General features: G+C 43.0%; 2 protein-coding genes, 1 long non-coding RNA gene and 1 other non-coding gene across 10 annotated transcripts; 3 read left to right on the top strand and 1 right to left on the bottom strand.

Moving 5' to 3' along the window:
* Positions 1-16,536: 16,536 nt before the first annotated feature.
* On the bottom strand, positions 16,537-23,503 carry GLRX5 (glutaredoxin 5). The gene is made up of 2 exons (XM_050954496.1): positions 23,098-23,503; positions 16,537-17,325 (listed from the first exon to the last, which is right to left on the bottom strand). The coding sequence occupies exons 1-2, from the start codon at positions 23,486-23,488 to the stop codon at positions 17,147-17,149; spliced, it is 570 nt and encodes a 189-aa protein (XP_050810453.1). The 5' UTR covers positions 23,489-23,503; the 3' UTR covers positions 16,537-17,146.
* On the top strand, positions 23,470-27,087 carry LOC127051771 (uncharacterized). The gene is made up of 2 exons (XR_007774593.1): positions 23,470-23,909; positions 26,218-27,087. It is a non-coding gene; the product is annotated as an uncharacterized LOC127051771 (long non-coding RNA).
* Positions 25,651-25,920, top strand: LOC127053014 (small Cajal body-specific RNA 13). The gene has a single exon (XR_007774936.1). It is a non-coding gene; the product is annotated as a small Cajal body-specific RNA 13 (non-coding RNA).
* A 27,424-nt stretch (positions 27,088-54,511) lies between the features above and the next one.
* Positions 54,512-139,781, top strand: SYNE3 (spectrin repeat containing nuclear envelope family member 3). Of its 7 annotated transcripts, XM_050954458.1 has the most exons (21): positions 54,512-55,256; positions 59,809-59,959; positions 78,906-78,984; positions 80,011-80,050; positions 84,608-84,765; positions 89,732-89,904; positions 90,360-90,669; positions 96,439-96,600; positions 98,621-98,965; positions 100,185-100,321; positions 102,966-103,140; positions 104,146-104,328; positions 104,594-104,737; positions 105,428-105,562; positions 107,680-107,841; positions 108,640-108,803; positions 112,826-112,952; positions 113,837-113,992; positions 118,617-118,766; positions 121,715-121,753; positions 137,054-139,781. In XM_050954458.1, exons 4-21 carry the CDS (start codon positions 80,038-80,040, stop codon positions 137,249-137,251), a joined length of 2,931 nt encoding a protein of 976 aa, XP_050810415.1. In that variant the 5' UTR covers positions 54,512-55,256; positions 59,809-59,959; positions 78,906-78,984; positions 80,011-80,037; the 3' UTR covers positions 137,252-139,781. The 7 variants fall into 7 exon arrangements, with proteins under 7 accessions (XP_050810415.1, XP_050810414.1, XP_050810416.1 ...); XM_050954457.1 differs by lacking the exon at positions 59,809-59,959; XM_050954459.1 differs by lacking the exons at positions 59,809-59,959; positions 80,011-80,050.
* Positions 139,782-144,179: the final 4,398 nt, after the last annotated feature.

The following is a 144,179-nucleotide window of genomic DNA, read 5'->3' as shown; positions in this document are numbered from 1 at the left end:
AAAATCTGATATTTTTGTGATGGCCAAGTTACAAATTTCAGGTTTCCAAAAATGAGATGACATGGGAGGGAAAGCCCTTACGGAAACATTTCAGAATGCATGCACTTTGGGTGACAAAATTCAGTACATGTACCTATAGAAACACTTTTCAAATGGGGTCAAAACACACTGGACAATGCAATAAATGACAAAACAAGAAATCATAGAAACCCTGATTTTTTTTCTATTGCTAATATTTAATGGATCCTAGCTATTGCTTGGCCAATTATAACTTAAACTAAATAGCAGAGATGACTGAAGTGCAGCCAGCAGCATAATCTTAACAACTAATTAAGTATACTCTGTGTATTAACTGCAATTATGAACAAATAACTTAGAATGAGCATTCCACGCTGTTAAATAACATTCACCAAATACATTTGCTGTCAGAGATGATTTCAGATGGCAGAGCAATTTCTGCATAACCCACACCTGAATTTCTCTGCCCACTGCAGTAGGTTTAAATCAGATTAAAACTTTGCCCCAGGGTCTGATTACACCACTCGATCTTATAGAGCTATCTTATTATTATTACTGCCTTCACACAGGAAAAGAAAACCTTTATAGTACCGCTGTGCCTGATTTAAAAAAAAACAACCTCGAATAAATGAGAAGGCTTCATTTGCACTGGAGGATGGGATTTCCTTTTGGATTTGCTGCCCTCTAGAAATCTTCCAATTTAGAACTATTGTACTTTTGAAATGGATTTTTTGCAATAATCTGTTTTAGCTAAGGGTATTAGGAAAAAATAAAGTGAAAGGCAGGAAAGAGGTAGCTGCGGGAACAGTCCATAACTACATTTTCTACCAAAGATAAGATGCTCAGTGTACCTAAGGATTATGCTGATATTGTTTAAATATATGGATGAGAACCGAGTGCTGGTGAATGGTGCTAAGTGCATAGTTCTACAGACTGACATTCTCTTTTCATGCACATAGAAGGTATGGTGTGGGTGGCAGGAACACAGGTTTCCAGAGGTCTTCAACACTGACCTGGAGGAGCTAATTGGAGAGGCGAGTTTCTTCTACACAGTCATCCTAAAACAGCCTACAACAAGGGTTCCTTTTGTGATGTGAAAACACTAGAGCTGGCCAGAGGATGACAATTCCATTTTGTGACAACTTTCAAGGTTTCAAAATTTGTTTTTATTCCACACTGGAATGAAAACAAAACTTTTCAAACATGCTCAAGAATCAGAATCGTGTTAAAACCTCTGTTTTAGGATCTAAAAGGTCAAGTTTTCAATTTGGGGCTGCCTCTCTAGTTCTCCTCAGAAATGACCAGTGACTCCACCCTGGTCCTCAGAAACTTTCCTGCCACAAATTTTGTCAAAATCAACAGGTCTCCGCAGAACATTTCAGCTTCAGCAAACACCGTATTTTGATGAAAATACCTCTCGTTGAAAATGTTCCCACCTGCTCTAGCAAATACATCCACTGAGCAGAGACCATCAAGTTCACTTCATATTGGGTACCAAGCAGCTATCAGATGGGAACTTCCAGTTACAACCAATGCAGGATGCATTCAAACCAGCACCTAGAAATAAAAATATTTGATAGCCCTTTACCACCCTTTTGAGCCTCTCACACTCACAGCTGCAGGCTCTATTATTAATTTGCAAAATATCAGCAATGTGTTTGGCCCTATACAAGACACAAAATAAGACTGGCACTCTCATAAAGGAAAGAGGGGATGCACTGGGGAATCCAGAGGAAGAAAGAAGGTGGAGTAACATAGCTACACAGATATTTTAGTGTTAGATTTTATTCACCTCTTGTAGGCCTTATGGAAGAAGGCAATCTTTGGGAGTGAATGTGAACGGTGCAAAGGACATTCCATACATAAGGGGAAATGTGAAGACAGTCAAAGGTGGAAATTAATGAGTCATCTTATATAGCACTTTTCATATATCGATCTCAAAGCAGACTATTTCATTTTGCAGATGAGTAAAGAGATTCACCTAAAGTCACACAACAGGTATGATGTAGCGCTAGGAACACAACAGCCAGATCTCTCAAGTCCCCATTCAGTGCCTTATCCACTGGGCCACACTGCCTCCTACCAAGTGTGGGCACACTGGCACTGCTCCAGGACCTAGAAGACAAGGGAGTGACATGAAAAAAAAGATGACTTCAGATCTGTAAGTTGCAGTGGAGTTGCTTCTTCTGCAAAATCCAGCTTTTCACAATTCTGACCAAGCTATCAAAAGTTTTGGGATATATTAACTTCCCTGATATCTGTTGGAAGACTAATACAGAAAAACATAATATCTATGTCCTGCAAGTTCTTAGCATGTGTGTGTGGGGAGGCATCCATTTTTGGACCTGGTTTTGACCAACAGAGCTGAATTAGTTGTGAACACAAAAGTGGTCAGGAACTTGGGAGGAAGTGATCATGATATGGTAGAGTTTAAGATCCAAAGGCAAGGGGGACATGAGAACAGAAAAACAAGGACACTCGACTTCAGAAAGGGAGATTTCAACCAACTCAAAGAAATAGTAGACATGGAGAGACCAATTAGGAAGAAAAGGAGTCAATAGGGGCTCACAGTACCTAAAAGATATAATACTATGCTCCTCATCAAGCTAGTCTGAAGCAGAGGAAGGATAAGGAGAGCCACAAGAGGCCAATGTGGTGCACAAGGAGCTTTTTAGCTATCTAAGAACCAATGAGGCTGCTCGATGGAGAATGTGCGCTGGCAACAGAAGACGATAGGAAGGCAGAGCTACTCAATGCCTACTTAGCTTCAGTCTTCTCACAGAAAAACACATGACCAGACGACTAGTGAAGTTATCATATGGGAAGGGATGCAGATCAGGATAAGTACAGAACACGTCAAAGATCTTCTGACCAATTTGAATTAATTCAAGTCAGCAGGGCCTGATGCTATTCACCCGAGGGTGCTGAAGGAAATAGCTGAAGAAATCTCAGAGCCACTGGCAATAATATTTGCAAGCTCATGGATGACAGGAGAGGTCTCGGAACACTAGACAAGGGCTATCGGAGTGCCCATATTTTGATAGGGGGAAAAGGAGAAGCCAGGGAATCATTGACTAGTCAGCCTGACCTCGATGCCTGGGAAGCTACCAAAGCAATGTATATAAAATATTCAATTTGCAAATACCTGGAGGATCAAGGAGTGATCACTAGCAGCCAAATCAGGTAACTGGTTTAGCGGATAGAGGGAATATGGTGGACATAATATATCTGGATTTCAGCAAAGCTTTTGACACAGTCCCACAAGACATTCTCATAAGTAAGCTGGAGAAATGCAGGGTTGGTAGAACTGCCATTAAATGGATACATAACTGGTTAAACAACAGCAAACAAAGAGTAACTATTAATGGAATGATGTCATATTGGAAGGAGGTCTTATGTGGGATTCCACAGGGATCTGTTCTGGCTCTAGTGTTGTTTAACATCTTTTAATGACCTTGATGTAGGAACAGAGAGCATACTGGTCAAATCTGCAGATGACACAAAGCAAGAGGGGTTGTAAACACTTTGGATGATAGAGCTAAAATTCAAATGGATCTTGATAAATTGGAGAAATGGGCTATAGACAACAAAATGAAATTCAACAAATGTAAGGTGTCACACCTAGGGAATTAAAAACGAATGCGTAATTGCAACATGGGGGATAACTGGCTTGACAGCAGCACTGCTGCCAATGATCTGGGAGTTGTGATGGATCACAATCTCAACATGAGTCAACAATGCAATGCTGTTGCAAAGAAAGCAAATTCAATTTTGGGTTGCATTAATGGAGGCATAGCATGCAAGTCATAGGAGGTGATAATGCTGCTTTACTCAAAGCAGGTTAGGCCTTAGCTGGAGTACCGTGTCCAGTTTTGGTCATTGCTATATAGAAAGGATATAGAGAGACTGGAAATGATCCAGAGACGAGCAACAAAGATGATCAAAGAGATGGAATACAAGCTATATGAGCAAAGGCTGAAGGATCTGGGTCTGTTTCATTTGGAAAAGAAGAGATTAAGGGGGGGACATGACAGTAGTCTTCAAATACTTGAAAGGCTGACATAAAAAAGATAGAGAAAAATTGTTCTTTCTTGCCACAGAGGGCAGGAGAAGAGGCAAAGGATTCAAACCACAACATAGCAGATTTAGATTAAATCTCAGAAAAAACTTCCTAACTGTAAGAACAGTAGAAAAATGGAAGAAACTGCCTAGGGAAGTCGTGGAAGCTCCTTCACTGGAGGTTTTCAAAAAGAGGCTGGATAGCCATTTGTCTTGGATGGTTTAGACACAACAAATCCTGAATCTTGTCAGGGGGTTAGACTAGATAACCCTTGTGGTCCCTTCTAACCTTTTAGTTCTATATTCACTTTGGGCTTTTCAAATAAAGCTCAGAGAAGTGAAATAAGTCCTGTTAAGAAAAAATTGTGTGCTTTTGCTTCCCAGACCCTTATGTAATTTCCATGTTTTATGTTTCCTTTCTGAGTTTGTTCAGATTCAATGTGATGTGTAATATGGAGGGAAATACCTAATAACCTTCACTTGTATACAGAGTATTCATTTCCTTACTGAAGATTAAATGCAAATCTCTCCTAACCCAACATGTATTTTATTCAGAGTTTGTGTAACAAGCCAGGAAGACTGCACTCTAACTAGAGGAGAGATCAATTAAATGAGCTTTGTGCTGGGCAGTAACCAGGAAATGAGGTGGAATGAATTTAATATGTCGGATGCAATGCAGCCACTAGTTCAACTGATAGGGTGGGTAGTTACTGCTACCACTGTGCCCTCATGCACAAAGCGTTAAGTCCACTGGATCTGCATAACTGTATGTCCTATGGCCTCTTTTCCCACACTATTTACATACCTCCCTGTTATTGGCTGTACAAGAGGGGTCACATGCCCCCCCAGATTTCCTACTTGACTTGTACTGAGCATGCTCACACAGACTGAGAATGCTCAGTCAGTAACTTCTGCTAAAGCTACTGCCTTCATTCTGGACCCCCCCACCCCCCATAGGTAGGTACGATGGCTCATCTCTGGTGCCAGACCAGTCCTTTAAGGTTTAAGAGCATAACCCTTGTGAGCCAGTCCTACTCCATACTAGCTGTGAGCCAGAGGATGAGATTCCTCAGAAAGAAGAAGTCACATAGCATTACCAGCTCTCATGACTTTATCACAAACCTCAATATACTTGAGGTTTTATTTCAGGCCTCAGGTGCCGGAGGCAAGTGATTATGTGAAAATCTCATCTGACATTTAAAGAAAAAAGCAAGTTTCTAGCTGTCAAGGTTGCAGAGAAAAGTATGCAAATATGACCTGAGTGCACATGAGAGGTTCAAAAAACAAAAAAATGTATTATTATTTTTAAATCTCATGACTTTTAAGCCAATCTCCTGGTATTTTGGGGCCTACCTCATGATTTTTTGAACATCTGGGGTTGGTCATATTGGCAATGGTCTCACATGGGCAGTCTGGGGAATGAGAAAGCCCTTCCCACTAACACTGATTGAGCACCTTTGAGGCGAGTTCCACAAGCCCCTTTCTGTCCTCTCTAGTGAGCTGCTTCTAGGTGGGTCTAGCCAGTTTCTCTCTCACAGGACTAGGTAAGCTGGGCAGGCTGGGAGCTGGAATATAAAGAGCAGCCAAGATGTTGTTTATGGTTCTGTCAAACCCTATTGAGAATGGGATTGGGTGAATACAGAGCTTCATTTCAAGTTGTCAGAGAACAGAAAGAGACTTGGGATGGTCTCTCCAAGAAATATGAGACAAATAACTCTCTGTTGTTTTCTCTCAGTTTTGTTCCTTGTGCCGTGGTGTTTACTTTACAAGAGTCATTGAGGCAGACCACTCTGGGAAGAGTCAGCACACTTCCAAAGAGTGGAAGATAAAGACATGGCAAAGAAAAATAGTACTGATTTTTTTAAAACTCTGCAAGGAAGGGCCTTTTCTTTCATTTGGCATCCCACTATGGACCTGCCAGTTCTAGAACAGCATTGAACCCCATCCCACAGTGATGCTAAGCCCCTTCTGCAGCCCCAAAACAAAGCCTCATATGTGCAGGAAGCCTTGAACAGGCTTTGCACATGATCAGTGAATTTCATCCCAAGTGTAGGGTATTTACTGAAGACTAAGCAATTCACGCTTTTTTTATTCTGATCTCTTGGCTCACACCACTTTCAAAACTGGATTTTTCCCCTCCTTCCCCACTCGCCAGGTACTGCGTGAAGATGCTCCTAATTCGTTGGTTCCTGATGTTCATATTCCACAGATAATGATTTATGTTCAGAACAAATGCTAATTTTTCCTTGAGTCAGTAGAGAAACATAATTAATAAATAAATGAAACCTGGTTGGAAATTTTAATTACCATTATAAAATGCCTGTTCTAAAGAAACTATCCTGGACAGTGATAAGGATGGCCAACCAGGTGGCTATTTCATTAGTAACACATAGGTCAAAATGTATCAGTGCTACTTACTCTCACCCAGGGCAGTAAACCATACCCACAAAGAGCCAGAATATCTCCAGTAGCCTACCCTAAATCTGATTTTCTATTAATTTTGCTTACATAGAATCATAGAATCATAGAACTGGAAGGGTCCTCAGAGGTCATCTAGTCTAGTCCCCTGCACTCAAGGCAGGACTAAATATTATCTAGACCATCCCTGACAGGTGTTTGTCCAACCTGCTCTTAAAAATCTCCAATGATGGAGATTCCACCACCTCCCCAGGCAATTTATTCCAGTGCTTAAGCATTCTGACAGTTAGGAAGTTTTTCTTAATATCCAACTTAAACCTCCCTTGCTGCAATTTAAGCCCATTGCTTCTTGTCCTATCTTCAGAGGTTAAGAACAATTTTCTTCCTCCTCCTTGTAACAATCTTTTATGTACTCAAAAACTTTTATCATAGCCCTTCTCCAGATTAAAGAAACACAATTTTTTCAATCTTCCCTCATAGGTCATGTTTTCTAGACCTTTAATCATTTTTGTTGCTCTTCTCTGGACTCTGTCCAATTTGTCCACATCTTTCCTGAAATGTGGCACCCAGAACTGGGCACAATACTCCAGCTGAGGCCTAATCAGCATGGAGTAGAGCAGAGAATTACTTCTCGTGTCTTGCTTACTCCTGATAATACATCCCAGAATGATGTTTGCTTTTTTTGCAACAGCGTTACAGTGTTGGCTCATATTTAGCTTATGATCTACTATGACCCCCAGATCCCTTTCCACAGTACTCCTTCCTGGGCAGTTATTTCCCATTTTGTATGTGTACAGACAAATATATAGGCAAAGCCACACTTTCAAATGTAAAGCAGCTTGAAAGAAACCAGATGTTATAATCTAAGGGCCAAATCCCAGGGTGAAAAAAAATCAATGATTCTTTTGAAAAGAAATAAATAAGTAAAATAATTTGGATAGTTTTGACTTATTTAAATGGTATTTTTTCTTTTTAAAAATAAACCTGTTTAAAATGAAATCTGAATTTAACATAAAATATGTTAAGGCCTAAACTTATAAAACATTTAAATTAAAAAAAAAAAGCCAAATCCATGAACCTCTATCAAAACCTTTGAGTTAAAAGGTGCTTTTCTATATAAATATAGAATCAGGGGGAAAATAGCTAACTTTTGAAGGCAAGCTTTATAAATACAGCACAATAGGTCATATACTGTATTAGGGGCTCGTTTTGTTTACTAAAAATAAATGTTATATGCTATTCTGTGTGTTTAATTAAATTCCAGTTATGATCCTAATGTAGCTTAACACAAATCATGAGCAAAAAGTTAATTAGGTAGTAAATAACCAATATATCATTCACCATTTTCCAACAGTGAAAATGTACAATTAATAACAATCTCAAGATATTCAGCTAAATGCATATAGTTATAGTGTTTTACTTTCCTAGGTAGCAAAAGATGTGCCAAATCTAATGTAAAGACTCTATCTAGTCATAAATCAACATGGTTTAATGGTTATATCAACCAATGAGAATGCATCTTTATTTAAAAAATAACTGAAGTACAAATGGAAAAGTTCATTTTAAACCACCTTGATTTAAATCAATCCACTCTGGCAAATCCTGTAAAAACCCTAAACCAATACAACTTATTTCTGAGCATAGGGCTCACTGTTTACCACATGAGTGATACCATTGACTTCAAAAAGACTACTCGAGACATCAAGCACTACAATGAGAGTTTTCAGAATCAGACCCCCCCAATGTCAGGTGACTTAACCAAAAAAATACATGGCACTTATAAAGCACCATTCATTCAAGGATCAAAATTGTATTAATTAAGCCTCACAAGATCAACATGTGGTTGATTAGTATTATTTGCAGATGGGTACATTGATGCATAGAGGCTGAGTGACAGTGTCTATCATGTATCTAAGCTTAGGGCTTGTCTACATAGAGTGTGAAAGCACTGCAAGCCAGAGTGTGAATCTGTAGCGCACTAACTTGCCACCCACTAACTTGCTGTATGGAGTTCCTGGCACACCTTAATGTTCTCCTCTTTGAAACTAACTTGTATCTAAGGGTTTATTTACAGGACATGCCAACTTGTCCTGGAGCACGATGACTAACTAATTGATCAACAGTTTGAGCTCCTTGATCATGGATAAAAGTTGTGACAGCAGCTGGAGGAATGATGGGATGGTAAGAAGAGCTCAATGAATTATGAAAAACAAATGAGAAAGCTAAGGTACCTATTTTTTTAACAACCCTGTCCATGGAAACTTGAAAGTTAGAGTGTAGGATTTAGTGTTGGCATAAAAAAATAAAAGCTGCACAGATAACTGGATTGAGAAAGGGTGGGCGTACGACTAACTATGGAAATTCTTTAGAAAGATCTAGCAAATAAAATATTACATCCTCCTCTGTGTAGCATGCCCCGGTATTTGTTCTCTCACAGCAGGGTGCCACCAGCGTCACTCACTCCCTGCAGGCACAAGCTTACACTCTGTGCAACATGACTTTATGAAAGATAGCTCTGTCAAACTCACTTGATATTTTTTTTAATGAGATCACAGGAGTGGTTGACATAATTAAGTGTTGATGTAATATATTTAGGCTTCTGTAAATATACCACATGACATCTTGATTAAGAAACCAGAATGATACAAAAGTAACATGGCACACATTAAATGGATTAGCAACTGGCTAACTGATAGGCCTCAAAATATAACTGTAAACAAGGAATTATCATCAAGCAGATGTGTTTCTAGTGAGGTCCCACAGAGATCAGTTCTTGGGCCTAACATTTTTATCCACCTCAAACTCAAAATAAGGCACAAAATTTTAACTGTCAGGGTAATTGTGGTAAACTGTCATGGTACATTTTTGAATCAAGATTGGATGTTTGTCTAAAAGATATGCTCTAGTTCAAACAGGTATTAATTCAAGGAAGTTCTATGGCCTGTGTTATGCAGGAGGTCAGACTAGATCACATTGCTCCCTTCTGGCCTTCTCTCTCTCTCTCTAACCTATATATAATGAAACCTTATTTCTATAGACTTTTTTTAAACCATCCTACAGAATTCTACAGCAGGGATATAACAGCTATTAAATTGTACAGGATGGTTTAAAATATATATAGAAAAGTGATCAGTCTCTGTTAACTTCTACATAAAATGTACAAAATGATTGCAATAATCACTTCTCCTGGGTTTTAAGGTCTCACTCAAGTGCTCCTTTATAACAATTGCAGCTCCCCTATATTGACAGATTTTGTAAACTTTTATATTTTAATTAGTAAAACTTTAACATTCACTAGCAGTTAGTTACCAGAAAGTCAGATTTTGTTGCGGACGCTAGTGAAGAGATATAAATAAAACCAGCTTCTTTCAGTGCATGTCCCTATAAGTTTGATGCAAATGTTACAGATTTTAAATACAATTGTTTTGCTCATCCTCCTTTATATGTGATAACCAGACTCAATCTGATGTGTCGCCCAGATCCCAAAGTAAAAACATATCTTGCTTTTACCCCAAATAATAAAGTTCCTTACTTCATCGCTGAACTGCAGGAATTGAATTGTTATGCCCTGGGGAAGGAAGTGACCCTGCACTGCTCCATTGGAAGGAGATTTCCTGCGGGCACCAATGTAATGTATGAGTAGATAAAAAAAGAAGATACAGTGATGGTATGTAATGACAGCATCAAGGAACTGTGGGGATGAGATGGAACTCCTACTGAATGTCCACCACCAACACTGGCAAAAACCACAGATTTCAGGAAATAAATTCACCACTTTCCTGACCTTCAGGACAGGATGATGGGGCCTGGTTCAGATGCACTTTTCTCCAAAGGGCTAGACCAGGGGTTGGCAACCTTTCAGAAGTGGTGTGCTGAGTCTTCATTTATTCATTTAAGGTTTCATGTGCCAGTAATACATTTTAACATTTTTAGAAGGTCTCTTTCTATAAGTCTATAACATATAACTAAACTATTGTTGTATGTAAAGCAAATAAGGTTTTAAAAATGTTTAAGAAGCTTCATTTAAAATAAGTAAAATGCAGAGCCCCCTGTACCGGTGGCCAGGACCCAGGCAATGTGAGTGCCACTGAAAATCAGCTTGTGTGCAGCCTTTGACACACATGCCACAGGTTGCCTATCCCTGAGCTAGACAAAATTTGAGAGAGAGAATAATGTTGCCCTCTAGTGACTGCTGCTTACAAACACAAAAAAGAACCAAGTCCTGCTACCAGCTGTGCGAGCTCTCCTTTAGGTTAAATGGTAGAGGCCTGTGTATGGAGCTGAAGGTTCAATGTTCACACCTCTCCCCTGTGACGTGGGATGACTTATATAATAAGTGTGCCTGTTGTTTTGAACATGTAGGTTATCCCAGTGTTGATTGTTGATAAGTGATCAGGCCTGATTTCTGAGGAGACAATGGGGCCATCTATGTGTGTTCTGTGGAGCACAAATCCCTAAAGAAGACATGTGAAGGAAAATCCACCAAACAGCTGGAGATCTGAGGTATTGTATGATTTGAGCATGTTTGATATTTGGATAACCTCCTTGCTACTCTTTCTTCTTTTTCTGAAGGGATGGGGAGCACCCAGAAGGGGTTATGTTCCCCCTCTTCACAAGCCCTTGTTCTCACTAATGCACCTGCTTTCTCTTTCCACTCAGCATTGTGGCCACAGGTTTCAGAGATCCATGGGTTGCCAGTGTGGAACCCCACAGATAAGGTGCCTTTTGCTGTTGATAAAAATAACTTTTCTACACAGAACATACACTAGACAGAGTAGAGCTTTCATGGATTTATCCAGGAATCATCCCATCTTGAAACACTAGAATATAGCCAAAATCTGGATGGCACATTCAATGCAAAAAGTGTATGGAGATTCCACAATGAGACACTTTACTCTCCAAAGCTCACAGTCTGAGTGTCTATTCATCACACTGACTCGGATCAGAGATCCCAGTCAGAAACAGGTCAGATGCACAATGAGCAAGAATCTCTGTGGCCCCAAAAGGTCATGGAGGAAATGAATTAAGATTTGGGAGCTAGTATTCCTTGTCCCACTTTCCAAATGGGGACGCTGGTCACAATTTAAAAATATAACAAACAAGGGGTATGTGCTACATAATGATGAGACCATTTAATGTCTCACTTTGCTATGCAACACTCTTGTCCTTGTCACATCCAGAAAGAGAGCCTGAGTCTGACTCTGTTATCATTACCTTACAGAGAAACTTTAGTTTGGGGTTGGGTGCATCATCTGATAGTAAAATGAAGACAATGTGTCACAGAACTTCTGTAGAGCAAACACCCACAGGCTCATCTCCTTAGGTTGTTGAACTCACTAAGGTGAATTAGGCCACTATAAGAAAAATACATGGCTCTTATACAGCATTTTTCATCCAATTGTTCTGGACGACAATTAGCTTTGAAGATTTCCCTAATCCCAGATTTCTTTTTTCCACATAGCCCAAAGAAAGCTATTCTCCTCCGTCACTTTCCAGTGTTGCTTTCACTGAGCATGCAGAATCATTTGGCCCAAAGACCAAATTAGTATCATTCTAGGACATATTTAATGGTTAGCACTGACCTATTTTTAAAAAAAATGAGAACCCTGAAGAATGCTATTTTATTGAGATACAAGGCTGAGAAAGAGGACTTGTTAAAAGATGCTTCTGTTTGTTAGTGTCAATGAGATCCAGTTATTCTTTTTCAGTTAAACAGCGCCATCTTCTGGTTCATGTCAATCATTATTCAATGCACGCCTCAATCAGAGCAGTAGCAATACATTTCTAATTGGCTTTGGTTTGTAATGACAGCATTTCTGCAAAGTACCCAAAGCCTGTTTCTAAGAATCAGGTATTCTTGAGTTCTAATCTGTGCTCTAATACAATAGTGGGGCTTTTCTGGCAGTCCCAAACTATCTGCCTCAGTTTCCCCATATTGAAACAAGGCTAATACCTTACTTAGCTCTCAGGAAGCATCAAGAATATTGATTAATATGTGTAAAGCTCACTGAAGAAGAAAAGTACTATCTAAATCCTAAGTGGTGGTGCTGAATATTGTAATACAAGACAGGCCTGAACCAATCACCCCAAATGGAGGCTAATCAAATCTGCATCCAAACTTTGCAGCCCAGGTGACCCTTGATTAGAACAGACAACAGAGAATAGATGCCTAGATTGTTCTCAGCTCTGCTGATAACTCAATATGTGATGGCTGGCAAATCACCTCTCTGTACCTCAGTTTGTCCTTCCGCAAAGTGAGTATTATACTGACCTACTTCACACAAATTTTGTGAAGTTTAATTATTTGTTTGGTAAAATCCGTTAAGCTTTGAAGAAAGGGCTTATGTAACATGTGAAAAGTATCAACTTACCTACTGGACAGATTTATGTATCAATTTGTAAGGAAGGCAGGCTGAGGAATTTATTTACTTCTTTCAGATCCAGGAGCTGCTGAAACGTTTAGGTCACTTTTGAGACTAAAAACATATTGAATTAGGTACTATCCCTTCTTGAAAGATTAGTACAGGAATGATGGCTTAATTTTGCATTGGTGGATTCAGAAGCTCTGTAACCACCTCTTATTTCTGGATATCAAGAAGTAATCTTACAAATAAATAGTTTATTGTTAGGTGTACCTATGGGTCACCAGTCCACAAATTAAGCCCACAGCTATGTAAAATATTGTAGCTTTCTTCTTCTCCCTCACCTCCAGTTACCAAGGTATCGATCTTTGCTGGAATTACAGTCTACCCTGCATGCACTTAAATCCAGTCTAGTTCCATTGGAGCTATTTTGAGAAGCTGTAAGATAAAGTAAGGTTTATGATTCAGAATCTCTTTATCCAGAATGTGAACAAATCAAGAGGGGAGGAAATAATTTTGCTTTGGATTTCTTTAGTATGAGAGACCGGAGAAGTGCATCTTTGCCAGGTTTTTCACCAGAAGTAAGGGCATGTCTACATAAACTAGGACATACAAACTGGGACCACAATCTCTTTTAATTCAAATATTTATTTTGGTGCACGTCTCTGTGTGGACATTCTTATTTCATATTAAAAGTGCCCTATGTCAACTTGTCAATTTAAAAATGCCTTAACCACACACACTTGCCCCAAAATAGCTGAAAGGGGGTGAATTAAACTCAATTTAGTTATGCCCCATTTAATGTGTAGAAAAAGTCCTGAGTTTTCCCTAACAGATATGGCAAGGAGAGACGCCATAGAAGCTAAATCAGTTAACTAGAGCCCTAATATGAAGGCCATCTAAGAGGTAGCAGTGCTAGATGATCATATAACATGAGTGACATACATAAAAATTGGACACTAGGCTCTCAAGGATTCAAGTTCCTTTAAGCCACCCTGCAAGGCAACCTGTTCGCTTGAGCATTCTACAGCAGGCTTGTGGACTAAAAGGAACAGTGTTGGAAGGGGGTGAGGATATGAGACAGATCTACAACTCTCAATTTATATTCCCACTTTTGGCAGCAAGATATACTGGTGACCTTGACCCTGTTCACTTTAGTCATCTGACTTCTTACTCATTGACTAACTTGATCAAACACACTCAGATCAGGTAACTGACTGAATTATCCAGTAAAGCCTGCTTAAAATCCATCACATACTATAGAAAGTTGCCATTCAATAATAAAAGCTACAATTCTGTGGAATGGAAGAAGGAAGTCAGAGAAAACCAGTGTGCTGCTGAAGTTGGTCCGCAACAGTATACTCCAGAGGTGGACAAATTGTGGATTATGAGGCACATGTGGCTCTTTTACAGTTAAAGTGTGGCTTGCTGAGCCCCCCCTCCCCTTCCATTCTCCACCTACCAGATTTGCAGGGGGGGGGGGAAGAGGGCAGGGCAGAGAGAGGTAGGGTTTCAGGTTTTCAGCCTCGTGGGGACCACCTGCCAGGACTCACTGCTTCAGCAGGAGCAGGGCTGAAGGCCCAAGCCCCTTCAGGAACCTCCCACGGGGCTGAAACACTGTGCCCCAGCAGGAGTGCCCTGCCTCTCAAACTTCTGAAGATTGCTGTATGGGGCTCAGAGGGTCAGTAAGTTTGGCCTCCCCTGGTATACTCATGTACTACGGAAGCCGTCAGATCAACACCTCTAATCAACGTGAAAACAGAAACACTAGCAATAAGACAGAAGTGTTATATACTTGAGTTACAGGGCTGCTCTGAGGTTTATTTGTTTGAATAAACATTTGAAAACCTACCATGCATGAATATTTTCCTCAGCAGATTAGGTAACCTGGAGTATTTTTCAAACAATTAGGTTGGGCAACAGTTGAGGAGCAAAGTGAGGAAGAATGAAAAATAATATCACTAGCTTGTGTGTTAGATGTTAGCATGTGATGGTGAAAACTACTTACATCTCCCAGAGGAAAAGGAGGAAGTAAAAACAGCATTTAAGAGTATTTCATTTTGAAAACAAGATAGTTGGTAAAGGCTCTATGTACACAAAGCTATTTTTGGATGTATAATATTAGAGTAAGGAAGTTAAGACTGAAGTACACAGAACTGACGTTCAAGTGTTTAAAATTAGTAGGGTGCACATCATGAATACAACGTGGTACACTAACTGAGACTTCACCCACCTAGAATTCTACATGACTGATATTTGCAAATAGCTGCTCTTAAGTCTAGTTTATTTTGTACTGTAATAAAATAATCAAAGGGGAAGCTATGGAGACAAAACTAAGGGTGTTTATACACAGTACATACTCATTGCTACATTTGTCTTGCTCTATCTTAAATCTCACTTTTAGTTCCATACCTACTTAGAGATATTGACCAAGAAGTGTTACAGTTTTACATCCTTAGGGTATTAAGAACAGAACCGAGGATCTGAAAGAGCATCTGAAAATAGGCATGCTTTAGTGTACTCAAAAAACTGATTCAAATATCCACTATGAACATTTAACATCATAATCACTTGTTTACTTAGTAAGAGAAGCTGCCACAGGTACTTAGCCCAAAGTACAATTTAAAAATTCACAATACACTATACTGTAAGCAGGTGATATAAATATTGTATTTCATCATGTTGATACTTTCCTCACTATTTCCTTAATGGAATTAGACATATTTACAGTCAGGTTACTGTAAAATATAATAGTATTCATTGAAGAATTTGCTAACTTTCATTATTTCTGCACTTGAACTACTTCTCAAAGAAGCACCTAGACAGAAGATTTGAAATGGACTCTCATACTCCAACCTCCCATTTTGCTCATTCCTAATTTGCAAAATTATGGCCCTGAATTCTCCCAACCCATCAGAATTTTCTTAATTCAAACAAACAAAAAACACACATTTTCTGTCAATCACACAGTGAAAGAATGCTCAATAATAATATTCAAAACAAAAATAATCAAATTCATTAGAAACTTTATGATAAATCAAAATAATGTAGACAATCATACAATCACAGGATAATTATTTTTCAGATCATTTGCTCAATCGATGGGTAAATGCTGCTTTTACCCATAAAACTAAATAGCAGTAGTTCTTGAGGGACTACTAACTTTAATTTGCTATTTTTTTTCAGATACACTGTATGACCTTTTTTATTTGTAGAAACACCTGTGTTTGACACTTTACAAAAAACAGACAATCCAGCAAACAATTCTGCCATCTGCCCAGTAGATCCCCTCCCTTGCTCTTTACTGGTACCTAGAAGAAACAGTTCATTTGTTTACTTCATATTTGAAGACAACACTCTTTGTGGCACAGCAGTCAAATAGGAATGAATATTTGTCAATATAACGCTAAAGAATGTAGCTGCTGACAAGTAGTTTAAGATTATATTCAGGGTTTTCAAGTTATTCCGCTCTCTATAAGGAAGAATTATAGAACTTCCACATCTGACCACTAACAGAGACTTAAAGTTCACGAAGTGTAAAACCCAAGGCCATTTTTGGCAGAGGTACAATATAAATTACTTTAAAACCTTTTAATCACAACTCCCAGTAGTCTTCCAAAAGCCATCAGTAGTTACAACCTACAGTCTGGGAAACAAAGCAATAATGACCAACGTATCATTTGTTTTTACTAATGTATTTATTTATAGCTGTAGGAATAAAGGTGTATTTCACAGATCACTCATGTGACTGTTTTCCTCCAGTCTGTTAGAAACAGATTTGCAGGTAACCAATACACAAGTTTACAGGTTCCCAAGAAGTCCTATCTTCAAGTGTTCATACAGAATGACAGCAGTTATTTGATAGTGTTTTCAAGAGAACCAAAAAAGTTACAAACACTGTCTACATAGGTTTATATATCAAAGCATTAGCCAAGTGATATATACAGATGAGCCATAAAAATAATATTCTACAATCTTTCTTTTACTCCTGCCTCAGGCAAGAAGAATTGACACAAGTAGAAGTAGGCTGCTTGTTTACTTCAGTTCCACAGACATTGAATTACAGTGCAATGGTTATAATCAAATTTTCACAACAGAATATCCTTAAACCAAAATACCAAATAACCTGTACCATGAGCTACCATTTGTTTACTGATAAACAAACATTAGTGTCAGTTCAAAAAGATGCCTCCTTTGAGATAACACATAAGGCTTTTCTGGTAATAAGTTATTGTCAAAGGTTTTGTTTATTATAGTCCCATCTTTTAAAATGAAATATCTTGCTTGTTTTATTTTTTGTCTTGGTCTTTTTCTGCATCCAAAAGTGCAGAGCGGATTCCTAACTTCTTAAGCTCTTCCACTAGGTCTCCGTTCTGATGCATCTGGAGGAGTATGTCACAGCCACCAACAAATTCACCGTTAAGGTATACTTGAGGGATGGTAGGCCAGTTGGAGTAGTTTTTAATTCCTGTACCAGAAAATAAATTAAAAAAAGGTTAAACCTATTGTTTTCAAATATACTGGAATTCATTAAAAGTAAGAGGCATTGCTTCAGCAGCGTGCAGATTTTAATACTTTCAGTTCCTTCTCTTTGAGGCTGTGGGTCCTGTTTATGGCAGAAGAGTCATCAGAATTAACCACATTCCACTAAACTTTTTTTTTTTTTTTTTTTTTTTTTTGATTCCCAGAAATTTGAGACCTGAGTTCAGTTCCAACTGTGACTCTTAAACAGGAGCTGTGCAAGTATCATGCTTGCTTTCTGGGGATGAGAGAAGATTACTAAAGCAGTGGCTCTCAACCTTTCCAGACGACCGTACCCCTTTCAGGAGTCTGATTTGTCTTGAGGACCCCCAAGTTTCACTTCACTTAAAAACTACTTGCTCACAAAAGCAAACATAAAAAATACAAAAGTGTGACAGCACGCTATTACTGAAAAATTGCTTACTTTCTCATTTTTACCATAAAATGAGCCACTGTACTAAAGTGACTTATTTGGCCAACGAAAGAAACAGGAGCCTTTAAATTAGTGTCCAGTAATGTTTGTATGGGGAATTTAATTACAGTATCCTCTGTAGGATTATTAAAACTCCTTGTAGGGAATACATTCTTACTGCCTTTATACAGCACTATTTGCTACTGCAAATTCATTTGCTAGACAACTTGTCCTCTAACAGTCCTTGAATTTCTTAGTGCTTTATCTTTTACTGGCAGACGCTGAAATTCATGGGAGGGGCACAAGATGTAACATGCACCTAAGACACACTATGAAAATGTGCTTAGCATCACAAGTTAAGAAATAAATACATAGTCTGCTACAATTAACTCTTATGAAAAGGCATGTAGACTAAACAATTTTTTTAATTATTTACATATGAGGTTAAATAAGACCAGTCAAAATTTTTCATAACAGGATACCCTTATGCCAAGCATTATTACTTGTTGATGCTAGTTATAGTTAAAGGATCTCAGGAAGATAAGGAAGAATTATTACAGCTGTTGAAAGAGTTTATACATGCAGTTTGTAACTTTAATATCATACCAAAATGCTGCAAACCTAACAGTTCACTTTCTTAACTTTAAAACGCAAAGAACCATGTCATTGCACGCTCATCCTTAGTCAGTCATTAATTAGGATCCCAAACCATACTCTAAGTCTGTGGTTTTCAAACTTTGTAGACTGTGTACCCTTTTCCAAATAATGTAGTCTATCATATCCCTCCATCTGAGAGATGATCATAATACACCAATAATTAGATTGCCAAGTGTTACTAAATAAAATGCGTTGTCTGCCATTACAGGATTTTCCTTGAATACCTCCTGACAAGAACTCATGTACCCCAGTTTGAAAACAACTGCTCTAAGTAGATGTCCCCCGACAGTGCAGGGTAACAAAATATTGACTGAAAAATATTAAGATCAAGTAGTATACAACATGTAAAGATTAAGTTTTCCCACCTTACAGAAATGTAAAAATGTATTTTCTAAAACACAATTCTTTAACGGAAACAATAAACCAACGTACCAACTTAATAGCAGATATATCCGTATGCAAGAGACTATGTTCTCCAAATTGCCGTCAAACAATGGAGTCAAATTAAGACTTTCACCTAAACTCTATGATTTATCTGTGCCTTAAAAGTTCTTTAAAAATTATAGGACTTTTTGTGTTTCATAATTACTACAAATTTGACTTTGACAATAGAACAGTTCTATCTAAAGTGTACATTATGGAAAATTCCTAATGGCTGTTAAAGGTGCCTCCCAGATGATTCTGTATCAAGCCAAACAATCTGAGACTGTTTTCTCCCCTTGAAAGAACATGACCTATCCAAACCATTTACTCATTTAGCTGCTATAATAAACTAATTTCTACTTCAATAAGTGCTTTGTTTTCTGATTTCTAATCAGATTAATCAATTCTCCTTACTCATTTCCATACTAAAATATAGACTGAAAAAGAAGTGTTTGAGTTCCAATCGTGAGAGATTATGGTTTGCACGGTCAACAACGCAGATACAGAAAGCTAATTCTACCAACACTAATTCTTTAGAAACTGCATTTTAAGATTTGTTATGGATAACATTTTAATATGCTTACATTTTAAAGTACCATTTTAACTATTAATAGCCTCTTTGCCTAGGATATGTTTTATTTTCACTCAGATGAAAGTGTCTAACAAAATAATTCTTTTCTCTCTCATATTTGCAGTTCCATCCCCTAAAGTCTGGTGTCCCTCCTTACTCCCTACTGTCAGTTTTCTTTCAGCATTCCCTATTTATTCCCTTCCTTGGGCAAAACTCCCACTGAAAACAATGAGAATACTACCTGAGAAATCAATGTTGAACATGACCTAAAGTGTAATATTAAGAACATATCAACATTCTCCCCTAGATGTACAGTGCACCAACTTGTCCTATTAAAAAAGGGGGAAAACAAGTAAAATGTCATAACATTGTTTTCAATGCTGCATACCTATGATCCAATCCCAGAGCTTAAATAAATAAACTCCGTGAATCATTACGCAATGAGCTACTGACCTGTTCAAGGTTCATGAAAGAAACCCAGCTGCATGCTATTTTTTGCTTACCAATTCATTCTATTAAATCATAAGATTAACAAATCATTTTACTTTAGAAATGGAAAGAGCTACAACATTTTTATATTTTAAAGTTTAATAAAGACTTCCAGAAAGCACGATCCTAAAATCTCAAGTTTACCAATAACTAAAATAAGATCGTTTGGATATAATGTAAAAGACCTTTTGGTATTAATTTTTTACTTTAACCATGATATCTCACTACAGTTAAGTCATGAAACTGAAAAGCAATTTGAAAAAAAAATAAAAATGAAGACCAGATATAAACCTTTCAACTAAAAGCTAAATGAAAAGACGACAGCAGAGGCCCAAATGCAAGAAGTAAAGGGGAAAATGAGGGTGCAGAGAAAGAAATCATCCACTTGATAGATCTAAATATAAAGTACTAAATTCCTATCCTACCAAAAACAAAAACAAAACTTGCTGTAAAGTGTTCATAGTAAGCATTGCTAATTCCCTACATCTGCAAGTCTGCTTTCAAGGCAAAAATATTCCACTTCACAATCACTATACTCAAGTAACCCTATGAAACCTTAACACTAAGCTAGGCATGTCCAAAAAGGAAGTAAGCAGAAAGAAGTTTCATGTGATCAGACTAGCAACCTTCTAGAAATGGAGATCCAGGAAAACAGGCGCAAATACTTTCACATAAGCTAGCTTCTAGGTTGCTTGGGATGGCAGAGTGTTCCCTGAATATTTCTTGTGCATGTTATTGGGGCCTGAGAAGGCATATTTTATGCTTTACCAAAAGAAGGAAAAGTCCTGAGCAGTCAATGCTGATGTACTGTGGTAGGAGTTCTCAAACTTTTTCAGTGTCCATCACACCTTAAGACAGATCATACTGTGGGCCATTTCACATTCCATTAATAATTTTCCTGATAACCTCACAAAATTCCTGAGGCAACTATTGTGATGAAGTGTCAATGGCTGTTTAAGATGAGAAGAGCTGCAAAGCAACTGACAAGATGTAAAGAGTTTATAACCAAAAGGAGATGTCATTCAGTCATAACCTGAACTGTGCCACCTCTGACCCAAATTTCACCAAACCTACAGACCACACTGGAAGTTTGTAAGAGTCTGGAGGATGGCAAATAATTTGCATAAACAGAACAGAGCACATAGTGTAATGTAACTCAAATTAAGATCTGGATTCAGTGGGATGAAGATAATGAGCCTTGCCTATCTCATATGAGCCAACATATTCCTTCACAGCTTTCTGTTGCTCCAGTCAAGCATATAATAAGCAGTGTTTAGCAAGCCGAAGGTGATGATTTTGACAAATCATTTTTCCTACTGAAGCTTATTTAGGAATTTTATAGCTTTGAGTCAACAGACAAAATATTCTTGTACTCCACTGTTACTGGCATACACTATGTTTTAGGTATTCTAGTTATTTTTAAAAGTCCATAATAAACAAGTTTAAGTGTGTAAAACATGGCAGAATTTGTTTATAGCCTCAATTTTTCCTTAATATATGGTACTGGCACCATTATCTGTAACAGTGAGCACAGATCTAGGTGAATTGAGAATCTTTCTTTCAAAAAAGAAAAATGATGCAATCTGCAAAGAAAACAAGCCACATGGGTTGGCTGCTCAGACCAAGATAAAAAATCATGCCACAGCTTGTCATCTCTGTGGGCCTCACCTTTTAACCTGTGAACACACTTGTGTCTCTCAGGGATCATCCCAATTTGAAACATGGTGAACCAAGGTGTTAATGGGTTCTGGGAAAACTTTCAGAGACTACAAAATTTCACTGTAGGATGAAGTTATGCCAGGATGATGCTTTCAGGCAATACAGTGTACAGCTGAGTTAATATCTATACTGCTTTGTGCACATTCCAACTGAAGAACTAGGGGGTCACCAAATGAAATTAATAGACAGCAGGTTTAAAACAAATAAAAGGAAGGTCTTCACGCAGCACACAGTCAACTTGTGGAACTCCTTACCCGAGGAGGTTGTGAAGGCTAGGACTATAAAAGCGTTTAAAAGAGAACTGGATAAATTCATGGAGGTTAAGTCCATTAATGGCTATTAGCCAGGATGGGTAAGGAATGGTGTCCCTAGCCTCTGTTTGTCAGAGGATGGAGATGGATGGCAGGAGAGAGATCACTTGATCATTGCCTGTTAGGTTCACTCCCTCTGGGGCACCTGGCATTGGCCGCTGTCGGTAGACGATACTGAGCTAGCTGGACCTTTGGTCTTACCCAGTACGGCCGTTCTTATGTTAAGAGGTTAAAGTGTTTTAGAAACATTAAGATTACATTGCCCAAGTGAAATATGCAGACAAATTTTACTTCTGTCTTACAGACGTGCCACAAAGATAAATTTTCAAAGGATTTTGAAAGTCAATGGGTTCTGGTTACTTAACTTCCTTAGGCCCTATTGATAACTGCAGCACAAAACCACACATCTACAGCAGTCATGAACAAAACCTAAGTTTCTGTATGCCCAGTCCTAAGATCACCCTTCCTCTACAACAGACAAGCTGAGCTACTCCCCAGATGGGCTTCAACTCAGGGCATTGCAGAGTGCCAAGAAGAGATGCCAGCTCATACAGACATGATAACATCCCCTTGAGACTTTCTCTCTCACAGCAAGCACTTCAGGCCTGTTTTTTCATAACTACTGAGCACCTATAGCACCATTAAAGTCAGTGAGAGCCTCTGGTGCTCAGCACCCCTGGAGAAAAGCAAACCCTGCAGAGGTCAGCAACCTTTCAGAAGTGGTGTGCTGACTCTTCATTTATTCACTCTAATTTAAGGTTTTGCGTGTCAGTCACACATTTTAACCTCTTTAGAAGGTCTCTTTCCATAAGTCTATAACATATAAACTAAACTACTGTTGTATGTAAAGCAAATAAGGTTTTTAAAATGTTTAAGCAGCTTCATTTAAAATTAAATTAAAATGCAGAGCCCCCTGGACCGGTGGCCAGGACCCGGGCAGTGTGAGTGCCACTGAAAATCAGCTCCGTGCTGCCTTTGGCACGTTGCCTACCCCCGCGTGGGTCCCCTTTAGGATGTGTACGTGGAAGGTTTCTGCCTTCCCTGCACCGCCCCCCACAGGGTCCCCTCCAGCGTGCCGGGGCGGGGGTGGGCGGTGTCTGCCTTCCCCCAGCCGCCTGAGGCTAACCGGGCGCTAACCTTGCCGGAGGTCGGGGTCCTGCAGCACGTCGTAAGCCTGGAAGTCCTGCACCCCGTGCAGGCGCAGGATCTGCACCACGGCGTTGCTGAAGCCGCACAGGGGCTGGCCCGGGTTGCCCTTCATGAACACGACCACGGGGTGCGCCCGCACCAGCCGCTCTACCGACTCCCGCGACCCTCGGCCACCCTCACCGCCGCCAGGGGACGAGCCGTCGCCGGCCGCGGCCTGGCTGAGGGGCCGCGCGCCCCATCGCAGCGGGGCCCCCCGCAGCAGCGAGGCCGCGCGCAGCCAGCACAAAGAACCGCTCATCGCTGCCTTGCTTAGCTGCAGCTTCTTACACGGCCAGCCACAGGCACTCCGATCCACCTCCAGTCCGTTCCTCCTCCCCATTGGTAGAGGCGGCAAAACGTCACGGATAGCCTCACCCACGGAGAGGCAGAATTATCTGTCAATCCACATCCGTTGCCAATAGCGTGCATCAGAGACTTTTTCTGGCCCATCCAACAGTTCAAGGCGCTTCCTCCCTATTGGCAGAACCTGGGTTCATACGGAAGGCCTTGAGTGGATACAAAAAATTGTCAATCGACAAGAGCAACCAATAATGCGCCGCATATCCGCATGTGCCCGCCTACCAAATTATTAATCCAGCCCCTTCTGCGTTGCTATTGGCTGCACTAGCCGCGTAGGGTGAGGCTAGTCAGGGTCTCGATACAGAAAGGAGGTGGTGACGGCGTGGGGAATTTTTGGCTGTTTCCGCTTCCGGCGTGGTGAGCTCTGTGGCGCGGGGCCGGCGTTGTGAGGCACCTCGGAGGTACAGCGTGGTGCGGCTCGCGGTGGCTGCGGCGGGGCTGGGGACCTGGTCGCGGCCACCGGCGCTATGGCGCCCTCGGCCGACAGGGATGGATTGCGGGGGTGGAGGCCGTTGAGGTATCTGGGGCCTTCCCGCTCCCCCTCCGGTTCTTAGCGCGGGACTGCGATCCCCGAGCTGCTCCCTTGGGCTTAGAGCCTGCCCGGAGCACAGCGGGCCTCGCCGGGTGATGCCGCGCCCAGTCCGGGGTCGGTTCGCCCAGCGGGGCGCTCGGGTGCCCGAGGCTCTAGCGAGCAGGTCTGGGCGGGCTGCGCCGCTATGACGGCCGAGCTTCGCTACACTGGAGGGTTGCAGCGCTGGTGGTGGGTTTACAGCGCTGCAACTCAGGATGTGGCCACACTTGCAAGGCACATCCAGCGCTGTATCTCGCTGGTTGCAGCGCTGGCTGTACTCCTGCTGGGCCTGGGGTATAACGATTGCAGTGCTGGTGATGCAGCGCTGCTCCACCAGTGTGGCCACCAAAAGCGCTGTAAGAGGCCTCCAGAGGTATTTGGAGGTATCCCAGAATGCTTATTCAGCAACTCCCAACAGCCCTGCAAATGTGGCCACACTGCAGCGCTGGTAGCTGTCAGTGTGGTCACACTGCAGCACTTCCCTACACAGCTGTACGAAGACAGCTGTAACTCCCAGCCCCCTACAGCTGCAAATGTAGCCGTACCCCAGGTAGGGAAGCAAGTTGATCACTGTCTCCCAGGCATGTCTGGCCGCCACGAGGGCCGCGTATCCCATCAAGCTCGGTAACATCATGCCTCCCCGAGCGCCCTAGATACCTGCCTACGGGGCTGACGTCTCTGAGGTCTTGGCTACACTGGCGCTGTACAGCGCTGCAACTTTCTCGCTCAGGGATGTGAAAAGAAACACACCCCTGAGTGCTGCAAGATACAGTGCTGTAAAGCACCAGTGTAAACAGTGCCACAGCGCTGGAAGCGCGGCTCCCAGTGCTGCAAGCTAATCCCCATGAGGAGGTGGAGTACGTGCAGCGCTGGGAGAGCTCTCTCCAGCGCTGGCGCCGTGACCACACTCGCACTTCAAAGCGCTCCCGTGGCAGTGCTTTGAAGTTTTGAGTGTAGCCAAGCCCTGAGGCTGAGCCCCGTGGGCCGCTGTGGTGTGTGAAGGAGCAAAGCAGGGCGGGAAGTGCTTTTAATGAGCCCCTGCCAGTTGCTGTCGGTCTAGCCGGTTAGCGGTGAGCAGGGCTCGTTTGAGGCTGGGTGGGGGAAGGGGTGGTAACCTGGTGAAGAGGCGCACGGTGCTAGGGGTGACCAGTGTCCTGCTTTTATAAGGACAATCCTGATTTTGGGGGCTTTTTCTTGTATAGGCACCTATTACCCCCCCATCTCCATTTTTCACACTTGCTGTCTGGTCACCCTACAGGGTGCCTCTTTCTCTAGTACCAGTTAAAAGCTGAATCCAGGGCTTTGGAGCGGAGCCCAGTGCTGGAGCATGGAACAGCTCTGAGAGCAGTGGAGCTGCAGGCTTCTGCTTGGAGCTAAAGTGGAGCACAGCTCCAAAGCCCTGGCTGTATCTTAGGGTAAAATTGTAAAGTCACTGAAGTGATTTAGGTGTTTAAGTCCCTGCTTTTACAAATGACATGGACACTTGGGTGCCTAGATTCTATTCACCATTGGCTTCACATGTTTGTCACTCTTAAAAACTTTGCCCAGGATTTTCTGAGTTTTGTATGATATGTCTGTGGTCTTGGAGCTGCCCTTGGTTGTTTGTACTTGGGGCTTACCAGGCTTGCAGAGAGAGCATCTGTCTGAGGAAGCCGAGGCATGCCTGTAAGAGTAATAGCAGAACCATGTGCAATATTCCTCTGACAGTCCTAATTCTGTTGCCACGGAGATAATGACTTATTCCATGTCATTATCCATCTACCAACAGTAAGAGTAACTTTGCAGTCTGATATTGTTTAGCAAATACCAATTTTTGCTGAACACTAAAAACTGCTATAAATTTTCAGTTGGTTCCTTCAAACCTGTTCTTTGCAAATGTATATTTGGATTTATGTGCAGGAACAACACTGAATAAATTTGAAACCGAACAAGATCCTTTGTCTGTGTAGTATAAACTGTACTATCTTATGCATGTGTCCATCCCATAAAATAGATGCCAATTAATGATAAGAGATCCTTGCTATTAAGTCTGTTAACCATTTCACCATAACTAGTCATTGCTGTTAGTTGTAATTTTTATTCAGCTGTAATCTTCTAAAATTCAAACTCATTAATAAACCTTTCTGTTTATTTGCTAGGTTAGTGATTCAAATCACCTGCTCTGAAGAAACCTGAAGGTGGCTTCAGTGGGAATTTTAAGGACATCTTATGCACCCCTAATGTTGCAGATGTTTCTGCTGGGGAAGTCAATCTCATCTCATTATGAAGACCTGTAATATATGATAAAAATAAGTAACATTTAAGTGAAGTTGCAGAGTTTATACAATCCCTCTAATTTGTTCTTGTAATCTGAATTGGATTGCCTATTATAATGGGCACCTCATTGCTAAATTGATTTGTAGCACACTTCCAATGAACTGCTTAAACTCTATAGTTCTTGTACTGTTGACATTGCTTATGCTACATAATACAACATTATTCAGTACCACACAACTGACCCTTGTGTAACTCTTGGCTTCATGGGGTACAAAACTAGCTATACATCTTTGGATAAATAAAAAGACTATTAGTAAACACTTGTGAAATATGCTAAGACTTACCTGTAGTCACTCACTTACCTGTTTCCTTTTTTATTGAAAAAATACAAATGCTTTCTGCAACTCCTCACACAACTGTCACTAGTAGTTAAAGGCTAGCATCTATTCTAGTATTCCAGAATGCAAGTGAGATTAGGAAGCTCATTTAAACTTCATTTTGATCAGCTTGTTATTCCAATACCGGAAGTTAAAGTGGCTTGAGTGGCATCTAGAACCCAACAGTGGAATTATTTCTCTTTATCTGTTTTCTATTATGTTCCCTGAACTGTAAATAAGAATGACCTATACAGGTTTTTGAGAAACATAGTGCTAGCACAGTAACAATATGATTTGGCTAAAGCTACTAGGTGTTGCTACAGTATAAATGATCACTCTAAACTAGATGCTAATAAAAACAATAGTGCAAAATGATCTAAATATCAAATGTTATAATTCTTTGTCTAATCCTGTTTTTAGATTCTCCTGAGCACTAAAAGGGTTTTTACAGGTTTTTTTGCATTCATTCTTAACAAGATGCCTTTCTACACCTGGCCTACTAAAATAAATAAAAGTGGGGTATTTTCTTTTGGGGAGGAGTTCAGTAGAGGCATACAGAAGAATTGCAGCATGCTAGTTACCAAAGAAAACAATGAGTTCCAGAACCAGCAAACAGAAGGTATGGCTATGGGGCTTCTGAATGTTTGGTTTTGAAGAACAAGAAACATCAGAATAACTGGACCACCCATAGATTGTCTGACTCTAAATGTTAGGTTATAATATGCTGCATATCAGTAAATTGGTCTGCTCTATAAAGCATAGAGGCCTCCTGTGTAAGGAATGACCAGGACATTTTGAGTGCTTGTGTGGTCTCTGCAGAAGAAGTTGGATGGAATTTTTGAGTCTGGTTATCAGCAGATGCAAACCTATTGAGGGCCAGGTTGGTGTCTGTGCTCCATGCTAAATAGAAAAATCTCCAGCTCTTGACTATTATGAGACCAGTAGGTATTAACTCTTATACCATGTAGCTGGATAATCTAGAGAGCTACTAGTCTCTCTGTAGTAAAGATGGTGATTAGTTTTATATTAGAAGCTAGAGTTAGAGCCTCTCCCTTCAATTGCTACTGTATATAGGATTTCTCGTTGAGCTCCTCTAACAGGAAATGGCTTTTTCTGGATCTTGAGCTCTCCCAATCTGAGATGGTACAGGCTCAGCCTGATTTCTCTTGTAAGGCCTTGAGGCTTGCCCATGTCTCTGCCCTAGAGCCAGATTCTTTTCCTCTTGTGGCACACACACTGATATAAAAGAGTAATCTTAGCTTTTCAGGAGGGAGAGACAGATCTTTCTTTCTTCTGAATAGCAGATCTGCAGAACTTTGCTCCCTGAATGAGACCAGCTGCATAGCCTCTCTCTGTTCCATTTCTCCTCACATCATGGAGCAGGAAAGTAGTGAACAAGAAGACTTGTGCTATGCTTATCGCAGCCCACAGACCCTTGCTTTCCAATAGGTAAGGGATCGGAGTCTGGAGAACTTGTTGGGAAGCTCTGCTTCCCCACATGTCAGCTTAATCCTCTCTGGAGATACCTGGTAAGACAAGTCAGCCCATGACTTTAGCAAACTGGGCTGTACTTCCCCATCAGTTATGATTCCTTACATTTCTCCAGTTATATGTTGGGTGATAAGTGCCAAAGCTACAGTCTCACCAGCACCCCATCCACCTAGCCTAAAGCTCTATAGAGCCTTATCCCCTTCCTTGAACTCTTAACTCCTCCCCAGAAGAAGGGAAGTCAGAAAAGTAAAAGAATCCTTTTACTGAACATATTTGAAACTATCAGGAGAAAGGTAGTGGCCACCACCAACAGATAACTAATCAAGACATTTCTCCTTAAAACAGATGCCCTATACCTCTTTCTGTGCTCTAGTATGAGTCACTTTCCATCCCATCTTCAGTAGCAATCCATACTAGTGTAAGAGCTACCTATTCCATTACATGCTCTTCTTGATTAATCTTGTTAGCCACTTGCACCAAAATCTTGTCTCTTACCAAGACCAATGACTTAGCACTTTCCTATCCCTTTTGTTCACTCTAGTCAGTGCTCTGCCTGCACTAAATATCTGCTATCTACTTGACCCACCGAGAGCCACAACATCAAGGCAGCTGAACTGCTACAAATTTAAATTACCCTATGTTCCTTTCTGTATGAAGATTAAGAAAGGAGAGATCTTCTCCCCCACCCTCCTGTATAGTTTCAGACTTTCCATTCATGTAACAAAATATATATCTTCCTTACCAAAACTTGCCACAGGTCAGCTCATTTTATTGAACATAAAAGGCCATGTGACCTTGCATATTTCAAAGATTATCTTACCTACTTCCCAGAGAGGTATAAACATGAATAGTGATGCTTTTTCATTTTTATATCATTCCTATTTATTTGTAATACTTAGCATAGATGTGAAGTTGTCATGTGAGTGGCATATGCCGTAGCAGGGTATGGAGGGGTGATGGAGTTAAGGATATTTGTAGAGGCCTTTCTTTGAATTTCCTGACTTTCAATTTTTGATACATAATTTTACCCTAATTTAAACATTTTTAGCCTTTCAAACACCTTTCACAATTGCAGTATTTTTTTTTCAATAAAGTCATTTTTATTCTTTCTTTAGATTATTGTCTGGTAGTATAAACCTATCCATTGACTGTATGAACTGCTCAGGTTCTTCATACAGGTCACCAGAGCCACTTTGTACTACAATGATGGGAGCTTTTTTGTTTTTGTTTTATTTGGTGGCAAGAAGAAAGATGTCTTGTTAAAACTTAAACTTACCCAATCTCCATCACTTTCTTAATAGCACAGGGCAGGAGGGATAGCTCAGTGGTTTGAGTATTGGCCTGCTAAACCCAGGGTTGTGAGTTCAATCCTTGAGGGGGCCACTTAGGGATCTGGGGCAAAAATTGGTCCTGCCAGTGAAGGCAGGGGGCTGGACTCAATTCAAGGTCCCTTCCAGTTCTAGGAAACTGGTATATCTCCAATTATTACCTTTTGCCTACAAATCTGTAGTTCTCATATTGAATCGAGGCCCTCTTTAAAAAGTTTAGCTGTGAAGGAGTACACGCAATCTATTGATGGTCTAACAATAATATCATTGGTGACGCTGCTGTAAAAAGACTTGTCAGGTGTCTGTTTTTTCTATAAAAATATAAACTTGTAACCTCTTTACCAGAATGTGTAATATATTTATTGAGGTGTTAAGGGGAGACAGGAGACTAGAGAATAGTTTTGAAATGAGCCTCTAATTAGAATTTGTCAAAATGATATTGATGTTATAGGTGGTGTGAGTAGTGCTGCCTATTATTAAGGTTGCCCAACACTTTCCATGATAAAATCCTGTTTTTAGTTTACCAGACTTTTTAACCAGTTGGACTGCTGGCGTGGAAAATTTCAATCTGCCTCAAGCTGAATTGTTTTGGACAGTTTCAGCCAAAATATCCCAAGGATTTCCAAGAATGAGGTTAGAGACAAATATGTTGTTTTGCTCATGTTAAAAATTCTGGTGACCTTTTCTCTGAGATGCTATAATACCTTTGTGCTTTGGAATATGGGCTTGAAATTTGGCAAGGGAAGTGCCTTTTATTGTCTCCAAGAAAATTCACTCAGATTTGGCCAAGGTTTGAGCCTTTGAAAAATTGCAGTTTGTACATGCTTAATATAGACTTCTTGGAGTTTAACAGCTAAAAATCTCAGAAGATTCCTTCTACACGGGCATGCCCCCAGCCACAGGTTGAGGAAGACTTTCCCTGAAATGTCTGTGCTGGGCTCAGAAGCAGGCACCAGAACTGAGAGCATGGAGCCTGTCTTGTGCTCTCAGTGTCTCCCTGTGTGGATTCCTGCAACATGGAGGAAGAAGCTGCCTGATTCAAATGCAGTGGGGAAAAGAGTTGGTCCTGCAAGGGCAGGGGAAGCAGACTGGGACAAGGTGGGAGACTGTTGTGGGGAAGAGACTGGGCCTGGAGGCTAGTGAGGAGGAAAGGGAAACTGGTACTGGCTGAGCAAGGAGATTGAGACTGGGAGCCAGGAAGAGAAACAGGATGGGTTGGAAACCAGAGGGGAGTACTGACACTGGATGAGGAATTAGGGGTGGAGGGCTGGGAACTGGTGGGGAAGGCCTGATGTAGAACCAGTTTGTGATGAGAACTGTTCCTGGCTGAGCAAAGAGATTGGGATAATGAGTTTGGGGTGGTTGGGAGGCACTGAGTGGATGAGTAGTTCAGGAATGGGGACTGGGGAACATTGGGCATGGGGAGGAGACAAATCTGATGAACTGGGAAAGGGGAAACTCAAACTGGCTGTGCAAGGGGACTTGGGAGTGGCAGGGAGAAGAAGAGGGGCTGTGGGAATTGCATGGGGGTACATTAATTTCTATTCAGCTTGCTGCTGAGTTTTATTTGATCTAGAGAGATTGATTGGTCTATTTATTTGGGGAAATTTTAGAAAGATTGTCAAGGTAATCTAAACTGTGGCTGGGTGTTTTATTATCATTTTTTAGAAATTAAACAAAATACTGCTTGAGATAAAGGACAGAAGTTGCATTAGCTGAAAGGCAGTAGCAGACTCATAAGCCTCTGTGTGTGGTCTAGCCGCTAGAGGGAAATAAAGAGCTACACAATTAGTGAGAGTTATGCATCAGAAATATATCCTGATCTTCAAAGTTTCTCAGCGGTTCTGTTCTCCGTATGGGTCACCATTTGTAATTATGCCCTAGAGGGTATGATGATTTAGGCATCCTGGGATTTGCAACACAAGTGATAAGGACTTAAAGAATAGAGTCAGAATATCCGTGGTGAGGACTAAAACTTAGCTATCTTTAAGGGACACCATAAACTTAAATGATCATTTAAAAAATAAGTTAAGGGCTCTCTCTGCTGAATTTTATGGCTTTACAATTATTTTCTTATTTTAAAATGTCTTTCCCCTTTTGCAATGTGAAAAAATCAATAGAAACTGGGAATCTGATTTAATTGAGTGTTCTGAGGGCTCATTAAAATGGACTCTTTACAAAGTGCTGTCAAATGCACAAAGTAAACAAACTGGGAGGAAATGAGAAATTTTTGTTTCCAATCTCTTTCTCTTTTAGTGATCTCAGGTGTTAACTTGCAACACTATTAGTGAGTAGAGTTTTCAAACCAAAATGTGCGGTTTTATGCTGACAATATCCATTTAGAGTGTAAGCAGTCAGGATGAGCTGTACCCTGACATCTGGTGGTAAATTTCAGGGAGTATGGAAAGGAATTTCAGGTATTTGCATTGGCACACCCACCCCACCTAGCATAGCCCACGGCAGCCTGGGATGGTTATTTTGACAGCTCTGGGATCCCCAATTTCTTTGTTATTGGGGCAGGAGGAAAAAAAAGTGCTGTCACCCTAATTATGTGAATGAGGAACTACGAGACTGCTTTATGACAGAAATGACTCAGCCTCAATTAAGTAGTACTTGCTAGACAAGGGACATGGGTTCCAAAACCCAGTGAATTGAGAGAAGTTGGGGACTGGTGTGTGTACCTGATGGTATGAGCCCCTTTTGAGGGCCTGGAACACCAATTACACATCCTCCTCTCTCCACTGTTAAAGAGTAGAGCTAATTTTGATTCTATTAGGAGTCCATCTAGAGACTGCTGAGCTGAGTTCATGTTGGGCCAATGGTGCACCAGCACCAGGGCTCCCCTACTAAGAGCTGAAATCACTGAAGGAGCTGAACTGAGATCACTGAGTGCTGTGTTAACTAGTGGGGGAGCCTGAAGACCTATCGCTAAGCGGCTGGCAAGGCGGAGCAGTTTGCAGCATGTTGGAGCAGCCCATGGAACAGTGAGCGGAGTGAAGCGGTTTGCAGGGACAGCTGGAGCGGCACAGCTGGTGTAGTGGAGCTGGTTGTGATGAAGGCTGCAGCAGAATTCCACAGAGAGGCGGAGCAGTTGGCCCTGGCCCACATAAGGTGCCCCTTAACACCCTGTGTGGGCTTCCCCCCCTGCCCAATTTCCACCCAGGCTGGGGAGTGCGGGGTGTAAAATTCTGCAGATAAACTTTTGAACTCGGGGGTGGCACTGACCAGAGACTTTTGGGTTGTTGGACTTTGGGGTGATTGGACTAAAGACCCTAAGGGGGAAAGGACATTGCCAAATGTACTTGGAGGTGTGTTTTTGCTTATGCTTTGTGTTATAATCCTGTTTGTGGTGTTTCTCCAATGGGATGCCGCATTGTTTCCCTCCTTTATTAAAAGGATTTTGCTACACTCAGACTCTGTGCTTGCGAGAGGGGAAGTATTGCCTCCTAGAGGCACCTGGTGGGGGTGGTATGTAAGTGTCCCAGGTCACTGGGTGGGGGTTCGAGCCGGTTATGTATTGTGTTATTGAAACGGAACCCTTGGATACTGAACCCTGCCCTTGTTGCTGCCAACTCAGAGGGGCAGAAGGGTTACAAGAGTAATACACTCCCTTTCTGCAAACAGATGATATACATCCACATACAAATATTTGGTTGTTCAATGACTAGCTCAGATGTAAGCACTTACGTAGTTTCATGCTGCATGATACTGAGCACTTCCTACAAGGTGTTGAACACCTCCTACTCTTATTGAAGTCAATGGGAGTCGAAGGTGCTGAACACCTCCCTGGAAGTACTTGGCATCTTGCAGAATTGAGTACCTGAATCAAGAAAGTGAACTTCACTCAACTGCATCATCAGCTTGGTGTTTACAAATGTCTCTTGGGCCTGTGAGTGACTGAGGCATCCGTTTAACCTCATAGCCAAATGCAAATTTCATCCTGTATACAAAGTCCTGGAAATGGCTTTGGATTATGAAATAACTACTCCTTTCCCCTTGATAATGGACTTGTTCTTTTTAAGTACAGTAAAGCAAATGGCCTTTGATGTTATTTATTTGCCAGGACTCCTTTCTAAACCATTAGCTGTTTGGGCCTCAGCACATATTTGCTTTGGTTTTAGCTTTTTGATTGTTGCCAGACAGTAGGCAGGTGGAGAAAAGTACATGTTTTATGCAGCTGCCAGATGTATCAGGTTCTTCACATGAAGGCATTGATGAGCCAAGTGAACACTGCCACATTCCACTCTAGCTTAGAGCTGCAGCAGTGGAAGGGTTAAGGCACGTGCCAAAGGGGGAAAGTGGAAATAAAGGGTTGTTTCAGGAACTGCAGCATTTAAACATGAGTCAGCAAGAGCCCTTTGGCCATGCATCTGTTTTCCGCTAGTTGAAAGACTGCATACAAATAACAATAAATTGTACTATCTGAATTCTGAATGCTTGAGAGCTGAGTGAGTAGGATAGGTGGAAGGGGAAGGGAGGATTCTGGGCAGTTGTGTGTCAGGAAGATCAAGATAGCAACATTTCATTTATCACTGTGGATTGTGAATAAAGAAATTGGAGAGGGGAGTGCAGTTGGTTGCCACTGAACTTAATAAGAGCAAATACCAGGATTATTTTAGTAAAATAAACTTTCCTCTATGTTTATGCACAGAACCGAATATAAATTATTTCTATGGATTGGGAGTTCCCTCAAACTCGGCTTCTCCAGAACACATTCAGTTCTGGGAGAATGCTTTATCCGGTTGTCTGAAATCCAAGCAATCAGTTCAACTCCAACCTCATCACTGAGGTTTCTTTATTGGCATACAAACAAACTACACTTGAGTTGATCAAGATGGGTATTTTTTTTACTTTCCCCCCGATAAACTTCATGGTGGGGGACCCTTGTTAATTTTTTTTACCCTGATGTCATCTCTGTTGTACCAAATTTTTAACTTTTCTTTGGTGACAAGGGAGTTCAAGTTTTCTTGCTCCTTATTACATATGGCTGCTTATACTTTTTGTAGCATTTTCCCCCAAATAGTACAGATAGGTTGTCATTTCAACTTGCAGACTGTGAGGTAAAGAGAACATCTTTTCTCAGTGACATTGTTCCTGTTCAGTTTGCAGCTGTTTCCACTGCAGCATTTATTGGTGTAAATAAGGGAGGAAAGAATGGGGAGGATACATAGTTCTCAATTTTGTTTTGAGGGACACTGGCTCAGAGCCACAAAGCAATTAAGCACTTAAGTCCCAGTTTTGGCTCCACTGCAATTCACAAAAGTCCTGATAAATCTCCTGATGCATAGCTAACCTTACTTGGTGCCTACATTTTCAGAGTAAAAGTTCCTTAAGTGCCTTTGTTTCTGTCTGAGTACGTGCACTGCCTCCCTTTACGTGTCTGGATGCCTGTCTCCTGCCTAAACGCCAGAGCAAATCACAAACAAGGGGAACATAGGTATTTGTCCACGTGTTCCACTGTGAATACATACTTAAATTGTCATTGGGCCAATGAGAGAGAGTGTCTGAGAATGACTCTGTAGTCCAGTGGTTAGAACACTTTCTTGAGAGGTAGGATCCTTTGTTTACATCCTTTCTTCCATGCTGGAAGAAGGGGGAATTGAACCTGGATGCCCCACTCCCAGGCAAGTGTGCTAACCTCTGGGCTAAAAGTCATGAAGTGGGTGACACGATCTCTGCCTCTAGCCAGTTTGTGTGGAACAAGGCAGGTGTCTAATAGAGTCCCACAAGAAATGCCTCAGGTGCCCAAGCTGCCTGACTCCAGGAGAGGGATTCCTGTTTGTGGATCACTAACAGAGATAGATGCCTCCCTGCAGGCCAGACTTAAGCATCTATTTCTGAGAGTACGTCTACACTACAGGATTATTCCGATTTTACATAAACTGGTTTTGTAAAACAGATTGTAAAAAGTCGAGTGCATGTGGCCACAAAAAGCACAATAATTCGATGGTGTGAGATACCGCCCGGAGGCCAATACCGTCGATTTGCGGCCACACTAACCCTAATCTGACATGGCAATACCGATTTCAGCGCTACTCCTCTCGTCGGGGAGGAGTACAGAAACCAGTTTAAAGAGCCCTTTATATCGATATAAAGGGCCTCGTTGTGTGGATGGGTGCAGCGTTAAATCGGTTTAACGCTGCTAAAATCGGTTTAAATGCGTAGCGTAGACCAGGTCTGAGAGAGGAGCAAGGCTTAGCACACACCCCTGTTGTCAGCATCTCCCTTTGGCAGCGTAGGCAGCTTCCAGCCTACTGCGCTGGCTTCTCTCTCCCCATTCGTTGTATAGGGAGCCTTGGGAGCTAACACGGCTTTGGGGATTACAGTGTTGTTCCTGTGATTTTCTAGGTGCCTAAACGTTAAGAGCTGTGATGCAACACATAAGTCCCTTTATGAATAGCATCCTGTGTGCCTGCAGACAGGGCCGGCGCTTCCATTTAGGCAACCTAGGCGGTCGCCTAGGGCACTAGGAGTTGGGGGGGGCGGCATTTTGCCGCCATCGGTGGCAATTTGGCGGTGGGGAGTCCTTCTGTGCTCCGGGTCTTCGGCGGCAATTCTGCGGCGGGTCCTTCACTTGCTCTGGGACCAGCTGCCGAAGTGCCCCAAAGACCGGGAGCACGGAAGGATCCCCCCCCCGCCGCAGAATTGCCACCAACGACCGGGAGCACGGAAGGACTCCCGCCTAGGGCACCAAAAACCCTGGCACCACTCCTGCCTGCAGACTTGCTGGAGCTAGGTACGGTGACTCTGCTGGATCGTCTTGACCATCCCGAAATTGGAGGTGGCAGTTACTAGGTGTGCTCATTAGCTGTTTGAAGCTATTTGGTTGATTTCCATTATGGGCAAGCAACCTGGCAAGTTACACGCACAGTAACTCCGAAAGAGCAACCAAAGGGAACTCAAGGGAAGGGAGATAAGTTTATAAATAGTAGGAGTGGAAGCCACACTGGGGATGAAGCAGCATGAAGACTATGAGTGTCTGCTGTAAGGACTGTGGTTCAGGGATTTTGCCAGTTTTGTTGGATTAGATTGGTGGCTCCTCACCCTACTGGAGAAGAGGACTAGAAATGCTGCAGGCTGTGCAAATTGCAGACCGTTCCAAAAATTCAAGGGAATTTGAAGGAGACTGTGAGACTATCCCTTGGTTTTTCAACTTTAAGGAGCTGGTGTGTGCTACATCTAGGCTGGGTACTATTCCACAGAGACTGAGAAGGATAAATCTTCCCAGAGAAGCGCTTTAAGGGACTGTGTATGTGCATAAATCATATTTTGCATTGAACTTATGGTAATAACAAATAGTAAAACTTGGGGAACAGCCCCCATCCTTGCGAAAGTGTTATATTTAAAAAGCTATTATTGACAATATTCAAAGTTTCATGGGTTATAAGTAAACGGTTATGTATTTATATAGAGAATGATTTTGTACATTTTTTTCCTTTAGAAATTTTGTCACTTTTGTTCTCTCATACTTAATTCTGTATTATATATATAGATACATATTAAAGTCCTGAAAAGCCAAACTCTGGTCTGTATCTCTGCTGAGAGGTAAGTTTGAGGTACAGGAAAACGGAAAGAGAGATTATCTCTAACATTAGCATAGTGCTTTCCCCAAGCCCATCATTACACAACTTTTCTATTTACATATTAGACTATTCCTCTCCCTAAGTCAATAGGCTACAGGTGGCTGGGAGGAGACCCTGTTGAAAAACACTGATGAAAAACCTGCAGAATGGTGAATTTTGGAAGTAAATTGTAAAGACAGTAACAAGATGATCAGAAAGATGAGGATGAGACAGAGCACCTGGAATCTATCTCTAGCAAGACCAGTAAATATAGGAAAAAAGAAAGCAAAAGCATTCCCACCTGTAAGCAGCTCATGGAGAGAGTGAGCCAGCCAGCCCCTGAAATAATTAATGCCACTCCAGCTGCAGCTACTCTAATCTTCCTCCCAACCACTGCCCTCTTCCTTCCTGTTACTTTGAGATCAAGCCCCCTACTTATTAAAATAGGATTGTGTCCCATCCCTAACCTGTCTGAGGTCTGGTTTACACATAGCTTTTGTGCTGATATAACTATTTTGGGTAGAGATGTGTTGCTTTTCACTGAAATAGTTATAACAGTACAACCTCCAGTGTGGACACAGTTATACCACTAAAAAAGCAGCTTAGACCAGTATAGCTTATTCCTCTTTAAAGTCATACCAGGGTATGTCTACACTGGAAACTTCAAAAGCGCTGCCACAGGAACACTCACATGGCAGCGTTTTGAAGTGCGAGTGTGGTCAGGCTCCTGGTAATCTACCTCCACAAGGGAATTAGCTCTGAGCACTGGGAGCCTGTCTACACTAGTGCTTTAAAGCACTTAGATTTGCAGTGCTCAGGGGGGTGATTTTTCACCCCCCTGAGCCAGCAAGTTAGAGCACTATGGGTTTGGCTACACTTGCAGGTGTGCAGTGCTGGGAGTTAAAGCTGTCTTTGTACAGCTGTGTAGGGAAAGTGCTGAGTGTAGCCACACTGTCCGCTATCAGCGCTGCAGAGTGGCCACATTTGCAGCGGTGTTGGGAGTGGTGCATTATGGGTAGCTATCCCACAGAGCACCTCGTCCCATTTTGGCGCCGTGGGTTGTGGGAAAGGGGCGGAGGGCGCGGGTCATTCTGCTTCCTGTCCCAATGCCCCTTGATGCATCACTTCACATCCCAGCAATCCCTGTTTTTCTGTCCACGTTTGGCACCATCTTGAGTCTCTCAACAGTTTCTGTGCAGCGCGATTTCTGTGGGAAATGGAGCCCGAACTACTGAGGAGTATGCTGATGAGTCTCGCCAGCACATCACGTTTGGCAGTTGAGCTATTCCTTAAGATATAAAGTGATGAGGAGTCTGGCGATGATAGCGAGTTGCCTGACGCGTATGACACTATTGTTTCTGGCATTCACGGAAATGCTCAGCACCATGGAATGCCGCTTTTGGGCTCGGGAAACAAGCACTGAGTAGTGGGATCACATCGTCCTGGAAGTCTGGGATGACGAGCAGTGGCTGCAGAACTTTCAGATGAGAAAAGCCACTTTCATGGGACTGTGTGAGGAACTTGCCCCCACCCTGCGGCGCAAGGACACGAGATTGAGAGCTGCCCTGCCAGTGGAGAAGCGTGTGGCTATTGCAATCTGGAAGTTGGCAACTCCAGACAGCTACTGATCTGTCGGGAACCAGTTTGGAGTGGGAAAGTTGACCATTGGAATCGTGTTGATGCAAGTTTGCAGGGCCATTAATCGCATCCTGCTAAGAAGAACTGTGACTCTGGGGAATGTGCAGGACATTGTGGATGGCTTTGAACAAATGGGTTTCCCTAACTGTGGAGGGGCGATAGATGGGACACATATTCCTATTCTGGCACCACTCCACCTAGCATCTGAGTACGTTAATCGGAAGGGATATTTCTCTATGGTTCTCCAGGCACTTGTGGATCACTGTGGGCATTTCATTGACATTGACACAGGCTGGCCTGGAAAGGTGCATGATGCACACATCTTTCGGAACACTGGCCTGTTCAGGAAGCTGCAGACAGGGACTTTTTTCCCAGACCAGAAGATCACAGTAGGGGACATTGAAATGCCCATTGTGATCCTTAGAGACCCCGCTTACCCATTAATGCCTTAGCTCATGAAACCGTATACAGGGAAGCTTGACAGGAGCAAGGACCTGTTCAACTACAGGCTGAGCCAGTGCCAAATGACTGTGGAGTGTGCTTTTGGCCGTTTAAAGGGGCGCTGGCGTTCTCTATATGGGAAGCTAGACTTTGGGGAACGCAGCATCCCCGCGGTTATATCTGCGTGCTATACCCTCCATAATATTTGTGAAGGGAAGGGTGAAAGATTCAGTCAGGCATGGACCTCCGAGGTTCAACACCTGGAGGCTGAATTTGCACAGCCAGAGAGCAGGGCTACTGGAGAGGCCCAGCACAGGGCTTCAAGGATTAGGGATGCCTGGAGGGAGGAATTTGAGGCTGAAAACCAGCAGTAATGTTTGGTGCCTTGCACGGGAGTGAAGTGCAGTGGTTACAATGTTAGTAGGAATCTGTTTTTGCTAAAATGATTTGCAGTGCCTGTTTCTTTCTTGGGCTAAGGTATCTTTGACTTTCTGCAATAATAAAGACTGTTTTCAAAGCCAAGAATTCATTTATTGAAAAGAAAATAACTTTATTGACAGACACACAATATTTTGGGAACCTAAAAAGGTGGGGGGGAGGGTGGGAACTGTACAGTCACAGGTTTGAATATGTCCTGTCTGGAGTGCTGTGCAATGACTGTTGCACTTCAGGATGCCCATACTGCAGGGTGATGGGGGTTGAGTGCAGAGGGTAAGGGTCGTAGTTCTCAGGGCTGGTTGGTGAACGTACAGGTGTTGGAGGCAGCTGATGGTGGTAAGAATCTGGGTGCTGGGGAAGGGGGTTTTGAGCTGACATTGGGGCACAAGGGAAAGAGCTTTGGGATGGGGGGGCGGCATGGTAGTGCTCTGCCTGCATGGCTACGAGCCCCTGGATAGAGTCTGATTGGTGTGCCAGGATGCTTATCAGGTGCTTTGTGCTTTTCTTCCTGGCTGCTGCTTTTTTATGGCAGATCCTGCTTTCCCTTTCCCTCCAGTCCTGCACTTTTTGATTCTCTGTGGCAGAGTGATCCATAACTGCTTGCAGCAGGTCTTCTTTGCTTTTTCGCAGCTTCTTCCGGAGGTTTTGGAGTCATTGAGCTTTTGATAACATGGGCAGCCGAGAACTCAAGGTTGCTCGTGGAAAGGTAAAAAAGGCAACACCTAACAGAGGCAGCATTGTTTATACTTCAGACAGTTATTCCCACACAGTGAAGGAGTAACATTCTTCACAATAGCATAATTTTCCCATACCAAAGAGAGCGCACATAACCCACAGGAGCCCTGAAATGGTGAGTAAGGGGGACTGATTGCTTCAGGGCTGTACTGTCCTTGGGGTTTCTGTGTGTTGGAGAAAGCAAACAGCTGCGGGGGGCACCTACACTGAACGCTCTCCCAACATTTTCCACAGGAGTTGATCCTGGAAGATATCTTGCTGCTGCGGGTCAGCTGGGAAGAGCGGGAAGGTCTTCTACAGCAATGCGGATTTCACTCTGGCCCCTATGCAGCTTGCCTGTTTGCAGCAGTGGTCCCCCCACTCCTTGCTATTCCATATCTAGGCATGCATGCATACATGCAGAACCCTCCCTCCTCTCCCAAAAAATTTCCATCCTGAAAATAAAACCCGCTCCTCTGTTTGTCCTCCACTAAGTACCAGCTGCTGTGACTGGCTACCTTCCTCCTGACTTGAGAAGAGCTCCTGGCTGTACGCCTTCAGGGACTCTGGGGTGTCTCCCCCCAACGCCAGTACCTTCACTCACAGTTTCCTCATTCCCCCCTCCTCCTCCTCTCCCCCCTGCTCTGAAGTGTCTATCGTGGTCCTCGGATTGACGGTGGGGTCACCCCAAGTATCGTGTCCAATTCTTTGTAAGAACAGCAGGTCGTGGGAGCAGCGCCGGAGCGGCAGTTTCCCTTACGGGCTTTGCAATAGGCACTCCGCAGCTCCTTCACTTTAACCCTGTACTGCAGTGTGTCCCGGTCATAGCCCCTTTCCAGCATGGCCCTTGATACCTGCTGAAAGGTATCGTAATTCCTACGGCTGGAGCGCAGCTGGGACTGCACAGCTTCCTCCTCACAAACACTGATGAGGTCAAGCAACTCCCCATTGCTCCATGCTGGGGCTCATTTGGCGCGTGAAGGCTTGGTTACCTGGAAAGATTCACTGATTGCACTCTACACCTGGCTGAGCAAACAGGAAGGGGATTTTTAAAATTCCCCGGGGCATTTAAAGGGCAGGTCACCTGAGGCCAGGACAGTAGAGTTCGAACTGATGAGCAGAGTGGCTGAACAGGCATTCTGGGATACCTCCGAATACCTCTGGAGGCCAATAACCGCGCTTTTGGTGGCCACACTGGCAGAGCAGCGCAGCATCACCAGCACTGCAGTCGTTATTCCCCAGGCCGAGGTGGAGTACAGCCAGCGCTGTAGCCAGGGAGATACAGTGTTGTATGTGCCTTGCAAGTGTGGACAGTGAGTGAGTTGCAGCGCTGTAAAGCCACCACCAGTGCTGCAACTCTCCAGTGTAGCCAAGCCCTATAAAATGTAAGTGTAGACAAGCCTCCAGAATAACCTTTATACTAGTATAACTGTGTGATTGTTCAAGGATAGGTATGCAAACAAGCACGGAATTGCTGCTATGGCCTGATCTACATGATCTGATCTTAGGTTGACATAGCTACAGAGCTCAGGAGTGTGAGCTGCGCTGACCTAACCCCCAGATTAGTCATAGCTAGGTTAATGGAAGAATGTTTGCATTGACCAAGCTACAGTCACTTGGGCGGGGGAGTTTCTGCAGCGATGGAAAAACCCCTTTTGTCACTGTAGCCTTGTCATAAACAGATGGTTAAGGGTTGATGTCTCTTTTACCTGTAAAGGGTTAAGAAGATCAGTGAACCTGGCTGACACTTGACCAGAGGACCAATGGGGGGACAAGATACTTTCAAATCTTGGTGGAGGGAAGTCTTTGTTTGTGCTGTTTGTTTTGTTCATTGTTCGCTCTTGGGGCTAAGAGGGACCAGACGTACACCCAGGTGTTCCCAATCTTTCTGAATCACTTTCATGTTTCAAAATTGTAAGTATAGCCAGGAAAGGCAGATTAGTCTTACAGTTGTTTTCTTTCAACTTGTGAATATTTTTCCTTTTGCTGGAAGGATTTTTACCTCTGTTTGCTGTAACTTTGAATCTCAGGCTGGGTGGGGGGTAGGTCCCTCTAGGCTATATGAATCTGAATACCCTGTAAAACATTTTTCATCCTGATTTTGCAGAGATAATTTTTACTTTTTCTTTCTTTAATTAAAAGCTTTCCTTTTTTAAGAACCTGATTGATTTTTTCCCCTTGTTTTAAGACCCAAGGGGATTGGGTCTGAACTCACCAGGGATTGGTGGGGGGAAGGAGAGGGTGGAAGGTTAATTCCTCTTTGTTTGAAGATCCAAGATGTTTGGATCAGTGTAGCCTCTCAGGTTAACCCAGGGAGGGGAAAGTCTGGGGGGGAAAAAGAGGGGGAGGCTGATTTCTCCTTATGTTCAAATCCAAGGGGTTTGGGTCTTGGGTTCCCCAGGGAAGGTTTTGGGGGAACAGGAAATGTGCCAAACACTATATTTTGGCTGGTGGCAGCGTACCAAATTTAAGCTAGTAATTAAGCTTAAAAGGGATCATGCAGGTCCCCACTTTTTGGACACTAAAGTTCAAAGTAGGAAAAAACCCTTGACATGGTGGCACAGCGGTGGGATTGTGTTTAAGAACCAAAAGCCAGTAGGATTTTTTTTTCTCTCCTTTCTAGCTGCTTGGAAAGCAGCCTGAGGGTATTGTTTTTAAGAACCGAAAGCCAGCGAGGTTTTTTTTCTCCCCTTTCTAGCTGCTTGGAAAGCAGCCTGAGGGCAGAGGTGTTAAGTTTCTAACAAAGGTCTTTGTTAGGAGGAGGCTTCAAGCTGGGAGCAAACAGACAGCAAAAAGACATTCACAAGCTGAATTGTTTTGTTTCTTTCTACCTCTCGGATATAGCTAGTTAGAAAATCTCTGTTAACCAAGCAGCCTGAGCTGAAACAGCTCAGTCAGTAAGCTGCAGAGAGGTAGTGTGGCCAGCACAAGAAAGCAGAAAAATGAGTACCAGTGAAGCAACTAACAAACTAAAAATGGCTAGACTGAAAGCAATAAAGAAAGACAACGAACATAAGAGATGGATGGAACTAATTAAGGCAGAAATAGCCAGGGAAGAAGCAGCCCACAGGAGAGCTATAGAGATAAAAGAAAAAGAGATGGAAGAGAGGGAAAGAGAGAGAAAGCATGAACTGGACTTAGCACAGGCTAAGCAGGATGGACCAGCCAACCCTAACAACCCTTCTCCAGGTACTGTTTCCCATCCCAGAAAATTCCCCACCTACAAGGGGGCGATGACACTGAGGCCTTCTTAGAAAATTTTGAAAGGACCTGCCATGGGTACAACATCTCTACAGACCAGTACATGATAGAGCTGAGGCCACAGCTCAGTGGACCCAGAGCAGAGGTGGAGGCTGAAATGCCTAAGGAACACATGAACTATTACGAACTTTTTCAAATCAAGGCCAGAATCAGAACGGGGCTAACACCTGAGCATGCCCGTCAGCGGTTTAGGGCCCTAAGGTGGAAACCAGATGTGTCATTTACCCCACACGCCCACCACATCGGAAAGAATTGGAATGCCTGGATATCAGAAGCAAATGTTAAATCTCTGGATGAGCTGTCCCTCCTAATGCAAATGGAACAGTTCTTAGAGGGTGTTCCTGAGGAAATAGAAAGGTACATCCTAGATGGGAAGCCCAAAACTCTAACTGAGGCGGGGGAGATTGGAGCCAGATGGGTGGAAGTGGCAGAAAAGAAAAAAGCTACTAGCAAGGGGAGTGAATATCACAGGGGGCAAACAGAAAATAAACCCTATCACCGAGGGCAACCCAAGACCCCACCTACAACCCAAGGAAAGCCCCAGACTCCCTATTGTCCCACCTCACCAGTCTGCAGTAACCCACCTCGGCCCAGTGACCAGTCAGCTGGGCGATGTTTTAAATGTAATGAACTGGGACATATAAAGGCCAATTGCCCCAAGAACCCCAATTGAGTGCAGTTCATTATATCTCCATCACACCAAAAATCACCAGGCCCAGATGCCTCTCAAATACCCTTGGAGCGAAGGGAAACCTCGAGAGTGGGCGGAAAGAAGGTTATTGCGTGGAGAGACACGGGGGCACAAGTGTCAGCTATCCACCAATCCTTAGTGGACCCCAAATTCATCAACCCAGAGGCCCAAGTGACAATTTACCCATTCATGTCAAAATCTGTAAACTTGCCTACAGCTGAACTGCCTGTCCAGTACAAAGGCTGGTCAGGAATGTGGACTTTTGCAGTCTATGACAATTATCCCATCCCCATGCTACTGGGGGAAGACTTGGCCAACCAAGTGAAGCGGGCCAAGAGGGTGGGAATGGTTACACGCAGCCAAGCCAGGCAAGCTTCCAGACCCATCCCTGTTCCTGAGCCATCCACAAGGGCCCCGTCTGTGTTACCAAAGACCTAGACAGAGGTGGTGGACCCGGATCCCCTGCCAACGACTGCAACAGCCACAGTGCATCCAGTCCCAGAACTGGAACTGGAAAAGCAACCAGCACCAGAACAGTTGCCAGCACTGACGTCAGCACTTGCAAACCCATCTCCAGCCCCAACACCAGAGGGCACCAGTGGGCCTGAACTGGCAGAAGCAGCAGACAACCCTACCCAAGAGGCTCAGCCAGAGCCTGAAATATCGCATAGTGCACCAGCGGAAAGCGGTTCACCATCAACGAAAACAACCCCATCACCTACATCGCTTCCAGAGGGACCAAGCCCAAGTCCACAGTCTAAGGAGGAACTCGTGTCTCCAGCCTCAAGAGAACAGTTCTAGACTGAGCAGGAAGCAGATGACAGCCTTCAGAAAGCTTGGGCGGCGGCACGGAGCACCCCACCGCCTCTCAGCTCTGCTCACCGATCCCGGTTTATTGTAGAACAAGGACTCTTATACAAGAAGACTCTTTTTGGTGGACACCAGGAAGACTGGTGTCCTCGAAAACAGTTGGTAGTTCCAACTAAGTACCGGGGAAAGCTCTTAAGCTTAGCCCATGATCATCCCAGTGGCCATTCTGGGGTGAACAGACCCAAAGACAGGTTAGGGAAGTCCTTCCACTGGGAGGGGATGAGCAAGGACGTTGCTAATTAAGTCCGGTCTTGTGAGGTGTGCCAAAGAGTGGGAAAGCTCCAAGACCAGCTCAAAGCCCCTCTCCAGCCACTCCCCATAATTGAGGTCCCATTTCAACTAGTAGCTGTGGATATTCTGGGTCCTTTCCCAAAAAAGACACCCAGAGGAAAGCAGTACATACTGACTTTCCTGGACTTTGCTACCCGATGGCTGGAAGCAGTAGCTCTAAGCAACACCAGGGCTAAAACTGTGTGCCAGGCCTTAACAGACATTTTTGCCAGGGTAGGTTGGCCCTCCAACATCCTTACAGATTCAGGAACTAATTTCCTGGCAGGGACCATGAAAGATCTGTGGGAAGCTCATGAGGTGAATCACTTGGTTGCCACCCCTTACCACCATCAAACCAATGGCCTGGTGGAGAGGTTTAATGGAACTTTGGGGGCCATGATACGTAAATTCATAAATGAACACTCCAATAACACTGGTCTACAATTTTTGAGAAGTCGTCTGCTTCAGAGATAAAATGTGATATTTATTATGTATTTTGATGTACTGAATTCAAATTTGACAATTAAAACTACTGATTGGCTAATGTTTCTAAGATATTTAAGTTTTTACATTTTATGTCTATGTATATTGTGTAGACAGTAGAGTTTTAATCATAAATTGTAAACCTAGGTCTTTTAATGTGTTTATGGTTGCTTTACATGATAATATTTCACCTGTCCTGTTTATGTAACACTTTAAAAATCAGCAAAAGGGTTATATAAATCAAATTTATTATGAAACAAAAGGCAAAAAACTATTATGTACATAGTTTAGTCCTATTCAGTGTCTACTCGGCGCTTCTTGGCTTGTCTCTTGTATTCATTAAATGGAGCATCTCTTGTCACTGTCCAGCAATAATCTGCAAGCATTGATGGGCTCCATTTGCCCTGATAGCCTGCCAGGAGATTCCACCGCTGTAGTCTGGAGCCCAGCAGCTCTGCCTTACTCTTGGCTAGTTCCAAATCCCTGACAAGGTCATTCAGTTCACCTTATGTTATGAGGTGTGGTTCAGAGGAGGAGGATGGGAGAAAATGTGGGTCCTGTGACATTGATGATTCAGGACCAGAAGTTTCATCCTCTTCCTCTTCCTCGTCTGACTCAAGTGAGAATGATTCTGGTACATCAGGAACCGACAGTCCTTCTCCATGGGGTACTGGGCGTATAACTGATGGAATGTTTGGATAATGCACAGTCCACTTTTTCTTCTTTGACACACCTTTCCCAGCTGGAGGCACCATGCAGAAGTAACAATTGCTGGTATGATCTGTTGGCTCTCTCCAAATCATTGGCACTGCAAAAGGCATAGATTTCCTTTTCCTGTTCAACCACTGGTCAAGATTTGTTGCACAAGTGTTGCAGCAGATGTGTGGGGCCCACCTCTTGTCCTGATCTCCAATTTTGCAGCCAAAATAAAGGGGATAGGCTTTCTTAACCATAGTGGTTATACTGCGCTTTTGTGATGCAAAAGTCACTTCACCACAAACATAGCAGAAGTTATCTGCACTGTTCACACAAGTACGAGGCATCTCTGCTCACTTTGGCTAAACAGAAATGTGTCCCTTTGCAAAATCAAACACTGACAAATAAGAGAGCACGACACTGTATGATTTCCAGAGCTGATATAGGGCAATGTGTTCAGCAGAGTGATGTAAGCTTCGTTATGATTGCATCATCCATGACTTCCAGGAATAACATGATGCAATTCATATCATGTATGACGCAATACCAGCTTCAGATTGCAGCATTCATTGTTTTGCCTAAAAAGCAAGCACTGTCCAAACCCAGTCATAGATTTATTCAGAGATCCAGTCAAAGATGTATTTTAGTCATTTCTGGTTTAAATTGAGATCCCTTCCCTTTATAACTCACTTATCCTCCGCCATTCCCAAGTCAAGGGTCGTATATACTGACCCAATAGCATATCTTGAAAACTAGAGCCAATCAACAATTTTAAGCATCATTTTCGTTCTCAGTGACCCAGAATTAGTAAAGTTGGACTACATTTATTTCAGAAGCATTTTGGCTGTAGAGCAGTGTAATTGGGACCTAGTGTTGCAGCAGTTGCTTTTTGCCTACAGGGCTGTACCACATCCCAGTTTAGGGTTTTCACCATTTGAACTTGTGTATGGCCATGAGGTTAAGGGACCATTACAGTTAATGAAGCAGCAATGGGAGGGGTTTACGCCTTCTCCAGGAACTAACATTCTAGACTTTGTAAGCAACCTACAAAGCACCCTCCGACACTCTTTAGCCCTTGCTAAAGAAAACCTAAAGGATGCTCAAAAAGAGCAAAAAGCCTGGTATGATAAACATACCAGACAGCGTTCCTTCGAAGTAGGAGACCAGGTTATGGTCTTGAAGGCGCAACAGGCCCATAAGATGGAAGCGTCATGGGAAGGGCCATTCATGGTCCAAGAGTGCCTAGGAGCTGTTAACTATTTCATAGCATTTCCCACCTCCTCCCTAAAGCCTAAAGTGTACCATGTTAATTCTCTCAAGCCCTTTTATTCCAGAGACTTAAAGGTTTGTCAGTTTAAAGCCCAGGGAGAAGATGACGCTGAGTGGCCTGAAGGTGTCTACTACGAAGGAAAAAGTGATGGTGGTATGGAAGAGGTGACCTTCTCCACAACCTTGGAACGTCTGCAGCGGCAACAGATCAAGAAGCTGTGCACTAGCTTCGCCCCATTGTTCTCAGCCACCCCAGGACGGTCTGAACGGGCATACCACTCCATTGACACAGGTAATGCTCACCCAATTAGAACCCCACCCTACTGGGTGTCTCCTCATGCCCAAGCTGCTATAAAACGGGAGATCCAAAACATGCTACAGATGGGTATAATCCACTCCTCTACCGGTTCATGGGCATCTCCAGTAGTTCTGGTACCCAAACCAGATGGGGAAATACGCTGTTGCGTGGACTACTGTAAGCTAAATGCTGTAACTCGTCCCGACAACTATCCAATGCCACGCACCGATGAGCTATTGGAAAAATTGGGACGTGCCCAGTTCATCTCTACAATAGACCTAACCAAGGGGTACTGGCAAGTACCGCTAGATGAACCCACCAAAGAAAAGTCAGCCTTCATCACCTATGCACGGGTGTATGAATTTAATGTGCTTCCTTTTGGACTGCGAAATGCACCTGCCACCTTCCAAAGACTTGTAGATGGTCTCCTAGCAGGATTGGGAGAATATGCAGTTGCCTACCTCTATGATGTGGCCATTTTTTCTGATTCATGGCCCGAACACCTAGAACACCTGGAAAAAGTCTTTGAGCGCATCAGGCAGGCAGAACTAACTGTTAAGGCTAAAAAGTGTCAAATAGGCCAAAACAGAGTAACTTACCTGGGACACCAGGTGGGTCAAGGAACAATAAACCCCCTACAGGCCAAGGTGGATGCTATCCAAAAGTGGCCTGTCCCAAAGTCAAAGAAATAGGTCCAATCCTTCTTAGGCTTGGTCGGGTATTACAGGCAATTTGTACCACACTACAGCCAAATCGCTGCCCCGCTAACAAACCTGACCAAAAAGACCCAGCCGAATGCAGATAAGTGGACTGATGAGTGTCAGAAGGCCTTTACCCATCTTAAGGCGACACTCATGTCTGACCCTGTGCTAAGGGCCCCAGACTTTGACAAACCATTCCTAGTAACCACAGATGCATCTGAGTGTGGTGTGGGAGCAGTTTTAATGCAGGAAGGACCGGATCAAAACTTCCATCCTGTCGTGTTTCTCAGCAAGAAACTGTCTGAGAGGGAAAGCCACTGATCAATCAGTGAAAAAAAATGCTACGCCGTTGTGTATGCCTGGGAAAAGCTATGCCCATATTTTTGGGGACGGCGCTTCCAGCTACAAACCGACCATGCTGCGCTAAAGTGGCTTCATACTGCCAAGGGAAACAACAAAAAACTTATTTGATGGAGTTTAGCTCTCCAAGATTTTGATTTAGAAATTCACCACATTTCAGGAGCTTCTAACAAAGTAGCTGATGCACTGTCCCGTGAAAGTTTCCCAGAATCAACTGGTTAAAAATTATCCTTGAAATGTGGAAAATCTTGTCGTTTTACATAATTAGTAGTATATGTAAAGATGCATGTGTTTTATTAATCTGTTTATTCTAAAGTTCTAGGAAGAAATCACTGCCAGTGTGGTTCCACACTGTCTGAGATTTGGGGACATGTCATAAACAGATGGTTAAGGATTAATGTCTCTTTTACCTGTAAAGGGTTAAGAAGATCAGTGAACCTGGCTGACACTTGACCAGAGGACCAATGGGTGGACAAGATACTTTCAAATCTTGGTGGAGGGAAATCTTTGTTTGTGTTGTTTGTTTTGTTCGTTGTTCGCTCTTGGGGCTAAGAGGGACCAGACGTACACCCAGGTGTTCCCAATCTTTCTGAATCAGTCTTTCATGTTTCAAAATTGTAAGCATAGCCAGGAAAGGCGGATTAGTCTTACAGTTGTTTTCTTTCAACTTGTGAATATTTTTCCTTTTGCTGGAAGGATTTTTACCTCTGTTTGCTGTAACTTTGAATCTCAGGCTGGGCGGGGGGTAGGTCCCTCTAGGCTATGTGAATCTGAATACCCTGTAAAACATTTTCCATCCTGATTTTGCAGAGATAATTTTTACTTTTTCTTTTTTTAATTAAAAGCTTTCCTTTTTTAAGAACCTGATTGATTTTTTTCCCTTGTTTTAAGACCTAAGGGGATTGGGTCTGAACTCACCAGGGATTGGCGAAGGTTAATTCCTCTTTATTTGAAGATCCAAGGAGTTTGGATCAGTGTAGCCTCTCAAGGTAACCCGGGGAGGGGAAAGTCTGGGGGGAAAAAGAGGGGGAAGGCTAATTTCTCCTTATGTTCAAATCCAAGGAGTTTGGGTCTTGGGTTCCCCAGGGAAGGTTTTGGGGAAACAGGAAGTGTGCCAAACACTATATTTTGGCTGGTGGCAGCGTACCAAATTTAAGCTAGTATTTAAGCTTAAAAGTGATCATGCAGGTCCCCACTTTTTGGACGCTAAAGTTCAAAGTGGGGAAAAACCCTTGACAAGCCTGCATATATTCTGTGAGTTTACAGGGGTATAGCTGTTGGTGCCATAGTTATGCTGCTGTAGCACCCATAATGTAGACATAATCTCTGTCTCCAAAATTCCTAATCCTGTTTCTTTTCCTTTCCTTGCTTCCAACAACCCTAATATATCCCTGGAGGCAGGGAGTTTTTCTTTCCTCTCCCCTAACCCCTCCACACACACGTTACAGAGAATCTATGAAATTCTGATGTTTCCCTTTTATGTTCTTTGTGGACAGGGATGTACCCAAACCAGAGAGAACTGCAATCCTTACATTCCTGAAAACTATTATTCAAATGTTAATGAGTCATTTGGCAGACCTGAAAAAGTGATGTAAGATGTGAGAAGCAGGGCATTTGTGTGGTGTACCAATGTCGTCTTTGGAATGATAAAAACTGTAATGTCAGGGCTTTTCCTGGCATAGTGTAGATTTTAAATAATTTTAATACTAAATCAGTCTGTTCTTTGATGCCACACATGGCTGTACAGTGGACATCAGAGGATGTCACTAGAGAAGGTTAGAGAAAACTTCTTTCCCTACTGGGAGGGGAACAAGGAGTTCTAAAATCACTAGAACAGGAGTTTTGTTGCTGCAAGGAATATAAGTAAGTTTGGACCTTTTGTCTAAGCAATCTTGGTAGTGCCGCATGCATCTGACGAAGTGGGTATTCACGCATGAAAGCTCATGCTCCAAAACATCTGTTAGTCTATAAGGTGTCACAGGATTCTTTGCTGCTTCTATAATGTCTGCTTGTCATCAACCACAAGAATGTGCAGATGGGTGTACTGCACTAAAAATAGAAGAGCCCAGTTACCTTGTGGTGCTATAAATGCTTCCGCATTGTTGTAAAGATGCTGCACAGCTTCTGCCTAAAGATCAAACTGTGCCAATGTAAATGTTACTATTGTTTGCCAGCAACTGTTTGGTGCTTTCCACCCAGTCTCTGAGGCATTCTGCCTGTCACAGGAAATGTATGAAACTGCTGCATACTAAATCAAACCACAAAGGTCTGTCAGTGAGAGAAGACTTTTATCTTGGAGAGAAAAAAAACATATATTTAGAAAGAGAGAGCTGCTGTTCAGTTCTTTTGACAGGCTCTGCACCCCTGTACTTCATCCTTAATCATTTAATCCCACCCTACTTTTTTAGGTGTGAAATGATAGCCTTCTGAGGTCAGCCTTCCACTGTTTGCATAGCAGACTGGTGTTCTAAGCGTGAGTACTCATTTATTTAATCATGTTGGTTGTCTGTACAATGATAATGACTTTTATACCTAAGCATATCACAAACTGTCATCCATGGCAAGAGCCAATCAGATGTATAACTTGGTAAATAATATAAAATCTGGTATCAACACTGGGAAATGTTAGAAGAGAAGTTCAATGCAATCAACATTTTGATTTCATGGTAAAAACAACACAACCTTCAAAGTGTGTCTCTGAACACTGACCATTTGGGGCGGTTCAAATGGCAAAGGAAATCTTTCTGAATGCATTAGACCATTTTTTTCTGTCATAACAGATCAGAGAGTATAACCTCATTTCTTATCTGCAAGACTTTTAGCAACTGAGTCAGTGCCTCCATTAGGGTGGCCCCTTTGCTCGTAATGGTGACTGAATCATTGTTTCTAGTGTAGATACAGAATAAAATACAATTACTCAATCTTGACACACACATGGGGCGCATAATGCTTTAGGGTTATATCCATTTCCACAGGCTAAGGGGAAGAAAATCAGATGGATCCATGGATATGGAACAGGCACTGTCACATCTGCACCATTGTACCCCCTTCACCCAGCCCTGTGGAAGCTCCTCTGTAAGTCCTATGTGGACTTTGGCCTCCACTGTTTTGTTGAGGATGGCCTGGGAAGCCTGGCCACTCTCTATGCTGCCATATTCCTTTCAGTCCCTTGACACACTAGCTAGTAAGTTAACCCTGTCACTCCTAGGTGGGGAGGGAGGTTTCCAAAACAACGGCAGAAATGCAGGGAAGGGGGGGAGCCTTTAGCAGTGCGCTGGAACTTTACTGCCAAGGGCCAGCGAACCAGTCCAGAGGTTTGTGGGCCCAGAATCTCAAAGGTATTTAGGTGCCTGTTTCCCATTGAAATCCATGAGGATTAGTTGTCTAAATACCTTCCAGGGACTGTGATACAGTGATACACATCCCTGCTAGCCAATATGTTTTATTTAGTTATAGATGTAGATAATAGTGTATAAGCTACATGCAATATATACTTTTTTATTAAATCCAGCACACCTAAAAGCAAGTTCAGGGCTCAATGCAGTCACTTTGGCTATACCTTTTTAATGGATTGCAGAAATGTTGTAGTGGATGTGTCCCAGTAATGGAAAGTTTAGACCTAACATTAAAACAAAACGAACAAACAAACAAAAAACCCTCATCTGTTTAGATTTGCCCCAGTGTTTCTTTTAGGAAATGCACCCTCACTTAAACCTTACTAGTGATTGTAATGCAGAGTTCTATGTATTCATTTGATTTTTGTTCAATTATGTTATGAGGATACAGAAAAGCTTTAACCTGAGAGAATGGGAATTGCTTGATACAACATGGTTTTTAATGATTCTAGCTAAATACTCCAATGCTACTGGTCAAACTGTAGGATGTTTCTTGTTGCCTGTGCTCCTTTATTTGGTTATGTAAACAAAGACTACCTTAGTACTGGAAAATCAAAACACCTTGGTCTTTCTGTTTTCATATAAATACATATATATAGTAGGGGCAGAAGCATAATAGATTTGTTTGCAGGGTAAATAATTTATCTTGACCAAATGCATATGGTAAACTTGATTGAGAATGGAAGTGAACATCACAACAGTTTGTGTTTTTCAGTTTCTTAGTTCTTACTTCGAATGAGCTTTGGTTGTTTTGATATTGTTTTTGTGACAAACTGGAATTGTTTTTCCTATTGGTTTATATGATGAAGTGTGAAACTATTGGCCTATCTTATGGGCAGTAATTCAAGAGGAAAGATAGCCTTGAGGTTAAGAAACTAGTCCGGGACTGAAAGCCTGAGTCTGATTTCCAGGTCTGCTGAGGATTGCTTGTGTAGTTGCAATGAGGCTACTCCCAAGTATAAAGCAGCATTGCCAACTTTCATGATTTTATCACGAGTCTCATATTTGGTGACTTTCATAAAGCCCGTGTTCCTGAAGTCATGTGATTACATCAGATTCCTGCCTTTTTATAAAGTAAGTTTCTAGCTCTCATGATTGCAGAGAAAAACATGAAAATGCGGAGCCTCAAGGTTAAAAAAACAGAAGGGAATTAGAACATTTATTAAGCCAGTCTTGTGACTTTATGGAGACCAGAGTAATGCTTTTTGAATTTTCAAGCTTATCCATACTGGTTTAGCATATAACTCTTTATAAGACTGGAGATTTAGCTCTGCCTCAATTTTTCATTTGCATAATGAGGATTCTGTCTTCTTTTGGCTGTCTTGTCTGTTTAGATTATAAACTCTGTGGGGCAACGACCATCTGCTACTGTGTTTGTACAGCACCTAGCACAATCGTGTCCAATTCTCAGTTTGAGCCAGGAGGTGCTACTATAATATAAACAATACTCATGGATATTAAAATAGAAGCTGCTGTTCTTATTTCTGAGATGGAATTGATTACCCTTGTGACAGCAGTGTGTGTAGTCCTAGATGAATATGTAATTGTTTTGTAAGGCCACTTTCTCAAAAGTGGTGTATGAAAAAGGTATTAAGAGAAAACAGCCTGCTCTGTTACGTGCATCCTTCCAACGCTTACGCTGCTTTTAAAGTAATACACAGCTCTTGGATATGCACAGTGCAGGATTAAAATAACCAAGTTTAAAAGGCAAGACCCTTCAGAGTCAAACAACCTACCTGCTGTGCTAGGGCCTTATTTTATGATGGTTGGAACTAGGTTACCACAAACCTCATTTACCTCTCCCTGTAATGCCCTGCCCATTGCAGAAGCGACTCTAGCTTTAATAAAATCTTTCTCCCTCTTAACTCAGCTTCTCCTTCTGCTTGATCCCAGGATGAAGTCATAATCCTGCGTGTGTATGACAGAGCAAGCTGTTGCGCTGGAAAGGAGCTGGGGGATCATCACACACGCGCTGCGGGACTGAGGAGGAGATGATGGGCAGGGACGAGGCAGAGAAGCCATGCTTACTAGGCAAACGGATTTTGCGGCTCGTCACCCAAAAGTGCCAAGGCAGTTCTGAAAGCGGGAGCTGGCTTTCTGATGTGAGTGGGACACAGCTGAAAGCTGCTCCCTGGCTCCGGAGGCTAGCGCTGAACGCCGGTGCACCGCGCAGAGCTTGTCCGTTGCATAAGCCCCCTGATGAGGTTACATAACGGGCTGCCGCTGTCTGCGCGGCTCCGTGTCCCCCGGTTACAAGTCTGACAAGGGGCGGCGGGTACTTGATGGGCTGAGCTGCAGCCGCCCCTGGAGTGGGCGGGGGGGTCGGGACAGGCGGGCCGGAAGGACTGTTTGCAACCCAACTGGAGACGATCCAGAGTAGCAGCCTGCGGAGTGCAGCCACCCAGCCGGGCATCAGTGGGCAGGGCACGGCTCGCCATTGCTCTCGCCTCTCCCGCTTGCATGTGGCGGGGACGGGCCGATCGGGGACGGGACAGAGGAGGGGAGGGAGTCCGTGAAGGAGGGGCCTCAGCAAACGCCATTCAAACCCCGCAGGCGCCACTGCCGCAGCTGCCTGCTCCCGGATTCCTCCTGCTGAGGCTCGTCCCAAGCAGCCCCCCGCCACCCATGCCCCTGCTGGGTAAGTGACCCCTTTCGGGCGCTCCGTGTCAGTGCTGGGGAAGGGGGGGGGGCGCAAGCACTGCGGGGTGCCCTGGGGGAGGGCAGAGCTCTGCTTTGCTGCATGTCACTTTCACATTCGCTGCTGAACGCCTAGAAGGGGCCGCCGAGCCCTCCAGGTCCCAGCCTCGGCAAGGCCATGGCAGGCGGGATCAGCGCGCTGACAAGCGAAGAGGAGAATTGGCACGTTGCGTTCCCCCTTCTGCTGGAAACAAACTTTTTCCAGGCAGCGTGGGGGTGGGGGGAAAGGATGCTGCACCCCCAGGCTTGAAGTAGTAATAACAACCCAAATACATGGTTTCTGCCTTCAGCGCCCCCACTATAAAAATTGTTCCAGCACCACTGCAGGGCGTGGGGAAATGAGTGAGTGGCGCTCAGCCTGAGAGGGGAAGCCACCAAGTTGGGTGGCAGCAGAGCTTAACTCTTTCCTGCCCTGCGTGTCCCTGGAACCTGCTGGTGCAGTGGTTCTCAACCAGGGGTACCAGTCCGTCTGGGAGTACTGAGAGGTCTTCCAGAGGGTACATCAACTCAGCTAGAGATTTGCCTTGCTTTACAACAGGCTACTTAAAAAGCGCTAGCAAAGTCAGTACAAAAACTACTATTTCATAGGGACAATGACTTGCTTTTACTGCTCTGTACACTTTACACTGCAGTGTAAGTTCAATATTTATAATTCCAATTGAATTATTTTCTAATTATGTGGTAAAAATAAGATAGTAAGCAGTTTTTCAGTGCGCTGTAACACTTTTGTAATTTTGTGTCTGCTCTTGTAAGCAAGTAGTTTTTAAGTGAGTTGAAACTTGGGGGTACACAACACAAATCAGACTCTGACAGGGGTACAGTAGTCTGGAAAGGCTGAGAACCACTTAACTGGTGGGTTTGCCCTGCCCTTGAATCCTGTGGGTGCAAATATTATTCTTGAGGCTCCATTCAGTGTTTTATCCCGCACCTGCACTCTGTTGCGTTCAGCAGGTCTCTGTCAGTCAGCAGGAAGAGGGGAGGGAGAGGAGTAGTGCAATGGCATTCTGGTATTCAACAGGGACATGTAGTATAATGTATTTATAGTTAACCCAAGCAGCCCTGCGGGTGGTGTGAGAGCTACTATGGTACAGCCCTTAATAGTAGTATTTATTTTAACATCCGCTCCTCCCTCCTTCCCAAACACGCAGTAGGGTCAGTGTATAGTGAAACTGAGAATTATACTAGGCTAGCAGGGAGTTCCCTTTAAAAATTCCAGTCTGTTTGGAGTTGCAACATGAGCACAAAATGAAAACATCTTTAATTGGTATTGCATAAACTACAAGGAGCTGAAGCTGTTCAGGGGCCCGATCCTGCAAACAGTTCCATGTGTACAGGCCCCTTGTGGCCAAGTAGAGCAGCAATGTCATTTCAGAAAAATTCTGTGGGGCTCCAAGTTGTATCAGCGTATAGAACATTATATCTGATTATATAAGCTGCAAAGTTCGGGGTCGAGGGAGAAGAAGTGGTGCATGTAGACCAGTGGTGGGCAACCTGTGGCCCATGGGCTGCATGCAGTAATCCATTCGCAGGCCGTGAGACAGTGTTTACATTGATCTTCTGCAGGCATGGCCGCCTGCAGCTCCCAGTGGCTGCGGTTTGCCATTTCCAGTCAATGAGAGCTGCGGGAAGCGGCACAGGCCGCAGGGACGTGCTGGCTGATGCTTCCTGCAGCTCCCATTGGCTGGGAACAGTGAACCGCAGCCACTGGGAGCTGCAGGCAGTTATGCCTGACGATGGGCATGTAAACACTGTCTTGCGGCCCGCCAACTGATTACCCTGACGGGCTGCGGGCAGGCTGCAGGTTGCCCACCACTGATAAAGACCTATGAAAAGTGTGGGGGCAGTGGCAAACAAAGTGCGGGGGGGAGGGGGAAGTGTCTTCTTTCCCCATAGCAAATGGTGCCTTTGAAGTGGAGCACTAAGTATTCTGCACCAGGAAAAGGATTTGTGTGGTTCTCTTTGCAGGCTCAGGCTCTGTGTTTGTGATACCTAGAACCACAAGTCCAGATTCCATCACCCTTAATTCTTCTTCCCTAGATAAATTGAGCACCAGACAGTTTTCCGTGTCTGGCTCTGTTGGATGAAAATGTAAAAACAAAGTCCTGTCTGGTAGCTATTGTGGATGTTAACACTATGGGAGGCAGTGTGGCCTAGTGGATAGCGCTGGGAGATCTAGGTTCTAGTCTCAGCTCTGCCACTGGTTTACTGGGAAACCTTGGGCAAATCACCTCACCTCTCTGTGCCTCATCTGTAAAATGAGGATAATGATTGTGACCTTTGTAAAGCACTGTGAGACCTACCAATGAAGAGTGCCACATAAGAGAGAGGTATTATTACTCAATGTTCAGACAGTCACAATGGTGAGTATAATATAAATAACTACATAGACATCAACGACCTCGTGGCACTTTTGTAGGTGCCTGGGTGAACTGCCCCCTGCCTCCACTGTTGTATAAAGTTATAATCCTGGGAGAGATCTTTACATGCTTAAAACCAGCTATCACCTTTTGCTATTGCTTTTATATTAAAGACACTATGTAAATAAATGTAAAGTAACAATCGAATGAAAGTGGGAGTTTGCCCTGGAAACTCTGGTGCAGTTTAATGATAGTGTCCCATTTTGTGCTCTGATAGAATGATATCTCATTTAAAATGAAAGATGTGGCTGGGGGCGGGAGGAAAAAGGGGAGGCAGACATCTGCAGTTTGGTCCTTTACAACTTGAAATCAAGAGCCTAAAATCTCTGACATCAATGTGTAATTTGTTCTTTATTATCCCATTGCATTGTGAACAAGTCTTGACTCATAGCCCTCAAGGGTTAATGTAAAAGGCACATTTCCCTGTGTGTAATTATTTGGCCATCATGGCTCATCCAAGGCCACATAGCAAGGCTGTGTAATTACAACTTGGCACACAGTACTCCAGTGTTGTAGAGTGTTGCTGGCATACTCTGTTCAGGGAATCCTGCCCACGCTGTTTGACTGGCAGTTGCGGGGGCCCGTAAGAATGAAGAATAAACAATCATTGTTCCAGAAGGGGAGTTGCTTCCACCAAAGGGTCAGGGAAGGGAAACTTGTTTGAGATTGTCAGTTGGGTGAGTGACTGGGGCAAAGGAACCACAGAGACAATTAAAATGTGTTTCCTGTTGTTTGGCCTCAGCTCCATAAGGCCCACCCTAAATCACCATGCTCTCGTTTGCTATATATTGTATTCCAACAGCGAATGTTGTTTTCAGGGGTTGTAGTTGTACTAAGCTATGGAACAATAGTCCACAAAATCAATGTGCCAGAAATGGAACCTCTCATCTTTGCTGCTGTGCTCACCCCTGTTCCTTCCCCTCTTATCTCTGTCCCATTTGGCAACTGCACTATCCACCTTGTGGCACAGGCTTATAGTCTTGTGTGCCATCTTCCTCTCTTCTTTCCTGGTGTCCAAACTCTTGTTAAATCCAGTTGCTTACTATTGCTATCAACTTTCCTTTGGTCTCCATCCTCACTGCCAACATCCTTATAGCATCTCCTTTGTATTCTCCCTCCTTACCTTTCCTACCTTCAGTCTATTCAACAGGTTCTCAAGCTTCATGGAACTGCGACCCCTTCTGGCAACAAAAATTACTACATGACCCCAGGCTCATGAAGCCTGAGCCCTTCTGAGCCCCCCACCCCCCGTGTGTGTGTGTGTGGGGGGGAAGCTAAAACTTGAGCTCTACCACCCCGGCCGGGGGTCAAAGCCGAAACCCAATGGCTTCAGCCCCAGGCAGGGGACCTGTAACCTGAGCCCTGCCTCCCAGGGCTGAAGCTTTGGCTTTGGCCCCAGGCAGTGGAGCTTGGGCTTGAGCTTTGGCCCTGGGCAGTAGGGTTCAGGCTTCAGCTTCTGCCACAGGTGGTGAGGCTTGGGCTTTGGCTCCTAGCCCCAGCAAGTCAATCACCAGCCCTGGTGACCCCATTAAAACAGGGTCATGACCCACTTTTGGCCCCTGACTCACAGTTTGATCATCATCATCATCATGTTCCTATTATGCCTCTGCCGTTTAGGGCAGTGACAAAGCTCCTCCACACCTGTCTCTTTCTGGCAAGTTTTTCAATGGTTCCCAAGCTGTACCCCAGGTTTTTCAACTCAGCTTCCACAGCTCTTCGTCATGTTGTTTTCAGGTGGCTTCGTTTTCACTTCCTTCAGGTGTCCATCTTATTGTTACTCTGGTGATGGAATCAGTTTCTATCCAAAGCACATGACGGAGCCATCTCCAGCGCCTCCTGGCAATGCTGGAGCTCAGGTCCTCTTGGCTGCACTGTATCAATAGATCTTGGTTTGAGATTGTTCTGGGCCAAAATATACGGAGGATTTTTCTAAGGCAGGTTGTATGGAATAAAGACAATTTGGACATGTCATACTTTCTTATTCCCCAGCATTTTGCACTATAAAGTAGTGTTGAAAGTACGCAGCTCTGATAAATCTTGAGTTTGATTTTGATGTTGTATTTTGATTAATTCCAGACTGTATTTAAGCTCCTCAAGGTGTTCCTTGCTTTATTGATTTTGTTCTGGATGTCCTGGCTTGTTCCACCATCCTGGCTGATGGTGCTGTCCAAGTATGTGAATGTTTCTACATCGGTGAGAACATAATCCTCTATCCGTATTGGTGACGGTGAGGCAATATTAAAAGTCATGATATCTGTCTTACTGCGGTTTATTTTCAATCCAGTTTGCTGTCTGAATGCGTTGAGTCGAGTTGTTTTTTCTTGTATATGATGTTGGGTATGTGGTAGGAGAGCAACATCATCTGCAAAGTCCAGGTCTTCAAGGGATGAGAAGAGTGTCCATTTAATGCCTCTTGGCATGTCTTCTGTTGTACGCCGCATTACCCAGTCGATGGCAATGTTGAAGAGGATTGCAGACATGACACACTTCTGATTTACTCCTGTTTTGACTTCAAAACTGAGCTCACTGTGATCAACACTGCATGTAAAGTTGAAATAGAAGCTTTTGATGACGGTGATTGTATGGAAAGGAATTCCATATGCCTGCAGAATGTGCCATAGGCTGGTCCTGTGAATGCTATCCAACGCTTTCTCAAAGTGTATGAAATTTATGTAGAGTTGCCATTGCCATTCTAAACACTGTTCTGTTATATTTTGTAGAGTGAAGACAGGGCCGTCATTAGGCATACGCAGAATATGCAGCTGCAAATTTCGTGGTGCCCAAGGCAGCTGCATGCTGTGCATGCGGTGCTGGCTCCAGCAGCCATCTCCATCCCCCAGCCAGCCCCCCTGCTCTGCCCCCGCCCTGCCCCCATTTGACCCTTTCCCCCAAGCCCCCTCACCTCTTCCCACCCCTGCTCTGCCCCCACCCCACCCCCATTCTACCCCTTCCTTCAAGCCCCCTCCCCCAAGTGACATGGCACGCAGGATTAGCGGGGTACTGGAGCCAGCAGAAGGGGTCGGGCCCGCCCCCGCACTCTCCAGTGGCAGTGGAAAGCAGAGCGACCTGGCCCCAGCCTGCTCCGCTTCATCAGCTCCCAGCCGTATTACTCCACTTCCCACCACCACCACTGGGGGCGGGCCTGACTCTTTCCTCCAAGCCACCTCCCCCAAGCGACAGGGCTGGGAGCTGGGGGAGTGGAACGGTCTAGGGCTGGGTTGCTGTGCTTCCCACTGCCACCGATCAGTGCGGGGAGGAAGGGGCAGGCCCGACTCCTGCTGCCAGTGCCAGGCCACCCGCTAATCCTCAGTGCTGTCTTGGGCCTCTCTGCCCTGCTGCTACCCCTTACAGCTCCTGCCCCTGCGGCCTTGCAGCCCTTGAGTGCAGTCCCTTCCGTCCCCCTTGGAGGGGCCAGTCCCCCAGCGGAGCGCCCCTCCCTCCCTCTGCAGGCGGGGGTGCAGGTGCTTGGGCTGTGTAGGGCACTACCATAGGTAGGCATGGCCCTGAGTGAAGATCTGGTCTGTGCATCTATACCATTTCCGAAAACCAGCTTGCTCTTTTCTCAGAACGCTATCAACTGCCTCTGCTATACGGTGGACTGTGATCTTACACACTGCTTTCCTTGGCACAGATAAAAGTATGATAAAAGAGAATCCCAGAAAAACCTGTCTTCTGCTCCTGCAGCTGTGAGCGTATCTCCCTCAACGTCTTCCTTAAGATTCTTCCCTGGCTCCTTGTTTTCTCCAACATTCAGTTGAGAGTCCATGCTCTCACTTCCAAGATTCTGCACATCCATGCTGTAAAGGGGGAATACACAAAGCTGCAGCATTGTGTCAGTTTCCCCTAGCCCCTTGTTTTCTGTTGACACCCCTGTTCCCAAATGCCTGTTTTCTGTTTATGGTTTCTGTCTGCATTAGGAATTCTTTCAGCAAAATTTTACTCATGCAAGTAGCCCTTAGTCACATGAGTAGACCTACTGAAGTCTGTTGGAATTATTCACATATGTAAGGGTTACTCAAATGAGTAAGGGTTGCAGGATTTTCTTTAAAGCGGGGCTGTCTTCTCATTTGCCTCTAAATCATCATGTCCTCCATATGGTGCTCAATAAATAATGAAAAAATAATACAAATAGCACCACATTCCATTGAGATCCGTTTGCTGTTACTGCTTGGGACATTACTTCTAGCTCCTTGTCTGTTGCAAGCTGTTCGAAAATCTTTGTACGTGGTAATTCCTTGCTGGTTAAGGAATGTAAAAAAGAAATAATAAAAGGCATCAGTTGTTTTTCAGTGTTTTTTGAAAGGGTCTCAAATCTGTGGGCAGTGGACGTGCACAAATGCAGAATCTCTTGTTGCCAAGGATGTGAGCCAACTGGGTTTTGAGGGAAAATGTAACCAGTTACGGCCCCTAGCAACTTGATCTCTACAGAAAGCAAAACTCTGAGTGAGTCACATGAACATTATTGTTTACAAATAAGTTATGATGAGGGAGACTCTGTCAAAGCTGATAGTCCTTCTATGAAAATACATAACAATATTCTCCTCTTTAGATCATTGCTCTCCTCTAATCCTGTGCTCCCACTTTCTCTGTGGACCCAATCCTGAGAAGTGCTGAGTGCTCTCAGCTCCTGTTAGCATTTGGCACCTCACGGGGTCAGGCACTGTGCTCCTCTGCTCCCATCTTCTCCTCCTCCACCTCTTCCTTCGGGCTCTGTGCCCCTGCTGCTCTCCTCTTGGAGCAGTCTCCCACAACCCACATGCTGAGCTCTCTCCCTCTCCTTTAGAGCCTTCCTGAAAGGGTACTCCTTTTGAACAGCCTTCCTTTGCATGACCTTCATCTCTTGATCTCACTGACAACATCTCTGACCCTTATGTGCAAACCATTGTCTGGTGCATCACATAGGTCTTTTACAGTGTTAGCTCCTCAAGGCAAGATTCTGGTCTTCTGTGTCCTTCAGGTGCTTGATTTGTACAGCACAATGGGGCCCTGAGTTCTGTTGGGGTCTTTAGTGAGACAGTTTGTCTCTTTGTTAAGGCTGTTGTGTTGGATATATTTATGGCCAGTTCTTTGTTTATGTGTATGTTGTAAATTTAAATTTATGGGATGGGAGCACTGGATAGATGCCCGTAAATATGTTTAAAAAATTTAAGAAAATAAATAGTACAAAAAATTAGTAATAAAAAAATATGGGGTTGTTAGCTTTGACAATGTTCCTTTTAACTGAGAGACGGAGCGAACCGCAGTTTGTTGCAAAAATATTTAGAACAATTACTGTTGTGGTGCAAACCAGCAGCAGGTTGGGAATAGTAATGGTATTCAAAAGCTGTTACCATTTGATGGCTGTTTGGTGGTTTATTTGAAACAAATATCATGGTCTCATCCAGTTCCCACTAGGGAGATTACAAAAACCACTGTCCTTATTGGCATCCGCATTGGCAGCCCAGACATAGAGACCAAAAATGTAACTGGCTACAGATATTGAGTTACCTTCTCATATCTAGAGGTAGTTCCTCCAGCATTGAGACACTTTGGGGAGTAGCTTGCTTGGGTAGTGCTGTACCTGGAACACTCTATTTTCCAACTCTGCCAGTCCAGCACCAAATAGAGCATCAAATGAGTTCAGAACACTGCAAGAGGTTAGCTTTCAGCTATACAAAGCCAGTGCAAACAATAAATACACCAGATTTGTTAATCATTGTGCTTGGCTGTGGTTGACTCATGGATTTAGCAAGGTGGGGCGAGCCATTGCTTTTTATGTTTTGTGCCTGCGCTATTCACTGACAACCAGGACTCTTGAAACAATGACGGATTAAATCAAGTTACTCCCTGGATGACATTAGCCTTATTACAATGAAATGATTCATTGTGATGTCAGCTGCGGAACTTTCAACTTCTGCTGAATTAAGGAGTCCTGCCTCACTAAATGACAGGAGCCTCTTGTCCAGTCCAGTCTGTATAATGCAAACGTAGAAGTTGGGACTGTTTGTAAGGGAGGGTCATACCATGCTGTGATTTTTGTGTGTGTGGGTGCATGTGCCTTCAGTTAATAAACAATCTTCGATGGCCTGTGCTTTCTGTGTTGAAATAAATTTGGGCATACATCTTAATTGCACTGCAAGAAAAAAAGACGTTGTTTCTCAAGAAGGCACAGCCCAATCTGGTGCTCTTTAGGTTGTTTGTTATTAGACTACTTAATTCCTTGTGGTTTTGATGTTTTATTTATATATCACCATTGGTGTCCATCCTACTTTACAGCCAATAGGAGACCAGGGGCTTGATACAAAATGCACTGAACTCCACAGCACTCTTTCCTTTGACTTCACTGGGGTTTGGATCAGGTGTCAGGCCCTAACCCTGGGCCAAATCCAAATTGCACAGATAACATACTGGGGAAAGTGGAAAGGAAGGGAGATGGGAAAACAAGGAAACCAGGTAGGCCAACATTCATTTAGATAAGTGGGGGGTGGTTCTGTGTTTTTCCTGGTTTGTTTGTTTGTTTGTATGTATGTATGTATTACAAGCTGACGTAACAGTAAGGCACCTACGACTCAAAATGTTCTGAAATGTGATCATGCTATTAGTGTCACTGAGCTGTAGCTGTTTATTCATACCTTTTAAGGTTACATGGGCACTATTTTTTTTTTTTTTTTGTGCATAATGCCTGTCAACTGAGGATCCCAGAAACACTTGAGATATTGGGCCATAATCTGCTCCCATGAAAGTCAATGGTAAAAAATGCACTGGCTTTAATGGGAGAAGAATCAGATCCACGAATGTTTCAAACATCCTTGGGAGGTAGGTAAATATAATTATATCTCTATTACAGTTCAAGAAACAAAGGCATATGGGGACCAAGTGACTTGCCCAAGTGCCACAGTGGTTGAGTGACAGTCAGGAATAGAACTGCTAGTCCAGAATCCAAGCTTCCACTGAACACATTCCCTCTCATTTATTACTTTGGTGCAACAGTGTCTTGTGGTTTCCGTGAATGTCATGCTTCATGGTTCTAAATGGCAGAAGACTCAGGACAACGCTAACTCTGAGAGAACAAGAGCCTTCTCGAAAATCCTTTTAGTTATCTAATAAATATTGACCTGATTCTACACTTGTTTATTTAAGTAAAATTCCCATTGAAGTTTTGGGAGTTTTGCCTGAACAGGCAGTATATTGTTTGCAGTGTTGTAGCTTTGTTGGTCCAAGGATATGAGAGAGACAAGGTGGGGGATGTAATAACTTTTATTGGTCCAATATCCTCACCCACCTTGTTTCTAAGGAGTATATTGTCAACTCCTATTGTGAAGTGAAGCAACCTTGAAACAATTTATATGTGGGCCATTGTTAAGGGAGGAAGGATGGCCATGTGGTTAAGTCGCTGGGCTGAGATCAAAGAGAGCTGGGTCCATATTTCAAGCTCTGTCACAGACTAATATCTGATGTGTTTCGAGTTTGGCACCCTAAATCACAGGTCACTGTTGGAAACCACAGCCTTAATTTCCTTTGTGCCTCTCTCTAAAATGAAGATGCTCATCCTTTCCTAATGGACAAGGGTGTTGTGAGGCAAGATCCATTCATGAATGTGGGGCATTGAGATAATCTGATGAGCACTGTAGAGAATCCTGTAAATAAGCTAGGACATGGGCTGGAATGACAGCAGCAAGAAGAAAATTAAATTGTGACTCAAGAGCTAGGATACTTTTTAAATTGTAATGTAGCCTCTGTTTGTTATGTGGATCAGTGGTGTCTGATTTAAGGAATCAGACACCAGGTTTTTTTACTGTTATAATAATGAAGTAATTGTAGGAGACTAGAGGATATTGTATTTTAGACTAAAAAACAATTTTACAGAACTAATCAGCATTTTATAATGCTAACACATGCACCGAATCTTTGGATGTCTGCAGCAAAGATATCTGTATTAGGCAGCCACTGGGCACTGGATGGCTTGGCAGATTGGTAATAATGGGGTGTAGAGCCTTTTACCTCCAGGTAATTGGTTTGAATCCAGACTGGGTCAGCAGTGACAGAAAGCCATTACCATCTGATGACTGTATGGTGATTTATGTGAAATGAGTTGGTCTCAGTCCAGTTCCCAATGGACTCCTGTATAGACTGTAACCAAAATCCTGACTGATTTAGAGCAGCACTTCCTTAGCTCTCCTCTTCTAGTGCTCCTACTCTACTTGCACTACACTGATGACCTCTTCATCGTCTAGATCCATGGGAAGGAGGCCCTTGAGGAATTTCACCAGGATTTCAACAATTTCCACCCCACCATCAACCACAGCCTGGACCAGTCCATACAAGAGATCCACTTCCTGGACACTACAGTGCAAATAAGCAATGGTCACATAAACATCATCCTATACCAGAAACCTACTGACCGCTATACTTACCTACATGCCTCCAGCTTTCACCCAGACCACATCACAGGATACATTGTCTACAGCCAAGCCCTAAGATACAACTGCATTTGCTCCAATCCCTCAGACAGAGACAAACACCTACAGGATCTCTATCAAGCATTCTTAAAACTACAGTACCCACCTGGGGAAGTGAAGAAACAGATTGACAGAGCCAGAAGGGTACCCAGAAGTCACCTACTACAGGACAGGCCCAACAAAGAAAGTAACAGAACATCACTAGCCTTCACCTACAGCCCCCAACTAAAATCTCTCCAGCACATCATCAAGGACCTACAACCTATCCTGAAGGATGATCCCTCACTCTCACAGAGCTTGGGAGACAGGCCATTCCTCACTTACAGACAGCCCTCCAACCTGAAGCAAATATTCACCAGCAACTACACACCACAAAACAAAAACACTAATCCAGGAACCAATCCCTGCAACAAACCCAGTTGCCAACTCTGTCTGCATATCTATTCAAGGAACACCATCACAGGACTTAACCATATCAGCCACACCATCAGGGGCTCATTCACCTGCATATTTACCAATATGATACATGCCGTCATGTACCAGCAATGCCCCTCTGCCATGTAAATAGGCCAAACTGCACAGTCGCTATGCAAAAGAATAAATGGACACAAATCAGACATCAGGAATTGTGACATTCAAAAACCAGTAGGAGAGCACTTCAGTCTCCCTGGACACTCAATAACAGACTTAGAAGTGGCCATACTTGAACAAAAAAGCCCTTCAAAAACAGACTTCAGTGAGAAACTGCAGAACTGGAATTAATATGCAAACTTGACACCATCAAATTAGGCCTGAATGAAGACTGGGAGTGGCTGGGTCACTACAAAAAGTAATTTTCCCTCTGTTGATATTCACCTCTTCTTGTCAATTGTTGGGAATAGGCTACATTCAGCTGTTTGAATTAGCCTCATTAGCACTGACCCTTCTCCCCCACTTGGTAAGGCAACTCCCATCTTTTCATGTGCTGTAATATATATACCTGCCTACTGTATTTTTCACTCCATACATCTGTTGAAGTGGGTTTTAGCCCACGAAAGCTTATGCCCAAATAAATTTGTTAGTCTCTGAGGTGCCACAAAGACACCTCATTGTTTTTACAAAATTGTATTGACAGTCTTAGCAGAGAGGCAAAGGGCAGAATCTGTTTGGAGACTGACTTATCCTGTTGTCCTTTCAAGACACGTTAATGGCAGGGCAGTGTGAGAAAATTTGCGCATGCCATACATATTCTGTGGATGAACAGAAGAAACCAACCTCTGGAGCTGTCAATTCAGTGTCTTCCCTGAGCAATAAATTCTCTGTAATTGTAGTGACTGACTTTCCTTAATGCAAACATTCTCATCGCATGGCTGCATTTAAGTCTCTGCGGGAATGTGGTAGGTGGCTATATTTCTGGCAGACAGCAATGCTTGACAAATGTAGATGATGTTTCTTATGCAAGTCAGCAAGAATGTTCTATAGTTCAGGTAGTAAACACAGGTTTGGCATTTGGTTTGTGGGTAAAATATGTAGCACATCAGACTGGCTCAATAAATGTATCACAGGCTTCATTCTTAGTTTCAATCTCCTGCTCAGAAGGAAAGAACCCAAGGGGACCTATAATTGTTGATTTGTAAGACAGTAAAAATCATGGGTAATATCCTGGCCCTATGGAAGTCAGTGGCCAAACCCTGTTGATTTCAGTGGAGCCAGGATTTCACCCCATACTTTCAGATTAAAGGTCAAAAGAGCTCTATTAATTTTTGTGCTGAGGGTATAAAAAGTACATGCTCCAGAATGAAAGAAATAGATGTGTATTTAGCATCAAAGCTTTAAATCCCATTGTGCTGTAGAACACCCACTTTGTTTGCTAGAGAGACATTTTTTAAACAACACTTTCAGTGCAGAATTAACTGCTTTTCCCATCTTTCCAGGTTGCCAAACAAGCTTCTGAATCTGGCTAGCAAAACATGGGAAGCTTGCTTCTCCAAAAGCCTTGAAGATTGAAGGCAAAGTGCCCAAGATCAGTTTGTTCCTTGAAAATTATTATTTGTTACGCTAGCATTAAAAGGTTCTAGTCAGGCAGAGTGGGAGCCCCATTGTGATGATAGGCAATGCACAAAACATAAAATGATGTGGACCTTGCCTTGGGAAGCATATAATCTAATTTAAGACTACAATCAACAAGTTCATGGTTAGTGAGATAAAGCGCAGGAGGGGAAAGAGAATGAGGGTAATGGTAATGAGAGTGCCTGTTAACAGAGGTTAATTATGTGCTCAATGCAGAGCTCTCAAATTACTTATGCCTGGCAGCCTCCTTGTCTGCTTTTCCTAGAAATACCTTGGCACTTCCTCACATGCCAGTCCTTATGCTTATGGAAGATACTTCTCATCCCAATTTTCAAAGCCACCGTCTTCTCTTTAAAATCCCTCCTTAAAATCTTCCTTTCCATCGGGCATTGATTATGTTGGTGGCCACCTGGGACAAATGAGATGTCATGGTCACACAGACACAAACACCCTTCCCTTTAGTGTTGCCTGGTCTTCCTACCTCAGTTGTCTGTTTATTCACCTGTTGTGTGCTGTGAGAATCCTAGATTTTGTGAGTTCTCTGGGCCAGGGACTGTCTGTGCGTTCTTTGTCTGTACAGAGCCTGGTATAATGGCACCCTGATGCCTAACTGGGAATCTTACTGCAGTAGTAGTAGTATAATTAATAGCTGGATGATTAAATATAAATATCTAAATTACTAAATATCAGCAGACCCACTGTTTTAAACAGGGATGGGTTGACTTTAAAGCTGGCTGCTGTTGTTGGGTAGTTGACTTGTTGCTTGTCAGTGCTTGAGTGATGCCCTTTCCCCATGCAGTAATACTGATAGTGGATTCCTTCAGCACTCTAGAAGAAAATCCTTTGACTTCAATCCCTTGATCGGCGTTTACACCATACTCATCACTGTGGTGTCTAGTGGCCCTACTCCTTAGATATTGCTGAATAGGAATGGTCACTTAAGCCACATTTTTGTCCTGCGAAACCACCATTTCTACAGAGTCAAAAGGCTTCTGTATTCCCTCCCCAACGGGGGGTTTCTAGTTCTTTGTCAGAGCTCTGAAGAAATTTTATCCCGTTTTGTACCCTACAATTCTTGTGGCCCTGATGTGTCTCAGCCACCTTGTGGCCCAGGAGAACTAAACTGTCTTAGGAAAGCATCAACCTTGTCCCCTAAGTACTGGAGGTCAAGCAACATGAGATTTCTTGTCCCCCTTGGTAGCCCATAGACTGGGAATCAAACCCATGCAGCAGTGCATAGTTGCAGATTATTACCTTGTAACTAAGCCAGTCTGCCTGGGACATCATTTAAGTATGGTAGATTAAACAGTGAGCCAAAATAATCTTTTGAGTAACTCCATTGGCTTCAGTGTTTAATGACCTGTGTTTCCTTTGCAGCATGTGGACTGTGGGCTTATTTGAAAACATCTAACCAGTTTTATTTATAGGAATACTTGAATTCATGTTTGAACACAGAATGTGTAGACTCAAAAGTTACCATTTATACTGCTGCCTTTCACCCAGCTTCAACATTGATGGGTTTGGAAGCGCTAGCAAGAAAAAAAAATGCTGCTCAAACCTTCATTGAACCTAAACCTGAAAACAGCTTCCTTCAAACCGAAGGGACGGGAACTTTATTAATGGAGAAGTCAGGCTTTGGGGGCACAAGCAGAAAGTGAAGCATTGTTATGAAATATCAGTTTCAGTTTACGATCAGCTTTGGGACAGAGGGAAATTGTGCTCATAAATGGTAATTTGGGATTTATTAAAATATATATATAAACACCTCTACCCTGATATAACGCTGTCCTTGGGAGCCAAAAAATCTTACCGCGTTATAGGTGAAACTGCATTATATCAAACTTGCTTTGATCCTCTGGAGTGTGCAGCCCCGCCCCCGAGCACTGCTTTACCATGTTATATTCAAATTCATGTTATATCAGGTCGCGATATATCAGGGTAGAGGTGTATTACATTTCAGTGCTCACTCACTGAAAGTTTTCTGGGGAATTGGCAGATTTCTGCCTGTTAATTTGATTCTTGTGTTATCAATAATGGGCTCTGTCCATCCTAAATTGCCTTAGTGGCTGCTGAGCTCCATGATCTTCTAGGATAGTCATCAACAGAGACTCCCTCACAATGAGCAGCAGCATCTCCCCTGTAGAAGCTGCACAATGTTGCTGTTGTTTATTTTTATCACCATAGTGCTTCATAGCCCAAGCCATAGACAGTGTGCTAGGTGCTGTGCAAACAGCACAAAAATAGTCCATGCCCCAAAGCACTTACAATCTAAGTAAATGTGGATTTCAGTCTTATGTGGTTGCCCAAGCTTGCTTCCTTCCTAGGGAGTACATTCTTAGCCCAAATGCTATAGGGCTGTAGCAAATTTCCTAGCTGGGGAGAGCAGACAGGACAGTGAGGAGGCTTACCTGTGAACATTCTAACCTCTGCCCCTGAGGCAGCTTGGCTGTCCCAAGGTATGAAGCTGGTTTCTTTTTGGATAGATGGGCCTGCTCCTCAGCACAGCAAGAAAGTTTCATTAAATTTCCATCTGCATAGAGCCCTGTACTAAGAAAGCTTCTGTCATAGTAGGGATTGTGTAATCATAGTCTTGAAAGTAAGAGGGATCTTGATGCTTCTCTCTGATGTTCACATCTTCTTGTCCCTGGTTTTCTCTTTCAAGCTGTGGCCAAATTCTGCCCTGAGCTATACTCTCAGTTACCGACACTGGGGTTGCACACTTTTAGCTGAAAGGAGAATGTAGTCCTTAGCTTCTAGCTTAGCTCTGTCATAGTATAATTCCCCACTCTGAACCTTAGCGTCCAAAAGATGGGGTACCAGCATGAATTCCTCTAAGCTCAGTTACCAGCTTAGTACTTGTAGCACTGCCACCAACCAGGAATTCCAGTGCCTGGTACACCCTGGTCCCCCCAAAACCTTGCCTGGGGACCCGCAAGACCCAGACCCTCTGGATCTTAACAGAAGGAAAGTAAACCCTTTCCCTCACTGTTGCCTCTCCCAGGCTTCCCCTCCCTGGGTTACCCTGGAAGATCACTGTGATTCAAACTCCTTGAATCCTAAACAGAGAGGAAAATGCACCTTCCCCCCTCCTTCTCTCTCTCCTTCCCAGATTCTCCCTGAGAGAGAAAGTAATCCTGACACAGAGAGAAATTAACCTTTCTCTCTCCCTTCCCTCCTTTCTCCCCACCAATTCCCTGGTGGATCCAGACCCAGTCCCCTGGGGTCTCACCAGAATAAAAAAACAATCAGGTTCTTAAACAAGAAAAGCTTTTAATTTAAGAAGGAAAAACAGTAAAAATTATCTTTGTAAATTTAAAATGGAATAGGTACAGGGTCTTTCAGCTATAGACACTGGGAATACCCTCGCAGCCTAAGTATACAAGTACAAAGTAAAATCTTTTCAGTAAAATACAAATTTGAACTCCTTCCAGCCAAATACACATCTGCAAATAAAGAAAACAAACATAAGCCTAACTCGCCTTATCTACCTAGTACTTACTATTCTGGATCTGTAACAAACTGTATCAGGGAGATTGGAGAAAAACCTGGTTGCACCTCTGAGCCCTCAGAGTGAACAACAACCAAAACCTAACAGCAGGCACAGAAAACTCCCTCCCTCCAGATCTGAAAGTGTCCTGTCTCCTGATTGGTCCTCTGGTCAGGTGACAGCCAGGCTTACTGAACTTGTTAACCCTTTACAGTCAAAGAGATATAAAGTACTTCTGTGCTATTAACTTTTCTTATCTGTTTATGACAAGCTCTTTTATCTGTTTCTTTTGCTAACAGTCTCTGAGGGGGTGTAGCAGGGTACTGCAGGGTCCTCTTGGCTCCTGCTCCTGCCGTGCTGACAAAGTCACTCAGAGACCCTGGAGTTTAGTAACCACTGGTACCATTTATTTGTGCGTTATGCTCACACCACCTTTTCACTATACACAGCTTGGGTGCTAGTGTCTGCCCCCAGGAGAACTGAGGAAGAGCTATCACTCTACTCCCTCTGGCTTCCTTTCTCCCAGCCTTTTCTATAACCCAGGCTAATTGAGCTGGCAGCTGTCTCCCATTCACCAATTATGCGCAAGTTTTCTCTAGCCGGCTCCAATTTACTTCCCTTAATGGGAGCTGGTGTGACACATGCCTGAGTCAGCAGTTCTTGCCCACTACTCTGTTACAGGGGGGTCTTCTAGGGGCTAAGTTAGTACACAATTTCTCTTTACAGTGTTCCTCTTTTCTCCCTGCTTTGCTTTTACATTTCCTGGACCTTATTCTCCACTCACTTAAATGAGTGTTAAACTGATGTGAGAGGAGGATCAGACCTGACTTTTTCCTCTTCTCCATCCCCATGTTTGCTCTACCTTTCCAGTCATTATTTCCTCTTTACATTCTTAACCCTGGAAATCTGGCCAAGTATAGTGCAAATTAAGATGACATGGGTCAGGTTCTGCTTTCATTTACACTAGTCCAAATCCACAAAGATTCCATTGACTTCTGTGGAGTTACTCTGCATTTACACTGGTGTGTGTGCGAGTGCAATCTGGCTATGAGCAGATAAACTGGATTCAGCATGCTCTGATGGTGGAAGTGTAAACTACACCCAGTGTAGCAGTGGTGCAATCCTGCAGGTTTGACTTGCTAGCAAGCCTAACAGTAACAGTGGCTTAAGACATCAGAACTGAGTTGGGAAAACACTGCCTTTTATTTTCCAAAAGTTCCAGGAAGTCAGGAGACAGACAACACCTAATGAGCTTGAGTATCAGAAAAGTGTGATGCATGAAACACAGATTCCATTTGGGAGATCCCTGGCCAATCAGCAATAGCACTGGTGTTGACTGAAGAAGTTGGCTAAATTCTGCCCTCTATTCCTGGGATTGTAGAGCTGTAGCTGAGGCACAGTCGGCTAATATGTCAATCAGATTCTTCTCAACAGTACGGGGAAGAAAAATCTATTGCCGGGAAAGTGCAGAAGAAACAGAAAAATACTTAAGACAGGCAAACAAAAGTTATTTCTGTGTCCAAGATTATATCAATGATTTCTGAAGGCTCAGCTCTAATTTGTACCCATGCTGCACTTTTGCTTCTTACTGTTTTTAGTAATTCCTGTTCTACAAACATCTGTCAGACATCATAGTTTCAAACATTAATCCCTACAGGAGTTAACCAGCTAGTTAGTTGGTGACCTGAACTCTAGAGAGTTTCCTGGAGATTATCTCTATTTAAATCTTATTCACCTTTTAAACAGTGGCATCATGCTGTGTGCTGTCCTGTCTTTGGTAAGATTGATCTCTAGTCTGGCTTCTCATCTCCCATCCATGCCCATTTAGTAAGGGAAAATCCTATTCTCTCACTATCATGACTAAAAAGAAACCCATCTCTTTTTCTTCGTACTCAGATGTCCTAATTTATTTCACCATGCTCCACTGATGTCACAACTCCTAACAAAGTAAATCCTTAGGCTGGGTTGTGATTGGGGCCCTGGAAACCAATGGGGAATGGTGGTGAAATCAGAACAGAATTTTGTCTGTAATTTTTCCAGAATCCCTAGGATTCAGTCAGATTTTTGTAGGATTTTTTTTGTTATCCACATGATCCTTCTACATTTACCACTTGATACTAACATAAGACACAAAGAGAGTATTTAAAAGTATTAATGAGTTGGTGCCAGCCTCCAGTAGCAGGGCTGAGAGTTGCAGATGAGAAGCAGCCAGCAGGAGTCAATAGGCAGTGCTGCTGAACAGCCAGAAGAGGCAATTATTCAGGAAGACACGACATAGCAACACTACAGACCTAGAACAGTAGCTGTGACTGAAATTACTGGGGATTGAGTTTTAAAACCTAGGACAATCTTGGCCAACTCAGGACTCCTGAAAACTGTGGATAATTTTCCTTAGGTTTGTTATGTAGTCTGACCTTAAAGTCACAAGATCTTTATAATTCCAGATGGACAGAACTAAGGGATGGATTTGTTTCTGTAAAATGAAAACCAGAAGTTCAGATCCAGGGCCCGTTTGATCTGAGATGTAAAAATGAGGAAGTTTGTATAAATAGTTCTGGCTTTGACACACCTCTTCTATTGACCTTCATGCAGGTGATGTGCAGGCAAACCTTACCGCTTTCTTTCTAGATTTGCTGGAACGTTGTTAGTGTGTTTCACAAGGAAAATGTCAATGAACTAGTGTAACTCTATAGTAAACACTATCTTTTTCCAATTTAACAGACAATACACAACACCTCCTATGAATAGTGCCACTAGTTCAGTATTATCGGACCATTGTGCAAGATATGGCCCTATGTGTATAGAGCAAGTAAAAAGGTTAAGGAAACTTAATAACACTTGCAAATATAGAACATAATTTGACTATAGCTTCACCATTTGCATTTAGTGAGCCCTGTGCAGGAAGCGTCTGTCACAGGCTCTGTTCCACTTCAGTTTAGCAGCAGTACTGCCCCACAGACACAATATTCAAATTTTCCTTCTTAAAGGTGATGTTTACCTATTTTCAAGGTCAGTGTTTCTCAGTTTGTGGTATGCATATCTTAGATGGGTTGCCAGGGCACAACCGCTGGATCACACTCTGTGGGTTGGCGGTGGTGGGAATAGTTGATACAACACAAAACTCTTTTGAAAAAAAAACCAAGTTACCTATGTTCACATTAATGACACATGGTGTTTGTGTTTGTGTTTGTGCTTTGAGATTACTGGTGAAAGACTATTACTTCTTTTGGGTGAGAGTTCAGATTTTTGTGTTGTGGTGGTTTCATGGTATAATTCCCCACTCTGACCCTTAGCGTCCAAAAGATGGGGTACCAGCATGAATTCCTCTAAGCTCAATTACCAGCTTAGTACTTGTAGCGCTGCCACCAACCAGGAATTCCAGTGCCTGGTACACTCTGGTCCCCCCAAAACCTTGCCCAGGGACCCCCAAGACCCAGACCCTCTGGATCTTAACAGAAGGAAAGTATACCCTTTCCCTCACCGTTGCCTCTTCCAGGCTTCCCCTCCCTGAGTTACCCTGGAAGATCACTGTGATTCAAACTCCTTGAATCTTAAAACAGAGAGGAAAATCCACCTTCCCCCTCCTTCTCTCACCCCCTCCCAGACTCTCCCTGAGAGAGAAAGTAATCCTAACACAGAGAGAAAATAACCTTTCTCTCCCCCTTCCCTCCTTTCTCCCCACCAATTCACTGGTGAATCCAGACCCAGTCCCCTGGGGTCTCACCAGAATAAAAAAACAATCAGGTCTTAAACAAGAAAAGCTTTTAATTAAAGAAAGAAAAAAAACAGTAAAAATTATCTTTGTAAATTTAAGATGGAATATGCTACAGGGTCTTTCAGCTATAGACACTGGGAATACCCTCCCAGCCTAAGTATACAAGTACAAATTAAAATCCTTTCACCAAAATACCAATTTGAACTCCTTCCAGCCAAATACACATTTGCAAATAAAGAAAACAAACACAAGCCTATCTTGCCTTAGCTACCTAGTACTTACTATTTTGAATATATAAGAGCCTGTATCAGAGAGATTGGAGAGAAACCTGGTTGCACATCTGGTCACTCTCAGAACCCAGAGAGAACAATAACCAAACACTAACAGCACACACAAAAACTTCACTCCCTAAAGATTTGAAAGTATCCTGTCCCCTGATTGGTCCTCTGGTCAGGTGACAGCCAGGCTCACTGATCTTGTTAACCCTTTACAGGCAAAAGAGATATGAAGTACTTCTGTTCTATTAACTCTTACTTATCTGTTTATGACAGGTGGAATATACATCACTGTAATAAAGAAAAAAATATTTCAGTGGGATATATAAGATCTCTGATATTCTTAACTACCCATATCCTTCCTTTTAAGTGCTTGAGATTTGTGAATGATGTGACATTATCATCACTCAGCAACTGTAATTGTTTTTTGAATATACAAACGTATGTATAGATATATCTATATATAGATGGATCCTCAGCTGGTGTCAATTGTTACAGCTCCATTGACTTCAATGGACCTGACAATTAACTGCTGAGGATCTGCCCCATAATATTTAGCACAGGGTTTTCAAAGAAGCCTAAGGAAATTAGGCACGAAGGCCGAGATCCTCAGAGGTATTTAGGCTCCTAATTCCCATTAATTTCAACGTTGATTTCAATGGGAGTTAGGGCCCAAATCCTCACATTTAGATGCCTTAACACTCATTGAAATTCAGTGGGATTTGGGCATCTAACAGTTAGATTCTAACTCCTTTAGGTGCCATGACTGAAAATCCCAGGTATAGTTATTAACATGTAAGTTATTACATTTCCAAAAGGTTAGCACAGTTGAATTCCACTGGAGTAGGAAGTGTTAAATGTTTGCTTTACTTTCATTGCTCAGCAGCAGCGGTTATCTGTGATCACAGCTCCAGTTTAACATAGCTCCAAGAACATTTGCACTGGAAAGGAACTGCTGACACAAAACTTCAGGGTCAATCCTGCTGCTACTGAAATCAATGGCAAACCAACAGTGACTTCCATGGGATCAGGATTGGCTCCTTTGTTAGGTTTACAACCCTAGTTAATGCTCCACTGAAAAAGATAGTGCTGCTTCTCATATAGGTGTTCACTGGTTGTAAAAGTGTCAGATTACACAAGTTTGTGTTGGGGTTACAGTCTCTTAGTGGACCTGAGCACAACAGCAAACTCCAATGGCTAATAGGAATAGACTTTGGGATTGAAAGCATATGCTTGCTTTGTTACTGAGCCTCAGTGCCTGGCATATAGGCACGGTGGGAAGGTGACTAAGCTATGGAAACCGCTAGAGTTCAGGCAAAAATGAGTCACAGGAAGGCAGCCTATTTTACTCAATTCCAGAAATGTTCTCAACCGTTCAAAATTAATTTAGATGCTATTTACAGTTTGCAGCGGACTATTCAGTTCCTGAAGAAAGAGCTTGGGGGTAAGGTTGCTGTCGGCTTCAATAATTTACTGCACCTGGGATGTAGGCAAGGCTTAGCTTACTCTAGAGTTCGGGTTTGTTTGAACACAGAGCGATGCCATTTTTGCAACAGAAAGCCCTGGCATCAGTTAAACAAAGATATTGTTATGAATAATGTCTGAATTATTGGATTATCTACACGCAACTTTACTTACCCTGGATTGTGTGCTCTTGAGAGGGTTCCAATGTTTTAGGCCCTGGAGCAGTTATATGCTATTCTTAAAAAAAAAAGTCAGTGGGTGGTGTAAATAAAAGCGTGTTCATGTATTTATGATCATGAGCTTTGATCCTCTAGAGATCACACAATTATTTTAAGCATTGAATGCAGTGTTTAGAATAGGGCTGTATTTGCAAACTCCCTCTTCCATAGGACAGTCATTCCCACAGACCTGAATATTTTATTTTAACTTAAAAATAATTAAAAACCTAACAATGACAAACTTTGCCAGCTTCATGTCCATGAAGATGAAGAGTTTTTTAAGATTCGCAAAAATTAGGACTTGAAAAAAAATTAAGTTTTTGTTTTTTAAAGGGGGAAAGGGCATTGGTACCCTATTAAGGATCAGGTCTGACATATTAGTTCTGAACACTCATTTAGTAGTTGTAAATGTTCATATTTCTAATATATACTTGAATGTTACCTACAAGGGCCACTGCTTTCAGAGTTGTGTGCTGAGTGCTCCCCGTCACCTGTCGGAGATAGGCAGTTAGCATATCAGGTTCAAAGTCAGTTCTTTTAAAAAGATGGATCTGAAGCAAAAAGTCCCAGTTCCAAACACTCAAACACTGAGAACATTTGGATCGGGTAAGGTGGCTTCAGGCGTATTTCTAGATTCTGAAATGTCTAGCCCCTCCTATGGATGGAGTGGTTCTGGCTCCAAGTGAGGAGGATGAGCTGTGAGATGTGTATTAAAATCGTCAGGGCATGTTCACAGCAATATATGTGTCTGTGTAAGCCTTGTTGCCCCTTCCTCTGTCCATCATTTCTTATCCCCATACTTACAGGCACTTTATTTTGCTGATTTCACTTGTTCAGTCTGGTCTGGTATTGGACTATAAGCTCCTCAGGGCAGGGGGTTTATCATATTTGTTCCCTAAAGTGTCCAGGCTCATTGTAGGATGCTGTGTAAGTTATTCTCTTTGTACAGGATCTAGCACAATGGGGGCCTGGGATCCTAGGCGTTACTGCAGCACAAATAAGAAATACTAATACCTTAATAATAAGAGTTACTCTCATCCAGTCAGAGGACAGAAACCGTGATTACCATATTACCTTTGGGTCTATTTAAAACTAATCAGCACAACTGGAGTATTGGGTGTTCCCAATGAACTGTTAGAACAATCTGCCGAGTAAGAATAATTTGCAGAATTTATTTGGAAAATCATTTTGAATAGCACACATATGCGAGAAAATCATAGATTGTTCACATGCAAGGTGTGACCAGCAAAAGGGGTGAAATTTATCAGATACGTTATTCACTAAAAGTTGTTCACGCAGCGGCAGTTCCAGTCCCAGCCAAGACCAAGGCGCTGTAGAACTTTATTGGTCAGTATTATCAGAACCCTTGCATGGCACCCAAGTGTGAACTGGGGGGACCTGCAATCTTTAGCAGACAGGTAGGATTTAATTAATTACATAACTCCCAGCCCCCAGGGCTAGGATTCTAATGTGCTTGGCTTGCAGTGCTTTTCCCTTGGCTCACTGATGGTGTATCTCTTATTTTAGGGAGCTGAGCAGAAATTGGAAATCTAGTCTGGACAGTTTCACCAGGAGGGGTTCCGAGTTCACAATCTGAAGGTTGCAGGTAGGCTAATAGTTACCTTTTACTGGCAATTGCAGAAGGAGAAGATGCACTTCGTTCTGAGGATTTCCTACTAGCATATTAGAGGAATGATGGTCCAGGGTTGAGAGCACTAGTCTAGGATTTAGGAGACCTGGCTGCAACACCCAGTTCTGCTGCAGACTTGCTGTGTGATTTGGGCCTTTCTGTGCCTCCGTTCTGTTGTGTTGTAAGCTGTAGGCACTCCAGCTTCTTTGAGTATTGACTGTCTGTTTATTCAGGCTACAAGTATGTAACTTTGCAATAGCTCCACAGACCCACAGTTCCAGCAGTTTCCAACAACGCACCTACCGTAATCTGGAACAGCCACACATTTCGTTATCTGACTATCTGCCTGCTCCCCCTGGCGTCTGTTTCTTATACATATTATAATAAGTTCCCCATCTGCTGAATGGAGATGATAGCACTGCCTTACCTCACAGGGATGTTATGAGGATATCTGCCTTAAAGATTGTGAGGGACTCAGATCCTATGATGATGGGGCCATATAAATACCTAAGATAGATATTGTACAGTTTTTCACTGGTCATAAAAATAAATTAGAAGTGCCCTTACTTAACCTGGCATTTTACTAATCTGGCTGAATTACAGCAGGATAATGTCTACTAGAGCGAGGTGGAAGAATAAAGAGGAGTGGGAGATTTTGCAATTAAAAGGAAAAGCATTTTCTTCCTCCCCCCCTCAAAATTAAAACTTTGAAATTTTGAAGATTTAAAATGTCAAAATTTTAAAAACTTCCATCCAGTTCTGCTGGCTGCCACCCCTGAAGTGAAAAAGGGAGTAACCCTGGAGCTCAGCTCCTGATTTATTTACAAGTCCAGCTTCCTTTTAGAGGAGAATTATTGGTCCACACTTCTGCAAATAACTTCTTAGAACTGGAAGTTATGGAAGTGTAAAAGTAGGTTTATAAAGTGAGGGGATATTATATAAGAACGGCCATACTGGGTCAGACTAAAGGTTCAACTAACTCAGTATCCTGTCTTCTGACAGTGGCCAGTGCCAAGTTCCCCAGAGGGAATGAACAGAACAGGTAATCGTCAAGTGATCTATCCCTTGTTGCCCATTTCCAGCTTCTGGTAAAACCGAGGCTAGGAACATTATCCCTGCCCATCTTGGCTAATAGCCATTGATGGACCTATCCTTGGTGAATGTATCTAGTTCTTTTTTGAACCCTGTTATAGTCTTGGCCTTCATAACATCCTCTGGCAAAGAGTTTCATAGATGACTGTGCGTTGTGTGAAGAAATACTTCCTTTTGTTTGTTTTAAACTTTCTGCCTATTCATTTCATTTGGTGACCCCTAGTTCTTGTGTTATGAGAAGGAGTAAGTAACACTTCCTTATCTACTTTCTCCACACCAGTCATGATTTTTTAGGCCTTTAGCAGATCCCTCCTTAGTTGTCTCTTTTCCAAGCTGAAAAGTCTCAAGCTTATTAATTACATTTATATTTTATTCCCACTGGAGTTTAAGGGCTTGTTTACACTTAAAATACAACAGCAGCACAGCTGCAGCACTTGACTGTAGCTGCTGCCTATGACAACAAGAGGGGTTCAGTTAGATAATCCAGCTTCCTGAGATGCAGTAGCTAGGTTGATGGAAGAATTCCTCCATTGTGACCTCATACTGTCCACACGGGGACTTTGGTCATCTTAACTATGCCTCTCAGGGGTGTGGCTTTTTCACACCCTTGGCCGATGTAGTTAAACTGACCTTATTTTTTAGTGTAGACCAAGCCTAAAACAGATCTGTGTGCTGGAAAGAATTAGCTTCACTACAAGCTGGTGAACAGATCCAACAAACTGTGTTATCATTCTGATGTTCAATGACACATGGTAGGTGTCAGTTAAGCGAAAAAGTAGCTGTTGTGATCACGTGGTGGCAGTTGGGTTTGTCAAGTAGCTATGGGTTTCCCTTGAGAATGGGTATTGTTTGGAAATGAGAGGAAAGGAAATGGCAGCACTGCAAGTAAATGCTCTACATCCTGCCACCCGTGTGACAACCACTTGGCTATAGCCATTAACTTTAAGCAGGAAATGGAAGTGATTCTTCCAAGAACACCCAGCATGTGTTTATTCTTCAGTATATTAGTTTGGACAAACAATTCCTGAGGGTCATAAACGTTCCCCACAAATAGTACAGGAAAAAACTGCCTTGGAAGATGTTCAAGGTGCTAGGGTTAATGTCCTGAACCCACAAAAAATGGTTAAGCTGCAGATACCTGGGGATACAGCTAATGCTTACTAGAATTTCAAGAGTTTCTCCACTTACTCAAATTGGACCAAATTTAGCTCAGTGGGAATCGTACTCACAGCAGAAGTAATCTAGTCCTTTATCTAGGGATATGTGTGCTAATAGTAGCATGACTGAGAGCTGTAGAATTATTAGCATGCCAAGAACTCTCAGCTTTGGAATCGTGGAGATTGATGTGTCGCTTCTACAGTAGTATATGCTAATCCCATCTCCACTTTGAAAGACTTGTGCTCCTATACAACTGTCTCTCTTTCTCAGAACTCTCCTTACACTATCCAGGGCAGCTGAGCCATTATTAAATTACTCCAGGACCCAAGCAGCAAACAATTCCCAGAACCACAATAGCTTCCACCCTTGTGCGTTTGTATAAAATTTGACACACTGCAGTGTTATAAAAATACTTCTCATGTGCGGACCCAGAACCCTGATCTCTTCCAAATGGAAAGAGTTATGAAAAGCTTGAAATATTTCAATAATTGGAAAATACTGTCCCCAATGGCGAGTGATTTAACTTTCCTGGAGCACTTTTCTTTCCCCCTCTTTTTATTTCTTAGAGAGCTTGGTTCTGGAAGTGAGTCAAGTAGTACATGAGCACAGGAATTCAAGACATACTGAAAGCATTTAAAAGCCAGTGCACTGTAAATGTTTGGTTTAAAAGTATGTTTAAGAAAGGGATCGACTGTGAAAAATGTGTTACATTAGGAAAAGCAGAATGGCTTTGCAGGGAGAAAAAATGTGTATTGAGAAACTTGGAAAAATAATGATAATATTGCCAAAAATACATTGCACTTAAAGAGTGACTTTGAAAGATCTCAGTAGTGCTTTACAAACACTAACTAATTAAACCTCACAATACCCGATGAGGGCCGTTAAACCTATTTGAAAGGTAGTTAAACTGGATGCATAAATTTAATCCAAAAAAAGCATTTTAGGAAATTCAGAGAACGCGATGCAGATAGAGGGCCAGGTCCTCTGTTATATGGAAGCTGGTTACTTAGAAATGTAGGGCTGGAAGGGATTTGAGAGGTCATCTTGTCCACTCCCCTGTTCTGAGACAGAACCAGGTATGCCCACACCAATCTTGGCGGGTGCTGCTCTGACCCTAAACCCAGCTGAGCCTGCCACTGAATCCCTGAGATAAGGGATTATTCAGGTGATGTAGAACAGCTTCTACACCAGCACCATTCTGATCGTTGTGCAGGGGTATGGCCCGGGAAATACGAGCACAGCCAGGCATCCCTTTGCCTCAATGATCTTCTGTGGTCAGAACGGTGCCTCTAGCTGCTCTAACTTATACAAGGGACTGGAGTGACAGCCCAGTAGGTCCATGGCCATGCGGGTGCACCTGTGTGATTAAGCTCCCTTTACATCCTTTGTCCTGAGCTGTGCTGAGCAGAACTTAGCCACAGCTCAGTATCTGGGTCAGTATTTCATTAGTAAAATCAGGGTTGTTTCTGACCTGATCCCTATTTATTTAAGTGGCCAAGGTTTGTTTTTTTGGAGGGGAAGAGATGAGGTCAGAGGTGTGGAGAGGGGCGAGGTAGGAATGGGAAAAGTGGATCAGCTAAATGGTTCTGGTTTTGGCTCATCTCTAATAGTTTCCACTTACCAAATTACTCAAATTCAGCCCTCAAATGCTTTTTATAACCCCTGGATATATTTGAGGAGCTGGCCTGCGTTAAACTACCTCTCTCTCAGTATCTTGGAATATTCTCCTCTCTTGTGCCTATACTGTCCCACAGAAGGTGACTGCTTTCTTCAGTGCTTTGTTATTTACACCTTTATTTCTTATGATTAATTATTACTCACATATGTTGTCACAGATTTCTTCATTATCCATGTGCTGTATAAATTAATACATAAATAAAGTAGAATCTTTATACAAAAACAGTTCCAGGAGTCACCTCTGTAGATTTCAGATGGGAGGCTGTTCCAGCCACACCAGACCCAAGTGTCTGTAGGACTGTGCCTCTGGCTACCCCCATGGGCACAGAGGAATGCACATTTGGCCCCTGATTCAGGGTGATGCTGCAGCTTTGACGAGCGTGTGAGAATGCGCATGCCCTGCCACCACAGTGAGAGGAACAGCAACAGGCTAGTGAAAAGCTAGGGTTGGGGTGGGGGTGTGTTGTGGAAGTGGGGGAGGGGGCATAAACAGGTAACTCTCCTTCCCCCCCCCCACCAGTGGTTATGATCAGGGTGTCTTCCAATTTCAAGATGTAATCAGAAATCCTGGGCTGGATTCACCAAGGGCCATACTCTTGCTCACGTTGCGCAGTCATGGACTGTGTGGGAGCAGTCCCATGGAAATCAGTGAGAACGCTTCCAGAGTAAAGTCCTACTTGGTCAGAATAACAGTGGCAAAAATGAGACCTCAGGAATTATCTCTAGACCTTTAAAGAAAGACATTCAGTTGTGGAGAACCAAATAGATGTGTTATTTTCATTAAGGAGAAACTGGCTGCCAGGCATTGGCAGTGGGTGTAGGGCTTGATCCAAAACCCATTGAACACCAGGAGCCTCTTTATACTGACTTTGGATCTGGTCCACAAAACCTTTTATCTATAAGTCCCCAGTTCAAATCCACCCAAAGTGCATAGGCACTGAAAGATGTTCCCATCTGATGACTGACAGTGATCTATGTTAGCTGTCTCAGCCCGGTTCCTGCAGGAATGGGGTCCGTATCTCAAAACCATCACCACAACTTGCTCTGATGTTAGCCTCCTTAGAAGTTTCAGCAGAGTGGATTAACTGCAAGGTGCTGAGTATTTTGATTTGATCTGGCCAACTTAATTGAGACAATTCATGTTTAAGATTATGCACACACTCAAGTGCTTGGCTAGGCCAGGGCCAGGTGCTCAGTACCTTGCAAGGCTGAGCCCTAAATGGACTTAAAGAGAGTCATGTTGATGGACGTATTTAGATTCCCGCTGCCTGTGCTGTGCATGTTCTGGGAGAATACAAAGGATGCTAGTGTCCAGTCTGGTACATTTCACAAGCATCAAAGTAACCTAATTTGGTTTTCAAATAAATGCAGTGACTCTTAGCCCTTTGAATGTCAGCCCAAATCACAGAGCTTAAAGGTGTGTCCCAACTTCATCTTGTTCCCTTGTATACTTTCATTTTAGAAGCTCAGAGTTTGAACTTTTACTCCATACTCACCTCTGTTGAGTCTCATGGAGATTTAGGACTACTGTGGGTTGTGAATTTTGATGCCATTAATCAAAAAGAGATCAGTAAAGTTACTTTCCTCTTTTCCCTGCTCCTTAAGACTCTGAGAGACTTTCCTGAGAAGAGAAATTGTTTGTTTTTAATTCCTCATTTCTTTATCTTTTTAGTTTCCTCTAATGCAATGACTCAGCAGCCCCAGGATGAATTTGACACAAGTGTGGAGAATGCAGAAGCCTGGATGAAAGCCATCCAGGAGAGACTGCGGATCAATGACAACACCAAGGGACCTCGGTCTGCCCTGGAAGCCAGGCTAAGAGAGACTGAGGTAGGGGAAGACTGATATTCCTTTCTGAGAGACATATTCACAAGTGGCATTGGCATTGCAGAGACTGCCAGGAGCCATGGAGAAGTTGCCATTAGGAGATGATCAAGGTGGGATAGGGTATGAAAATAGCCTCACTAGCTGTAAGGTTGCTCCCATTTGGGCAGGATCACTTCAGCATTCTCTCCAGCTTCTTCTTTTGCAAGCCGCTTATTGCTGCCAGAGAAAAAGGGAATAGAATGTGTGGGGGTCTGGGAAGTTTGCAACCTGCTCTTAGATTAGATGATCCCAGACTTTTCATGTGTATTTGGAAGACTAAGAGCAATCCTGATTTACCAAACTACCTCAGCTGCTGTACCCAGCACTCATTCATTTGTGCATGCTAAAATGGAAGTTTAGTTGCTTTTCGCAGTCACAAGCCTGGGGTTTGCAACCACCCAATGCAGTTCAGGAAATGGTGCTACCAGATGAGACCAGTAGCCCATCTCATCCCACGTCTTTGACAGGAGACAATACCCGAGAATTTGATAATGCCACAGTCAACAAGTTTATATGTTCAGCCACTGCCAGCTGAAAACCAAACATCACATAGCTAGGCAAATCTTTGGCCTTTATGAGGCAAGGTCAGACAGCTGAATACTTGCAATTTTTTAATCAGAATAGGAGTATGGGGCAGAAAGTTAATAAGTGTTAAAGAGAGTGAGTGAGGTTTTAAGTGCCCCAGACACATTGTTATGACTAGAAATGTGTTGATGATAAGAGATAATGCTCAAATTAGGAGAATTGCTCAAATTAGGAGAATTGGTGACCCACTAGGAGTCACTATAAGTTGTGTGCTTTGTTTGAAGTTTAGCTATAAAAAGATTAGGTGAAAGAATATGCTTTGGAACATTTCAAGGAAGCTTTCTTTTGGACATGGATCTGAAAGCTAAGTTCCCCTGCAGCTAGCTGGAAGGTGGGGCCCCTTGGGAGGCTGACCACTGATTTCTCAAAACCATTTCTTAACTGTAGGTAAATATACTATATGTACTCATTCATAAGCCGAATTTTTTTAGTAAAAAAGGGAAGCACCCAAGGAGGAGGTCGGCTTATGAACGGGTATAGAGAGGGAGAGGTGGGACACAGACCCTCCCGCCAACAGCGGGGCAAGGAGAGGCAGCAGAGCCAGAAGGGAAGAGGCGGGGCCAGAGTCTCTCCACTTCTGGCCAGGCTGCTCTCCCCCAAGCCTCCTAAGCAGCTGCAGCTCCATCTTGGCCCCACCCCCAGAGCAGGCTGTGTCTGTGCCGCCTGGCCCGCTGGAGCACACTGCAGCCGTGCCGCTCAGTCTGGCCTGCCAGAGCAGGTTGTGGCCGTGCTGCCCAGCCTGCCTGGTCCTCCCCAGATAAGGTGGGAAGGGATGAGATGGGGAGAGTGTGGGGGGTCCCAGGCTAGGGACGGGGTTATGTGGGGGGTGGTCACAGGGTTTACTCCCCTGACTCCCAGCTTCTCCCTCACAAAAATATTTCCCCACCAGTTGCTGTCCCGGCCCCTCAGGGTAAGCAGGTGGTGCGCCGGGACACTTTGTTTACTTAGGTTTACCTCCATGTCTGCGGACGCTGGACGTAAACAAACCATCTCAACCCACCAGCAGCTTATCCTGATGGCCCGAGAGCCATAGTTTGCTGACCCCTGAATTATAGGGTCTGCTTATGAACGGGTTATAAAATTTTTCCATTTTTACTTATCCATCTTGGGGGGAAGGGGTCGGCTTATAAACGAACGATCTTATGATCGAGTATACACGGCACTTGTTTTGAAATGCTCTAGCCTGACTGTGACTCTGTGTGTCTGCGTGTGCGCGCACACGTGCGCACAGATGGATGGGCTGTGCCACCCTTTGATTTATTCCTGACCCTGCCTGGAGAGAGACAGTAAGTTACCACTGCTTTGGGTTCTGAGAATCCCTGGATAACACCAGATGCTATCAAGAAAGATACCGGAATCTCGGGGATGGACAGTTAGGGAATAATCTGTCTGTAGGGCAAGTTTCTTCCTAAACCCTGTCAGTTGGTGGGTTTATAGCTCTCATCCTTTTAATGGAACTGTGAATCTGTGCATTATCTACAAAGATAATATTTTGTATGATCCTGTTAATCTCTTGGCAAATGATCTGGTGACAAATGAATTATGCCTTGTGTGTTTAAAAAATAGTGTTTACTTTTATCCGTTTTAATTGTGTTGCCTTTCAATTTCATTCGATGTCCTTTGTTTTTGTACACTGAGAAAACTGGCTGCTCCTATCTACCACAGCTGTACCATTCATTATTGTAGTGGGGCAGTAGGTTGAGACTAGTATCACTGCATCCTTCCCTAGGGCACCCTGAGGCTGGGCCTTTACACTCGCTTGGGCCTCTGCTCTGAGACGCCTGAGTGTTCCGCTGTGCCAGTCCAGTCATAAGAGGTACTCGGTGTACAAAAACGTGTTTTCTCTGGCTGAGCCCTGGGCAGGCTGCTCCTTTCAGGGTTGTAATGAATCCTGCTCCTTTCAGGGTTGCAAAAAGAATGAACACAAATGGATTGTCCCATTGGTGTGGTAAGGCTCTTTCTTCTGAAGGCTTCTGTAAATCTCCTGTGGCCTCAACGAGGCTAACATGGAAGAACAGTCCCAGCAAAAGTGGGTCAGCATCAAGTCGTCCCTTCCATCAGGCAGTGACTGTTGGGCTGCACTGATCTGAGGAGTTCCCACAAGGTCTGCTCTGCCACTAGCTGTGCTGTGTTTTACCTTTTTAAAATCCTCCCTTCAAGTCTGTTATCTCTCACAGGTGTGGCAAGGCAGGGCCAACTGAGCCCACAATAGCTCATTAACCCTGTGTTCCCCAGTGTGGGGTTTGTATACCCCATCGCACTAGCTTATTTTCTATACATCTCTCATATTTCCCTGTGATAGGCCTGTTCTCTAAATGAAATCGCCTTCTCTGTTTCTCTTCAGATGAACATCTTTCTGTGCATCTAGTCATATTTGCCCCCCCATCTTCGAACCCCCTCTGTTTTTGAGATGGAATGACTAGCACTGAAAAATGGCACTCCTGGTGGGTGATTTATCTAATGACATTGCAGTATTTTCAGGACCGTTTTCTCAAATGGGGTTCATTGTGGGTTGGAGCATGTACCAGGCTTAGCATAGAGACTTATCCGCGAGCTAGTGGTGATGGGCCGATTTGCATAGCAGTCACAAAGTCTGGAAGTTCCTATTTCATTTTGGATTGTGGATTTGTTTCTGCTTTCAGATGATCACAGTCTTTACCTTTTGCATATGAAATGTTGATACACACAACATCGTAATGCATTCAGAGAATTCAGGAAAGTCAGTGCTGTGGGAGACAGTTTTTCAAGGGGTTCTGTCAACATTATGGATCACAAGAATGAAGATTTTATGGTTTGTGATGATCTTACCTGGGCTGACATAAAGCTGATGCTTTTGTTGGACTTTGAAGCAGGGCATAATGCATAGAAAATCCTTGTTATAGTAGCTTTTTGAATCTGGATATTGGAAATCCATCATTATCATTAAACAAAAAGCAGTGGCTCTTCATTAGTTCTGCCTTTCTTTCCCCTCTTCCTCCTCTCCCACCCAGCTGATGTCTCATTCTTTCACTCATTGCCTTTTTTAAAATAAAAAGATCCATTCCAAGTGCCTCTTTCCCAATTGGCTTGCATTTATTCAGGCTTCCTCACTATGATTTATTTTCTGTTAATTTGCTAATGAAAATGCCAGCCAAAGAAAGCAGTCGTTAAAAAAAATGCCAGCTCCAACCACAGCTTTCTCAATCGTGGGCTCATGTGCTTTCATGTCACTTCAAGCAGGAATAAGACTGAAGCCTGCATTAAGTTTTGCTTTTGAATCTTTCTGTTGTCTGGGTGTGGTTTATATTTCCCCCTGTGATTTGTTTTTATTTTTTTACAAGTAAATAATCAAATGATGTATTTATGGGTAATAAGGCAAATCGCTCTGGACAAGTCACTGAGGCCTAAATTTTCAAAAGTGACCTCAGATTTTGAGTGTCTCAACATTTTCCTTTTGGCATCCCTTCCTCCAATTTGAATGAGTGTGGTTTCCCAGAACTGTGCAGAGGAACAGCAGGGAAAGGAAGTCTAGTGGTCTGCGTGATAGTGGGAAGGTGATACTGGAAGGCTGACAACACTATTAGGACAGAATTAAGGTGGTGTGTGTGGTGTGGGATGTTTGCACTGGAGGTTAGGTTTGTCTCTGGGTGGAAGAGTAGAAGATACACAGTGTTAGATGGCTTAATTTTCATTTCTTTGCTTGTAGGTTTTGTGTTAGGTATGCATGTATGTGCCAGAGCCTTAACTGATACACAAAGTGTTTTTGTGTAGAAATAGAATTTAATAGCAGAGATATAATTCTCTAATCTTTTTATAGGGTGGCTCGAAGTGTGTCTTCTATGATTTGCAACAAACTGCTTTTTTTGTGCAGCTCCCATGGCATGTTCTGGTGAACTTACAATACTGGCTTTGCTCAATGTTTCCCATGAATAGTGTCTCCTCTGCACTTATTCCAAGAAAGTGAATTAGACATCATGTGCTTATGTAGTGCAATAGATCTGTAGCAGTAGTGGAGACAGCTAGTACAGGAAAGTCCTATAGAACTTAATAGGCACAAACCCAAGAGGGCTGTGTAGAAATTACCATGAGAACCTACAGAAGTTACCCGAGAATGATCTACTTTCTGTTGGTGGTGGTAACTATTTTACGACAGGGATATATTTCTCTATTAATTAAATCCTGTAAGAATACTGAAAAAAACAGCAGGAAAGATCTTATTTCTATTAAATTTTGTAGGAGTTTTCGAGCAGGGATGTAGTGATTTCCATATAAAAACAAAGTTCTAATTCAATAACTACACTGGCTGGCTCTCTCTGTTTTTCTTTTTTTTTTTTTTTGATGTTTTCAGTTTTGTGTTTTCTAATAGAAAATTTGTGCGTTGGAGCCAGAAGGTCGATTGAAAATGGATTTGGTCCTGATGAAAGCAGATGCCCTTCTTCGCTGCATCAGCGAGGAGGAAAAGCATGAGATACTATCCAAACTGAAAGACATTAAAGCCATGTGGGAAGAAACAGCCATCTACATTACTCATTGCCACAGGTAGGACACATGCTGTTTCCACAAAGACTGTATTTGACATATTGGGTCAGACTGTGGCTTGTCTAATGCTCTCAGACCATGCTGCCTTACTCCCTGCTCTGGCTATCTGTATTGTGGTGGGGAGAGAGGAGCCTTCACTGGGTTCCCATGCATATGTTGGAAAGGAGCAGAGAGTAGGTGGAACCTTGGCTCTACATCTACCCACAATATGCCAGTCCAGTGACCTGAGAAATAATCTTTGCCAGGCACAGGGCTAGCACAGGGTACTTCTTCCCACAGCCGGGGGGAGCTGGGAAGTGGATTTTGACATTCAGGTCAATGAAGCTAGGCTGATTTATCCTGTTTGAGAATCTGATTCTTTATTGCCAACATTTTTTAAAGCATCTTAAACTCCCCACCCTCTTCACTGGTCCTGGGATAACCTCATGTATCTTGTTTCTCACTTTCCCCAACAGCCGTATCGAATGGGTGTGGCTGCACTGGAGTGAATACTTGAAAGCTCAGGATGAGTTTTATGCCTGGATTCATAACATGAAGGTTACCTTGGAGCCTGACATAGAGCTGCAGCTCGGTTTAAAGGAGAAGCAATGGCAGCTGAGCCACTCCCAGGTTCTGCTGAACGATGTCCTAAATCAGTCAGTCCTGCTGGAAAGGCTGCTGGAGGAAGCTGCTTCCTTGTTTAACAGGATAGGTGACCCAAGTGTCGATGAGGATGTCCAGAAGAAGATGAAGGTGGAATATGAAGAAATAAAGGCAGAAGCTCAGGTAAAATGCAACTATAAAAGAGAGGAGGGTTTAGGATGCTCACCAGTTACTAGCCTGTATTATTTACTGCTAGCGTTTCTGATATGAGAGCTAGGAGTTCCCAATATAGTTCATGGGGAAAGAATGTATCGATAGTGCAAAGAAGATTTGAGTGTTCTTAACAGGGCAAGATTAATACAAACAATCTCAAAGCAAATGCTTCCCTGCCCATTGGTAAATCAAAGATCTCAGTGTGATCTTGATGCAAAATAATTCATCCAAGGAGATGAGGAAGCATCCCAACTCCACACCCTCATTAGAGGCTATAACACAAATCCCTAGATCAAGACTCACACACCATAATCCCAGAGTTGGCGAGCAAGTAATGCTTTTCCAACACAAAGAATAGGCAGCCAACACTAATAGCTAAAAAATTTTCAATAAATGCTAATTCATTTTCCAGTCTGCACCTTCCCTCAATCCCAGAGGTACAGTGGTCATTAGACAAGACGATGGCCAACATTATAATTCACCTTTTCATGTCCATGACTCACTTTGATAGTTGGTTTGGGTGAAGGTTTGAGATGAGACAATACCCTTCACTTCCACAGCCAGTGGGAAGGATCTGGCTATGAGACAAGGATTTGCCTTTGGTGGTAGGAGAGGCTTACACATAGGGATGCTCAAGACTCTAAAGCAATGAGAGTAGATCAAGGACATATCTAGGGTATATCCAGCCACCTGTACAGTAGCTTTTGTACATCAGTGGCTTTGGATTTGCCTTGGGGAAGAACAGGCATTCCAGTGTCTGGTAACTGACTAATCCAAACTAGTGTTAATAAAACTGAACTCCGTTACATGGGCTCTGTCATCTGCCTGTACAACCATGACACCTGCTCTTCTTTCCCACTTCTCCACCCAGACCAAGGATTGGGTGGTCATGTTGATTGGTGGACACTCTCATCCCAAGAAATCATCGTCCAAGGGGAGCATAGAGTCTCATTGGAGGGGCAATGTGGGGAAGTTGTGGTTCTGGGGGAAACAGACGCCTTGAGACTCCAGGGCTAGAATCTTTCATGAGGATGAACTTGAGTTACTTTTTCATTTAAAATATTTTTAAAAATATAAACCCCTATTCTGTGTCTGCAGCTGCTGCAGTCATACTTTGTAGCCATAAATACATCTAAAGAAACATATAATCAAAGTCAGGTTGCAGAGTAAATCCATTCATTAAAAACACCCCTTTTTGCTCCTGGCAGTTCAACTCTTGGGATTGTAAATTTCACCAGATTCTCAATTTAAATGTTTAATGACTTCTCTCTAAACAAGGGTTTGTCCTTTATCCATGAACAGCTAATATTTGTGTTGTGCTGTTTGATATTTGGACTAGCTAGTTCCCTCAAACAAATTATCTGAATACAGAGAGCCTGAGTCAGATCTCTTAGGCTAGTTTTAGACCGGCATAGATTTACACTGATTGTTGCTGCTGTGTATTTAGGTAAAATACATGCTGATGTCTCCAGCTAACTGAGGTTCTAGAAAAGGCAATTGAAGCAGCTACAAATGCCACCTTGCTCCAAAAGAGAAAGTGAAACAATCCAGTTGAAAAATCTCTGGAGGCTGCAGGTGGAAGGGGTGATGGAAAACGTTAGTTTTCGTGACTGAAATAAATCGGGGACTCATTGGCTGATTCCAAGGTTAGAGGCAGCTTGGGAGTCTTGCCAGGCAGTGAATAATGTTAACTGAAGGAACCTTGCTACCTCTCACAATGGGAGGGAGGACTGAATGAAAGAGATCCCGTAATCTGAGTTGTCTCAGCCCCTCTCATGATCCCCTCTCATGATCGGGGGCCAGATTACGTGTAAATTGCAAATGACAGCTGAATTCCAAAGCTGGCTACAGGAGACAGCTTGCTGGTACTTGTAAATTTCACTAGTACTCAAGAAACTTTTTTAGATCTTGTGCAGTTGTCCATTTCTGTCAAAGGCTGAGCAAGTGAATTTCATTTCTCAAATGGTTTAACTGTGATATTGCTTCTCTGGTGAGTTAACATATTTTCTTGCTGCCACTGAGTATCCTTCTCACTCCCAAACTGAAAATTATATTCACCGGAATGTCTTTTAATTACAGTTGTTGTAACATTTTTACACACAGCAGCCAAGTCCCTCCCCCGCTCCACATGTCTCTTCCACCCCCTCTGCCCTCTCCTCCCTGCCCCCCCAAAAAAGTTATTGGTACTAACCAAGAATGTCATCTAAATATAAATAATCACTGAGACATCCTGTCTTTCTTATTTAACCGAAACAGTAGTGAAGTAAAGTTTCAACACTTATTCAATCTAGGCTGGTGCAAAACACAAATATTTTGATTCCTGTTGGTTCTCTTAAACTAAACCTAAAGGTTCTTGGCTCCGTCTTTCATTCTACTCTCAGACAATCCCATATGAGTTAAGGGGAGAGAGTGGCAGAAGGTGGCTTGAAGTCATTTTTGGCACCTTTCCAAATCTGGGCTGCTCCAGGGGCTGAAACAACCTCTTGCGAAATTTAGGCACCCCTAAGTTATGGCATCCTCTGCAAAGCTCAGATTGGCCATGGTAGCATGTTGTACAGCTCTGCCCCAATACATTCTCTTCTGTCTCCAACCCCACAACTTCCCTCACACACCTCCTGTACCAATGCTTGCAGGGAGCCAGCAGTGGCCCCACACAGTGCCTGCACCAGGAATTTTCCCTCAGTTGTTTGCTGGCTACTTATAGCCTCTGTTTGCTGCTAGAGTGCAGATAGTGTATGTCTACACTGCACGCTAAACCTGAGCTCTGACTCAGGTTTTAGCCCAAGCCCCATGGTGTCTTCAGACTGCTGGACTTGTTTGCAGAGGACACAAGATAGAGGTACCCTCAGACTATTCCAACTTGATGCAGGGTCTGCACAGAGCAGCTCCAGGGTCAAGGGAGAGCAGATGGGAGCTTTGAGTCACCTTTCCCCCTAGACCAGTGACCTGACCTCTATGTAGATCAGCCAGATCCCAGGATCCAGTCCTATCTCTGGCCCCTGCATAGAGGCATAAGATGTGTGTAGAGATACGTCTTCTGGCACCCTGCCCCTAGTTTTGCAGAGCCAAACACTGCCAGACCCTATATATTGTGCCAATGAAAGCAAAGTCTTTGGAGGTTACCATAGGGTACGTCTACACTACAGGATTATTCCGATTTTACATAAACCGGTTTTATAAAACAGATTGTGTAAAGTCGAGTGCACGCGGCCACACTAAGCACATTAATTCGGTGGTGTGCATCCATGGTCCGAGGCTAGCGTCGATTTCCGGAGCGTTGCACTCTGGGTAGCTATTCCGTAGCTATCTCATAGTTCCCGCAGTCTCCCCCGCCCCTTAGAATTCTGGGTTGAGAGCCCAGTGGCTGATGGGGTAAAAATCATCATCGCAGGTGGTTCTGGGTAAATGTCATCAGTCATTCCTTCCTCTGGGAAAGGAGCGGCAGACAATCATTTCGCGCCCTTTTTCCCTGGATTGCCCTGGCAGACGCCATAGCATGGCAACCATGGAGCCCGTTCAGCTTTTTTTTTTACAGTCACTGTATGTGTACTGGATGCCGCGAACAGAAGCGATAATCCAGCGCTACACAGCAGCATTCATTTGCTTTTGCATGATAGCAGAGACGGTTATCAGTCGTTCTGTAAATTGGCAATGAGATGACGGTTATCTGTCCTTCTGTGCTGTCTGCTACTATCATGGGTGCCCCTGGCTGAGATCGGCCGGGGGCACAAAGGCAAAACTGGGAATGACTCCCCGAGTCAATCCCTCCTTTATGGTTTCTAAAAATAGAGTCAGTCCTGCCTAGAATATGGGGCAAGTGTACTAGAGAAGCAGTGTATCAGAGAGCACAGCTGCTCCGTGTCAGATCCCGCAGAAATGATGAGCTACATGCCATTCACGGGGGGTGCCCCTGCAACAACCCCATCCGTTGCTTCCCTCCTCCCCCAACCTTCCTGGGCTATCGTGGCAGTGTCCCCCCCCATTTGTGTCATGAAGTTATAAAGAATGCAGGAGTAAGAAACAGTGACTTGTTAGTGAGATAAAATGAGGGGGAGGCAGCCTCCCGGTGCTATGACAGTCCAGGCAGGACATTAAGCTGTGCGGGGGAGAGGAGCCCAGTATGCCACTGCTATGATAGTCCAGGCAGGACAGAATCTTTTCTTTACACAGGAAAGGGAGGGGGCTGATGGAGCTCAGCTCCCAGTTGCTATGATGAGGACGGTTACCAGCCATTCTGTACCATCTACTGGGAATGACCGAGAATCATTCCTATTTTCACCCAGGTGCCCCTGGCTGACCTCATCTGAAGCCAGCCAGGAGCACTCACGGGTTGATAACAAGGACGGCTACCAGTCCTACTGCACCGTTTGCCACAGGGCAGGGGAGAGGAATGGATACTGCTCTTCACTGCTGCAGCATTTTGTCTACCAGCAGCATTCAGTAGACGTAGGGTGACATTGGAAGAAGTCAAGAAATGATTTCTTTCCCTTTTCTTTCACGTGGGGGGGGGAGTAAATTGACGATCTATTCCCTGAACCATGCCGAACAATGTGTTTGACCCTACAGGCATTGGGAGCTCAGCCAAGAATGCAAATACTTTTCAGAGACTGCTGGGGACTGTGGGATAGCTGGAGTCCTCAGTACCCCCTCCCTCCCTCCATGAGCGTCCATTTGAGTCTCTGGCTTCCCGTTATGCTTGTCACGCAGCACTGTGTAGCCTGTAGATTTTTTTTTCAAACGCTTTGGCATTTCGTCTTCTGTAACGGAGCTTTGATAGAACAGATTTGTTTCCCCATACAGCGATCAGATCCAGTATCTCCCGTACGGTCCATGCTGGAGCTCTTTTTGGATTTGGGACTGCATCGCCACCCGTGCCGATCAAAGCTCCATGCTGGGCAAACAGGAAATGAAATTCAAAATTTCGTGGGGCTTTTCCTGTTTACCTGGCCACTGCATCTGAGTTCAGATTGCTTTCCAGAGCGGTCACAGTGGTGCACTGTGGGATACCGCCCAGAAGCCAATACCGTCGATTTGCGGCCACACTAACCCTAATCCGATATGGTAATACCGATTTCAGCGCTACTCTTCTCGTTGGGGAGGAGTACAGAAACCGATTTAAAGAGCCCTTTATAGCGATATAAAGGACCTCGTAGTGTGGACAGGTACAGCGTTAAATCGGTTTAACGCTGCTAAAATCGATTTAAACGCATAGTGTAAACCAGGCCATAGATGCTAAAAATATTGCAGAGTTTCTAATGCTGCAATTATATTAGTTTCTTTACATATTGTTTAAATGGCAAGTGCTGTGAAATAATTGACATGCCTCAGGCATGATCAGACGGAGTAATCCTATAGTTTTTGCCAGCATGGAGGCTGTCGCTGTAGCTTGTAGGCTGACCCCATATATTATCTCTGTTTCAAAGCAAAGTTGGGAAAGGATAATACCGCTTTTTAATGAAAAATACGAAGCTTTGGAAAATGGAGGCGAGGCACTGACCTCACAGGACCTTGTCATCTTTTATTCTCTGAATAAATGTTGAGATGCTAGAGCACAGCCGAGATCTGGAGAAAGCTTTACATATTTTTTGTCCTCATACTGGAGATGAGGTGTGAATTCCTGAAAAGATTGAGTGACATGAGGGTGAAAGGAAGTGGGCTCTGTTTTCCTAGTTAAAAATGCAACCTGTGAAGAGACAGGTAAGCTCTTGCCCTCACCATTTTGGACATTTCTTGTTACAGTGCAGAGTGAAATTGCTTGAAAAGATAACAAAGGAACATGAGCAATACAAGACCAACATCGACCAATTTCAATCGTGGCTGAATGGTGTGACTGAAAGATTGAACTGCTGCATCGGAGAAACAACAAAGTCTCCAGCAGACAATGGGCTAAAGACATTGCAGGTTCTTTATGATACAGTTCTAGTAGGGGGAGGGTGAGCGCTGTTAAGAAATGCATTCTCCTCAGCTGAATCTCTTCTTGTGTATATTCCCCAAATCATACAAGTATTTAACAGAAGACTGTATTCCTAAGATCTGTGTGGCTCTAAGAGTATGCTGTGGGCCTAGAATTCAAGCACTAAAAGTTCAAATCTGGTTCTGGGGATAAGTCTGAATGGGGGGAAGGCATATTATCAGAGGGGGATATTTAAAACAAATTCTGGTGTAGTGGCTAAAGAAGGGGTCCTGAATCAGGAGTTGTCCAAGTCTGCCACTTTCTCTCTGTGATGTCATTAACACACTGTTGCCAATTTTATCATGAGTCTCATGCTATTTGACATTTTTCTTAAAGCTTCAGTTCCTGTAGTCATGAAATTACATGAGAATCTGAGCTTTCATTTAAAAAAAAAAAGAAATGTAAGTTTCTAGCCTTCCTGGTTACAGAAAGAAGCATATAAACATGATCTGAATGTAGCACAGAGGCTCAAAAGCCAGAAGGTAAATAAAAACAGCCCTGACCTTTATTATTTTTAAAAATCTAATGATTTAAGCCAATCTTATGATTTCGGGTGGGCCTGTGTCATGGTATAACCCCCACTCTGAACCTCAGCGTCCAAAAGATGGGGTACCAGCATGAATCCCCCTAAGCTTAATTACCAGCTTAGATCTTGTAGTGCTGCCACCAACCAGGACTTGCAGTGCCTGGTACACTCTAGTCCCCCCAAAACCTTCCCAGAGGACCCCAAGAGCCAGACCCCCTGGATCTTACACAAGAAAAGTAAACCCTTTCCCCCACCGTTGCCTCTCCCAGGCTTTCCCTCCTTGGGTTAGCCTGGAAGATCACTGTGATTCAAACTCCTTGAATCTTAAAACAGAGAGGAATGCACCTTCCCCCCGCCTATTTTCCCCTCCCCAAGAGGTAATACAGATTCAAGCTCCGTGAATCTAAAACAGAGGAATTCCACCTTCCCCCCTCCCTTCTCTGTCCCTTTCTCCCACCAATTCCCTGGTGAGTACAGAGTCAATTCCTTTGAGCCCCCACAAGGGGAAAAAATCAATCAGGTCTTAAAAAAAGAAAAGCTTTTAATAAAAGAAAGAAAAGAGTAAAAGTTGTCTCTGTAATCAAGATGGTAAATGTTACAGGGTCTTTCAGCTTATAGACACTAGAGAGAAGCCTTCCCCCCAGCACAAATACAAATTAAAATCCTTCCAGCAAAATACACATTTGCATATAAAGAAAACAATCAAAAAGATTAAATCGCCTTTCTACTTGTGCTTACTACTTGAACAGAAAATTAGAGAGCCTGTAGGTATGTCTGGTCACTCTCAGAACCCAGAGAGAACAACAGACAAACAACCAACACAAAACAAAGACTTCCCTCCACCGAGATTTGAAAGTATCTTGTCTTCTGGTTGGTCCTCTGGTCAGGTGTTCCAGGTTCACTGCTTGTAACCCTTTACAGGTAAAAGAGACATTAACCCTTAACTATCTGTTTATGACAACCTGACTCATGATTTTTTAATGCTTGGGGTTGGTGACACTGTTAGCAGCACCATTTTTCACAAGTGGTCTTCAATTTTGGGTGCCTTAGTTTGGGCTACTAAACTTTAGACATCTCTGTGGCCTGAGTATCCATGCTGCCAAGTACATGTGGCTGCTGTTGACTTCCACTGGCATTGTGGGTGTTGAACACTTTTGAAAATCAGGCCCAACAGTTTTAAAAGATTCTTCTAGTTATTGGGAAGCCATGCTCCTGCTGTTATATTATCTAAATCATAAGGCTACACATTTTAAATGAGTATATCAAATCTGGCAGCCTGCCACTTCGTAAGTGGCATGCCTTGAAACAACAATTGGAGAAGAAAATAAATACACAGATAAAAGTAAATATTATCAGGAGTCATTTCCCCACCACCTCCACCCCCCCACCCAACCCCCCCCGTTCTTTCCACTTAACCCTTTCTGATTCCCTTCTTTCTTCAGAACATTGCCAAAGATGTTAAGCGTGGTGAAAAGAAATTGAAATGCCTGGAGGTTCAGTCTACAGGGGTGATCCAGAACACCTCACCCCTGGGAGCTGGGAAGATGAAGGATGAGTTGGAGGAGTTGAGGAAAGCCCTGGAGAAGTTGAAACTAATATGTGGTGAGGAAGAGGAGAGAATGCATAAGATCCTTAAGTCAGAAAGTGCCTATCAGTCCCAAGCCAGACAGTTGGAAGCAGAGATCCAGGAATTCAGAAAGATGCTACAAAGACTAGAAGATGACCTGGAGTCAGGGGAGAAGCCGAAGAGTGAAGAGGACTTAGTAGCTCTGTGGAGAAAATACATCGTAAGTTGTTGTATTTTGTATGCCTAAAACCCGCAAGTGAGAAGTGTGGTAAACACATTGACAACACTGAAGGTACATGACCACCCTTATCATACAGATATTAGTCCTGTCACAGTGTCCTGTCACTACAGGAAAGTGCTCAGATGCTATGGGGCTGAGGACGGTATAAGAATGTATGTGGAATCAAATAAGGAAAAATGTGAATAGGGAGAAAAGAACCAACAATTTTATAGTCTCTGCCTCACACTATCTGATCTCAGCTTCTCCTTAGGTACAGCAAATAATGTTGTTATGTCTTTCTCTGCAAGTAGTCCCATTAAAATAAAGTGCGTACTGGTGGGCGTGTGCACGCACACTTATAATTTCAGGTTTCAGGTTGTAGAACTCCCGTGTTAAAAAAATCAAACTTCTCTTCACATGAGATGGCTTAAGAAAAGGGTCTTTTGCAGATAGAGTATTTAAAATCACATATAATTAACTTCCCGTTAACACAGGGTTTCTCAAACAGGGGTCGCTGCTTGTGTAGGGAAAGCCCCTGGCGGGCCGGGCCGGTGTCTTTACCTGCCCCATCTGCAGGTCCGGCCGATAGCGGCTCCCACTGGCCATAGATTGCTGCTCCAGGCCAATGGGAGCTGCAGGGCGGGATGGGAATGGGCGTGAGGTAGGAGCGGGGGCAGCTTTCCTGGCCAGCCCAGCCCACCAGGTGATCAGGCTGGCCACTGGAGCAGCACACAGCTGCATAGGGCACCGGGAAATTTTGTGCCTCAAATTTCCTGGTGCCCTACACAGCTGCGTAGTTTGTGTATGGGTAAGGATGGCCGTATTTTACAGTTTGGTTCAATGGCTCTCCGTACCCCCACTGTAAAAATTGTTCCAGCACCTCTGCCCATATGACTTTGTTGACCAGTCATACAGTTCAAATAGTGAATTCTGCATATAAAATACTCACAGAGCACTTGCTGTGAACAGTTTACAAAACTCCCATAGGCACAAAGGTGTTTTTAAAAATTAGTCACCTAATTATAACAAACAGCATGGACATTTATGAAAATCTTGATTGGTTCATGGATAGTTTGAGGACAGAAAAAAGGGCCAAATTTGACGCATAAATGGCTTATGGCAAATAGTTTGTCCATCTCTAGATTCAGCACAGTCTATACATTTCATGTTCCAGGTTTTGTGCTCATAATGCAAACTGATCATTATTTTTATGATTAAGGCAACAAGAGCAGCGCTTGCAGCAGAAGAGTCAAAGGTTGAGAGACTGAAGGCTCAGCTTAAGGAATTGTTCCGGTTTTCACAGAATGTACAACCACTCTCTGACGATGTTATAACCGCAGTACAGGAATATCAAAGGTATTGATCAGTGGGGAATGGGGATGGGGTGGGCTAGCAGTTTGCCATAAAACTTCCCTGGGGACCAAGGATCAGCAGGACCTGTGGAAAAAGTGCAAGTTAGACTGACCTTAGGTGGCAGAGTCATAAAGGGTTTTGGGGTTTTTCTTTTGTTTTTCTTTTTTACTGGTGATAGTCACATCCCACAGTTCAGTTAACCTTGCTGCCTTGGGACCAGTTCCTGGAACCTCGCTGAGAAGCATTGACTCAAGAGAAATCCCAGAAGAGCTCAACTCCCATTTAGGCACCAAAATAAATGGCCAGATTTTCAGAAGAGCTCAGTCCATTGTGCATTGGCCTCATTTGGCATTCCGGCTAGAAGTGTTGCAACAGGAGCTGCTGGATGGCTGAATACTTCCATAAATCTGGCCCTAGTTCTGAGTGCTAGAAAATCTCTTTCTTAGGGCCGAAGCCTGCTTCCATTGAAGTGAGTAGGAGTTTCGCCTCTGACTTCAATGGGAGCGAGATCATGCATTTACATGTTAAAAATAGCAAAGGAAACTGATCTTTGTGGTTTCTCTGATGTAGTGGGAAGGTTTGACTGTGTGTACAGTGTATTCTCAGCCTCCATAATGATTTGGAACACAAATTCCTTGTCTCCTGCTCTGGGATCCCTCTCTGGCTGTCCTATGTATAGTCTGGATGAAATACTTTGTTTGACTGCTTGTTTTAGCATTGTAGAATCAGTATTTTTATTTTTTTGATTGTTTTCCCTGCTCAACTAAAAATCAGACTGCGAACTGTTGTTGTAAACAGTTTGGCTGAATAACTGCAGAGTGCACATGGCCTTTCTCTGGGAGGTTTGTTTTGATGAATCATTCCCCACCCAGTTATCTGGCAGGGCTTTTCCTGACTTCTCCAGCTTCTCCTGACTACATACCTCCTGTTTCCTGCTTCCATTTTCGGGCTGGAAACATTACAAATCTAGCCTCTCCCTGTGCTTTAGCACTTCCGCTTCCAGGCTGTCTGGAATCAGGAAGTTCAGAGGCTGCAGTTAGCAAACTTCAAGAAAGGATCAGTCTAGGAAGGGAAAAAGAAGGTCAGTTTGTTTTTATTGTATCTAAACTGGTTTTCCTATCCCTAGAGCAGACTGTGCTGGCAAATGGAAAAAGATTGGAGGAATAAAATTGATGCAGAAAAGCAAGCAATTCAAATTTAAAAAATGAAACAAACTGGGATTTATTTTCCACTGAAGAACAACTATGGGAGACTTAAACTTGCCTCTGATCAGAAATCAGTGGCTGTTCAATGAGTTGCCAGCTTTTCCCATAACTCCTGCTTCTTTGAAAGGTGTGGCAAAGTCACAGGCTGCTGCTGGCAGAGGCTGTAGAGTGAATGGCAAGGGAAGTAATAATATAGATTTCCGTCTGAGGATTTCAGGGCCCTCAAAGCAGGGCCACCGGGGTGAGGGTGGGGGGCAAGAGGGACAATTTGCCCCAGGCCCCGCAGGAGCCCCCATGAGAATATAGTATTCTATAGTATTGCAACTTTTTTTTATGGAACGGGCCCCCGAAATTGCTTTGCCCCAGACCCCCTGAATCCTCTGGACGGCCCTGCCTCAAAGCTAAGCTCATTGCAAACACCCTTGTGACATGTAGGTAACTAGTATTATCTCCATTTCACAGAGGGGGAAGCAGATGCAGAAAAGTGAAATTGGCCAAGATTGCATTGGAAGTCTGTGGCATAACTAGGAGTTGAATTCTAGTCTCTTGATTCTCATTCCTGTGTCTTAACAGGACAGTGTTTCCTTTTATGCGTAAACTTTATACTGCAAGCTGCTCCTGACTTCAGGATCCAAGGTCAGGAAAAGCATAGGGAACTAGGAGGTAGCTGTAGGGGATCTGCCACTGGGAAGGGAACTGAATAAGTTACTGTCACAGCCGCACAGCATTTAGGACCAGCCTTCATACTGGGAACCTGGATATTTAAACCATATATGAGTTTAATGAGTGTTTTAATTTATCCACTGATTTTACTTGACACACACAAATGATTCTAAGAAGTTTAAGAAATTTAGAATGAAAGGCCAGGAAAATTTATTTGTGTCCCCTTTGTTCTGGGCAATTCTGGGTTATCAAACATTTATTTTTGTGTGTGTAAAGATTAAAAAAAAAATTAAAATGGACCAAAACTCCCTTTTCACCTTTTTATGTATAAATGCTAAAGGGAGGTGCAGCTAAACGCTAGGTCTCTTAGATGTACGTACATGGCTTGTTTCTCCCATCCACCAGCCACGTTGTTCCTTTGATCTTACTGAGTGGATAATACTGAAGGTAACAAATGGAACACAGTGAGATTGTTTGGCATTGGAACTGCCAGGCCAGATTTCATCCCTGATTACATCTCCACTGATTTCTGTGGAGTTGGAGCAGAGATGAATGTGTCCTTTCAGATCTAAGCAGGGTTTGTTGGATATCTGACTGGCAGAAGCAGCTGCCTAGTAAAGAGTGGACAAAGCCAGGAGTACACAAGGAGAAAACTGAGGTTCTTTGTGTTGGGTGGAGCAGACACATGAGGATTGTGCTATTTTGTCCCTCAGTGAATTGCACATTTAGCTAAAGATTTCACTTTAATCATTCTCTCCATTGTCTGCTTATTCTTGCAGGGTCAAGGGGAAGACGTTTAAAATGAGCAGTGGGACTGAAACTGAGCTCAGGCAGAGTTTTCAAAATCCACTGCGAGAGTTCCAGCTGTGGAAGCCATCAGCTCAGAGACTTCTGGACTCCACTGCTAACGTTGCTGAGCCCTCCCTGACACATGCTTTCTTACTTCAGATTGAGGTAGAGAGTTGCAGCTAAGTTAGGAAGCTAGTATCTTGTTCGCACGGCACAAGCTGTAGTGACACGTGCACGAATGCAGCTGTCTGATGGCGACAACTGAGAATGTTTTCCAGTTCCTGTAGGAAATAACACACTGCTGAAATTCAGGCCTACATCGTCAGTCACTGTAACAAAATCACATCGTTTGGAGCATTCTGTTTAATGAGCTAGAGTTGCCAGCTGAGTAAGGAATGTTATATAAGAGCCTTATTATTGCCTTTGGCAGTAACCCCAAATCCATCTGGGTTGGAAATCTGAGGACTCCACTAATACTTTTCTAATAATATAGTTTAGAGATGAAGGTGCATAATTGCTGCATGCACCCATGAAATGAGTAGTGATGGCGAAACCCTCGCCCCTTGGATCTCTGGAATAAATGCTTTTTATAAACAGGGATCAAACTGAACCATAACTCTGATAAGACAGTTTCATGTCAGGCACCATGTAGCTGAATAGGCTTCTTTCATGCAGGCCAGCAAACCAGAGAAAAGAAGCGGTCCGATTTATATAAAAGAAATATTGTGAGCAGAGTTTACTCCTTCCTGATGCAGTTTGTGGTATAGCAGCCTGAGTCATATGTTATACCAGGACTGGAGTAGGCCCACAGAGCCCTGCAGTATTGCCCACAGCTTCCTCCTTTTGAGAGTGTAGATGACAGATCCCAGCAAGCAATGCGAGCAGCCAGGCTTCATGATGAGTCATTGGGCCTCATCTCCATATTAGGGATGAAGGTGACTGCAATTGGCTCCCTTCATTTTAAAAAATGATTGCTGCCCTGAGGGTTCTGGCAAGTGCTGAGTTGGCTCTCGGCTGGGCACACTGTGGGTGCCTTGTGATATAGCAAGTATGCTCAAAATACTGTTGTCCTACAGTCATGGCCTTGCTGTTTTTCTGTGCATTTGCCACCTGATCTGCTCATGTAGCCCCTGGTGTTACGATTTCACTAGAAGAATTGTTCTCCTATAGGCATGCCTGGCTCAGAGCTCCCAATTCAAGGAGCAGTTGATGATGTTGCAGCTGAAGAAGGATTTGCTAAGCAGTATCTTTGGTGAGGAGAGAGTGAAGTCTCTCCTAGTGGAAGTAACCGATACGACAAAGGAGAGAGAATTTTTACACAAAAGTCTACTGCAAAGGAGAAGTAGACTGCAGGTGAGCAGTTAATATTAAATTCACTCCAAGGCCTGCTTACTATTTAATATCCATGCCAAAGATTGTGATTAATCTTTTATTAATCCAGATTTGTATAGATAAATTCACTAATACTAATCAACTGTGTCTGATGCATTTTGTAGAGTAATAGAAACATCGATTATTGTGCAGGGAAGCTGCTTATTTGCTCAGAGTGTCAAGTAGACTCTCACAAAATAATATAACTGTAGTTCTTTCAAGTGTTCTTTTTGCTCTTTCTGCCTAGAGTTTGGTAACTCAACATAAAGACTTTGATGCAGGCTTTGTGCCTCTGCAGAAGAAGTTATCTGCTATCAGAGCCAAAGTAGATGTAGAGAATGAACCACAACCTGACCTTTTAGGTAAAGAAACACGACTCCAGAGACTACAGGTATGTTACAATGATGGTTATCTATGCTACCTGCATGTTAATCACGTTCACGTTGGCAGATGGCCTGACTGATTTATTTTCCTTCTAGGCAAAATGTATAATTTATTAATGTCAGAAGTACCCGGGGGGGCAGGGGCAAGGGGAAGCCCTTCTTTGCTTGACTTGTCACACAAGTCTGATTCTAGATGATCTGATTATTTGATTCTAGAAATGTTTTTTCTATGATAAATTTATACAGCATGGTTCTGATCTCACAGTGGTGAGAATCGGGGTTGGGAATTAGAATATTTCCTGTAGTGCAAAGAGAAACGAGCAACACAGCTGGGTCAACCTAACTTTTTAGTGTAGACCTGGCCTTGGTGACAGCAAAATCAAGTTCTTAAATTGCTGCTATTTTGATGCTATTGCACCATTTGTGGTGCTTTAATTAGCCTAATAGCAGCAAGCATGCTATCACTTGGCTTCTTTGTAATCAGCTGCTAATGTATCGGAATGCCTGCTGGCTTCTTTTGTAAATTTTCAGTTCTAGGCATCAAAAACTAAATGGCTTAAAATTAGTTATTTTTCTTTAATACATCTCATGCTGTCAAATGGAACCAAGTGCAGAATCAACGTTCTGACCTGTCTTGTAGGGCCAAATCGTGTTCAGTATGTAAGTAGCCAATGTACAGTATTCCTTTTTCACTACAGATGATCCAAGAAGAGTTGGCAGAGTTTATAGTTCAAATGGAAGACCTGGAGAATCTAGTTCAATCTAATCCCACCCACAGGCATAAAATGAACCAGCTTTCATCTGACTATCAGACACTGAAGAGATCTCTGGAGGTAACTCATCATTTAGTGGAGAATTTAAAGTGGCAACTGTGAAAATTATCCTTTCATATTATCATAATATCTGCTTTCAACCACTGACATTTTCCGCTAGTGGAAGGCAGGGGCTGAGTTCTTATGGCCTTGATAAATCTTTAAACATTCTCCAGTTTTCTCTGTTTTGATCTTCCTCACCCTACATTGTGGCCATCATCCTACCAACTGAGGCTACACTTACATTTTGAACTGGTATAAATATTTTGGTAGTGGGAGCAGAGAATTTTTACCTATATAGTTATAAAGGTACAACCCCTACAGTGGATGCAGTTAGACCATTCTGCTCTAAAGCACCTTTATACCAGTATATTTCCCTTTCTGTACGGGAATAGGTTATATCAGTATAAGCAATTTTATACCAATATAACTGTGTCCACACTAGTGAGGGTTGTATGACTTTAACTACACCAATATAGTTAAACAATACAACTTTTGTGTTCAGACAAGTCATGAGGAGTGGATAGACTCCCTTTTAGAGTCTATAAACACTACCACGTGTTGGTTTGGAAAGTCTCAGTTGTGCGGTGTGAGGCTCCCCACTCTGTGGGGCTGAATCTATTGCTGAGTGTCCAGATCTTTTTGGCTTGGGCTCGTGCAATGGGATTTGCTGCATAGGGCATTTAGTACTGAGTCATCTGGAAGGTTTATCGCAGGCTTTATAAGACCTAAAAGTTAATGGACCAAAACCACGGCAGTTACCTCAAGGACTGATTTGACCTAGGTCAGAGGTTCTCATCCTTTTTCTTGCTGAGGCCCCCCTCAGCATGCTATAAAAACGCCAGGGTCCAGTGGGGGAGGAGAGGGGAGCGCTGGGTTCCAGGCCAGGGAGGGGACCTCCTTGGGCATAGGAATAGTTTTACTTCTATTTTGTGGGGGGGCTGGTGGGGCTTGAGCCAGCTCTGCACAGCAGGGTCCAGGGACGAAGTGCCACCTCCACCCACTGACTCATTCAGGAAGCCACCAGCCTGTCTGAGCTGTGGAGGGATGAAACCAAAAAATATAACTCAAAGGGAGACTCGGTTCAAAATGTCTGAAAACCGCTCAGGGTGCAGGGAAGAGGTAGCTAGGGGCTGTTTGTGGGCAGTGAAGTAGCTCACAGTGCAGGGATGGGGTAGCTGGGGCTGTGTGGGCAACGGGTAGCTAGGGGCTGTGTGCAGGCACGGGGGTAGCTCAGGGTGCAGGCAGGGGGTAGCTAAGGGCTGTGTATGGGCGGGGACCCTCCCAGTGCAGCTCCCAGCTTCAGGGCGGGACACTGGGGCTCCCAGCTTCAGCCCCCTGCTTCTCCTGGCTTGGTGAGGAGGGGAGGTTTGCTGGCTTCAGGCCCATGCCACTCCCGGCTGGGGGATGCAGGGGTGGGGCACCAGTTTTAGTCCCACACCAGTCCCATCCTTAAGCACTGGGGCTTGGGGCACCAGGTTTCAGCCATGGGGCTCCGCGGCCCCCCTGAAAGGGCTCAAGGTCCCCAAGGGGCTGCGGATCCCCAGTTGAGAACTGCTGACCTAAAGTATTTTGTTGCTTGTAAAAACAGCTATAAAAATCTTCCTTCCCAAAACAAACTGAGATCATGTAAGATTCTCTTGATTTGCTGTCATTAAATAATTATCCGTAATAAAATTTGACTCCAATATGCTAGGGAATTCTAGTTTTTAATCACAAATAGTAAACAAATATATCACAAAAATAGTATTTTTCCAGGTAAAAGTACCATATGGCAGATCTCTTTCTGTTATATCTTGTGTGATTTTGCATGCAAAGAGGGGACGAGGAAGTACTTAATTGAGATACTAAAATACAAGATCTTTCACTTTGAGTCATCTGTACAGAGGGAAACTATTCTAATACATAATGCCCCACCATGTGGCTAAGCTCAGATCTGCAGGAGCTTGTAGATATCCAGTTAGGAGGTGCATTCCATGTCATGGTACTAAACAGCTAGGAGTTTCTGCCTTTCAATCTTATTTTTATTTGATCTCTTTGTGTTTCTATAGCACCCGTCACCATAATCTCTCTTGTGAAGCCTGCTGTCTCTTTGTGTTCTATCACTGATATGTTTTGGTCATTCCTGGTATTTTTAGATCATCCTGGCACGGACTGAGAAGCACGTTCGGGAGCATTGGGCATTCAATAACAAACTATCAGACCTTCAGCGGTGGATCACAATGACTGAACGGAAGTTGGAATCCTGTCAGGATGCCAGTGCGGAAAGGAACATGGAGAGCAGAGTCTCAGACCTGGAGGTGAGGATCACATCTTGGCATATGATGTCATCATCCATTTGCTTTTGTGATCGATGCGGCAGGTAGATATTCAGGGGAAGTGGTGTGTTTCCCTGGGCTCCATTTCCATTTGCCATGTAAACTGGTGGACAGAGGATTCCTACTGCCTAACTGGACTGCTCTATGATGAGTGCATGATGATCTGGGGGTGGTTAGGGTGAAAGAAGCACCAAGCTTCTGTTGAAATATCTGCAGCATCATTAAAGGAAAATCCAGTCTTGAAAGTGAATTCCTCCTGGCAGGATGGTTTCTCCAGACACACAGCAGTGTAGCATTAAATGGTATGTTATTCTATTGGTTTATCCTACACCGCATTTATTTGTGCCAAAGGGAAAATGTCTCCGTTCCCACAGTTGCTCAGTTTTCCCTCCATGGAAGTACTTTGGGGTCAGATTCACTCATAGTGGTGATTTACCACTGTGCCAGCCTGGGCTGATTGGCCCTGGAGTGGGAAGCAGCTGTTTTAATTTCCATTGAGAGCTCCTGAGAAGCCCCACAGTGTTACCCTGCAGCAGGGACGTACTAGCTACACCTCTTCCCTAATCCCGTGCTACTCACTTCTTGGGCTTTGCTGGATTCTTCCAGGAGCCCCTAGCAGATCTTGCTGCTGGGGCCCCATAACTAGTGTAGTGCCAAGAGAAACGAGCATAATCCTGAGCTGAACATAGCCCTTCGTTTGACACAGGTATCATGCATTGTGGTAAAGCTTCAGCAATAGCAGCAACACCTGAAAGTAACTGTGAGTGCTGTGAATTTCAGGGGCTGCTAGCTGAATTCCCAGGTAAAGAGATCCAGTTGCACCTTGTTGGGGCTCATGGCCAGCTAGTGATTGAGAGTTCTTCCCCAGAGGGGGCAGCACATGTCCATACTGAAATGAACCAGCTGACAGAATCGTTGAGTTCACTCAAAAAGATGACAATCAGGTAAGCTTTCATGTGTGTCTTTCCCATGTCCCTTTGAGGGGGATTCTCTCTGCTGCTCTATAACCAGCCCTGCAAATGCTAAGCCTAAAGGAGTATTGAAAGTTAGGGGCTGTGATTGATTCTCTTTTGACTGCAGTGGAATTATTCCTGATTTACGCTGGTGTAAGAAGATGGAGACTCAGGCCAACTGTGTCTATGACCTGCACAGTACCTCTTCTGAGACTTCAGCCAGGATATTGCAGTCTGTGAGCAGACACTGTACCTGGCAACTCTCCCTTAGGCCTGAGCCAGTAGGAGCTTTGCAGTACTTGAGTCAGGAAATAAGGCTTTGGATGAGTGTGTTGCAGATGTGAACAGAGAGAAAAGTCTGGATCTTGGACAGGTTATGGATGAGGAAGGGGAGGCAAGACTTGGATATTGCCTGCATGTGGGGGGCTAGGAAGAGAGTAGAGTCGGAGGTGCCTCTGGGCTTAGCGACCTGAGGGACTTGGAGGGTGACATTGTTCGTGATGGCAGAGAAGAGGCCTTAGGCAGTGGGAGTTGAGATGCTCACCCAAGCATGGTGATAACGTGTCTACATTAGTTATCATGATCCGCCACCCCAAACTGACACAGTCTCCACCTCCCATGTATCTTGCAAGCATTAGTAGGAGATAATGAGACTCTGAGCTGTGCCTCTTGCAGCCACAGCAAACCAGCTGTAATGTGGGTGACAGTTTCACACAGTTTTGTGTTGAAACCTCATTAGATTTCAGAGCATGGCTCCCAAGAATAAACAATTCAAATTCAAGCCATTCAGAAACAAGCCAAACACACACACACAGAGCTCACTCTTTAATTAGGTCTTGCCGGCAGCTAAATGTCACTTTGGAAGACATTCTTACCCCTGCCATTACCAGATGCCTTGGCTGTTACCTGTCAAGCAATGCTTCATAATTAGAACACACATTCCCTCTCCATCTCTGCTGTGAGCTCCTGGATTCTTTTACAAGTGATTTATCTGGATTACCACGTACTTGGGAGGAGTTCTCCGGCTCTTGTGATTTTTGTGGGTGTCCTGGATTTTGCTGAGAAATACACAAAGAAATAACAGGTTGGTCACCTGCTTCTGATGATTTTTTTTTAAGAGCACTCTCAATTATTTTCATTTTGGAATTTGCTCCCTCAAATGAGACAAAAGTGCTTCTATGCATTAATGCCAATTTTTAGTTTATTTTCCATTCTGCATAAAAAGATTCCTAACTTTAGATACAGAAATGATACATGCATACCAATTGGATAATCACATTCAGTAAATCATAACCTTTCTGATGATAACTTACAAGACCCATCCTGCATAAAATATATCTGTTATGCCATAAGCATATTTCCATAAAGAATATGGGGTGTAATGTCACAAGCTCCCTCTGGCTTTCTCTCAGCCCTGACTTAGAACTCCAAGCTTGTCTCTCCCTTCCCACCAAACACTCTAGGCTCTGCCAGTGCTACCGTCTGCTCAGTGCAACCCACCCTTGATGTTCTGAGGCATTTTTCATTCATCATTTTTCAGGCTGTTGCATGTTCTTCTCTTGTCCAAACTTCTGTTAGCTGCTTTAGCCTCTCCCTCACCCCCCTCACTTTTTTTAAAATGAGCTGCTCTGTTATTGGTATGTCTTCACTGCAGAGGTAACTAGTGGTTTGCGCTTGAGTTACTTCCCTCATGTTTGCCTAGCTCAAGTGAGAGCAGCTGCATTGCAAAATAACACTTGAGTTTCTGTGTCTGCAGCGGACTCACTTGTGTGGCACTGAGACTTCGTAGGACATGTCCCATGATCATGTTGGGAATTCTTTCACCGTGTATTGTGAAAGAGAGGGCCATAGCTATGCTGTTGTAGCAGCTGTAGTGTAGACATGGCCTTAGACCTTGTCTACACTTACATTTTATAGTGCTCGAACTTGCTGGCTCAGGGAGGTGAAAAATCACCCCCCTAAGCGCAGGACAGACCCCAAGTGCTGGGAGCTAATCCCCTCATGGAGGTGGATTATCAGGAGCGCTGGGAGAGCTGTGTCCCAGTGCTTACGCGTGACCCCACTCACACTTCAAAGTGCTGCCGCCGGAGCGCTCCCGCGGTAGCACTTTGAAGTTTCTAGTGTAGACGTAGCCTCAGTATTTCTGTGCCTCATTCCCGACCTGTAAAATGGGGATGATAATCCCTACCTCACAAGGATGCTGTGAGGCTAAATTCATCATAGCTGGTGAGTCAGTCAGGTATTCCCCTGATGGGAGTTGTTTAAGTATCTTAGTTAGAGCATTCTGCCTGCACCATGCTCCCAGTCCCTGAGGCCTGGGAATGAAGGAAATGTTTGGGAGCCAAACGCTGATCCTCTGGTGGCATTTCATTATCTGCAGTTTGCTAACAGGAGACCTTGAAAATAAAATGACAGCATCAGTGGGCATAACTTATGTATTCTAGCCATGTTAATTATGTGAGCTTTCTGGATGTACATAAATACAGCACTATATTTAACATATAGGCAATACCAGCAGACCTTGATATTAACTGTTTAGAATATTTTAGGTTGTCAAAACATAGTTGTGCACCAAGAAACACTCCTTCTATGGATCCTTAGATTCAGGACAGAATACTTAAAGAGGCAGAGCCTAAAATTACAGATGAGCCTGAACCAAACCTCAAGAGCCAAGAGCTCCCAAACTGAGAAAGTTTGAATCCAGCTCAGACCCATTGCTGTGTGGTAGAGGAAAATGAGGAATGGAAGGGCTAAAGGGATGCCAGCAACTTTAAAAAAAAAATCACCCTCTTCTCCAAAAATATTGTACTGATAGTCATTTTAGATGTTAACCGTAACTCAGACAATAGAGGAAAAGGTTTCTCATGTTGTTTACTATATATATTTTGACAGTACTTTGTTTGTTGTTAATTTCACTGGTTCCCATGTGTAATATTTCCACACTACGGTAATGGAGAGAAAATATTTTTAAATATGTAAATGTGATTGTAAAACCCACAAAAGCTGGCAGGGAAATTCAGGCTCAGGCATAGAACCTGAAACTACCTTTAACTTTCCTTTTTCAAAGAGCCTAGATTTCAAGTTGACAGTATCCCTTTTAGGGACTAACCCATAGTGATGCAGGAACTCTGTGGTAGACAGGAATAGAACCCAGATCAGCTGACTCCTGCTGTTGTACCTTAACCACAAGACCATCCTTCTCTTCTGAAAGTACATCAGCTGTACTTTTCCAAGGAGCCACTTCTGGAGTTGGCTCTTAATGTTTTGCAATGTTCTAAGCAGAGCTAATATTCTTGCCTACCTATCTATACTCATTGTATTTATAGCAGCATTCACTATAGTACCTAGTGCTGTTCAGATTTGCTGGTCCCTGCTGTGCTTCTAACAAAGTGCTGTGCATGCTCATGAACCCATATTCACACAAAAATAACCTGCACCAACTTGTACACTGTGGAGCTACATTTATATGATTAGGGTTACTGGTGATGCTCCAGTGATTACTCGCTACCAGAAAAGCCTCTTGGTGCCCTAATCAGCAAGACATGACCCCAGTAGAGGGATGAGTCACCAGAACTGCTACATGGGACAGTAGTGGAGGGCATCCAAGTTTGAGTCCCGTGCTTTTTCATTTCCTTTCCAGGGGCTTGAAGCATTGTAGAGACAGGGGGCTCAAGATGGTGCAAGGAGAGATCATGTCAAGGAAATCAGCAGACCGGCTGAAGTATTAAAGCCTATCAGTGGTGTTGCTTGTGCAGAGAAGAGTGTTGTTCTGATAACTTTCCTTAAAGAGCTACGAGTCAGCGCTAGCACTGAATACTACTAATACTTTGTGACACTGCTGATTTGTTACTTGTTCTTACTTTATTAATAGTAAGGAGATAGTAAGGAAATAATAATAATATTTTTAAGCATAGGTATGTTGGTTTGGTTCCCCACCCCTTCCCCCCATTCCATGAATGTATCAGTAGTCAGATGCATCACTGCATTGACTTCTTTGATTTTGTATTTTCAAGCCTCCTCAGCAGCATTCAGCCAAATACAACAGTTGATGATACGGGGAAGAATATAACCGTCATGGGTAATACACTGATGACTGGGTTGGCCTTCGGCTCTTCAGAGGTAACTCTCAAGCACTCCCAGGTGAGAGAAGTAATCTGTATCAGCATTCCTTAATAACTTTACAAAGCCCATTTCCCCTTGGCTCTGTCTGATACCGTATGTAAAAGTCTCCAATTTGCAAAGTTCAGCAAACATCTAAAATGTGGGGATCAAGTTTCTGAGCCTCACTGGGTCATTAGAAAGCACATCTGACATCTTCAGTTTGCAAAGGCTGATGTAGGAGCATAGCTTCATGACTCCCATACAAATCAATGGAAGTCACTTAGCCAAACTCACATGTACTGTTTTGGATATGAAACAGTATGTGTTATAGTAGAGACCCTTGTAAATAGTACCATTATGCCAGGCAGGGAGTTAGGGGAAAAACCGTCTGGAACCTTCTGTGTTTTGCTAAATTCCTCTTTCCACTGTCAAATTTTAGTAGAGCAAACCCAGTGCCAGATTCTCAGATGGTGTAAATCACTATAGCTTCAGTGCAGATGGTTTACACCAGCTGAGGACCTGGCCCTCTATCTCCTTCCTGTGACCAGTTAATTATAACTTGAATCACAGATGGAGGGTGCCTCCCGCTCCATTTCCAATTATTTTGTCCTTCTACATACATAACTCCTATAGAAATCATAGGGGATTTTGTCTACATAGGAAATCCAGACCTAAAGTTCTTCCTTATATTGAGAGCCTGTGGGACTTGAGACTTCAGTGGAAGATGAGGTGCTCAGCACTTTGTAGAATTGGTTTCAGTTTCGATGAGACAGGAGAGACCAGACCTGGACCCTGGTGATGCCCCACTGGAGTCAATGGGAATTCAGCAGGAACTTGTTTGGCTGTTGGTGACTGAAGGCAGTAATAATAATGTGTGTTTCCTTTTTTATAAATTCCTTTTTGGGTTTTGTTTTGTGACTCAGGCGAATGTGAGCAAAGAGGAAGAGAACAGTCACCTCCTTAAACTCATGAAGGACTTTGAAGAGTGGTTACATGTAGAAAATGACAAACTGAGCAAGATTTTTGTCATGAAACCCTCCAGTTTTGAAGAAGTTAAAGCAATACACAGCAAGCTGAAGGTTGGTTTTCAAACACTAATTTTCTGAGTGTAGGGAATTATGTTGGGAGATGAACATAAGAATGGCCATCCTGGGTCATACCAGTGGTCTGTCTAGCCCAGTGTCCTGTCTTCTCACAGGGGCCAGTGCCAGATTGTTCAGAGGGAATGAACAGAACAGGGCAATTAACAAGTGATCCATCCTCTGTCGTCCAGTACCAGCTTCTGGCAATCAGAGGTTTAGAGACAAGTGCAGCATAGGGTTTCATCACTGCATATCTTAGCTAATGGGCATTAATGGACATGTCCTCCATGAACTTACCTAATTCTTTTTTGAATCTAGTTATACATTTGACCTTCACAACATCCTCTGGCAGCAAGTTCCACAGGTTGACTGTGTGTTGTGTGAAGAACTACTTCCTTATGTTTGTTTTAAACCTGCTGCCTATTAATTTCATTGGGTGACCCCTAGTTCTTGTGTTATATGAAGGGGTAAATAACACTTCCCTATTCACTTTCACCACACATTCGTGATTTTACAGACCTCTATCATATCCTCCCTCAGTCATCTCTTTTCTAAGCTGAGCAGTCCCAGTCTTTTTAATCTCTCCTCATATGGAATTTGTTCCATACTCTAATCACTTTTGTTGCCCTTCTCTGTATTTTGTTCCAATTCTAATACCTTTTCTGAGATGAGGCAACCAGAACTGCATGCAGTATTCAAGGGGTGGTCGTACCATGAATTTATACAGTGGCATTTATACATTGAGTGGATGTTTTCAGAGAACTATCTACAGTGACTCCAGGATCTCTCTCTTGAGTGGCAGCAACTAAGTTAGACCCCATCATTTTATATATATAGTTGGGATTATCTTTTCCAATGTGCATTACATTGCACTTGTCAGCATTGAATTTCATCTTTCTATTTTGTTGCCCAGTCTAGTGAGATCACTTTGTAACTCTTCACAGTCAGCTATGAACTTAACTGTCTTCAGTAATTTAGTATCTGCAGATTTTGCCACCACACTGTCACTTTTACAGGCATAGGTGCTGCAGCACTCTGTGACTTGAAGTGGCTTCCATCATATATATGCAGGGTTTACAGTTTGGTTCAATGGCTCTCAGCACCCCCACTATAAAAATTGTTCCAGCACCCTGTTTACAGATCATTTATGAATATTGTTGTACTGTGCACAGATCCCTGAGGGACTTCACTGTTTACTGCATTCCATTTCAAAACTGACCATTTATTCTTACCATTTGTTTCCTGTCTTTTAACTAGTTACTGATACTTATGAGATAAGAGGGAAGGTCCTCTTGACTCCTTACTTTGCTTAAGACCCTTTCGTGAGGGACCTTGTCAAAGGCTTTCTGAAAGTGCAAGTACACTATATCCACTGGATCACCTTTGTTCACATATTTGACCCCCTCAGAGAAGTCTAATAGATTCATGAGGCATGATTTCCCTTTACAAAAGCTTTGTTGACTCTTCCCTAACATACTGTGTCCATGTATGTGTCTGATCATTTTGTTCTTTTCTGTATTTTCAACTAATTTGCTTGGTACTGAAATTGGGTTTAGCAGCATGTGATTGCTAGGATCAGCTCTGGAGCTTTTTTAAAAATAGCTCTCAGCCAGTCATCTGATACAGAGGCTGATTTAAGCGAAAAGTTATATATTCCAGATAGTAGTTCTGCAATTTCATATTTGAGTTCCTTTAGAACTTTTGGGTCAATATCATCTGGTCTCGATGACATATTACTGTTTAATTTATCAAACTACTGGTTCAATGAATTAATTTAGCTTCTGTGTGATGACCTTGTTTTTCCTGGGTGCTTCTTTAGCACCTCGATCATCCGTTGACACGCTTCCTGCTTCTGATGTACTTGAAAAACATTTTTGTTAGTTTCTGTGTCTTTTGCGGGTTGCTTTCAAATTCTTTTGGCTTGCTTAATTATATTTTTATGCTTGACTTGCTTATGCTCTTTATTGTCCTTTCTATTTGCCTGCAATTTTTAAAGGACGCCCTTTTGCTTCTCACCCCTCTTTTAGTCTGCTGTTTAGCAATGGTGGCATTTATTTGGTCCTCTTACTGGTTTTTTTTATTTGGGGTTTACATGCAGTTTGAGCCTCTGTTATGGTGTTTTAAAATAGTTTCCATCCATCTTGCAGGCATTTCACTCTTGTGAATATTCCTTTTAATTTCCACTTAACTAGCTTCCTTGTTTTTGTGTAGTTCCCCCTTTTGAAGTTAAATGCTACTATGATAGGTTTCTTTGGTATTTTCCCCTCCACAAGAATGTTGAGCTTAAGTACATTATTGTTGATTTTACTGAGTGCTTCAGCTATATGCACCTCTTGGGCAAGATCCTGTGCACCACTTAGGACTAAATCAAGAATTGCCTCTCCCCTTGTGGGTTCCAGGACTAGCTGCTACAAGAAGCAGTCATTAATGGGGCCTAGAAATTTTATCTGTGAATCCTGTCTTGAGGTGACATGTACCCAGTCAATATAGGGATAGTTGAAATCCCCCATTATTATTGGGTTATCTGTTTTTGTAGCCTCTCTAATCTTCCTGAGCATTTCAGAGTCACCACCATCCTGGTCAGTTAGTCAGTAGTATATTCCTACTGCTATACTCTTGTTATTGAAGCTTGGAATTTCTAAGGTACCATATTCTGAGATACAGTTTGATTCATTTAAGATTTGTACTATATTTGTCTCTATGCTCTCTTTCACATACAATGTCACTCTCCCATCAGCACTACCTATTCTGTCATTTCTGTATATTTTGTACCCTAGTATTACCATGTCCCATTGATTATCATTGTTCTACCAAGTTTCTGTGATGTCTTTTATATCAGTATCTTCATTTAATGCGAGTCACTCAAGTTCTCCCATTTTAGTATTTAGACTCATAGCATTTGTATACAAGCACTTATAAAATTTGTCAATATTTAGTTCTCTGCCTTCATGTGATGCAATTGAATGGGACTCTTTTTCGTTTGACTGTTTCTCTTCAGTTCCTACCTCTACTTTATCACTTTCTATCCTCTCCTCTTTACTAGGATATAGAGGTATGCTCTTTAATCAATCCTCTGCTAGAGAATGTATTGCCTGTCCTCTGTCTGAACGATGCGCTCCTCCACAGCTGTCAGCTGTCCACTATCTCTTAGTTTAAAACTTCTCTATGACCTTTTTAATTTTACATGCCAACAATCTAGTTCCATTTTGGTATAGGTGGAGCCCATCCTTCCTGTATAGGCTCCTTCTTTTCCAAAAGATCCTCCAGTTCCTAAACTGCTTCTCCCAACACCATCATCTCATCATACATTGAGACTGTGCAGTTTTGCCTGTGGAACTGGAAGCATGTCAGAGAATGTTACCATGGAGGTCCTGGACTTTAATTTCTTACCTAGCAGCCTAAATTTGGCCTTGAGAACCTCTCTATTACGTTTCCCTATGTCATTGGTAGCTACATATACCACAACCACCACTCCTCCCCAGCACTGTGGGGGGTCATGTGCGGGTGGTCACAGGGGTTACTCCCCTGACTCCCAGCTTCTCCCCCAAAAAAAATTCCCCACCAGTTGCTGTCCCAGCCCATCAAAGTAAGCAGCTGGCATGCCAGGACACATTGTTTACTTAGGTTTACCTCCGTGCCTGCGGACGTTGGAGGTAAACAAATCATCTCAGCCCACCAGTGGCTTATCCTGATGGCCTGGGAGCCAAAGTTGGCTGACCACTGAATTATAAGGTCGACTTATGAACGGGTTATAAAAATTTTCCTTTTTGATATATCCATCTTGGGGGAGAGGGGTCAGCTTATAAACAAACCAGCTTATGATTGAATATATACAGTATGTATGTTTCTAATAGCTGAATCCCTGGTTACTAGTATCTGTTTGTGCCTTATCATTGGGATTATAGGGGTATAATAGGGGTATCCTCAATGCAAGAGGATACCGTGATATCATCTGGAAGGAGGGTCCGAGCTATGGTATCTTTTCTCTCCATTCCAGCTAGATATTCTTCTTTCCCAAGACTTTCATTCTCCTCCACAGTACAGAGGCTGAAATGTGGCCAGGAGCCTTTCCAAATTATTTAAAAGCTAAAATCAGCATCCAGGGCCATATCACATCTCCCTGCTGTAGAACTCACAGGAGAGGTGGGTGTCCTGGGAAGCACTGGAGTTTTCCACAAATATTCCACTCCTTGAGGGGAAATCTGTAAGAGCCCCCATGCTGCAATGGAAAGTGCAGAGTTGTACTACAGCATTTGTGTATGTCACAAACAGCTTTGTTTGGCACAGATATTCTAACATTTCTGGCTAAAAATCTGTTTTTATTTTTTATCCTTAGCATTTTAATATTTATAACCAATACAATAAAATCCATCAACAATTACAACTATTAGAGCAAACCTAACAATAAAAATCCTCAATTTAGAGAAATCCTGCAGCTGTAGACCACCCTAGATGAATATGTGATAGCAAAATAAAAATAAATGCATAAACTTAATAAATTCAGAGTTCCCACCAACTGGATAGAATGCTAATGTCCTTTAAAATGACTAAATCTCTTGTGTTGGCAAGGCAGTGATTCCTTTAAATGACAGGTTGCTGATGAGCTTGTCTTTCCCTGAAGGAGCTGCAGTCTCGTGTTCCTGAGGGGCAACGTCTTTTCAAAGATCTCCGTAGTCTTCAGACAGTTGACGGGACCTCTGAAGATGTGGAGGACCTGCGTTATCAATGGATGCTCTACAAATCTAAACTCAAAGACTCCAGCAGCTCATTGGTAGGTGAACAGGCATCAGAGCTGTTAGTATTAAAGACACTGTAGTACTTTTCCAACATTCTTTTAAGTAACCACTGCTTTTTGACAAATATGGTCCCAATCCAGCAAGGACATAAACATATGCTTAACTTTAAGTATATAAGTAATCCCATTGAAGTCAATTGAATATATTTAAATTGTGACATGGTCAGGCCAGATGGCTACAAGAGAGTGGTCAAAGATAGATACATTAGCTGCAGGTAAAATAACAGGGACTATTCCAGAACACTCAGGAACTTTCTAGAACTAATTAAGGCAGGCAGGCTAATTAGGACACCTGTAGCCAATTGGGAAGTTACTAGAATTAATTAAGGCTAATCAGGACACCTGGTATACAAAGTCTCTCACTCCAGTTGGTGTGTGCATAAGGAGCTGAGAGTGAGAGGCTGTGCTGCTGGAGGACTGAGGAGTACAAGCGTTAACAGACATCAGGAGGAAGGTCCTGTGGTGAGGACAAAGAAGGTGTTGGGAGGTGGCCATGGGGAAGTAGCCCAGGGAATTGTAGCTGTCATGTAGTTGTTCGAGAAGGCACTCTAGACAGCTGCAGTCCACAGGGACCTGGGCTGGAACCCAGGGTAGAGGGCAGGCCCAGATTCCACCCAAAACCTCCCAACTCCTGATCCAACACAGGAAGATCTCTAAGGCTAGCAAAATCCACCAATAAGTGCAGGACCCACCAAGGTACAGGAGGAACTTTATCACAATATATACACACACTTTCAATATTCAGTTAGAAATCCTGTGGCCTCTTTGTCTCCACACAAGCAATGCTCGTTACTTTTGCTTGAGTAAAGACTTCAGATTTGGCCCAACAGTGATATCATCTAACATGATATCATGTAAGGGACTGGGGCATAGATGGTCTTACCTAGTTGTCTCAGCCGGGCTGAGGTCTGCCCACCAGGGACAGGAGTTGCTGGGCTAGAGTTGGAGGAATCGCAAGGCTAGGTCTCATAAACAAGTGTCAGGATCAGTCAGGCCAGGGTCGGAGACTGGAGATCAGAGGCAGAACCAGGTTAGAACTGGGAGACAAGAATCAAGGCTGAAGTCACTTGGAGTCAGAGATTAGATATTAGGAGTAGAGGCAAAGTCTGGCATTGCAGCAGACTGAAATCTGTGTAGTTGCCCAGACAACTTCCTGGGGCAACCACTGGGGTTAACTCGGGGCACTTGGCCAAACAGAGGGCTACAGGGTACTGTCAGTCTGAGTCTCTTGACTCTTGATTTCCTGCGGCAGCTACTCTCCACAGTGCTCCCTGGCTATGCCTCTATATGGCCTCCTAGTGGTACTGTGGGAATATCCACTCCCCTACATTCTACAGACCTGGGTTCTAGTCCCTGGGTCCTTATACTATGTATCATAGAATACCAGGGTTGGAAGGGACCTCAAGAGGTCATCTAGTCTAACCTCCTGCTCAAAGCAGGACCAATCCCCAACTAGTAATTGACATGTGTAATATATAACTTTCTCTAAGACAAATGTAATGTATAACTTTCTCTAAGACATGTACTGAGGAAATATCAATCAGGGGCTTCCTTCTCTCCCCCACAGAATGTTCTTTTGCACAATTACTGTAACAAGGTTATATGTCCACAGAACTCTACTTGTAGAACGTCTTCTGTTCTGTGGTGCTCTGTGAGTCATTGTGATCAGTATAGTCAAGAACAGAACAGATTGTTTCAGAAAGAAACAACAGAAGGAGCCAGATTCTTTATAACATTCACTTCATGGGCTAAGCATTTGGAATGGTATAAAGAGCTGATGTCATAGACAATTGTAATGGATTTTAATGTGAGGACCAAAGTATAGGTCTGGGTAAACATAAAGCTTTATATCAGAGAGTTGTATATGTAAGCACTGCAAAGAAGGTGGAGTTTATCCAGTAACAAATACACCTCTACCCCGATATAACACTGTCCTCGGGAGCCAAAAAATCTTACTGTATTATAGGTGAAACCGCGTTATATCAAACTTGCTTTGATCCATGCAGACCCACCCCCCTGGAGCGCTGCTTTACCACGTTATATCTGAATTTGTCTTATATCGGGGTAGAGGTATATTGCAAATAATGATAAAGATATTTGCTGTTAATTTTAGCAAAAATTTGCATAGTTAAGTCCTGATTTTCTGAAGTGACTAGTGATTCTGGGTACCAAACTGGGTGCCTGGTTTTCAGATTGTGGGTACCTGACACTTTCAGCAATAAATCCTCTTTAAAGTATTGTAACTTGGGCACCTGAAAAATGAGCCACCTAAAATGACTCAATATTTAGATTTCAGAGTGGTAGCCATGTTCATCTGTATCAGCAAAAAGAACAAGGAATACTTGTGGCACCTTAGAGACTAACACATTTATTTGAGTATAGGCTTTTGTGGGCTAAAACCCACTTCATCGAATGCGCATCTTGGCTGTAAGATGTGGGAGAATATCTGTAATTTTTGTCCTTCTCCGCTTGTCTTCAAAGAAGCTGTCAATGAGTTTCAAATTGAAAGTATTTATTTAGAACACAGATCCTTTGATTTGCAGTGGTGATGAAGAGCAGTCTCTTTTAATCAGAAATAGTGTAAAATCAGAGTTATTGTGTGGTACATTTTTTGCCCAAGTACCTTGTGTAAGAATACATTTAGTCAATAGGTGTCAGTAAAATCAAAGCTATTTCTTAGGTAACACTGCATCTGACTTGCATTGTTAGGAAACAAAATCCATTTGGGCTTTATTCCTGATGTGCATTTAAAAGCTCATTAAACACCAGTCACCTGCTGTTTCAGCCTATCCAGATGACCAGAAATTTGAAAGAAACGTTCCCCCTGTGAAATGAATATTCCTTATAGGTTCCACTGGGATCTCAGGTTCATGGTATTTTGTGTTTGTGTTTATTTTTTTTTTTTCATTTTTTTTTTTAAACAGACTCCTAGATCTTTGGAAGAACCCGATGGATTCAGAAAGGTACAATATTTTCCAATCATTAAACCAGAAATGTTAGATTAGAAGTTTCACAGGTAATTACTTTTAAATGAGATTTTTTTAAGGGTCTTGAAAAGAGTTGGTTGCATTAGGATAAGTGTCTGTATAAAGTACGTTAATAAAGAAGCTGCTCTTCTGCAAGGCCTAGTGTACATTTAAAAATTAGATCAACCTAGCTATGTTGTTCAGGGCTATAAAAAAATTTTTTTTTTGCACCCTGAGAACCATAACTAGGTTGACCTAACCCCCAGTTGAGATGAGGCTAAGTTGATGGAAGAATTCGTGTGTTAACCTACCTACCACCTCTTGGAGAGTTGGGTTAACTACTTCAACAGAAGAATCCATTCCATTGGTATAGGCTACGCTTCGGTTGTAAGCAACACAGATTCAATGCTGTAGCTGAGCTGCTGTAGCAGCTATAATGTAGACCAGTGGTTTTTAACCCGTGGGCTGCTTGCGACCCAATTAGCACAGCTGAGGCCCACCTGACATCCTCAGGGCCATACAGGTAGTATATAGTGTGGATGCGTCCCACATAACACATAGAGGAGAAGTGTATATGCTGCCCACAGTGGTAAAGAGGTTGAGAAACACTGGCATAGACATATACCAAGTTTAAAAAGGAGAAGCAGTATCCTTTTTAAGGGAATTAAATTCCTTCTGCTCTCAGAGTATTGCCCTTGGACTATCCTACCATCACAGAAGCATAAGAACTGGATGTCTGTCCATCTCCTGTGTAGATGAGGGTGAACATTTTTGAAACTACCTAATAATTTAGGAGCTACATCCTCTCCTCAGCATTCTCTATTGGCTGTGTTAGGTAGCTTGCCCTCAGTGTGTGCTGGCTTTTATGAATCCTGTTCTTAGGTGCCTATCTGTCTCTGTGCATGGGGAATCTGGGCACCTAACTCGGTGCTATGGATTCCGCTAGGCAACGGGATGCCTAAACAGTATGCACTGCAATCCTGAGCCTAAGTTTCCTCGGTAGATCTAGCCCTTAGGAGCCTAAATCTCATTGGAAGTCAACACTAGCCTGGTGGTCTTTGCGGAGTCCCAGAATTGAGCAATCCCCCTAGTGTGGTCTTATGTAACTGAATCACACTGTGTGGTGCTTGCGCAACTCTCTTACAGAATTGTAAATCCCTTGTTTACAAGTTCCCTACTGATTAATGGTTGTTTAAGGCTGGCCTGGGTGTTGGTCAGCTCCTTTGTTGTTACTGAAGAACTATCAGTGGGCGACTCCCAAACTCACAACATATTTCTATAACAACCGTAGAACAGAATCTCATAATTTCATACACACTAACGATATACATATTTTGACAGAACAGTGGGTCTCAGCAGATATCTTACATGGCACACTTTGTATGAAACAACACACCCATATATGAATGATGAATATGGGGGTTACTGGGTGCTACTGTGGGGTACAGTGTGTCACAGGTTCCTAATTCACATTTTGGAATTTTAATTTAGCTCATCCAGTCCATGGGGTTGTGAGTTCAATCCTTGACGGGGCCACTTAGGGATCTGGGGCAAAAACCTATCTGGGGATTGCTCCTGCTTTGAGCAGGGGGTTGGACTAGATGACCTCCTGAGGTCCCTTCCAATCCTGATAGTCTATGATTCTATGTCCCTTCAAGTGAAAAATTGTGGGTAAAGTAAGGTAATTTGCCTAATGCTGTTAGACTAAGCCCTGATTCTGTGCAGCATTCTGTGAAGGAATTTCTCTTGGGACTCACATAAAAGGCTGAAACAACAAAGAGCAGAGACAGTAGAGGAGACAAAAAGGGATAGGCTTGAAAGAAGAGAAGAAAACACCAGCTTTTGATTAAAGTTAAGGAGCAGTTCTTCTTTTGGGGCCTGATCTTGAGTCTTTCTATTGCCCTTAATGGGATTGAATCAAGCCTTTTTCTCTACCCTCATTTGCTTAGTTCATAAATAAAGATGGCTCCCACTTTACATCTTCTCATCTGACTTGTTATTAGATGGTATAGACTGAGACTTTATTTAGACAATGCAAAGTTAAATGAATGAATAATAAGTTTTGTGATTATATCACCACACAAATAACTCTTGATCAAATAACTCCCTCTGAGAACCACATCCCATTCCTGTTAAGGGATGCTGAACACTCACACCTGGCATTAAATCTCCTTGTTATGCACACATGGATCTTGTGGTCCCTAAATCCTTCCCATGCCAAGGCTTCCCAGTGCAGCAAGGCTACTCCCCAGGTGTACAAAAGATGCAGTAAAGCTGTCATGGTATAAATCCCCACGCTGAACCTTAAGAGTCCAAAAGATGGGGTACCAGCATGAATTTCTCTAAGCTTAATTACCAGCTTAGATCCTCTGGTACTGCCATCAACCAGGACTTGGAGTGCCTGGTACACTCTGGTCCCCCCAAAACCTTCCCTGGGGACCCTAATACCCAGACCCCCTGGATCTTAACACAAGGAAAGTAAACCCTTTCTCCCACCGTTGCCTCTCCCAGGCTTTCCCTCCCTGGGTTACCCTGGAAGAACACTGTGATTCAAACTCCTTGAATCTAAAAACAGAGAGGAGTGCACCTTGCCCCCTCCTCTTTCCCCCTCCCCAAGAGGTAATACAGATTCAAGCTCCTTGAATCTAAAACAGAGGGATTCCACCTTCCCCCCTCCCTTCTCTGTCCCTTTCTCCCACCAATTCCCTGGTGAGTACAGACTCAGTTCCCTTGAGCCTCAACAAGGGGAAAAAATCAATCAGGTCTTAAAAAGAAAAACTTTTAATAAAAGAAAGAAAAAAATAAAAGTTGTCTCTGTAGTTAAGATGGTAAATGTTACAGGGTCTTTCAGCTTATAGACACTAGAGAGAAGCCTTCCCCCCAGCACAAATACAAATTAAAATCCTTCCAGTAAAATACACATTTGAAAATAAAGAAAACAATCAAAAAGACTAAACTGCCTTCTACTTGTACTTACTATGTGAACAGAAAATTAGAGAGCCTATAGGTATGTCTGGTCACTCTCAGAACCCAGAGAGAACAACAGACAAACAACCAACACAAAACAAAGACTTCCCTCCACCGAGATTTGAAAGTATCTTGTCTTCTGATTGGTCCTCTGGTCAGGTGTTCCAGGTTCACTGCTTGTAACCCTTTACAGGTAAAAGAGACATTAACCCTTAACTATCTGTTTATGACAAAAGCCCTACCCAGCTCATATCCTGGTGAAGTTGCTAATATATGCAGTGTGATACCCACACCTCTCGAGTAATTCTGGCCAATCTTGAACCCTTACGGTAACCCCCAGAGCCTTGTCCTTATTGTACTTGCAACTCAGCACTAGGGGCTGGGTGTAATGAGCCAAACAGAAAGATCACTGGATTTTTTTCAGCATGATAGCTCAAGTGGCAAGAATCTTCCCTTAAGTTCCTTATCAGCCTAGAAAAACAATGTGGCATCTTAATTCTTGCTGTAGAGGCTGTCGGACATTGAGTAAAACTACTTTTCCATGGTAATGACCCTAAAGGGAAAGTTCAAAGAACCAATCAAGGACTTGTGTTTTAATATGGCTGTCTCGGTCAGAGTCACATGTAGTGGAAAATGCTTGTGGCTTTTGTATCTCCACTGAGCAGTGAGATTCCATCCTTCAGCACAGCACCTTAATGTTGGCTGGTACTCAGTCTCTCTCATCCTCTTGAGCAATGTCCAGATACACTGGTAATTTCTGATGATACCTGCATGAAATATTGGCAGGTTAGTATCAGTTAGGCCCACAGTAGGCAAAACATCCCTGCCGAGAAGCGCTGAAGCCCTTCCCTGCAGGGCCCCCGGGGGGGGGGGAGTGAGGCAAGGCGTCAGGCCCTGCAGGGGCCCCCATGAGAATATAGTATTCTATAGTATTGCAACTATTTTTAATGAAAGGGGCTTCTGAAATTGCTTTGCCCTGGGCCCCCTGAATCCTCTGGGCAGCCCTGCTTCCCTGACTGCTGAACGACTACCCAGTGCAAAGGGAGAGAGACAAAGAAATTCAGAAAAAGAACCAGAACACGTTGTGAGTGAGTTCCCTTTGCACCTAAAAGAACATTGTCAGGTGGCTCTAGGTGCCGGGTGATTTAGAAATGCTAATGATCCAGATGCTGCTGTCATTTACACCCACCTTACACCTGTGATGGTCCATGGACCTCAATGAAGTTATCCCAGATTCATATTGCTGCCACTGAAAGCAGAATTGGGTCCGTTATGATCTGATATTCATCTATGAGTTAAACATCCCCCGACATAACAGCATGCAGACTAGCTCACAAGAATTAGAGAGTGACATCGACCAGTCTGGTCTCAGTGCTATCTGAGATGGGAGAAGGACAAAAAGTATAAATAGGGAGGTGCAAATAAGAGTTTTAAAATATTTGTAGTTGCTTTTTAAAATTGAGGTTAAATGATCTATGGTGGTGTCAGTAGCTGAGTAAGGAATTTTTTTAACTATACATTTTATGTTGGTTGTATCCCTTCAAAACTGCAGCAAATGAAAATTCTCTGGGTGAATGACTAATAATGTTCTGCGTTAATTAACTTGTACCTCAAAGACTGCACCACTTGTGGGAAGGGGCTGCCTCACCTCATAGCTTGTAAAATCCACTCCCCTCAGCATGTGTGCAGAAGGAGCAGACCCCCTGTTTGGGGGACTTGAATGGTACCTAGGCCAGGTGCTGATCCTCTGCTCAGGGGATGAATTTCAGCTTGGATGATTTGTGATATCCCTCTTTATAGAAGCCTCATAGAAGCAGCAGCAGGGGCAGGATGGCCGGTGCTGAATTGATCTTTTGCTTCTGTGATGTGTTGTTTGTGGTGATTCTCATTTAATCTTCCACGTTTCAATAGTTTGGGGTGGGGGCATTGAGGTGCACAGATGCTGCCAGTCTCATTCCATGTCTTTCTGCCTCCATTCCATTTCATGGCTGAATGTTGTCTATGTCAGAGCCTCTTCCATTTATATTAATGTGCTGCTTTCTGCTCACTCCCTTTTTCATTCTGCTTGTCTACTGAGGACATGCCCCTCGCCAGATGAACACAAAGAGATCATTATCTCATAAAGAATGATATCTTGTAGACCAACAACAACAATAAACATTTGCAGGAAATTGTATCAGCCTCTGTGAGTTTTTGACAGGTGCCCGTGATGGGGTAACATGTATGTATATTTGTCTGTAGTGCACCTAGCACATGCCAGGACATTATAGACCAAATACAAAACAATAATGATAATAAATGTTACCTTTGAATGGTTGGCTCCTAGCCAACTGAAAATATTCCATGAGCATTTTTAGAATAAATAGGAAATCCAAAGCTGGTTGTTTCTGAGGCTAGGTAGGACTGTCTGATTTTTTTTCCCCAAAGTAATTACAGTTCCTTGCTGTACAAATAATTTTGGCTTTATTGTTTGTACAAACAATATAATTAGAGTTTATTAAATTTGTAGTCACCTAATTGCTTCTTTTTGAGAAGTTGCTGGACGTAATCTCCAGCAGCACATGGGCAAGAGGGAGTGTGTAATTTAATCTTCTTTAGAAGTCACTATAGATCTTGAGTCAATCAAATTAATGCAGCCATCCAGGAAATTGTGGACAAAGCTATAGCGCTCACTCCTTGTCTGGGAGAAAACACTAATAACACAGACTGAACTTAAGATATGACAAGAAGTATACAGGAAACAAAATCTATTTACAGTAACAGAGCATATATATAGTGACCTGTTAAAAATACATCATAGCTTGTGTGGTTTTGGTAGTCAGACTCATGGCAGATGTAAGGCATTTCAGTAAGGCATTTGACACGGTTCCACATGGGGAATTATTCGTTAAATTGGAAAAGATGGGGATCAATATGAAAATTGAAAGATGGATAAGGAACTGGTTAAAGGGGAGACTCCAACGGGTCGTACTGAAGGGTGAACTGTCAGGCTGGAGGGAGGTTACTAATGGAGTTCCTCAAGGATCAGTTTTGGGACCAATCTTATTTAACCTTTTTATTACTGACGTTGGCACAAAAAGCAGGAATGTGCTAATAAAGTTTGCAGATGACACAAAGCTGGGGGTATTGCTAACACAGAGAAGGACCGGGATATCATACAGGAAGATCTGGATGACCTTGTAAACTGGAGTAATAGTAATAGGATGAAATTTAATAGTGAAAAGTGTAAGGTCATGCACTAGGGGATTAATAATAAGAATTTTAGATATACATTGGGGGCACATCAGTTGGAAGCAACAGAGGAGGAGAAGGACCTTGGACTATTGGTTGATCACAGGATGACTATGAGCCGCCAATGTGATATGGCCGTTAAAAAAGCTAATGCAGTTTTAGGATGCATCAGGCGAGGTATTTCCAGCAAAGATAAGGAGGTGTTAGTACCGTTATACAAGGCACTTCATCTGGAATACTGTGTGCAGTTCTGGTCTCCCATGTTTAAGAAGGATGAATTCAAACTGGAACATGTTCAGAGACAGGCTACTACGATGATCCGAGGAATGGAAAACTTGTCTTATGAAAGGAGATTCAAAGAGCTTGGCTTGTTTAGCCTAGCCAAAAGAAGGCTGAGGGGGGATATGCTTGCTCTTTATAAATATATCAGAGGGATTAATATTAGGGAGGGAGAGGAATTATTTAAGCTTAGTACTAATGTAGACACAAGAACAAATGGGTATAAACTGGACACTAGGAAGTTTAGACTTGAAATTAGATGAAGGTTTCTAACCATTAGAGGAGTAAAGTTCTGGAACAGCCTTCCAAGGGGAGTAGTGGGGGCAAAAGACATATCTGACTTTAAGACTAAGCTTGATAAGTTTATGGAAGGGATGGTATGATGGGATAGCTTAATTTTGGCAGTTGATCTTTGATTATCAGCAGATAAGTATGCCCAGTGGTCTGTGATGGGATGTTGGATGGGATGGGATCTGAGTTACTGCAGAGAATTCTTTCCTGAGTGCTGGCTGGTGAGTCTTGCCCATATGCTCAAGGTTTAGCTGATCGCCATATTTGGAGTCAGGAAGGAATTTTCCTCTGGGGCAAACTGGCAGAGGCCCTGGAGGTTTTTTGCCTTCCTCTGCAGCGTGGGGCATGGGTCACTTGCTGGTAGATTCTCCGCAGCTTGAGGTCTTCAAACTACAATTTGAAGACTTCAATAACTCGGACATAGGTTAGGGGTTTGTTATAAGTGGATGGGTAGGGTTCTGTGGCCTGCTTTGTGCAGGAGGTCAGACTAGATGATCATATTGGTCCCTTCTGACCCTAAAGTCTATGAGTCATTTGAAGTCTGCTGTAAAATAACATGTTTGGTAAAATAGAAACTGCTTTTTAAAAAGTGCATTAAGGTGACACATTTTCTCCGGTTTAATGCATGTTTTATGAACACTGAGGAACTCTTTCCCCCTAAATAAGAGAAATCTTTCCCCTTGAACCAAAACTTCAAGGCCAAATACACCAGATCATTGGAGTAGTTCAGATCTGGATCTTAGATTTGTGGCTGGAGCCCATCTTTGCTCCAACCATGAACATTTTCTTCCCAAGGAGAATTGGCCTATGTGGTTTTTGTTCATTTCATGTGCACCCAGGCCAGCCTATAGGTTTAGGAATCAAACAACAATACATGCCCCAAGCGTGCATGATTCATGGCAAAATGGACTTCTCACCATTTAAAACAGTGACATAGATTCACCCTCCAGTCACATAAGGGTAGTATCCCCGCTTTCTGGGCCAATGGTGTAAGCCAGGGATGCATGGGAGAGGGCAGTGTTCAATTTCACTGAGACTTTATAGGAGCCCCATCAGCAGAGACTTCCCAGGAAAAAGGCTGAATCAACCTGGCTTTGCCTCCTCCCATAGTGGGAGGCTGGGCTAGGTAGCTTCACCCACTAGTGAACCGCCTTACTACTACATCCTAATTCTGCTGCCAAGGGATCTTCTGGGGAGTGAATCCATCCCAGTGTTTTTAGATCTAGCACTGGTTACAGTACGTGCCCAGAAAGTGGAGTCTCCTATTTATCCACAAGACAAACCAGCAGTGCAAGCTGCATACACTGCCTCATTCTCGGTATGTAAGGTAAGACGCCACCCTAGGAGTAAGAAGGTATCTTAGTTTCCATGTCCATTGAGACCTTGAGTCTCATCTTTCTGCTGAGGACGCCAGGAGGGTTCCAATTAGTTCTGAATGAAGGTGTGATGTTCATTTACTTTGCAAGAAAGATCCTTCCAATGAACTGTTCCGGTAACGGCAAAACTTAGTGTTATTTTATGAAGGATTATTGTAATCACCCCATAACTGAAGGAAGCCAGAGGGAGTTGTGGTGGCTAGAAACAGAATAAAGTCAGTTTTTGGCACTTTTAAACACCTTTTTTTATATTTGTATAAGAACTGCCATCCGCCTTTGTCTCTGGTTGGGTTCTCAAGGCACTTGTTTGAATAGGACCAGTTTAAATGCACATTATCTTGTTTAGAAACCTTAGCTATAATTCTGCTTAGGATTGCTCAGTAGAACAAGGATAAATCTTTGGCTGCTTATAACAGGGCATGCTTTTGCGCCTGTTTTCTTGCCCACAAAAACTGCACAGACACCACAAGTTGTGCATTTGCAGTGCTTTTTATTTTGCGTTCCCTTCACCAATACCACCACAGTCCCCATGCAACTGCCTGGTTACAGTTTCTGTGCTTTAGGCCCTCTCATCACGTCCTCTGGGGAACAGAGGTTGCCCATTCCTCAAGTCTCTGTGGATATGTCTACACTGCAGTTAAAACCCTGTGACTGGCCTGTGACAGCTGACTCAGGCTGCAAGGTTGTTTAATTGTAGTGTAGACACCCGGGCTCAGGCTGGATCCCGGCTCTAGGGCTCTGCAAGGTGGGAGAGTCCCAGATTATGGGCTGGAGCCAGAGTTGGAACATCTACACTGCCATTAAACACCCCAGCAGCTTGAGCTCTGGGAGCCCAAGTCAGCTGGTACAGGCCAGCCACAGGTGTGTAATTGCCTGTATCCTGTGTGCCTGGGCTCTGCTAGCCCTGTTTCTCTCCCCCTCCACCCCCCTTCCTTTTTATCAGACTTGGATTGATAGGCTAATTGGCTCTTTGTCCCTGGTTATCTAATTATCTCAATCAACTTTCTCTGCAGAACTAATTGGTTTCTGAGTGATCAGAGTGTGGGCTCTCCTGTTCACTCCCTGGACTCTGTCAGACCCCCGAGCTATTCTAATGGGAGACTGGGCTTCAGTTTTGTAGCAGCACTGTAGGTTATCTCCTGGATGCACCACTATACCTGCTGCTCACTATCCTATACATCTGTTTATTAATCTTCCCCACTGCTTCCTAAGCTCTTATCAAGGATCAAATATCCCCAATTTAAAAAAATAAAAATAAAGGAGTGGGGGGGAGATAGAGAAAGGAAGCAGCTTCCATTGATCATGTCATGACCTTGCTGAGTTCAAAACCAGAAACTTGTGTGTCCTTATATATAAAGAATTGTCGAAGGCAATGTTTTCTTATCTGCAGTGCTGCTCTAACAGATCCGGTGCCACCACTTTGCCTGTGGCATTATTATCCTAAGTGCACGTTGTGCCATATCTATCAGTAGAGCTGGCTGTGGTAAATCCATCCGTGTCACAGGAACATATGGCAATGTACTTAGTTTTAAGCGACTTTGCAGCAGAAACATTGAAATGTCGTCCATATGTCTTCTGAGACTCAGAGTGTAAACTGCTGGTTTGTTTCTTGCTGTGATTTTAAATTGACCCTTGTACAAAGACTCTGGCTGTTGGTCTAGTCAACTTTGTGTACTTCTGAGTGCACCGGAGGAATTAAAAACCCTGGAATTTGTCTGTCTGCTTATGAACAGTGCAGCTCTCAAAATTCCCCACCAATGTAGCATGGGGACACACATCGCCACCCACCTATTTTAAAAACGTTAAGGTTACAAACCCAAGCATTCCATAGGTAAGAAATGCAGAATTAATATTGTTTGTGTAATCTAAGATCAGACCCCTGTGCATTACGATACAGTCTTTAATTATATGATCACTTTTTTTTTCCCCCACGGGACCCCTGATATGTACAGCAGCTCTGGAGGTGCCGTGTGTGTGTGTGATATGCCTGGCATGCATAGATAGCAGCAAAGTAATTAAACTCACCGATAAGTAGTGTACCATTAGCTGGACAGGCTGTGGTTTACGATGCTACTATGTCTTAGGTCCCTAGGACAAATTAACACAACATTCTCCTGTATTCTGGATTATGATCAAAACCAAGTCAAAGGGAGAGTAGTAGGAAAACGTTCTTTGCAGTGTTGTTGTAGCCATGTTAGTCCCAGGATATGAGAGACACAAGGTGGGTGAGGTAGTATCTTTTATTGGTCCAGAGCTCTCACTCTGTTGGCGAAAGAGACAGAGACCAAGCTTTCGAGCTACAAGAGCAAGAAGAAACTGGTGTGTGAAATACAAAATTATGATCTTGCTATGTGATCAGGCAAAATGGAGAAGTTGGGCTGTGTAGGAAAAAGTTATTCTTCAACCCCAGCAAGGAAATAGGTTAGAAACTGCAGGCAAAGTAAATTCATTTTCCTTGCCTCAGGTTTTTCCCCAGTGTGAAAGTCCATATTTGCACAGTAGATGTAATGCCAGATTTGGCTACCGTTAGTCTCATTGAGTGATATCTTACTCTACTAAAAGCCCCAGTGAAATAAAGTCTTAGCTTATAAATAAGGCAGCCTCAGAAAAATAGTATATGTAAGATACACAGTGCCATGAAATGCAGCATTGTTTTGCAGCTTTTAGTGGTGGATCTTGAAGCACTTGACAAGCACTATTTAAGCCTTGTGACACATCTGTGGATAAGGCCATTCCCTGTTTTGCAGAGGGAGAAACTGAGCCATGGTGTCTTATACTTGTACTGAATTAATGACCAGGCTTGGGAGTAGAATTCATGTGTTCCTTGTAGTGCTAAGACACAACTCCTGCTGGCAGGCATTGTATGGAGCTCTGTCAGCTGGGCTTCCAGACAGTCAGGGCTAGAGCATGCCTGTTAGCCATAGCTCTGTCTTGAGCAGAGCGTGGAGTCACACCATGCCAGAGGGGCCATGGAGGAGTCTGCCTCAGAGGCCATTTCTCCTGGAGTTTGTAGATGCACTGGGGGAGTGCATCCCCTACTATACCCCTTTATGGGGTGTGCCTCTCTCCATCCCTGAGGCTGGCGTGGAGGAGTAGAGACCTGACTCTGCCCCCTCCCGGCCCCCTTTGTGCACCTTTAGGATTTTTCAGGCAGTCCATGGAAGATGAGGGAAAGGCTCCGTGCATCCTTCTCACCACCACTGAGCACCTACTGAAGGCCAAGCAGAGTTTGGCCCTTAGTGAGCAATCTCCTCCCGTCTACACCTCCCTAGGAGAGCTGGCACAGGCAAGAGAGAGTGAGAGAGGGACTACACTTACTGGCAACATGGATGCCCTAGGAATCTAAGGAAGTCCTGGATACTCTTAAGGCACCTGCTGGATGACAACAGAAGTGGAGCTGAGGCACAAATAGAAAAGCCTAGAGTTTCTGTACCCCCTCTCCAGCAGGAATAAATAACTAGGCAGGCAAATGCAGAGCAGCTGGCTTGGCAATTAGCTCCAAACATAAGGCAAATTTCAGAAGCAATACTGAACTCTTGAGAGTTTTCTGATGGGATTTGCAAAAGCTCCAAAGGGAGTTAGGAGCACAATCAATTAACTCCCTCAGCTGCTTTTGAAAATCTCATCTGTAATGTCCATCCCTCACTGAGCTGTTCACTGTTATAGGGAACTCTTCCTTTACTAACGCTGATATTAAACCTTGTGCCAGAGAGAATGGTACTTCCACGCCCTATTCCTGGTACAAGTGCTCATTTTCTGACAGTGGGAGAAAGAGTTACTCTTCATCTTCACAAGGCAAGGATAATTCTTCCCCAAATCTTCCATCAAACAAAACTACACCGCTACCTCGATATAACGCCACCTGATCGAACATGGATTTGGATATAACGCAGTAAAGCGGTGCTCTGGGGGGGCTGGGCTGTGCACTCCGGTGGATCAAAGCAAGTTCAATATAACACGGTTTCACCTATAACGCGGTAAGATTTTTTGGCTCCCGAGGACAGCGTTCTATCGAGGTAGAAGTGTACCACTGTCGGCAAATAGCAATAACCACGGTCTGGTTTTGCATGGCTCTGGAGTCTGAGAAACAGGAATTTAGAACAAGTATCTCTACCACATTGCGGGACTAGGCTACTATGGTGGCAATGGAGAATTAAACGGAAATGGAGAAGAACTAGGGAAAATAGTATCAGAGGGGTAGCCGTGTTAGTCTGGATCTGTAAAAGCAGCAAAGAGTCCTGTGGCACCTTATAGACTAACAGACGTTTTGGAGCATGAGCTTTCGTGGGTGAATACGACGAATTCACCTGACGAAGTAGGTATTCACCCACGAAAGCTCATGCTCCAAAACATCTGTTAGTCTATAAGGTGCCACAGGACTCTTTGCTGCTTTTAGGGAAAATAGAAATCCCTAGTGAAATGCCATTGAGTTACATGGCTCCAAGGAGAGTGTGGTGATGTTGAAGAAGAGCCTGTTTTATAGAATCTAGAGCCGAACCCCGAATGCTTCACTCAGGACTTGATGCTCCCACCTGTACTCCTGGTTATTAGTACCTTACTCTGTGACTAACCCCTTTGTAATCAGTGGGACTATTCAACATAAGGGTGCGAATTCCCTTCCCCGGCTCAGATTTTATTCAGTCCTTACTTGGGCAAAACTCTAATTTAAGAGCATACTAAGGACTTTAGGGTTTGGCCTTTAGGACTAATAGAAGGGAAAAACTTATAAGGACACCCAGTTGTGTCTAGTATGTTGGACACAATAGTCAAGAACAGCACATTCATATGTAGAAATGGCTCCTGCAATGCTACCTGGGTCACTACGTTTTGATTTGCTTTGTGAAGGCCAGCTGTGCACAGTGACATTCCCTCAGGGAACACCTTAATTTAGACTCCCAACTTTTTCTAGCACTTCACTGAAAGCAAAAGATGAACAGAAGCAGCCGAAGCACCCAACATATTCTCAAAGGGCTGGGAGTTTCCACTGTCTTCAGTGGAATTTGGATCAGGCCTTAACACAGTCGCAATGCAGCAAGTCAGAAAGGGTAGACCAACCAGCTGTCACTCTATTGTCTCGACATCCGCCAGATCCAATAACTGGATCTCCATCAGTCATTTGATACCGCAGTAATACATCAGCTGTCACAAAAGAATATTTTTACAGAATCATTATCTCATGCTCTGAAACTGTGTCTTGGTTGTGTGCCTTGGCAATTTCTATAAATGCCCTAGCATTTTTATATATATATATAATATATATAGCAGCAGGAGGTTGAGGAGTTTAGTTACAAGGGGGAGAAACAGCTCAACAATTTCTAATACAGACCATTCGTCTGTGACAGTGTTCTAGTCTATTGACATTTTCTTCTCTGCTGGTGTTTTCAAAGGACAGTGTGTGTTGGTAATGAGGTGAGAGGAAAGTATTGCCTAGTAATCTGAGTATAAATGAGAGCCAGGAGTTTGAATTTCTAATCCCAGCTCTGACACTGGTTTCCCTTGTGGCTTTGAGCAAGTCACTTAACTTCTCTTTTTCCTCATTTGTGAAATGAGGATACTACCCTTCACAGATGTGTTATGTGAATTAATTAATTAAGATTCGTAAAGCATAGACTTTACGGTCAGAAGGGACCATTATGATCATCCAGTCTGACCTCCTGCACAACACAGGCCACAGAATCTCATGCACCCACTTCTGTATCAAACCTATGTCTGAGCTATTGAAGTCCTCAAATCATGGTTTAAAGACTTCAAGGTGCAGAGAATCTTCCAGCAAGTAACCCGTGCCCCACGCTGTAGAGAAAGGCGAAACCCCCCCCGAGTCTCTGCCAATCTGCCCTGGAGGAAGATTCCTTCCCAACCCCAAATATGGTGATCAGCTAAACCCTGAGCATGTGGGCAAGACTCACCAGCCAGACACTCAGGAAAGAATTCTCTGTAGTAACTCTGATCCCACTCCATCTAACATCCCATCACAGGCCATTGGGCATGTTTACTGCTAATAGTCAAACACCAATTAATTGCCAAAATTAGGATATCCCAATGACTGGTATTGGGTAGATGCTAAATATCATTACTGTGCTGCCAATGTAAATCCATGCCTGCTGAAAAAACTGCCTCACCCGAGTATTTGGTTACTTTTAACCATTTTTTTTCCTGAGAGATCTTTAATAATCACCAGGAATCCTGCCACTATGAACCCTCCACTTTAATGAGTATTTCCTGAAGTCCCAGGCCCAAATTCTGGTCTGTAACATTGGTGTATATCCAAAGCAACTCCTTGTGGGCAATAGAATTATTCTCAATTTGCACCAGTGTAACTGAGCAGAATTTGGCTCTTCTCATCCTTTCGTGGGGTACTTCATGTTAAAGGCAGCTTTCACCATCTCTTGTGCTTCTCCCTTTTCTTTGTCATTCTGTTGCATCTTGTGAAGTATAAAATTTGTTTGGCAAAACATGAGAAACAGTGGATTGGCTGTAATAATGTGGGAGCCTTCTCCTGCTTTCCCTACCCATGAGGAAGGTCAGCAATAAAGAGAGGGCCCAAGGATCAGACTGCACTGGGAGACCAAACCAAATCAAATCTCTGAGTGATCTGGCCATAATGAATACAAACAGCATATGAAGCTCCTCTGCTGAGACAAAGCCTAAGACTGTTTGGCTTCTCCCAGGAAGCAAACTTTCATTTTGCTGTGACATATTAGCTGCTAAAATGGACTCTTTCTCCTCGGCATTACCTGGGAGAAGACCAATTAGCAGTCGTGTGTGTGTGTGTGTGTAATTGCTTAACAATCAGAAACCTGACCCTAAGGATCGTTGTTTTCTTTCTCCAATGAAGCCGCGCAATAATTCTCAAGAAAATAATTCCTAGCACTGAGGTCTGTTAGCCCATGAAATCACCTCAGAGAAGTGGTTCAATTGCCATTACTTGAATCAGTCAAACTGTAGAGAACATGCAGGAATATATCACAGGCAGCAGTTCTGCACTGGATAAGATGGGCTAAAAGGTCTTTTCCACCTCCGTTATCACTGATTCTAGGAAATATTTGCGGTGTCTTTACTCCCTGCCCATCACACCTCCCTCAATTATTGCCATTATTTTTCTTGTTAATATGCTCAATAAATCCGTCATCCCCGTTTGGTTTGTGTCTTTTAGAGACGTCCAGGGGGGATGTGTCCCTTCCTGCACCGCGTGTGCTGGGCAGCGCTGCCGCTGCAGATACTCCTGCTGTTCTTATTGCTCCTGGCGTTTCTGCTCCCCCTGGTGGAGGAGACCCACAGCTGCAAGCTTGCCAACAACTTCGCCCGCTCCTTCAACTTGATGCTGAGATACAAAGGCCCTCCTCCAACTTAACTCCTCTAAAGGCACATGGCAAGAAGTGACTGGCTTACACATCCAGGCTCCTTTTTCCTGGATGTCTTGACTATTGCTGATCCTCTAAAACTAGGGCTTCTAATATGGCCACCAGATTAACTGGAAACATCATCAAATAAACGCAGCATAAGGTTAGTCCATATAAATCAGGTATTAACAGTTAGAGCTATATTAATATTTTTACAGTATTATATGAATATATTTATACTATGAGTTTGTATGTATATATATATATATATATATTTGTGTCTGTGTGTGTATATAACTATAATGAAAAAAATCTAAACTCCACTGTTTTAGTCTAATCCTGCAATGTTTTTGCTTCTGCCTTTGTTCAGCAACGAATAGCAGATATTTTAAAAAACTGAGTTCCTGTTGTTTACAACTGATATCAAAGTGAGTGTGAGGAAAATAAGGGATGTTCTGTGGAATCACGTGCCAGGAAAAATTGTCTCTGAGAGTGAGATGCAATGAAATCATGTTTAAATATGTTGTTTAAGATTCAGCCTTAGCAAAAGGGAAAGTTTCTCTTTGGGATCAGTAGCTAGTTTTTCTATTGCTTGATCAAGTCAGCACTAATGCCAGTGCAAAAACTCCCATTGACGTCAGTGGGTGTGAGACCAGGCCCACAGTATATTCAAATGCTCTCTGTGACAGTCTACCAACTTTTTCTAATGCTTTGTCCACTGTCAGTCCTGAAGTCGGAGAGATAAACTCAGGCAAGGAAAGCTGAAAATAATGGGGCATTTTTCTAAACCTCACTCTAATGAAATGATTTTGGAACCAAATTGTAATATTTTATTTTATTTTGTGCAGCTACAGTGTACAAAGTTCTGTGTAGCAGTGAACTGTGCAAGAGAGAAAAATATGATCGTGTCTCCCCTTTTTAAGCTATAAAGATCATCCACACGAATGTTTTTTGCACAGAAATTGCTCTGGGATGGCCCACATGATCTGGACAGTGGGATGTAGCTTGTCTCAGCCTCAGCATACAAAATAGTCACAGCAGAGAAATACATTAACAAATACAGTCAATAAACATGATTCCTTCATAGCAGCATTATGTCAGTGATTTGCTAACAAAACCTGACATAGTGTAACTGCATCAAGCCCAACTGTACCACACGTTTTTAAAAAGTCTGAGGTCTGAGACACTGAGAATTGTCATCCTTTTACCTGGTTTTGTGCCTGTTTTCATCAGCTCTTCTTTTTTAACAGAAATGTATGCATTCAGTGTGCTTTTTAAAGTAAATGCAGTTCACAGCACTATTATGATGAAACAACCATTTCATGGTGGTGTTTTACCTAATTGGAGCCTGCATCTTGTCCAAAGATAGGAAAGGAAATTGTTTCAAATACTTTGTGGCACTTCTTTGGTTCACCCCCTTTTTTTCTGTTCATTTTTATCCTCAGTCATAGTCGTCATACTGTCAGTTGAAAAATCTTCCTTAGTTTCCCCTATCCTGGCTATTTCTTTGGATGAAACTTGAATTCTAGGTGGCAGCAACTGACTTTTTTGACTCTCTCCAAACAAGTCCCACAATAGTATCAATTCTATACTGGATACTCATTATTGTATACTTGTAGGTGGGACTCACTTTTTTTGTACCATAAAACATACAGGAGGTTAATTACATCCTGCCATATTCTACTCTGCATACAAAATGCCAATCCCTTATTGTAATACATGGGACTTCTATGCCACAGTAAAAGGTAGAATATGGCCCATAGTTACATGCGTTATATTATTTGATGTAAATTATGTACTAACTACAGACCCAATTCCACTAAGTATAATGGTGATTACAAGAACAGCCAAAGGTCTATCTAGCCCAGTATCCTGTCTTCTGACCATGGCCAATGCCAGGTGCCCTAGAGGGAATGAACAGAACAGGTAATCATCAAGTGATCCATCCCGTCGCCCATTCCCAGCTTCTGGCAAACAGAGGCTTAGGGACGCCATCCGCCCATCCTGGCTAATGGCTATTAATGGACCTATCCTCCATGAATTTATCTAGTTCTTTTTGAACCCTATTATAGTCAATAATTATGAAGAGTTGAAACAACAAAGTTCAGATCTGAGATTCCCCCAAAGTCTTTTAAAAAATTTTTTTTGATAAAGAGAGGAAACGAGATAAGAGAGGACAAGTTGGCATAGGAGGGAGGAGATATTGAAGTGTTCTGAATAGAAGGGAATAGGCAGTGGTGGTGAGAGAGAGGTCAGAAGGTGGGTGCAGATAAAGAAGGTGGGATTAAAAAGAATAGGGTCTGAAAGAGGAAGGCATGAACGGTAAGAATATAGAATACAAAGAACAATCTTTGTTAGAGTCCATCTCGTCCAGTGGTTTTCAACCTTTTTTCATTTGCGTACCTCTGAAAAACTTTGAATGGAGGTGCAGACCCATTTGGAAGTCTTAGATATAGTCTGTAGACCCCCAGCAGTCCATGGGCCACAGGTTGAAAGCTAATGTCCTATGGTAACAACAACCTTTCGCGGACCCGTTAGACATAGTCTCTTAGCCTTAGACATAGTCTGCGGGTCCCCAGCAATCTGCGGACCACATATTGAAAATCATTTATCTAGTCCATCTCTGTGCCTATGCAGGATTATTTCCCACTGTACATTGTCCAGTCTAATTTCAAATGTCCAAGTGATGGGGCCTCTACCATTTCTCTGAGGAGACTATTCCCCTGCAGAGAGCTCTCACTGTCAGGGAGGTCTTGTCTACACAAACATTCTTCTTCATGCTTCCTGCAGTTGCAGTGATACCAGTGGGAGTTCTAATACAGCGAGAATGCTGGTGTTCTAACAAACATGTTGTCTAACCCCGCTCAGAGCAGGTGGATAGGAGAAGGTGGTCAAATTGTTATCTGCTGCTCATGGCTCACCTACACTGGAGCTAGATCATTGCTAGAGCTGATCAAAATGTTTCAAATTTAGGAATTCTAATGAAACGTCATTGAAATTTTGAAATTCAGCTCCAAAAAAAAGGAAACAGTTATTTTTGTACATTTTTCAGTCAACTAGGAAATTAGAAGGAAAAACGCAAGAGTAGGCAGAGCCAGAGGGCAGAAATGCAGCAGAAGGAAGAACAGAGGAGGATCTAAAAGCGACGCTGATTAAAAACTGGCAGTTAAGAGCTAGGAGAGGAGAGAGGAGACCAGTGACTTAAAGCAGAAAGGTGACAAGAAGAAGAAATTGTGAAAGACATATAAGGGTTTAAATATAAACAGGAAGAAAGGAAGGCATCAAGCTGTGTCCTCCTTCGCAAAGGAGACAGATGGAAAGGAACTATAATTCGCAAGCAATGCAGCAAATGAATTCCTTCTTCGCAACTGTTATTTCCAGCAGAGAAGAGAGGCACATCCTCCTCTCCCCCAGTTAGCTATTTCAAGAGCCATGCAAATTCTACTCTGTGCAGCAAGAATTTAATCTAAGCTCTGAACCATGTGCTTCTCCCACCTCCATTTCAAACCATTTCAATGTGTACAAAGAACCAGAAGGAGGACGGGGCAGGATAGAGATGTAGCAGTGTTTGTAGCATAGCCACATTCTGCTTCTTTGAGGGGTGTTCTGATCAGGAAATGAAATAAAACAGGATGAAAGGCAGAAGAGAAAAAGAACTATGACAAGTGGGAAAAGTTAGTTAAGGTGAAGAGCAAGGGGGAAATGGTCAGGTTTTTTGCATGAAAATTATAGATTCTCCCAAGAGTTTCGGGGCACTGGCCTTTCGTGTCTGGATTGTTTTTGAGTTCAGCAGTGGGTTTTACAAGAGTTGGCAATACAAATGTAGGGGACATTAAAGAAATTATTTCCATGCAGAGGGTCTTACGAAAATAACTTCCATGTCACCTTAAAGTTTCAATGTTGGGGCAGGTTTAAAAAAAAAACCTAAATTAGAACCACACTTTTGCTGCTGGGGTTTTGTCTTGCATTTATTCTTTAACATCTCTGCTGTAAATCTTGGAGTTTTTCTGTAAACAAACTAAGCAATACAAATATCACATAGCAGAGGTGAATCTTTCTCTGTTTTTAATGGAAATCAGCTCAAGCATTAGGCTCAGATTTCTCTCTTACACCAGCTTTATGCTGGTGTAACTTCATTGATCTCACTGGCATTATTCCCAGTTTACATTAGTGTAAGAAAAATGTAAATCAGGTCCTTTCTGGTGTGGGTGTCCGTTGGGGGCAGGGGAGGTCAAAGAGAGAAATACCCAACCTTCCCTCATTTTTTAATTTAATTCAGAAGATTTTGCCTTATTGATTTTTGGGAGGGTAACTGCTATTAAGATCTGAAGCTCAAATAATGGTAAAGGAAAGTGGATTCAGTTCTCCCCCTCACAGGACTGTTTTCCTCACAGTTAGTTTCCTGTGTCTAGAAAACAGGCCCCAATATCTATAAAAAGCACCCTAAGGAACAAAATTTCAAAAGCAGTCTCACAAACTTTAGGTGCAAATTTCTGTCTATGTTTTTGCACGCAGTTTTTCTTGTCCTAACTTTTATAAAATCTTAGATCGTCTGTGACTAGAGCTGGGTAAAACTTTCTAGCTGATACTTTTTCATGAATGTGTGTTGGATTCACTTAATTGTTTCAATAGAAAATAACAAACAAAAATTCTGAAAAAGTCAAAATATTCCATTTTGACATTTTGAAATGAAACATCTTGCCTTTTTGATTCAGAACAACTTTTCATTTTGACTTTTACTTCAGTTTTATTTTTAAAAATTGAAAGGTTTTTTTGTTTTGTTTTGTTTTTGTTTAAAAACACCTCATGGTACCTGAATGTATTTTCTTCAATATGTTTGGTTTGCCGAAAAAGTAAAAAAAGATTGTGTTTTGGGTAAACCTGAAATTATTTTTTTGTTTGTTTGTTTGGCCACTGACCTGGAAAATCAGTTATACACAGCTCTATCTGTGACATCTGCCAATAATCTGGATGCTTCACAACTGGGCTTCAGATTTGGACTCAGAATGCAATCAGTGCTGATGGTGTACTTAAAATGCCTGGCAATAGATAGAGGCCACACCTCCAATGCTCGTGCTACCTGACTGGTTTACAGCTAATCCAGAGTCAGAGCACCTTCAAGGAAAGCTGTAGCCCTTAAATTAAATGCATGTGAGCTTGGGAACTATTTGCACATGCAAATCAGACCAGCACCTGACTAATCAGGCTGCATGCAAGTTCACTTTGTGTGCACAATTAACATTTTGGTGCTTGCAAAACTGCATGCACCAAAGTTCTTTATCAGTACCACTATCTGATGGGCCAGGATGATGCCCCTTTGAAACTATGGCTCAAAGGGCCAAATTCTACACTCAGCTGCTCATGCATGGAAGTTAGTAGGATCTCCACACTCTCCAAGTTCAGGCTTCAGCCTCAGCCTTTGGAGAAAAGCCTCAGTCTAATTTATGAATTGTAATTGATTCTGTAGCCAGGTGCTTTCAACAATTTTTTCCATGACTGCAATACAATAAGGTAGAAAATTGCTATTGTGCTTCATACCTATTTATAGCATATTCTCTGATTCCAACCAGCAATTTAGATTGTATTAAATTCTATTTATATAAGCCTCTCTCCAGCGCTCTTTGTGAGGAAAAGGTATGTTTTAAGAACACACAAAAAAGTAATATTCTCCTGATAACACCAAGATTGCAGAGCTATCCTGATCTCTAAGCCACATAATAGCTCATTTGCCTGGCTGTTATGTTTACTCTAGTCACATATTTCTGGCTGAAAATAAAGCTGCTAACCTAATTAATAAAACTACTAATTAATCATCATACAGTGATCACTTTGCATAATTAGTAGGGATCTTAGAATCACTATTCATCTCAACTTAATCCTTAATCATTGGAGTTGATTACGGTCCTCAGAAAAGAACCAGTCTCTCCAAAAAGTGACTGTTGCAGATATCTACATAGTGTTTCTTTAGACAAAAGTAATTACCAGCTCTGATATATACTGGTGCTCTGGGATCTCAGGAATTTACTCAGCTTGAACATTAAATACTTCGTACTTGGTGTGTGCATGGGACTCCCATTAGCGTGAAGGAGACTTGCAAGAACCCTTCAAGAGGAGATAGGGCTTAAACACTCAGTTGTACAAACAAATAAAAGGGAGCAAATGGAATTCTGCAAACCAATGGGTTGCGCTGAAAAGTCTTTCTGGCTGCTTGGGAATCATGGGAATTGTCGGATAATAGTTGACTAAATTTAAGTAGCAACAACATTCATTTTACATTCAATATTTATTTTGGCTCAGGTGGAGATGTGTTTATTTCCGCCTTTGAAAAACATTTAGCTAGTTACTCAGATAAATACACCATTGACTGAACTCATGCATGGATTTTGGTTATGTGTTGTTATATTGTATTGGCTTTTGGAGACTTTACTGCCCATTGGTTTATTTACTATTTTGCCGCTGAAACACATTTACCCAATGAAATGTAAGAGCTCCTTTCAGGGTTGCTGGGGGGAGTCAGGCAAGTTCTTCATAGTTCTCAGATCATTGACCTACTCTGAGCTCTTACGGTTCATTGTGTTAATCCAGCTGTGGGTTCCATTCATTAACACTCTGATCCATTCATTAACAAATTTTAACATCTCTACCATATTTAACTGTGATTCAAAAAGTTTGATTATGTCTTGGACTAACCACGCTTAATTTTTTTTTAAATCACTGGACTTTTTGAGTTACACAGACATGCCATTTCTTTATTCATTTTGCACTTGTACAATGTTAAAATAAATCAGATCCAAGAATCTAAACAATGTTTCCCCAAAATATCAAATATGATTTAATAATCTAACATGCAGGCTGTTTTATATGTTTTTAAGTTCTTTGGACTGTCTAACTGAAAACCAGACCACGTGTTTGTAGAAGAGTTATCAGCATTCCCTGAAG

Source organism: Gopherus flavomarginatus, chromosome 5 (genome assembly GCF_025201925.1).
Source record: "Gopherus flavomarginatus isolate rGopFla2 chromosome 5, rGopFla2.mat.asm, whole genome shotgun sequence".
NCBI classification, from domain to species: Eukaryota; Metazoa; Chordata; order Testudines; family Testudinidae; genus Gopherus; species Gopherus flavomarginatus.
Note: the sequence above shows the minus strand (reverse complement) of the source record. Positions and strands in the feature narration are given on the sequence as shown.

Excerpts from the sequence above, each read along its gene's own strand:
- GLRX5 (XM_050954496.1), bottom strand. The coding sequence starts at position 23,488 with ATGGGGAGGAGGAACGGACTGGAGGTGGATCGGAGTGCCTGTGGCTGG. Across the intron at positions 17,326-23,097 it reads GGACCCCGACCTCCGGCAAG|GAATTAAAAACTACTCCAAC; the intron begins GTTAGCGCCCGG and ends TTTCTGGTACAG.
- SYNE3 (XM_050954454.1), top strand. The coding sequence starts at position 55,079 with ATGTGGCGGGGACGGGCCGATCGGGGACGGGACAGAGGAGGGGAGGGA. Across the intron at positions 90,670-96,438 it reads AAATAAAGGCAGAAGCTCAG|TGCAGAGTGAAATTGCTTGA; the intron begins GTAAAATGCAAC and ends TTCTTGTTACAG. Across the intron at positions 112,953-113,836 it reads TAACTCTCAAGCACTCCCAG|GCGAATGTGAGCAAAGAGGA; the intron begins GTGAGAGAAGTA and ends TTTGTGACTCAG.